General features: G+C 41.0%; 4 protein-coding genes and 1 pseudogene across 8 annotated transcripts; all 5 read right to left on the reverse strand.

Annotated features, from left to right (window-relative positions):
• Nucleotides 1–6,634: 6,634 nt before the first annotated feature.
• GPAT4 (glycerol-3-phosphate acyltransferase 4) lies at nucleotides 6,635–47,587 on the reverse strand. Of its 4 annotated transcripts, none has more exons than XM_054565973.1 (13): nucleotides 47,435–47,587; nucleotides 26,256–27,264; nucleotides 17,835–17,904; nucleotides 17,372–17,672; nucleotides 16,527–16,601; nucleotides 15,660–15,749; nucleotides 15,388–15,481; nucleotides 14,678–14,793; nucleotides 13,764–13,819; nucleotides 13,169–13,254; nucleotides 9,927–10,055; nucleotides 9,759–9,838; nucleotides 6,635–7,852 (listed from the first exon to the last, which is right to left on the reverse strand). In XM_054565973.1, exons 2-13 carry the CDS (start codon nucleotides 26,418–26,420, stop codon nucleotides 7,744–7,746), a joined length of 1,371 nt encoding a protein of 456 aa, XP_054421948.1. In that variant the 5' UTR covers nucleotides 26,421–27,264; nucleotides 47,435–47,587; the 3' UTR covers nucleotides 6,635–7,743. The 4 variants fall into 4 exon arrangements, with proteins under 4 accessions (XP_054421948.1, XP_054421946.1, XP_054421947.1 ...); XM_054565971.1 differs by having other exon boundaries at nucleotides 47,431–47,587; XM_054565972.1 differs by having other exon boundaries at nucleotides 47,399–47,587.
• Nucleotides 47,588–65,965: 18,378 nt separating this feature from the next.
• Nucleotides 65,966–66,550, reverse strand: LOC129064642 (methyl-CpG-binding domain protein 3-like 1). The gene has a single exon (XM_054565764.1). It carries the CDS (start codon nucleotides 66,548–66,550, stop codon nucleotides 65,966–65,968), a length of 585 nt encoding a protein of 194 aa, XP_054421739.1.
• A 17,173-nt stretch (nucleotides 66,551–83,723) lies between these two features.
• GINS4 (GINS complex subunit 4) lies at nucleotides 83,724–100,964 on the reverse strand. The gene is made up of 8 exons (XM_054565977.1): nucleotides 100,822–100,964; nucleotides 99,988–100,102; nucleotides 94,451–94,537; nucleotides 90,276–90,389; nucleotides 87,478–87,575; nucleotides 87,221–87,309; nucleotides 83,974–84,064; nucleotides 83,724–83,877 (listed from the first exon to the last, which is right to left on the reverse strand). The coding sequence occupies exons 2-8, from the start codon at nucleotides 100,081–100,083 to the stop codon at nucleotides 83,781–83,783; spliced, it is 672 nt and encodes a 223-aa protein (XP_054421952.1). The 5' UTR covers nucleotides 100,084–100,102; nucleotides 100,822–100,964; the 3' UTR covers nucleotides 83,724–83,780.
• A 10,623-nt stretch (nucleotides 100,965–111,587) lies between these two features.
• On the reverse strand, nucleotides 111,588–128,047 carry GOLGA7 (golgin A7). Of its 2 annotated transcripts, XM_054565978.1 has the most exons (6): nucleotides 127,987–128,047; nucleotides 127,639–127,771; nucleotides 122,724–122,876; nucleotides 116,845–116,946; nucleotides 115,722–115,784; nucleotides 111,588–113,242 (listed from the first exon to the last, which is right to left on the reverse strand). In XM_054565978.1, exons 2-5 carry the CDS (start codon nucleotides 127,747–127,749, stop codon nucleotides 115,737–115,739), a joined length of 414 nt encoding a protein of 137 aa, XP_054421953.1. In that variant the 5' UTR covers nucleotides 127,750–127,771; nucleotides 127,987–128,047; the 3' UTR covers nucleotides 111,588–113,242; nucleotides 115,722–115,736. The 2 variants fall into 2 exon arrangements, with proteins under 2 accessions (XP_054421953.1, XP_054421954.1); XM_054565979.1 differs by lacking the exon at nucleotides 127,987–128,047 and having other exon boundaries at nucleotides 115,722–115,789; nucleotides 127,639–127,902.
• Nucleotides 128,048–144,112: 16,065 nt separating this feature from the next.
• The window catches only part of LOC129064644 (60S ribosomal protein L23a-like), a 501-nt pseudogene continuing 434 nt past the window's right edge, over nucleotides 144,113–144,179 (reverse strand).

Raw genomic sequence — 144,179 nt, forward strand, 5'->3', positions numbered from 1 at the left:
GTTACTGACAGGAGCTGCTTTATTGAGCACCCACTAGGTGCCAGGCATTGTGCGTGATGACTGACAGGCATTCTCTAAAAATCCATGAAGCAAGGATTCTGCCTTTTTCTCAGATAAAGAAGACACTGCAATGCAGAAAAATTCACTAGGTTACCTCAAGGCCATACACAGGAAGGAGGTGGATTTGAACCCAGTCTGGCTCCACAGCCACACACTCCCTCACGAGGAAGGATCGGCATGTGAGGTCAAGTGTAAAGACAGGAAGTCTCTGAGAAAGCCCTTCTGAGTCATTCTCCGCTCCCCCCCTCCCCACCCCCAATGACTCCCGGTGGGAAGGTCAGGGAGAGGCAGGGCTGGGCAGGCTAACTCAGAGCGTGAGGGTGTGTGCGTGCCTATGTGTCCCAGGAAAAGGAACCAAACAGGCCGATAAGATCGCTCGTTTCCAGAGCAAAGCACCAATTAAACACAAGGCAGATGTGAGCAAATAAAGCTGTGGCGTCCAGAGAGAAAATCAATACTAGATTATATGTCCTAGCCCAATCATATACCAATTAATACGGAGCGGGTGGGGCCGAAGCCGGGGCGGGGGAGGGGGCAGGTGAGTCTGGCCTGAGAGCAGGAGCTGACCGCCTGCCCCCAACTTCCCCACAGCCCAGGCCCCCTCCCGTTGGGGGCTGCAGGCCCTGCTTCTAAAGGGCCTGTGCCTCAGCTCCCTGGGGGAAACCTGTGTGAACAGCGAAGCATGCGGGAAGGAGGATAAAAGGAGCTTCGCCTCTGTCAGGCCGGCAGCTGGGAGCCGAAGGAAGAAGGGCAAGGTGGGTGAGAGGTGCTGTGGGAGGGCGGTACTCACTGAAAGGGAACAGGCAACTCAAACCAGACAGACAGGCTGCTTGATGTTTAATTTGCTGCAGGGGGAAAAAAAAGAAAAGGCAAGGGTCTTGGTTTTAAAAAGTGATAAAAGAATTAGGCAAAAGTGGGAAAACTGGGAAACAATTTTTACCCCTGAGAAATGATATGGAAGCTTCTGGTTATTCTGTCCATGTTTTATCTAATTTAGAAAGTACAGCCAAGAAGTTAATAATTTTCAAGAGGAATGATAAAAAGCACCACAGGACTGGGTGATGTGGGGATGGAGTGGCCCAGAACCTTCCATGTTAGGGCTTCAGCCTCATCGCTTGCATGGCAGGGACAAGGCACTGTGGCCTACAGCCGCCTGCCAACAGTTACCAGATTGAGCGGGCCTCTGACCCAGAGGGGTGGCTCTGCATCATCGGGGTAAGTCAAAAATGTTATTGTCCAGGGAGAGGAAGTCTGGCTGTGGGTGTGAGGGCCCACATAGTCCAGAACAAGCACACCCTTCCTCCAGAATTCCCAATACTCACAGGGAAAGGGACGCAACGTTGTTTGGGAAGCAGAGAACAAAAGTGGAAGGAAAGGTGGCAAATCAGTGGCGAGAAGGGCAGCTGCTTCCGCTTTGTCCCCATGGGAAGCCCCTCGGGTCAGAGTGCCTCCTGTACCCTGATGGCGCCTGGACGCACACCCCAGGCGCGGGGGCCCTTAGCAGGCAGGAGCTCGGTGGGCCAAGGACTGTTGCATGCCAAAGAAAAACGAAATTTGCTAGCCGAATATTTTTTAGACATTTTGCAAGATGCACGGCCTCCCTGACAATTTTTAATGTACTAACTGCCTGGTCCAGTGAGCTGATTAATTGGTGCTGGAGAGATCAATAAAAAACAGAAAATTAAAACAATTTTAAAGTGATTAAGTAGTTTAACACCTGTCTCCCGTCACGTCAGCGCAGGAAGAAAAATAAAGCAGGTGTCGAAGGGGCCTCCTGAAGCAAGAGAAAACAGCGCCTGCCTTGGAGAAATGACAAATCACAGCTGGTGGATCAATCTGAGTGCAAGCAGCCCTTCCCCGAGCCCACTGCCGAGGCAGCAGGAACCAGGGACCCCAAGACGCTGGGCACCTCCCCGGCCACTCCTGCAGAGCTGCTCCTCAAGCTAGGAGCTAGGGAGGAAAGCGTCTGTTGAGACCCTGAAAACAGGGCGGGAGGAGCAAGGTGAACCGAAGAACACCTTGGCCTAGAATTCTGGATGAGATCAGATGGAAAAGCATCAGCTAACCTTCTTCTGACCTCATTTGCAGCCCTTCAGAGCTGAGTCTGCAGTATGTGGAGGGGTTCAAATGCAATGAAAATGCATTTTGGGAGCTGTGGGGTCAACAGAAGGAAATAGCCATAGCTCTCTAGAATCACCAGGTCCTCCATTCTGGAAGCTTCAGATCTGCACGCTTACTCCCAAGGGAGACAGAGCCTCTCAGCCTCCACCTTCCCTCAGCCTCCTGTGGCCTGGCTATACCTACAGGAGGTGCAGGGACCTACCTGCTGGATGGTGGCCCAAATGCCCCGTGTAACTCTATTGTGCCAAGCTCTCGCCCCTTGCCCCACCCTCCCCACCAGCAGCTATCATGAAAGCTGCACAGCAAGTCCCTCCTCTCCCACAGTTTCATGTACTTGACTCGGAATCATTGGAAGTGAACTCACGGAGTGCAAGAAACTCTAAGATGATGCCAACTTCCCTGCCCACGTTCTAACAAAGCAGGATGAACATGCGCAGGGGAAGTGACGCGGTGAAGAATGAACAAAGGCTAGAGGTAAAGCCCCAAGTGAAAGCCACACAAGTCTCCTGCTTAACCTTGAAAGTGGACTTGAATTTTGCTTGTGCAAAGTGCAGACCTAGTTAATGCGATTCACCTTTTAGAAAGCTGTGCTGTCCTGGGTGCACCACCGCCCCACCCCGGGGTGGAGGTGCAGTTCGAGCCTTAGGCACAAGCCTCAGATCTCTGTGGACAAAAAGCTGGCCCTCAACCTACTCCTTGTGCGCTGGGACAGGATAGGCCAAGCTCTGAGAAAACTTCTGTGTTAGCACTCACCTGCTGGGCAGACAGTCACAGGTTTGTTTTCTGCTCTCCAGCTTCCCGTTCCCCTTCCAGGTCCCCTGACACGGCGGCTTTCACCCCGCAAGACCAGGACAAAAAAGGAGCTCCAAGCAACAACACAGAAACCTTGCAGCAGGTCTAAACCACTGGATTTTAAAATGCAATTTAAACATTTAATAACATGAAATGTTGGACATCAAAGCCTCTCAGCTGAACTTACTAGCCATCCCCACTCAGAAGGCCCTCCTGTCGCACTAAGTAGGAATGGAAGTCATTGGCGGTGGCCTGAAAAAAGGCAAGGCCGAGGAGGAGTTCCAGCTCATGTTAGCTTCAGTAAATACTTTACTAGCCAGGGTTCTTCCCTTTCTCAGACCTCCCTCTGGGAATTCTGCCTCTGTAGCTACTGCTCGGGCCACTCTGTATTCATGCTTGGGGCCCTCTTAGTCTCGATGAAAACGTGTCAAAACCTTTACAGCCTATTTTATGCCAATGACAGTCTCACAAAAAAGATTCCCAATCTTTTTTCCAATCTGTGTGTGTTGGCTCACTTCTCAAAATAATCCATACAGCCGAAATTTCCACATGACATAACATAGTCCATCTCTTGGCAGTTCCTGCCACAAGATGTCACTTTGGTGATTTGGTCAGGAAGCTACAAGGTCCTGCAGTCCCATTCGTCTCACGGATCTCAAATGTTTACTTGCCAAAGGTGCCATCACCAGGGCGCACCTCTCAGCCGGGGCAGGGCTGGCCGGTGGACCCATCTGCTGCCCAGGTAGGGTCTGTGCTACCCAGAAGGCAACTGACGGGGGGCAGGGGGTGGCCTGGGGACCTCACCGCTCTCAGAAGCCAACACAAAGTTCTTGACACGGCGCCCTCCGGCCCGCTGCTCCCTGTAGAGTCAGCCTCAGACTGACGGAGATAAAGTTTCCCCGGGTCCAAGTTCCAAACTCGGCTGTTTTGTTTCTGTTAAAATGCAATTGTTTTTCTCTGGAGTGTGCGGTGACTGCTCAGCGTCAGGAAGATGTATGAAAACCTCCACTTCAATTCAGCATCCCTTTTCTCCCAGACAAACATGGTCGGATTTTAATAAATCAAAGAGCCACACTGTTTAATAAAAATTTATTGACTTACAAGTGATTATTTATCAAAAGACCATTAATAGCCGGTACTGAAATGATGTGTTACTGGGTGGTGCTGGGAGACTAATAGGAAATCAATGCAGCTGGCCAGCCAGAATGCATATGAGAAGCCCACCCCCGACAGCCAGCGCAATTTCACCAGCAAAATACACCAGACGCTACCCCTGGTGCAATGAAAAGTTCCCCTTTTTTATTTATCGTTTACAAATGAAATGATCAATACTTTTAATCTAGAGCAAAATTTATTAACTTTCCCATCGGAGAGAGACATATTGACTGGGGGGAGAGGGGGTGTTATGCGATGGAAGATGGATGGCCGGATGGTCGTCTCTTAACCTGTCCAGGAGTCAGTGTGCATGCAGCTGCCCTTTCAGCCCCAACGTCGCAGGCCACACGGGCGAGCGCAACCGGAGAAACTGAGTCTGGCCACCCTAGACGCACAACAGCAGGTGGGGACCTATGACACAGGGGACTCTCACGCATCAGGAACCATGGGAAGTACGATTCCTCAGATCATCTTTTTGGTCGGTTCCAGGAAGGAAAAGGCCGGGTCTGTAGTCCCAGAAGACTCTCCCGCAGGGCAAGAGCCCAGCACTGGCAGGGTGCCGCTGTGAAGGGCTGCGGCCGGACGGTGCCCGGGGACGTGGCACTGGCCTGGTCCGGGCACTCGGGGCTCTGTGGGGCACTCCCCACCCCTCCCATCAAGCCGATTTCAATCTGCGAAGGGAACCAGCAGGGAATGCGGTCTGATGCAGTCAAGAGCCAAGTTCCAAAGTTGTTTCTACGGTGTCACAAGGCTGTCATCCCAAACTGCTCCATCAAGCTTAGTGTGCTGAGCGCTGGCCTGGCCGACAGTCTTCTATTGAGCTTCTGCTGGCCAGGGAATTTTACTAGTCTTTTTAGCAAGTGCCTTCTCTCACTGACTGGAAAAAAAAATCTGTTTGAGGGAAAAATTCTTTCCAAGACCCAGAATCAAACCCACCCCTGCCCACAGTCACCTACAACGCCAGGGACTCTGCTTCACATGCGGGACACCCTCTCGTGGAACTGAGTTTCATGAACCCCACTGTTCTGAAGGAGGCAAACTGTTTTAAACTGACTTATTTCTGAACCTGATAAACTTAAGAACTTAAAGCCAAAGTTTGAACTATGAATTTAAAACATACAGAAATTGCCGAGATGAAAAGGGCTTCATTCTGGATAAAGGAATAGTCAGAGAGAAATACAGTCAAAACAGCAAAGGAGATGTAGCAGGTTTGGAAGTGACATTAGAAACTGGCCAGTGCTATGCCACACGTCAGACCACTTGGCTTCACCGAGAGCACCTTTGCCGCTGCAGGGATCACAGGAGCGAGCGCATTTTGCATCTCACACGCTTCTCTGGTGTTATCCCCAAGGGCCATGACGTTGTACCGCACAAGACCAACTCAGTTATCCCAAACCAAGTATTCTGGTTGGCAGGGTCCCCATTAAGATGAGGGCGCAGTTGGATGAGTCTGCGTGCTTGCCCCAAGTACTAAATTAAAATTTTAGAGAATTTTTTTCAGAGGGTGGGCTGTCATTCATATGCCCTCCCCTTAGTAACAGAGGAAAACAATCACTGCTTTGTCTCCACAGTATTTCTTTACAGAGCAGTGACTCTACACCAGGTTGTTGTAACACTCTGTGATGTCATCAGCAGAAAGCTTTGTTGAAAAGTGAGACATAAAAATGTTAAATACCTATGTAAACCATGTACTAATCAGTAGGTGGCTTTTTTTAAAAAGGGAGTTTAAAAAGGAACCTTGGCCTTCAAAATCAATTTTTAAAGATCATCCCAGACAGCTTTAAAACACTGTAAATACTTCTTATAAAGCCTGATAATCCCTGCTTACTCTTGACTACTCTGTAAAACAGTTCTTGAGAGGCTGTTCTTTGTCTTAATAGTGTTTTTGAGAGGAAAATTTCTCACTGGTTGGCAGGTCAGAGAAAACGGAAGCTACCCGGGCAGGCGAGGCCGCACAGAGGCCGCCGGGGCAGGAGGCACGCCGAGGTCAGGCAGGGGGAAGCGCGGCCCACGTGGGGCCTCCGGAGCCGGGCTTCGTTCCCAGCCCCGAGATCGCAGTCTGGAGCGTGGCTCAGAGAGGTGACACTTACCATGGCTGGCACAAAATCCTGCAAGGTGTGCCGACTGTGCCATGCAGAAGGGGGGCGGGGGAGGGGAAGAGAGGTGGATAAATGGTAGAAATGAGGCAACTCTCTTCGGAGGGATTTGAAGCTGGTGGACCCTAGAAGCAAGAAGCTGCGAACGGCTTGGCTTCAGACCTGCCCTCAGTGACTGCAGGTGGGCACAGGAGGCCACGAGGTCCGCAGTTTCCCTCTGGCTGTGTGGAGGCCCCCAGGGCACCACTCATTGCCAATCCGGCCGCCTCACTCACCCTTCAGGGCCTCAGCTCCTGCCTTGCCCTGCGTTCCCTCGGGGGTCCCTGCTGTCTTCAGACGGCCCCTGCCATCTGGCACCCTCCCCTCCACCTGAACCAACAGTGCCCCCATCACACACCGCTCATCCCCGGCAGCCGTCTGTGTGGAAATCCACATCTTCGTCCATGCCAGGGATTCTAAATTACCCAGAGGGAGAGGCGAGCACACATTTGATACGAGTACTTCACCTTCCCTGAACAATACTATTTCTCATAACGGAAGTCAGACAGATACCCTCTAGCCCCAAGGTTACTGTTGGTAACTTTGATAAGAAACAGGTTGCTTAGGGCAACATCTAGGGGAGAAAGAGTGAAGGGAAAAATCTCTCTATTCATTCACCATCAAAGACAATTTTATTTACTCACAAAACCACTCCCAAGCCCTGGGCAGCAGCTCAGAGCTCAGACCTTGTCCTGCCGCAACTCAGGGGCCTGTACTTGGAACACTGAGCTCCACTGTCCTTCCCTAGGAGTAGCACTTCAATCCCCACAACAACCCTGTGAGGTAGGTATCACCACCCTTCCCCGTCCTGATCCAGGTTACAGATGGGGAAACTGAGGCACGTGTTAACAAAGAGCAAGTCACATGGGAGTCTGAGGTGAACACTGGAGTTGGAATGTGGAATGACTCTTGGTTCCCACCAAGCACTAGTCACTGGTCCGTCTTGCCTCTTTCCCTCCCCCTTGGTGACTGCATGAGAATTGGGAGCTTCATTCTGCTGAAAGCCTCTGCGGGACAAGTCCAAGGCTGGGGCGGTGTTCAGGCTGGCAGGCCACACTGCCTTGCAGTGCTGCTCCTTGCCAGCAGGTGGCCTCCCCCAGCCAAGTCCCTGGCACGTGGGCATCTGTAACAGACCAACGTCCTACTGGCCGGAGCATGGGACCATAACCAATTCTTCCCAACCACTCAGCCCCTTCTGTGCGCAGGCGGAGAGTTGACTTTAATGGCATTCCTCCAATGGACTTATTGTAAAAGAAACAAGAAGTCATCTTGTCCTGGGCAGCAACACCCCGCAGCGCTCACGTCAGACGGCAAGCCCAGGGATCCGGGGTGGCTCTGAGGAAGCTGACGTCCTGGGATCCACAGCAGCCCGAAGGCTGGAGCCTGGAAAGAGTGCAGCAGTGGTGGGCAGCGGCAAGGACCCCCACTGGCCCCCGTGTCAGGATTCGGCACGGTGGCTCCAGCAGTGAGAGGCACGGGCTCAGGACCGGCTCCTGTCCTCATGGTTCCCGACAATCATCTTGCTGTACAGCTTCTGCTGCTCCTCCTTGAACGCATCCTTCACCTTCTCCCTCTTCAGGCCACCGTCCCTGGGAGAGGAAGGCTGCATTAAGAGTGAAGAAAGCTGCCCGTCCCCCATTGTCATAGCCAGATGCTCCCTGCAGCTCGAACCCAGGAAAAACATGCCAGAAACAGAGGTCCTCCGTGGCTCCCCCATCAGGATGAGTTCGGGGGTCCTGGACCCCCGGAACCCACCCTTCCTACCTTAAAACTCTCACTCCTGCCCTGAGTCAGAATTCACTGCTCATGTTCAAGGTCCTCTGTAATTGCTTACACCTACCAAGGAGTTTAAAATTCTTTCTACCCCTCACAAAAGATAAAGGAGGTATTCTGACATTATGGAAAGTGAACCAAGCTTCAAGAAATATTGAGATTTATAATAATCTATAAAATGGATTTGTGAAAGAACATCTGTAGAGTTCAGACTGAAGGATTTTCCAAATTCATGCAAACAATAAACACAAGGGAAACGCATGTTCTTACGTGTGAATCCCAGCACTTCCCTCCATGTCCCCAAATAAATCCTCTACACTTGGATTTGCTCCCACCCACCTATCACCCCAACTCTTTGCTTCCATCCTAGAATTATCATCATCTTCAATGAGTAATGAAAGTCCACACCCACTTTCCGTCCTTTACCCGCCTCCCCTTTTGAGTTACAGAGGTGGTAGCAGTGGAAAGGGACCTGATGAAGCCCAGTTGCTGGGCAGACTATCCTGGAAGACCTGACATGTGCTATGCCCTTGTAAATCCACAGCAAGGGCACCCTTTCAAAGTAGCCACCCGGTCTTCACGAGGCCTCAGGGAGAGGGAATGTGGGGCAGGGGATAAACACTCCACTTCCATACTCGTGTCTGAACTCGTGAGTATGGAATGACGGGAGCCTGAACTAACATCAGACCTGAGTTCAAAATCTGGCCCCAGTGTTTATCCTGTTACTTTGAAAAGCAGTTACCTAACCTCTCTGAGTTTCAGTCTGTCATCTGAAAAATGGGAGTAACAATTACCATGTTTCATGGACTAACTTGAGGATGGAATGAGATCGCCCCACAGAGCACCAGTAGCATAGTGTCAGTGTGACTGAGGGCCATGCTATTACCTTGGAAGCCACAGGGCAGTTTAAAAGGTGAACTTCCACACTCTCCCCACAATGCCCACGTCAGTCCAACGTCCTCCAGAGCCGACCTTTGTGCTTAAACTCGAGGGAGCCTAAGATGCTGGAACAGCTTCCCTGGTCCGGCGTTCACTCCCACCCCTCTCCTGTAGCTGGTGTCCAACTCTCTCACTCAAGCGTCAGGGTCTGCAAACTACGACCGTGGGCCAAATCCATCTGACCCCTATTTTTGTAAATGAAGTTTTCCTGGAACACACACACTCATTTGTTTATGTGTTGCCTCTATTATTTGCTTTTATGCTATAAAGGCAAAGTTAAGCAGCTGCAACAGATGCCACATGGTCCACAATGTCTAGAATATCCACTAACTCTACAGAGAAAGTTTGCCCATTCCTGCTCTAGTCGGTGACACTCTAAATGCAAAAATAAGAAACTATGGTCTTTCTAAAGATGATTCAATTTTGCCAAATATATGTGATCAGAGAGCCCAGTACTCCTATGAGGCTTCCAGATCAGCATCAGGGCCCCTCTCCCTGAAGAGTCAAGGACGGCTTGGATGCCCCGGCAGACTGGTACAAAACCCAGAGAGGTTTAGCTCCAGCATCCTGGGCTCCAGGTTCCCTGAGATCAAGTTAACAGCGGGCACTTCTGAGTTGGAACTGGGAGAAAGCAGCCAAACTGCTCACTCTCCAGGGCTGGTGAGCTGCATTCTCTACACCAGGGAGAGGAGGAATCTTTGTAATTGGGGTCAACAATTTAGCATTTCCTTCAGAAATTCATGTTCTCCTAGACTCCGCTGACAAGATCTGGCTCTGACTCACCACAGTAGGTCCACGAGTCCTCCTTGTCTGGCAATGGCAGATTTCACCCTGTTCGCAAACTGGACGGCATCTTCATCTGTCTGTAAAAAAGTGAACAAGACCACTTAACCCAGGCTCCTGGTCAAAGAGAACTAAGGGAAGAAGAGCTCTGTGTGCTGGGGTACCTACTTCTCTGGTCATGGGAGGCAGGTACCAGACACTGCAGACAATGGCCCAGCTGGTCATCATTCTCAGCAGGTATGTCACCATCCCGTATTTGCTGCTGTTGAAGAAGGCATCACCGAATTGAGGGTCATACTGAAAAACAGCGGAAAGCTGATGGTAAGGAGTCAGCACTTCTAGCAATGAATGCATCCCCTGGGGCAGTGCCAGGAATACAAAGATGTCTCCAGACCTCCCTCCACGCACACTTCTGAAGTAATGCTACACCCCGGCAGCTCTGGCCTCCAGAAACATTAACGTCCCCTGACCGAACCAAAATACTGCCACACATCCTTGGGGAGGAGAGCCTTCTGCAAGCACGTGCCCTCCCTCTTGCTCACTTATCGGTACATATATCCTATTACTTAAGTTTTCAAGCATATCCAGAAACAGAGAATAGGCTAATATACTCCCATACACCTATTCCCCAGATTCAATAATTAGCAACATTTCACTATACTTGCTTCATCTACCCCCTGCCCCTCTTATAAACCTTACTTACTTCATGCTATTAAGTCATAAATACATGTACCTCCTCCAAATAAAGACATTTTTCCTACATAACTACCAACCTTTAAATACCATTTCTAGTGCCTCAGACCAAAAATGATCAGAAAGCTGATAATATGCTTCTGTAATTATGCTTCTAACAAAGCTAATGACCTGTTTAAGCAGGAGGCTTTGCTTTGATTAAACACAGTGCTCTTTACTGAGTGGACACACAGTAGACAGCACAGTCTTCACCACATGGTGCTGCACTTCCGGCCACGAAGCAGGCTTATCAGATCCTTTTGTTTGCTGAAGACTCTAATGGAGGGAAGGGCTGTACTTCAATGGCATTTTGTGGGAAATGTGGCCAAAGCTGTGAACCTCATTCTCACCAAACAGAAGAATAATTTAAGTGGCAGGTAAGCATGGTGGGGAAGGCCCTGGACAAAGCGTCATGGGACTGTTATCAAATCTTTGAAAGGCTGTCATTACAAGCCACTGGACTGACTTTGTGTAGTTATAAAGCAAAGATCTAGCTAGGACCAGAGAGTGATAAAACCAAGAGATGGATTTTCGAGACTTGTGCCATGGGCGCAGACTGCACCAGCGGGGACAAGGCCCCAGCTCGGAAGGGCTGCAGAGGATCACAGGCGGGAGGCGGGTGGGGAGGACCCTCCCACTCGAGGCGGTGGGTAGGTCTGACCTATATCATCTATTTGGCCTTTCAAGCCTGAATTCTGTAATTCTCAGAGTAGGACCAGGATATTTATGTGTAGTTGAGAAACTCACTACTGAAATGAAGACATGTAGATTAATTACAGAAACTAAGAAATTTAGATATAACTATAGAAGGCTTAAGGAGTTCACATTATAATATTAAAAGGAAATAAGGGAGAAGAATGAGTTTTAAACAGAAGCTAAGTATACGAATTGAAGAAAGTATTGCTCTATTTTGTAAAGCACTATATAGATTAAAAAATGTGGTACGTGTAAGAGAGTGAGGGTCCCTAGTTGAGGGCTAATTCTGTACCCCATGCTGGGCAGATCCCTACAGTGAAAAAAACAAGGCAGAAAGCTCAGAACATCAATTACTCAAAATCAGGTAACGACAATTCTGGTGGAAATGTAGTAAAAAGAGTCATGAAATTGCTGACGTTATCCAAGTTTGGTTACCAAAATCTTCCTAAAAACTAGAAAAGTATCTGTGGAGCAGTTCTTAATCTTATGTGAGCTTTAATTTGTGAATGGAATGAAATTATACATAAAATTTGCATGTCTTTTCCTTTGGAGAGGAGTCAAAACTGCCCAAGAGCCTAGGTTCCAAAACTAGTGAAGCCTCTGCTCCAGGAAGGGTTCGCACAGTGTGGCTCCTGACCAGCAGCATCAGCCCACCCAGGAGTGGCCTGGAAACGCAAGCCCCGTCACCTGCACTTGCACAATCCGCCCAGGTGCTGCTGATGTGGCTAAGACCCAAGAGCCAATGCTGCGGAGTGAGCAAGGAGGGCCTTAAGTTTGTTTTTAATAAATACATATGGGGAAGCAGTGGACTCTCAGTACATTAAAATGCAGGACGGTGTGCATGTGGCACAAACGCCACTCCCCATCCCTACACCCACAGCACACAACTCAGACTGTTTTCTTTCTTGCGGTTCCCAGACACAACATCACAGCATCCCCCACAAATCTCTCAAGCGGCCCTGACCCATGGATCAGTAACCCTGCATGCATATTCACTGGCCATCCCTGCCCTGGTGCTTTCCCCACTGGTGAAAGGGGAGGGACTGGTAAGCCTTTGCTCAACCAAGAGGAGCATCTCCCACTCCTACCCTCCTACCACACCAGCTATGTTGGCAAGATGAAAATAAGAAATATTTCTACAGAATGCTCTGCAGACAACAAACCCTTGCAAACGTATGGAGACTAAATTCTAAGCACAGCTCAAATTTACTCACTGTTTTACCCTGATTTCAACCTAAATACTTTAAACATACTGAACAACAGCCTGCACTTTTTAGAATAATGTAAAAGCAAACTTTTGGAAATAATACTATGAATTTATAAAATAGATAAATGTGAAGGGGGAGACGGAGGAAGGAGAAAAAAAGGGAAACTTGACTGGCTAACTGAACCAATCTCTTTAGGTGAGTTTGGACAGTTAGAAGCACAATTTCCTGAAAGGTAGGAGAATAGACTAGGCAAACTTGTAAGATCCATTTCACTTTTATAGGGGGTCCTCAGTACACAGATGAGACGACAGTCCAAATCAGTGCAGCTCTTTCTTCCTTCAATACTAAGGACACATCTGTGCCTCCCCACCAAATACACAAACCCAGCTGGGCAGCCACCCACTCCCAGCCTAAGCCACCTCTCCAGGTGGAACACCTTACATTCCAGCTAAGTTTATGAAGACAGAGGAAATAAGTGCAGAGAAATGTACAAAGCTCAAAAAGCATTCTCCACTTCCCGAATCTGGTGGAGGTGGGGAGCTGTGGGTTGGAATCTGGCTGTTTCACGTTACAATACTCCCAGTTCCTTCTCACATGTTATGAACAATGTCACATTCTCCTAAGCACTTGACCCACACCAGCCCAGCCCTCGGCTGCTCTGCTGGAGAGGATCCACCCACTGATAGTGACACCAGCTCCTTCCTCCATCTTCTCTTGCTGCATCCAGTTCGTGGCAGCAGCCACCATGACCAATTACCCTCGGAGGACTTGTACCTTGATAGCAACTGGGTAAACTGTGGCTCCAATTTCAAAACTTCCCTTTTTGAACATCATCACTGATGTATTATTGATGCAGGTTCCTAAAATGCAAGAGAGAATAAAATGCTATTTCTTTTGGTCTTTTGCCCCAGAAATTAGGAGTTTAAGGACTACATATAATAATTATTCTAATGACTCTTCAAACAGGGTAAATCTGTCATCTCACTAGCTTATGAATGAACACTTAAGAGAAATGAGCAAAATATTCATCTGCTTCCTATTCTCTTATCACAGGACCACATTCCTGATTAACACATGCCAGCCTAGATAAAAGGCCGAGGACACTCAGCAGACGTAACAGGTTTCAGTGAGAACTCTGTAAGAAGCTGAAAGACCCTGTCAGCAAACTAGAAAAGGGATTCCTGTGTTGAAGTTCACACTATGGCACTCAGTCCAATGTCTAAGTTTCTATGAGTTTTTAGCCCCACAACCAATCTAAAGGGACCAAACATCATCCAGTGAAAACAGACAACCCCAAGAAAGGCTGAGGAACCTGGTTCTGAGGCACAGCCTCCCCACAGAAGCTCTGTGGCAATCAACACCTTCTTACCCTCTGGGAAGATGAGGATAGGTAGCTTGCTTTTATCCTGCACGTGCTCACTCAGTCTTTAGAAGAAAAATAAAACAAAGGGTCAGACAGCTTTATGTTCATCAGCACCAAAATGCATTTATAAATAACCTACATAGATGTGATACTAGGTGTTGTATAAAAACAAGTGAACAAATATGACCTGTCTTTTATAAACCCCAAGTCTAAATCTCACAAAGACAAAATTTAAAAGGACAGGGAAAATCCGCTGTTTAATTCATACAGTTACTCAATCAAGTGTAAATGTCTGTATACCGAAGACATTGCTCAGACTTGGAACTATCCTCAGGACAGACCTGCCACAGGGGCTTGCGAAGAGCATCCTTAATAAACACTTGCTACCAAACTTCCTAATAGCCTTGCTGGGTGGGACCTACAGTAGACCTGGCTTTATACTCTGTCCCTGAGAGATGCAGCAAAGGGGCTGATGGCAGGTTCATCTGTCCTTATAGAAGATGGTTTTAGCTGGATCTGGATTCCTTTCCATTATACTGCAATTCTTGTACCGTTACTTGCACGATTTATCCTTTTTTCAAGCTTGAAAAGAGAGCAGCACTTTGTTACACTACCTTAAGTTTGTTTTTATTTTTGATATACATTGATTTTGAGATTTCAAATAGCATTAAAAGTCCACATGTTGTTTGTTATAATGGGTACAAGAAATAAGAAAGGTTTAGAAACACTACTAACTTGGTAAATAACAGTGTTTCTATACTTTTCATATTCCATGTTTTAGAAAAAATATGATGATGATGAAAGTAGTATAGGCTCAGTGTTGAAGACACTATAATTTCACTGTGGCGGGATAACAACCTCTAAAATGCATGCTTTTTCTGTAACTCATCATATAGAACAATAGCATTTTGTCGGTTTACCTTTTAGCCACCAGGTGGCGATCTTTCACCTCAGAGCGCTCAAACCAGACGTGAGGGCAGGCCTTCACCATGGCTCTCTGAATCACACCCATGAGTCCCCCGTGTGCTTGACCCACCTGAACTCAGACAAGGGAGTAACTGGTAGTGAAGCCACCCTCACACAAATGCCCCACTCTGGGGAGAAAGGCCCAGGTCCCACAAGATAAGCGCTCCTACTTCTCTCACTCCATTGCTAACCACAGCTTTCTCACTACTAAGAAACCCTGAATCTTAAATTTACCTTTTTAATTGGTGATATCAGAGAGATGTAATTAAAAACACAGCTGAAAACTCTAAAATGAGATAATGAAACGGAACAATACCATGTGTAAAAATGTTCCCCCCCTCAGCAGATTCGCCAATGCCCATGAACCAGTCCTTTCAAATCCTTATCTTCACCCCTTTCCATGCCGACTAAACATCCGAAGTCTAATCTCCAACCACACTTCCAGTTACTCTGCTCAGAATATTTGCTATTAAAGTCCCATGGAGATCTCAAAAGCAACAGAAACAAAGGCAAAAATCTAGGCTGGGGACCAGACATAAAAACATGTTTACCTGTTCATACCCTTAACAAAGAGCTCAGCAAAGGGTCCGGAAGCCTCCCAGCCCCGACTAGTCTCTAAAAGTGAGAAGTCTTGCCCCAAGAAAGCAACAGAAAGAAGTCTTACCATGGCATAATAGCCATCACTGGCCAAAATGATGACGTCAATAGGAGAGGTATGATTGGCCACACAGATGCCACCATTTCTAGGCCTGTTTTTCCTGTATAGGACGTATGCAAAACAACAAAAGTTCATGGGAAACAATTCGTCTGAACTCATCCCCTCGTCTCAGCTTCACTGCCTCTAACTGAAAGCTCAGAAGAGCCCTGCTGGCCAGCTGCAGTCGGGTTGTGTTCTGCCAGCGCCACTTCCCTCTGTATCGTACCAAGTTGCCTCACCTGTCGTGGTAGGTAATGATGGCTGTCAGCGCTCGCACGCAGATCCGGTAACACATTAAGTGAACATGTTTACTCATGAACTCCTTAAACCTGCAACAACAGGACAACGATTTTTGGTTTTATTTTACATGGAGAAAGACAGGAAAAGTTCCTGAATCCAACAATTTAAAAATCATAGCCTACAGTCCTTTATGATTGCAAAATATTTTTATAAATATTACCATATAAATATATATGGTAAAACCCTGGAATTTATTAGCATCTTTGTGCCCACATGAGGAAACAAAGCAATGATGAGAACTGCTTAACTTCACATAAGTAAATGGGTTTAAAACTCATAGCTCTAGAATTTCCTGCACTGGTGAGTCTACTAGATTCCTTTCCCTTCTAGTCTACACCTAGAAGCAAGGCAAAGGCCAGAGACCAACCTCCTAACTAGCCCAGGCAGAAGAGATGTTGGCCTGCTCCAGAATTTCCCAAAGGGAGCAAATTTCTCCTTCAAAGAACAAAACAAAGAAGGCCTACCTACATTTCCTATCCTCTTACCAATTTATCAACACGGCAGAATGCTCAAGACTAAACAACATGCTGTAAAATTTGCTAGCCTTGGACTCTATAGTGTTTTGTGGTTTCTCCCTTTTGTCTTTAAAATGGCAAGGGTGTGAGGGTTGGAGGCCAAAAAGAACAATCATAGGTCAAGATCAGTAAAAATAGAAGACTTTAGTGCTGATGTCACTGTTACCACCGGGTTATTTTAGCCACCTAAGAGTCTGCGGTTTGGCTGCGCCCAGAGCAGCAGCCTGGCCTTCCAATGCCGGAGCCACGACTGCAGAGCCCTGCAGACAGGGGCACTCCCACTCGACTCACCTCCCGTTTGGCAAGTACCCCACCATGGTCGTGCCCACCACCAGAAGGCTGATCCCCGTGAAAGCGAGAGCTATCCTGTAATGAGAAGACAAATTAAAACACAGCAAACAAATCCTTGCACTATGTATAGAATTCACTGTGCGAAAAGAGAAGTGGGCATCATGAAACCACCCCCAAGACCTGATCACGTAGGACCTAGATGGGAGTTCCAGCTAGAAATGCAAGCAGGCCTGTCAGAACCAGAGATCATTTTGATTCCAACAGCTACTATGGATCTGGGTCTCAGGTCACCCTGTCTCCTCAGGCATGAAGTAGCCAAAAGGATGGAAAAGCCTAACACTGGCTGGCTGTTCTGCCCTCAGGCACCTCCTGTCCTATCCTGCCCCTTGGCTTTAAGCCCTGGCAGAAGCACAGCTTCTCTGTGAAGCAATAGGAAGGAGAGCCGGAAGGTACTAGCATCTGACAAGGCATACTGAGAAAGCAAACAGTACAGCAAGAATGAGGGCTCAATACTGCTTCTGTACTGCAGTAGGAGAGAGTCACCTCTGCCCAGGGAGGAGTGGCGAGAAAGGACATGTCTCCTGTCCCTGTGTTTAGTCCATCTAGACAAGCAGTTTGTCTTCAGAAACCTAACTCTTCCTGTCTGATATACAGAGAACCCAGGGCCTCTAAAAGACAATCACCAGTGTTCCCTTCCAAGGGTCAGAGGGACTGGCTGATGGAAGAACCATACTGTCCCTCTTAAAATGGGAAACCAAGGCAGGGAGACACAGGTAAGTGTATGATGCAAGGGGTGTAGGCAGCAACAGCTCCAGTCCTTTGTCCCCCTTGGGCCCTGCCCTCACCTGAGCGGCAGGAGGAAGCAATACCGAATCAGCACTCCTAAGCCCCATAAGACAGTGAGCCGGAGGCTGATGTAGTGGAAGTTGTAATTGGTTCTACTCAGCAGGTTCCAGGACTCCAACTCCTCTGCTGAGAATCTCTTTGTCACCTCATCATCCATAATGGTTTCCATTCCTTTCCGGCAAAAGTAGAAAATGTCAGAGAGCTCAAACTCTGGAGTATTATCCAGAGCCTTGCTGCTGCCGCTTCTACGAATTTCTTTGATCTCTTCTTCTAGTGAAGTGGGATCTTTTGCAATAATTCCTGCAAAAGAGAACATCCTGTCAATCTGGAAGAAAACATGTTAAACATACTCAGAGTACACAGCTCAGCTTTTATATAGTGAAGAGTCTCTGTGGAATTAAAAGCATTCAGAAAAATATTTCAAATGAGCCTGTTAAGATGAGGATCATGACCCAGTCTTACCATTGGTATAAGGTTTGTAGAGTTGGTGGTTCTTCTCTTTGGCTCCTCTCTCCATTCTCAAGGTCGCCCACTGCAGGGGGGAAACAGTAACAGTTAAGAATGAACAAACACCTCCATTTCCATCCTGTGAAAGCTCAAGCCCTGTCGCCTGAGATCAGACTGCAGCCAAGAAAGCACCCATTCTACAAGGGAACTCGAAGCTCTCTCCTTCTAGAGTAGTCCCCCTCCTTGATAACTAAGACCAAGAGTTAGGTTGCTTACAGTGAACAGCTGGAAACTAAGGGGCCTCTCACTGCCTAACTCTCCCTGTCTCCGGTTCCCTAAGGAACTACCTAGCTGACATTATGTGGACCTCACACGCTCCTCCTTTACTACTAAATACTAGCTATTCACAAACAGTGAAATCAAGCATCCCTTAAGCTACTACCTGCCACCCAATGCTGCCTACCTCCCAAGTTAGTCCAAGAAAGAGACAATTTTTAGTAGACGAAGGATTTAAATAATATGTCTGAGCTGACCAATTACCTCTGACTAACTTTTTAACAGAACCCTAGTTGATATAGAAAGGCCTGAGTGGCTCAGTGTTTTTTTGTTTTGTTTTTAAAGTGTTAGGAAAAAAGAACACTATTTAGAGATTTAGAAAAAATCTAGGTTCAAATCCCAAATTTGACACCTATGTCCCTTAAGTAACTTATTCCAACACTCTGAATGTCAGTCTTTTCTAGCTACACAGTAAAATAATATGTCAACCTCCTGCATTACCAGATATCTTAGAATCATATGAAATTATGTATGTGACAGAACTTGGGCAACTGCATAAAACCCTAACTGCAGCCCTGGCTGGTGTGGCTCAGTGGACTGAGTGCCGGCCTGTGAACTGAAAGGCTGCTGGTGTGATTCCTGGTCAGGACTCATGTCTGGCTTGTAGGTTCAGTCCCCAGTTGGGGCACAAGTGAGAGGCAACCAATCAGTGTTTCTCTCTCTCTTTTTCTCCCTCCCTCTAAAAATATATAAAACCTTTAAAGGAAAAAAGAGAGAGGCTATAGAGCTGCCCTTCCTTCATTAAAATCCCTTTAATTAAAGAGAGAGTCAGAAGCTGGGTCTCACCCACTATTAAATAATGAGAGGTGAAAGCATGACCTCATTTATTACCTACTGGAATATGTCATCACCAAATAGAAAGCTGTGTCCTTGGTGATCAAAGAAATAGAGCAGGTATCTTAAAGGGTATCTTTTTAAACTTGTTTCATTATGCAACATGGGAAGGAACCCTATCATTCCATGACACAGCAAAATCTACATGGCCCAAAGCATTTGGTGTAGATTTTTCTGGCAGAGCCTGAAGTATTAGCAAGACTGCTTTGCATGGTCTAGCAGGGTCAACAGATGGACACAAGTTTAATCAGTAATCTGATCTCATCTGGAAATTTCTTCAAACTCCAGTCTAAAAAAACCCAGAAGGCTTACTGAGTCACCCAGTCAAAGAAAGGTGTAAGGCAAGAAAACTCATATATATCCATTTTCTGTATGTCAGATATTTAGCCATTGATGTCTTTTGGCTCATGTATGGATGATCTTCTCTAGAAGAAAATATAAATATAATCCCTAAACGGAGGAAGGTGAATTTCATCTGGGAATTCCACCCAGGGAAGGGGTGAATAAGGGGCTAGAGTTCACAACAAGCCTGGCATACAGCCAGGTTGCTCAACCAGAGTTCAGGGTTTTCCATTTTAGCCAAGATTAAGTATTAGTATTATAAGTGTAGTCAGAATGAGAAAACAGGACACAATCAGAATTGGCTCTGTACTGACAATTCTGATACTAACAGCAGGATATGACAGGTAATACATGCCATCAGGCCTCCTGAGTGCTAGATTTTTTGTCTGTGAGGGTGGCTTCACTATGCAAAATTTAAGATGGCTGTGGTTTTTTGTTTTCATCAGAAAGGTACTGCTTAAATGAGATTCTGCGTCTCCTAGCTTTTTATCTAACAAAGCTCTATCACAAACATCCCCTTGCCTTCCTGCTTTGTCCTTTTAGCTTTACCTTTTTGAATTTCAGATACGTTACATAACGCTTCCTTGTTTAGGAAAGATTTGTCCAGTCACAAGAGTAGGAGAAGAGAGGGCAGGGCTGGAGGAACCTGGCTGTTAGCTGGGAATGGCCTATAAAGGAATGGCTAGATTACTCCCCACCCCCCGCCCTCGTGAGGAGGTGAAGAGGACTGAGTGAAAGCGGAGGGGGGCCGGGGGGGGGGGGGCGCTGCACGTTAGTCACGTCTGATAACTGCACAGGGGGCTTCTCTGCGCTGTCCTTTTAAGTACAGTGCTCAGATATCCAGAGTAAAACTGAGAATCCTAGGTTCAGAGTTCACTTCCCTATAAACCTCCTCTCACTCACCCTGTGAGATGCAATTTACTACACTGTCAGTATCAGGTTATGAAATTGTTCCCTTTTCAGCTTCTACCAGACAGAGAACTAATCATATGATTAAGGTCTAACAGTCTTAGCAACACGAATCTCAGCAGAAACCACCTTTTCAGTCAGCTTCCATTGCATTTTCCCATCAACTAACCAGATATACCCAAAGAATCGGACCCTTAAAAAAACCCAGTTCCCATGAACCATGACCTTCTATGTCCCAGGCAAAAGCTGCATCTTTTAACAACTCTCTTTTTTTCTCTCCCTGCTTCAACTATAATGTCTAAGAAGCTACTGCCAAATCTAGGAATCTTGACTTTACAAAAGTGCCATCCTCACTTTTCCAGTCACGGGCTGATCATCTCCACACCAAGTCCAACTAGCCCTCACCATCCAGCAGGTTGAGATTTAAAGGCAGCATATCTTCTTCCAACCCACAGTGTGAACCCCGCCTCTGGCCATCCTCTTGTGGTGCTCAGATCACTATCACCCTGCCATCCAAGCTTTCAGGCCTCCCACCTGTCAACAACTCCTATCAATCTCCCTCTGAACTGGCTGTCTTTCGCAGCGGCCTCTTCCATCATGCCACTGCCTTCGTTCACTGCTGCTTCTCTTGCCCACACTACTAATGCAACAGCTCTTTAAAGACTGTTCTTTCCTTCCTCCAATCCATCCAAACAGATGATGCCACCAGTCTGACCATGTCACTTCCTTGCTCAAAACCTCTAATGGCTTCTCAACACCTAAGGAAATATTTGACTTTACAGTGTACCTCATTCTCTCCACGTACCCACCCAATGTTTTTGCTCTACAGAACTACATACTGTCTCTAAACCAGACTGTACTTTCTCATCTGCACTTCTAGAATGATTTATGCTTAAAAAAAAAAAAGATTTTAATTATTTTTAGAGAGATGGGAAGGGAGGGAGACAGAGGGGGAGAGAAACATCAATGTGTGGTTGCCTCTAGAGCACCCCTTACGGGGGACCTGGCCCACAATGCAGCACGTGCCCTGACTGGGAAATGAACCAGCGGACCTTTCAGTTTGAAGGCCAGTGCTCAATCCACTGAGCCACACCAGCCAGGGCTAATTTTTGCTCTTTAAGATCCAGTTCAAATGCCAACTCTTACATGAAATGTTATCTACCCAATTCTTGCAGTCAAAATGAATCTTTGTCTATTTTAACTAATACATTTTGAACCAGTTATGTAAGCATCTATTTGTTGTTCTGACTAGATTATAAATACCTTGACGAGTAGTAGCCAGAACCTATCCATATTTGCATTCCAGCATAGTCTGATAAAGTGCCTTGTACTTAAATAGGCAGTCAGTAAGTGCTACATTTAATTAACCAACTCAAAGTCCACATGAAAAGATAAATCTGAAACGATAAAACCTAAAACTACTTCCAATCCCCTTCTCCGTCACAATCATTCTCATCTTCTTGATTTTGTCTTGTAAGCTACTCAAGGTTATATTAAAATCACCCTTCTCACGAGGGTCAGAAGGACATATCTGATGAAAATTACCTCTTTCACTTATAATCATGTGATACAGGTATTACTATTCCCACTCTCTAGATGAGTAAGCAGACTGCAAAGTCTGCCAATTTAGGTCAAGTTTTGGAGATGGCAGGAAAAGCCCTGGATTTAAAGCTGAGGGCCACTGGACTCAAAAACTCATGCCCAGCCCACCACATTCCCACCACCTGTGCAGTCCATTCAGTTTCTTCATAGTTTCAAAGACTTTCCACCAATCAAGTCTGCTTTGGAGTTCAATATCAATCAATCAGATTACAACTCTCCCATGTTCTCTAACCTGGCCTGACCGGCACTTTTCACATCAGGCAAGAAAACTCAGGCCATTTATTTTCATTTTGGTCCTTTATAACTAGGCTTTCTTCTCTCTGACTTCTGAAATCATTCTCAACTCAGTTTGAAGTTCACTCTTAGGAAGTCTACTCCAAGTAATACTATGACCACTGTCTTGAGGGTAAATCTGAAGCCCAAACATTAAGAAAACTAAAACACTTTAAATAACATGCTGCCCTCTGCATGTAAAGATTTTCCGTGACTCAGCATTAATAGGACCTGCACTGAGTTAAATCTTCCAGAAGGGAAAAGACACTGACCCACACATATTCCCTTTATAGCCTCTCCTTGGCAGGTATTATACCAAGGTTCTTTTACACAGAAAAAGGAACTAATCGTGGGAAACTAGTTGTTAAGCCAGCGCTTACTTAGGTCCGCCAAAAGCACAGGTATATGGACTATTCAGTTTTAATAATCTTTATGAAGATTATCTAGTACAATGCAAAAATGGCTGATAAAAATAGATACAAAATTGGACCTATGTGCTATTCACACAACCATACAATATGAATGTATACTGTCAAAGACTGAAAGGTAATCCCAAAAAATTTTAAGGTGTTTTAAGTTGGAGGACCTGAATGAATGCTTAAAATTCTTTAATATTATATTGCCTGGTTATCTATTGTTACATAACATATCACCCCATAACTCAGTAGCTTAAAACACTACCATCATTCGTTTTGCTCAGGAATCTGCAAATTGCAGAGTTTGGTATCAGCTGGGTGGCTCAAACACTAGGGGATGGACCCCTCCAGAGGCCTGCTCATTCCTGCATGCAGCACGGCTGCCAGGGCCTCCCTGGGGCTGTGAGCTGGCTCACCTACGAGTGGCCTGGGCTTCCTCACAACATGGGGTCTGAGTCCCAGGGGCAAGCATCCCAGGAGTCAGACAGCAGTTACACTGCCTTTTTATTCCTAACCTCACATGTCACACAGCATCACATACACCACATTCTATTTGTGAGCAACTCATAAGGCAGGTTGCCATTCAAGTCAATCAGGCTCCATCTTTTGATGGCAGACAGAGGCATCACTTGAGTTTTAAAAAATGCCCACCCAGACCAATTAAATCAGAACCTCTGGGGAGATTCTAGTGCTCCCACATACTTTTAAAATGCTTTCTCAGGTGATCTAAATGTGTAGTTGGGGGAGAGAGATCCACAGAATTAAGATGATCTCTGAGCTTTCTTCCAGATGCAAAATTATAAATGTCAACCCAATTTAGGAGGGGCTGAAGAGGCTTTAAAAAAGGCAAAATAGGTATGTTTTCTATTAAAGAAAACCCACAAGTATAGGTGTATTATTTTAAATGTATATATAGATATATAGATGTATGCTTTCCAAGATCTAAAACCAGCTTGGCCAAATCCAGCTTATATCTAATACTAGTACCGATAAAAAATAGCATTCAGTTCTTACTGTCCATTATGATCTACTCAGAGCAGTAACCCTTTACCAGAGGGTTGTCACCATGTAGTCATTATTCATAATGCTCAACAGGATAGAAGTCATAGGGCCTGCTGAACGCTTGATACACACCGCTAGGAAATAAGAGGTGGAAATCTAGTTCTTGAAATTCTAAATTTTGAGGTAAAAAATGAGTGTGAGTACGTGCGCGCGCGCGCACACACGCTCTTCCATTATCACTTCTAAACCACTGTGCCCCAAACCAGTGATTTTCATGATGTGATCAGCAGAGTCTCTGATGGCTTAAGATTACCTGTCCTGTGGATTGGCCCAACAATATATATTTAATGAAGTTTCCACTGTTAATTATAATCTACCCTAAAAGTCACAAGAACGTACATTTAAAACTACAGTCACAATAAGAAGGATTTAGCTGCCTATGGACTTTAAAATATTAATTTGGGGGATTTTTTCAAAATGGAGTTGCGAGTATACATGGACTCCAGGCCTCTGTCCCACCCAAAATGATCCAAGTTAAAAAATTTTAGCTACTACAGAAGAATCCTAGGTTGTTAACTCCTATTTCTATGTTTTAAAAAATGAGGATTTCCATGGTGGCTGGTTTGTCTCAGTGCACTGAGTGCTGGCCTACAAACCCAAAGGTTTCCGGTTCAACTCCCACTCAGGGTTGAGGGCCAGGTCCCCAGCTGGGGGCAGCCGATCAATGTTTCTCTCTCACATCAATATTTCTCTCTCTCTCTCTTTCTCCCTCGCTTCCCCTCTCTCTAAAAATAAATATATAAAATCTTTTTTTAAAAAAATAAGGATTTCTGTAGGTCTATGAATTAATCACTTGCTTATACCCTTGACTAAAAAGCTAGATATTACTCACTGTTGTCTCCTAAAAGTTTACCAGCTGTTCTACTGATTCTATACTGATGTATGTTTCTTTCACAGTGACAAAAGCCATGGGTAGTTAAGGTATATGGTCTACAGGAACCCTGGGATCTACTGAAGATTTTCTTGGACTGAAATTTAAGAAAATTAGATTTCCTGATTAATTAAAATAAACACTATACATTAACAAAGTAACTAGTCCAAAGACTGATTAGATTACTTCTCAAACTTTGATGTGCATATGAATCACCCAGATCTTATTGAAATGCAAATTATAATTCAGTAGGTCTGGAGTGGACCTGAGACCTCCATTTCTAACCAGCTCTTAAGTGTACTCATGCTGCTGGTCTCCAGACCTCTCCCTGAGTAGCAAGGAACTAGATAATCCAGGAGACTGTAAATCGTGCTCAAAAACGACTGAAAACAGGTACTCAAACAAGTGCACGCATACAAGCAGCACTACTGACAACAGCCAGAGGGTGAAAACAGTCCATCAATAGATAAGCAAATTATGGTACAGACACACGATAAAATAATATTCAGCTATTAAAAAAAGTACTGAAACATGTTACAATGTGGATGAGTCCCAAAAACTTTATGCTAAATGAATGAAGCCAGTCAGGCACCAAAAAAGCACATTTTATGTGATTCTATTTACATGAATTATCCAGAATAGGTAAATCCAGAGAGAGAACAGACCCCTTCCTTGTTGGAAGGAGTTGAGGGAGGGGAAAATGGGGGTCAACTGTTTAAGTATGGGGTTTCCTTTTGGAGTGATGAAAATGTTTGGAACTAGGTAGAGTTGGTGGATATATAACATTGTAAATACAGTAAAGGCCACTAAATCTTTCACCTTAAAATAGTTAACTTTATGTCAAGTTCACCTCAATTTTTAGAAATGTAAAATAATTTTTTTTAGAAATAATAGCAAAATATTCAATGGTATACTAAAAAAAATTTCCCACTATAGTATAACATTTCATACATCCTTCTGAGTCTTTACTTCATTGATAAAATGTAGGTGCCCTGTCTACTACAGAATTATAAGGAACCAAAGGAAAATGAATAAAATTATTTTGTGAACCATTAAATACTTTATGAACAAATAACACTGTACTGTTTCAAAAATATCTAAAGATTTGGTGATGATGAAAACAGATATTGTTAACAAATTACCAAATCTTTGGATAGATGTTAAAAGCCTCGAGGCACAGAACATCTTCCAGGAAATACACTTCTCACCCGTCTCTTTTACATTATGACCAGTTTGGTTCAGCAGTGTAATTAATTAGGTTCTGACATATGTTAAGAAATTTATTATCCATCTTTCTTATCTTTAAAAAAATAAAACAATTCATCAAATGCCCTTTTTCTGTTAATTATTTTTGCCTGAAATGCAAGAACTTATTTAAGATAAACGTTGGAAGGAGAGGGAATAAACCTCTCCCACACTTATCAGAGGAACTGTTTCAGCAGTGGCTTTGTGTCTCAGTATCTATTACATAAAAAGGGGGGGGGTCTGTTGGTGATTTTTCTTCTTCAATTTTAAGCCCCTCTCCTTGAAATAGAGATGGAAGGTATAGAGCCAACCTATGGGATAAATAGGTGCCTTTGCTGAGGTGAATCAACCATGCAAGTACCTCAGCTCAAAAGAAAGACTGCTAAAGGCTTTCACAAGTACACATTTAGTTATTCTTTTTACTCAAAATGCCACTTCCCATTCTCCCAACTTTCCCCATATCCAATAAAGAGGTAACAATCAATCAGAGAAGAACAACTCTTCTCCTCCTCTATGAAGCAACCATTCGTAAACAGCACAACTCACCGCAAAAATTTTTAACAAAGTTTTCATGTAGAGCTTTCGAATACCAAAGGAGACTCCAAAAATAGCAGGGACTATGATGAAAACAAGAAGGAGGGTGAAGAGGACAGTCAGGGAGATGCCCAGGAGGTTGACAATCAGGCTATCAAAAGGCAGCAACAGGAACATGGTGGAGGATCCAGGCCAGGCCAATGCCTCCTCCCCAGGAACAAAGCACAGGCTTCAGATGGCCCTCTCAAGACAGTACCAGCCTGGGGAAGGAAGCGAGTTCCCAGCAGAAAGCAGACTCCATTCCAAAGTTCACATCGTTCAGTGGCTTGGGAGTAGGATGATAGCAAAAACAGCCCCAGACAGCAGGCAGCCTGAAAACACCAGATCTCCTGGAGCAGGTGGACTTTCGAGGTGAACAAGGCAGGATCAATCTTCACTAGGAGCATTCGAGTCCAGGCTGCCTTTCTGTGAATGGGCAGTGAGGGAGGGACCTCTGCTCTGCTACCCTTACACGGCTTCCAGAAATTTTACTTTATTTTCCTGACCAAGAGCATTTAGCAGATAAATCTGTCTTGAAGATCTGTCATTGCCAGAAATACCAAGAAGAGTTCAACTTGGTGCCAGAAAAGTACTGATTAACTCCTGTGTAGGGGGTGGTGACTGCTGGCACTTCACACAGAAGGCTCCTGAACTTGGATATGTAGAAATTAAATAATGGTTTTACTTAAAATTCCTTCATAAGCTGAAAATTGTGTTCATTGTAGAGAGTTCATATCTGGCCCCATTCTTCCTCTAGAGAGGCTTCCTGGTGCACGCTGCTCCCAGGACCCTCCTACCTGGAGAGCTACAGTCTTTGCCAGTAGGACACAGACGCTGGCACAGAAAGTCTCATACTGCCTGCGGTGAGTGTAATTCCAGACGCTCCTGGCATTGGCTTCCTCTGGATATTCTTCTCTCTAAGGTCCTCTTTCTCAGTGGTGACCTGAGTTCTTGGCAAGAAGTAGCTTACATGCTGCCAAAGCTGGAGGTGCAAACAGAAACACCGTCAGTCACAGAAATCAAGAGGACAAACATCAATATGCTTTGGGGGCAGAGGACTGTTTTAGGGTAAGCCCTGAGTCTGTGTCAGCTTCTCAAATTATCAAGGTCAAGGAGACTGGCAGAGCAACAGGTAGCAGACACAAATGGGGGAGGAAAACACACAGAGGTTCATACAGTTTTCAACTCCAGTGGTATGATCTGTGGCTGCTCAGGCTATATAAATATAAATCTATGAATATAAGACACATTTGAAAGATAAAGAGGGTATACTGTGAAAAGTATGTTTCTCTCTTACCTGTCCCCCAGCTACCCAGAGTTCTTGTCTTAGGTACAGTCATTATTACCAGCTTCATAGTCTTCCCACTATCCTATGCTTATACAAGTAAATCATAATTGATCTTTTCTGTTCCCCACCCTGCAATCTGGCAACAATAATGACAGCATACTATGAACATTGTTATTCACCTTGCTTTGTGTTTTATTTTTAGCTTAACATATCATGGAAGAGTGTTTAATCAGCACATACCTAGATCCCTCACTTTTTATAGGTACATAGTTTTTAACCAAGAATGTACCATGATTGAGTTAACTGGTTTTCTGAGGCTGAACACCAATGCTTCCATTTTTACGTTGTTGTAAATAATGTAATGAATAACCATGTACACACAAAATGAACAGGCAAATATACTTTCAGGATAAAGTTCTAGAAAGGGAATTACACGGGAAAAGGAAATACATAGTTTTAATTTTACAAGATATTGTCACATTTTCTACAGAGATTAAACTCTTCCACCCTATTTCTCCACACTAGCCACTCTCTTTATTTATTTTTTTTTAAGACTACTTTTTAGAGCAGTTTTGGGTTCACAACAAAATTAAGGAGGTACAGAGATTTCTTTTATTTCCCTTCGCACAACATATGTAACAGCCTCACCCCTTATCAATATCCCTCACCACAGAGGTACATTTGTTACAATTTATGAATCTACATTAACACATCATAATCACCCAAAGTCCGTAGTTTACATTATGATTCACTCTTGGTGTACATTCTATGGGTTTGGACAAAGGTATAATGACATGTATACCCATCATTACAGTACTATACAGAATATTTTCGCTGCTCTAAAAATCCTGTGCTCTGATTATTCATCCTCCCCTGGCCCCAACCCCTGGTAATCAATAATCTATTTACTAACCTTTTTCCAGAATATAGTTGGAATCATGCAGTACATAGCCTTTTTAGATTGGCTTCTTTCACTTAATATAGCCACTCCCTTTTAAAATTCCACTATTTCAAATATCTTACAAAAGTGCTCAAGTTTTATATTATTCATCCCTAATCACAATTTATCAATGCAAGTCCTGAACTTGGAAGCATCCCCAATAAGTTCCGCTGACAAGCATTTTGGCTTCACACATATCAACTTCTGGCTCTATTCCAATACATGAAGAAGGTCAGGAATAAATAAAAAGTTTACTGACTTTACCTTAAATTTTGTACAATGCTTTATAGAACTCAAAGCCTTTTCATATACCATGTCACAACCTGTCAACACATATTATTTCCATTTTACCATTAGCAAATCAAGCAAGGTAGACACATACCTAGTTCTTCTGACTCCTAACCCACTACTGCTCCCACTATATTCCCAAACATCTAATGATTAAAAGATAGGATAGTTCAGTGACACCAAGTCACAAATACTAGTTCCTGTATCTGATCCTCAACATCTTCCACTTTCACATTACTATTATTATTGCTACACTTATCGAGTACTAACAACATGATGGACATTGAGCTAATATAATAAGCATTCTATATATACTATCCTCACTTAATTCTCACAACCCTATGGTGGAGTTATTATCATCAGTGCAATTTATGGGTGAGAAAACTGAAGCGTAGAGAAAAAAATGAAGTAAGTTACCCAGGATCGTACAGCTAGTATAAGCAGTAGAGTAGGAATTTGGACAAGTGTATCTGTCTCTTTAACCACCGTGCTCTCTTATCTGCCAGACTACCCTGAAACCCATGAACACTTCCTCATGCCAGTCCTGCTCTCTGGAACTTCTCGTGATCACAGAAAAACCGCAAGGCAAATCTGAGCTCATGTATCAGAATTTGACGATGTTCTCAGAATCCAATTCTCAGAATCCAAGGTACAAACCTGTTTTCATTTTTATAAACTAGCCAAACTGATTATACATGCCAGATTTCTAACTACATCTCCACAGAGGTTCAGGAAATTAGATGTATTTCTGAGACAACTTAATTTGCTGAGTCACTGTATTCCTTAAACCTGTCAAATTCCAGCCTAATTCTTGGGCCACAGCTTGGCTCCTTTCTTCCATCCCAGTTACCTGTGGCCAGCACTCCCATGGGAAAGAGGCAGCACGATCCCACTTGACAGCTGCTGTCACACTGGCCAAGGGTACCCTGAGTTCAACGGACCCGAAGTGACTGACAGTAGGGTCACTCTGACTTCCCATGCCAGCGTTTCTTTGGATCACAATCATCTGAGAATTTCCAAAATTATGCTAGGTTCGTATCCCCAAAACATTAAAGTAAACACTTCTAAGCAATCAACTAATTTCTTCACATAGTTTATGGTTGGCAAACCATCATGATCTCTGGGCCAAATCTGGCTGTGGCCTGTTTTTATAAGGTTCACGACATAGGGATGGTTTTTATATCTTTAAAGAGTTGTAAAAACAAACAATAATATGTGACAGAGATCAGGACTGAAAAGCCTAAAATATTTACTATCTGATCCTCTACAAAAGAGTTTGCTGATCCAGCTGCTCTTCCTCCTCAGAAAGGCAGTGAACCCCCTGCCCCTTGCTGTCCCACCCCACGCCTGCATTCCTGTTCACCAGTGCCAGACTCCAGAACAGAGAACAGTAAAACTAGCCAAACAAGTTATCTGGCCAACACTAAACCATCCTCATATTTATTTTTAGTAATAGAGGAAAAAACAAACAAGTTACAGTTATCAAGTAGGGTTCCAAACATCTTGCTGGATGAGCAAAGCAGTCATTAAAGCCAGACGTATCAATAACCGTACCTTAAAGCCCCCTTAACACAGACTTTGATTTCTGGAAATATCAGAAAATTGCTCACATCAGAACTCAATCACACCACAATTTCTAAATAACTGCTCATTTAGGAGAGAATATCACTTTGTCTCAAGTAAATATAACCGTGCCTCCTTAAGCATGAGGCAGGGGAAGACATAAATAACTCCAAGGAACATGCATTCATTCTCTTCCACAGCTTCCAGCCAAACCAAAGTTCCCCCAACAGGTCAAATGGTCCAGAGAAAACCATAAGAACCAGCTAGTTCTGACCCTTTTAAGAGAGAAGATGGCTTCAGTCTAGGAATGTGACAGAGCCCATTGTTAAGCTAAGTTCTTCAACCCTCTGGGCAATGGAGGGCTTTTAGGCCCCCAGGGTACCTGAGTTCTCAGACTGACTAGTTCATGCATTTAACAGATACTTACTGGGCACATACTGTATGCCACACATTAAGTTAGGTGTTAGATACTTAGTGGAGAACAAATATGCCTAGAGACAAGTATTAAGCAAGTAAGCATACATGAAGTTATAATTTCATACAACGATGATTAGCAAGGAAGAGAGTCCTCCTGCAAGAGTGAATAACAGGGGGAACTTACAAATTTAAGTTGGGGTATCTAAACCAATTCTGACCAAACTACAAGGCTGGACAATTATGATTTCTAACTGCAAAATCAAATACTTCTTTTCAGCTAGCTTTGTGACACATTCTACTTCAGGAGACCATGACTACCAAACTGTCCAGAGAGATTCCACACATCAACTCAAAAGGAAAAAGGTATGGCATTTTATTACAAATAAATGCTTAGGTTACACAGGGATAATGCATTTTTAAAGCACAATGTCTGTCATATATGAGATCTCAATAAATGGTGTGGATGGTGTGGTTATCATTTCATTATGATCAGAAGAAATCCAGAGTACTGTCTTCAGTTCTTGGTATCAAAGTTTAAGAGGGCTAAATAGAGAGGAAGTCATTTCAAAGTTTGTCACAAAAGACGCAAGCCAAAAAATACTGCATGCCTAGCAAGCACTAAGTGCTTAGTAAAAAGGTCAGATGTAAAGTACAGAAATACAAATTAAAACTACTTCAAGATGGCAGGAGAAACTTTTTTTTTATCAACAACAGTATTGCCAAAATGAGAACATACTCTCAATTACTGTTGGTTAGAGTAAAAAATGGTACATCTATGAGGAACAATTTGCAATCACCATCAAAATTTTAAATGCACATACATAACCTTAGTTCCAGCAATTCTACTTCTAAAAGTTTATTGTGAAGATAAATTAGAACAGTGGTTCTCAACCAGGACTGATTTCTTCACTCCATTGTGGAACATTTGGTATCACCTGCAGGGATTTTTCGTTGTCACAGCTTGGGATGCGGTGCTACTGGTTCGCAGTGTGTGGAGGGTAGGGCTGTACCAAACATCCTATAATGTACAGGCCGGCTCCTACAACAAAGGATTATCCAGCCCCTTGCCCTGACCTTTATGGCTCAGTTGTTTGGGCATCATGCCTGGCTATGGCTTTGGTCCCCGGCTGGAGAGCATAAGAGGCAACAGCTCACATTGATGTTTCTCTCCCTCTTTCTCCATCCCTCCCCCTTGCTCCAAAATAAATGAATGAATAAATGAAAAAAATTTTTTAAAGAATTATCCAGCCCCAAATGTCACTAGTGCTGAGGATGAGAAACCCTGTACTGAAGCATGTGCAAAATGATATATATACAAGGTTAATGACTGAAGCATTGTTTTTAATACCAAAAACATCATCAATCTCCATTAATAGATGATATAATGGAATACTATTCATCTGTTAAAAAAGAGACACACGTATACATATGCACTAAGAAACAATCTCCCACTTAGATACTGAACAATGTCCACAATAAATACCAGCTGTGAGGGAGTACAGTTCACATGTATTCACAAAGATACATGTCTGGAAAGACAGACAAGTGACTAGCTACACCAGCCTTCTCCTGGAGTGGAAGGGAGAGGTCACTACTTATCTTTTTGATATCTTTAAAATCATATTTATCATTTAGAATAGGTAATAGTCTCATGTTTTAAAAAAACCCCCACAAAACCAACCCCATAACAGTGTTTGAATTCTGACTTTTATCACTTAACTAGTAGTATGACTTTAGATACATTACTTCATCTCTTTAAGCTTCTATTCAACAATACCTACTAAAAGTAACATTCAAAAGAAGATAAAATAACAAAGTAAAAGCACTTTTTACAGTGCCAAGATCAAGGCACATGTTCAAAATACATTAACTATTATTACTGTCCTAAGCCTCTGCTACTAGGAAGGAGGGGCAGTTGAGGGTATTTCCCAAGAAGTCATGACATTACACGGAGAGACTGGTTTCAACTACTGCTTGCCCAAAGGTACTTATGATCCCCTAAAATGGCTGATCATGCTGATCACATTCAGAAACTGCATGTAGCCTGCTTGACAGGGAGGCAAAACAACAAGAGCCAATACCACCAAAACACGCTGAGAGAGAAAACTTGATGTGAGAAACTTCAATCAGCTGCCTCCTGAAACTAGGAATTGACCAGCAACCTACATATGTGCCCTGATAGGGAACTGAACCTGCGACCTTTTCGTGTATGGGACTCCTAGGGAAACTCAAGAGTTACAGATTTTAGCTTTAGTTATAGTTGGCAGGCTTAGCTGATTAATGCATGTGGAAAGTTGTTATTCCAGGAATGGAATGCATGACCTGCAACAACCTTTGTACCCCAGGGAGTCTACAAACCATCAAGATGATATCTGAGCCACTGTGTTCCAGGCCCTGTGAGCAGAGAAAAGAACTGTTGATCAGCCGATAAAGAAATACCAAAAAAATTGCTGCAAGACTGCAACTCTTACCTGATTAACCTTTTTTTCCAAACCCCTTACCTACCCTTTTCTTCTTATAAAAAAGGTTGGTGAGATGAGATGTTAAGATGGTCTTTAGGGTACACAACCTGCCTTCTCAGATCACCAGCATCTGAATAAGGCGCCCATAAACATGCAATCCTTGTCTCTTCTTACTGGTTTTGGTAGTGACGGGCATACGAACACCAACTTTTTCCAGTTTCAGGACAACACTCCAACTAACTGGGCCACTCGGCCAGGGCAGGCATATACCTTTTGTAAAAGGCTTATCTTTGCCTTAAGCAAGCCCTGTCTATTGTTTCTGTGCCTCTACGTCAACACATCTTTGAAATAGCCCCTTTCAGATATTACCTTCAAGAGAACACAATTTACAGAGAAGATGGCGGAGGAGTGAATGGGAGTCACGCTGACCTCTTCCCAAAACCAAACTGGAATTGCAACTAAATAGTGGAGTAATCACCTGGAAAGCAGTGGAGCAATAGTGGGAGAGGAGCCTTGGTGCCACGGACAGTGGATTCTACTCTCACACATCCCAACGGGTGACAAGTGCAGTGGAGGCTCGAGAGGGTGGGCTGGGTGCCCATGGGCACTGGCACCAGAGAGACATTGAAATGGCCAGTTAGCTTCCCCCGAGAAGAATGGGGTCTGAATCATAAACAGGAACCCCTAAACTACAGCAGCTAAAGCCAAGAAAATACAGACAAAACGCAACCCCAAAAAGCTTAGGGGCACTCTCTGCCAGAGACACGTGGCTGGGGATGCAAAGAGACATTTAAAGGGCAAACGCAAAAGTTGCAGTGGCAGCCACCGTCCTTGATCTCTGGGTAGAGTGGGCAGCAGGGTGGGCTGGTGCCTGGGAAAAGACTGGTGAGGAAAACTTTGTGAAGAGAACTGACACGGCGGCCTGTGGAGCCCCGGTGATGGCACGCCTCCCACTCTGCAGCTACCATCTCGCTCTGGCATAAGGGAATCAATTAACCTGCCTTTTGTGCCCTCCGCATACAGCTTGCATGCCTGTGAGCTGCGGGGCTGAGTGCAGACTGGCTGGGAGAGCCTTGAGGAAAGACTGGAGATGGAGGCGTTGGGGAAAAAACAGGGGGAGGAACCAGGGAGTCCCGACTCCCTCCCTGTTCTGTAGTCTCCACTGTGGCCTGGAAAGGTGCGACCCCAAAGAGGCAGAAGCGGGGCGCGCATGAACCAGACTGCCTGCGATTGAAACGCAGTCCGCACAGGGGGTGGATCCTTGGCTGAAGGGGTCAGGGAACTGCCCGGAGGCCCCTGCGGAGAGTCTGGAAACGGAGGCATTGGGGAAAGAATGGGAGGAGGAACCAGGGAGCCCTGAATTCCCTCCCCTTTCCGTAGTCTCCATTGTGGGCTGGAAAGGCGCGCCCCCAAAGAGGCAGAAGAGGGGCGCGCAGAAACCAGACTGCCTGCGATTGAAACGCAGTCTGCACAGGTGGTGGACCCTTGGCCGAACGGGTGACAGAACTGCCCAGAGACCCCTGAGGAGAGACTAGAAACTGAGGTGTTGGGGAAAGAACGGGAGGAGGAACCGGGGAGTCCCGACTCCTTCTCCTTGCCGTAGTCTACATTGCGCGGGAAGAGGCCACACCCCCAAAGAGCCAAAAGCCGAAAAGCACACAGAGACTCCCCCAAAACACCCAGTGCAGGCGAGCACACTTGCGCCGGGTGACCAGCGAGGGTTGGCGAGCATGTGTGTGACCCGCGTGGGCTGGCGAATGCTTGCACCGGCCGTCAAGGCCTCACACAGACTGGCACCGATACGGCCTGCGAGGGAGTGCACAGAGCGGCAAGGGCAGGCGTAACCCTACCCGCCCGCCCGCGATTGCGGAGCGGCCCACAAAATTAGTAGAGCTGCCCAGAGTCCCTGGAGGAGAGACCAGAGACAGGATTAACCAGAGAGTCCTGGAGCTGATTTCCTCCCATTTCCATAGTCCCCATTTGGTGAGGGCAAGCAACGCACCCAAAGAGCCAAAAGCGGGGAAATACACAATAGAAGACCCTAAACTGACCAGTGCCGCCGAGCTCGCCGGCCAGGGGCGCCAGATGAGTAGGCGAGGTCGCGCATAAGCCCCCTGGTCTGGGGCAAGCACATGCGAGCCCAGGCAGGCGGGGGATCCTGCCGCGCTGGGAACGCACTCAAGGAGCCCGCGTGAGAGTGCAGAGAGATCCCAAAAAATAGTCCAGCCCTGACCGAAGGAGTCACAGAGCTGCTCCAAGCAGGAGTCAGACACAGACATTAGACTCCTGGAAGGCTCAAACAAACAACCCAAGGTCCTATAGGGTCAACAACTGACATCATCAGAGGCAGGCCCAGAAAGAAAAGGACAAAAATACTTAACAGACTCTCACAAAAATGGGAAGAAAAAGAAGTTCCCCCCAAATAAGTGGAAAAGGGGACTCCCCAGAGAGAGAGAGCTCAATGAAATAGAGGCAAGGGAACTATCAGATACTGAATTCAAAACAATGGTTCTAAGGAAGCTCAATGAGCTCAGCCAGCTCAAAGACAACTATGAGAAACTGCAGAGAAACTATCAGGATCTTACAGCAAACTATATCAGCCTGGAAAAGGACATAGAAACTATCAAGAAGACACAAGAGGATATGAAGAATACCATTTCTGAATTGAAGAACACAGAAGAAGGAATCCAAAGCAGGCTGGATGAAGCCGAGGATCGAATCAGTGAGATGGAGGACAAGGTAGAAAGAAGCTCCCAGAAAGAACAAGAAATGGAAAAACGGCTCAAAAAGAATGAAGAGGCATTTAAGGAAATGCAGGACAAACTGAAACACAATAATATCCGTATAATAGGGATCCCAGAAGGAGAAGAAGAGGAGCAAGGGATAAAGAACCTCCTCGAAAAAGTAATGATGGAAAATTTCCCTAATTTGAGGAGAGAAAGGCTCTCATGGATCCAGGAGGCACAGAGGACCCCACTCAAGAGGGACTCAAGGAGGTCCACTCCAAGACACATCACATTAAAATGGCAAATGTCAAAGACAAAGAGAGAATCCTCAAGGCAGCAAGGGAGAAGGAGAAAGTAACATACAAGGGGGCCCCAATACGCCTAGGAGCTGACTTCTCAACAGAAACACTACAAGCCAGAAGGGAATGGCAACAAATATTCCAAGCCATGAAAAGCAAGGGCCTACAGCCAAAGCTGCTCTACCCAGCTAGGCTCTCCATTAAAACAGAAGGGGAAATACAGAGTTTCCCATACAAGAGAAGACTAAAAGAATACATCTCTACCAAACCAGCACTCCAAGATATGCTAAGGGGACTGGTTTAAGCAGATGAAGGAAAAGAATGAGAGAGAGAGGAACACAGGTACAAAGAGAAAAGATGAGTACATTTCTATCAGTAATATCTCTCAATGTGAATGGACTAAATGCCCCAATCAAAAGACACAGGGTAGCTGAATGGATAAGAAAACATGACCCACATATATGCTGCCTACAAGAGACCCACCTCAGAGCAAGAGACCTACACAGATTGAAAGTAAAGGGATGGAAAAAAATATTCCAAGCAAATGGGCAAGAGAAAAAGGCCGGGGTTGCCATACTGGTATCAGACAAAGTAGATTTCAAAACAAAGGCCATAAAGAGAGACCCAGAGGGGCACTTTATCATACTTAAAGGAAGAATCTATCAAGAAGACATCAACATTGTAAACTTATATGCTCCCAATATAGGAGCCCCCAAGTTTATAAGGAAATTGTTGGATGACTTCAAAAACAATATAGACAGCAACACACTGATAGTAGGGGATTTCAACACCCCACTGTCAAAAATGGACAGATCTTCCAAACAAAACATTAATAAACATTGTGGCGCTGAATGACACACTGAATCAAAGAGCCTTAACTGACATATATAGAACCTTACATCCCAAAGAAGCAAAATACACATTCTTTTCAAATGCTCATGGCAGTTTTTCAAAGATAGATCACATGATAGGACACAAAGCAAGCCTCAGCAAATTCAGGAAAATTGAAATAATACCAAACTTTTTCTCGGACCACAAGGGATTGAAACTGGAAATCAACCTCAAAGAGAAACTTCAAAAACTTGCAAACTCAGGGAGACTGAACAGTACACTATTAAACAGTGAATGGGTCAATAATGAGATAAGAGAAGATATCAAAAAATTTCTGGAAACAAATGAAAATGAACAGACAACAGTCCAAAACCTATGGGACACAGCAAAGGCAATCCTGAGAGGGAAGTTCATAGCAATACAGGCTTACCTTAAAAAGATAGAAACATTTCAAATAAAAGACCTAACACTACAACTTCAAGAACTGGAGAAACAACAACAAATAAATCCCAGAGCAAGTAGAAGGAAGGAAATGGTCAAGATTAGAGCAGAACTGAATGACATAGAGACAAAAAGAACAATTCAGAGGATCAACCAATCCAGAAGCTGGTTCTTTGAAAAGATAAATAAAATTGACAAGCCTTTAAGCAGACTCATCAAGAATAGAAGGGAGAGGACGCAAATTAATAATATCAGAAATGAAAGAGGAGAAATAACAACTGATACCACAGAAATACAAATGATCATCAGAAACTATTATGAACAATTATATGCCAAGAATTTGAAAATCTTGATGAAATGGACAAATTTGTAGAAAAGTATAATCTTCCAACACTGAAGGAGGAAGAAACAGAAAGCTTGAACAGACCGATAACAGCTGGGGAAATTGAAGCAGTCATCAGGAAACTCCCAGCACACAAAAGCCCAGGGCCAGGCGGTTTCACAGGAGAATTTTACAAAACATTTAAGGAAGAGCTAACCCCTGTCCTTCTCAGACTATTCCAAAAAATTCAAGAGGAGGGAAGACTCCCAGACTCTTTCTATGAGGCCAGCAACACCCTGATCCCAAAACCAGATAAAGACCCTACAAAGAAAACTACAGGCCAATTTCGCTGATGAACATACATGCTAAAATCCTCAACAAAATATTGGCAAACCGCATCCAGCAATACATTCAAAAGATTATCCACCATGATCAAGTGGGATTCATCCCAGGGATGCAGGGATGGTTCAATATACGCAAATCAGTAAACGTGATACATCACATAAATAAAAGACAAAAACCACATGATCATCTCGATAGATGCAGAAAAAGCATTCGATAAGGTACAGCACCCATTTATGATCAAAACACTCAGCAAAATGGGAATAAATGGGGCATTCCTCAACGTAATAAAGGCCATATATGAAAAACCTACAGCCAATATCATACTCAACGGGCAAAAACTGAAAGCTTTCCCACTAAGATCGGGAACATGACAAGGATGTCCACTCTCACCACTTCTTTTCAACATCGTATTGGAAGTCCTAGCCACAGAGGTCAGAGAAGAGAAAGAGATAAAAGGCATCCAGATAGGAAAGGAGGGAGTAAAACTATCATTGTTTGCAGATGACATGATAGTGTACATAGAGAACCCTGTAGACTCTACCAAAAAACTCCTCAACCTAATAAGTGAATTTGGCAAAACAGCAGGATACAAAGTCAACATTCAGAAATCAAAGGCATTTTTGTACGCCAGCAATGCAAGAGAAGAAGAAATCAGGGAAAAAAATGCCATTCGATATAGCAAGAAGAAAAATAAAGTACCTAGGCATAAATTTAACCAAAGACGTAAAAGACCTATATGCAGAAAACTATACAACATTGAAAAAAGAAATTAAGGAAGACACAAATAAATGGAAGCATATACCGTGCTCATGGATTGGAAGAATTAATATCATCAAAATGTCCATACTACCCAAAGCAATTTATAGATTCAATGCAATCCCTATTAAGATACCAATGACGTATTTCACAGAAATAGAACAGACATTTCAAAAATTTATATGGAACCATAAACGACCCCGAATAGCCGCAGCAATTTTGAGAAAGAAACACAAAGTAGGAGGGATCACAATACCGGACATCAAACTCTACTTCAAAGCCACTATACTCAAAACAATCTGGTACTGGCACAAGAACAGACCCATAGACCAGTGGAACAGAATAGAAAGCCCAGAAATAAGCCCAGGTCTATACGGGCATCTAATATATGACAAAGGGGGCAGAAACATAAAATGGAGCAATAATAGCCTCTTCAACAAATGGTGTTGGGAGAGCTGGACGGCTACATGCAAAAAAATTGAAATTGGATCATCAGCTGACACCATACACAAAAATAAACTCAAGATGGATAAAAGACTTAAACATAAGTCACAACACCATAAAAGTCCTAGAGGACAACATTGGCAGGAAACTCTCAGATGTCCCACGCAGCAATTTTTTCACTGAGATGTCTCCTAAAGCAAGGGACATAAAGGAAAGAATAAACAAGTGGGACCTCATCAAAATAAGAAGCTTGTGCACGGCAAAAGAAAACATCAGCAAAATGAAAAAGGGGCCAATCCTATGGGAAAATATATTCGCTAATGATACATCAGATAGAGGTTTGATCTCCAAGATATATAAAGAACTCACTCGACTCCACTCCAAGAAGACAAACGATCCAATCAAAAAATGGGCAAAGGACCTGGGCAGATGCTTTTCCAAGGAGGAGATACAGAGGGCCCAGAGGCATTTGAAAAGATGCTCAGCATCACTAGCCATCAGAGAAATGCAGATCAAAACCACCATGAGGTACCACCTCACACCGGTCAGAATGGCCATCATAAACAGATCAACAAACAACAGGTGCTGGCGAGGCTATGGAGAAAAGGGAACCCTAGTCCACTGTTGGTGGGAATGCAGACTGGTGCAGCCACTGTGGAAAGCAGTGTGGAATTTCCTCAAAAAGCTGAGAATGGAACTGCCTTTTGATCCAGTGATTCCCCTGCTGGGACTATACCCTAAGAACACCAAAACGCCAATACAAAAGAACCTATGCACCCCAATGTTCATAGCAGCACAATTAACAATAGCCAAGTGTTGGAAGCAACCTAAATGCCCATCAGTAGATGATTGGATCAAAAAGTTAGGGTACATATACACAATGGAATACTACGCAGCAGAAAGAAAAAAAGAACTACTAAACTTCGCGACAGCATGGATGGAACTGGAGAGCATTATGCTAAGTGAAATAAGCCAGGGGGCAAAAGACAAATACCGTATGATCTCACCTATAAGTGGAACCTAACCAACAATACAAAGATGCAAGGAAAATATGACCAGCAACACTGAAAGGAAAAGAAATCAACAGAGACAAGGAGGGGAGGGCAGGGAAAGGGAAGGGAACGGGAAAGTCAAGGAACATATAGCAAGGACTCATAGACAAAACCAAAGGGGAAGAGCTGAGGGAGGGAAGGAGGGAGGGGGCAAGGGAAAGTGGTGGGGGGGAGGCAGAGACAAATGTATTTAAAAAAATAAATAATAAAAAAGGGAAAAAAATAAGTTCTAATGAAATAAATTTTGTCTTCTTGGTGCCTGCTAATTAGACAATTATTAAAAAAAAAAAAGAAGTACAAATAGGTAGTTACAGAATAGCCATGGGGATATAAAGTACAATATGGGAAATGGAATAGCCAAAGAACTTATATGTATGACTCATGGACATGAACTAAGGGGGGAACTGCTGGATGGAATGGTGAGTACCAGGCTGGGGGGGGAAGGTGGGGAAATTGGGACAACTGTAATAGCAATAAAATATATTTAAAAAAAAAAAAGAGAGAACACAATTTTATCCAATAATGTGACCTCTGCCTTGTTTTCTGTTTCATGTAATGTATTTTACTACCCCCCTTAATCTCAAAGGCATAAAAGAAACTGCAAAATGTTATTCTCTGGAGCATTTTTCTCAGTCTGTTGAGATCTTGCTTCCAGGAGTATCCTTTGTTTGACTCAAATAAATTTTAATAAAAATTTAGGGGAATAGTGGAGGCTAAGAAATTTGCTTGAACAGGTTTTTATGTTCTTACATTTCCAAATGTAATATGATTTGGCCATAAGAAAGAATGAAGTATTGATAACTGCTACAATATGGATAAACCTCAAAACATCATGATTGCATAATATGGCTTTAGCGACAGAAGGCAGATTGGTTACTTAGGACGGGGGAGAATAGGGAAGAGAGTAGTACCTAAAAAGTGTGAGGTTTCTTTTTGAATTAATGAAAATATCCCAAAATTGAGTGTGGTGATGGTTACGTAGATCTGTGACTGTAATAAAAATGTGAACTGTGTATTTTAAAAGGGTGTATTATGTAGTATGTGAATTGTACCCTGATGAAGCTGTTAAAAAAAAAAAAAACTCAGGTAACTTGGTCAAAAAGAAAAGACTATTTAGGAAGATACTCACCCATATCTGGATTCTGCAGGGTTGTTGGGTACATTATGGTAGTTAGAGCAGATGTTTTAAAATTCCTTTCCAAGCCAAGATTTTTGGCTGTGGCCCAACTCAAAATAGCAGAATGTCAGAGACACAGTAAAGCAAGGTGACACAACATACAAAGAATCAGATAAGCTGCATTCAAAACCAGCCTCCATTACTTTCTGGCTGTGTAACCTCAGGAAAATAAATCAACATTCCATATTTCAGATCTCTCATTGGTAAAATGGAAATAGGTATCCTGTGGTATTGCTGTGAAGACTGAATAGAATGTATATTAACTGATCAGTATAGTGCTTGACCCAAGGTACTCAATAAACAGAAGTTACTACTAAGTAATCATCACTACAAAGCTGGAGGCCATAATAATAAAATAATAAACAGCAACTTTATTAGATAACCACTGAGAATCTAGTCCAATTTCTGTTTTATGGCTCAAATAACTGAGCCCTGGAAGGGTTAAATAACTGGAACAATTTACAGAATTGGCCAGTAACAGAGGCAGAACTAGAACTCAGGTCTGCTGCACAGGCTGACCTCTAATTTGCTCTGGGGTGTGTTATGCTTCAGAGAAAAGCCGTCCACTTTTCCTAGTGTCCTGTCAGGACACATACCCACCGAATGTCCCAATTCTGATACGATGGTTCAAACAAACGTGTACACAAACACAAAAGGAATATGTGTGGTGGTATTTAACATCAGGTGTATCAGAGTGGTGGAGTAAAAGAAATTTGCTTTAACACACTGCTGCTGCTGCTGCTGCTGCTTAGAAGTGTGTTTCCAAGGAGACAGGGCAGAATTCGGACCTACAAGGTTAAAGTGAAGATGAAGTGCCGAAAAACCAAGAACACAGATATAGCTGACATCAATCCTGGGTAAAATAAACGGTTCAAGACAAAACCAGCACAGGCTAGGCTAAAGGATAACACAACTCAGTATGAAAAAAACAGAATATGGTCAGTTTCAGAGTCCTGATCTTAATTTAAATTAAGGCCACGCTGACCTCACTCTTGCCTAGAAAGGCCTAACTTGAGTTGGAACTGGGTAATAAGTAACATGGTACCAAGTTCACCCCAAAGCAACATTAAATCCTCCAAAGTTGGAAAAGAAAAAAGAAAAAAAAAGGACAGAGAGTATAGCATATTTTGATTATTCCGGGCTGTCAGTTTAAGAAAGAACAAATTGATTTGCTGGAGCTGAAAGACCCAAGACATTTCATTACCGAACCTGAACGCTGCTCTGAAAGCTCAGCTTCAAAATGGTTGCTTTTATAGTTGAATACTGTATGTATGTAATTAGGAGCAACTTCCTGGCCCTTTTTTCTTTAAAAATCTTTTTTCTTCTGGTTTATTTCACTCAGCATAATTATTCTGAGAATCATTCAAGTTATTGCATGTGTCAATGGTTCATTCTTTTTAATTACTGAGCTGTATTCTACTGTATGGATATATCACAATGCTTATCCATTTACCTACTGATGGATGTCTGTGTTGTTCCAGCTTGAGGCTGTTACAAATAAAGCTGCTATCTGCAAGGCCTTGTATGTACACATGCTTTCATTTCTCTTGGGTAAATATCGACGAGTGGGATGACAGAGAATAAGGAGGGATGACAGAGACTAAGGCAGGCGTATGTTTAGATTTTTATGTAACTGCCAAACTGCTTTCTAAACTGGTTGTACCATTTTGTATTCTCACTAGCAGTATATGATTCTACAACTAATTCTCCAACTTCACCAACATTTGACATGATCGGTATTTTCGTTTTAGACATACTAATGGATATGAGGTGGTATTTCATAGTTTTAATTCACATTTCCCTACTGGTCAATGATACTGGGCATCTCTTCATGTGCAATTTTCCATTCGCATATCTTCTTTGGTGAACTGTTCAAATCTTTTGACTATTTTTTTATTGAATTTTGTTACTGGCCATTTTTTAAAAGTTGAACTTCCCCCCCATGACTAAACAGTCTTATTTAAAATGAGAAAACAATACTACTGAACTGTACTTAAAAATGGTTAAGAAGTAAAATAATGAGACTAATCCTACAGACAAAAAAAAAAAGGATGAGCATTTATTTTGTCACAAAGGTACAAAATTTATGAAATAGATTTCAGTTCATCTCACCACAAGCTCGAAACAATCCTAATTGAAAAATCCTAATTGAAACAATCCTAATAGAAAAATCACTAGAACATGAAAGAAAAAAACCAATGACCACAACCACAACTTGAACCTCAGAACTGAATGTTAGTAACAAGAAACACTCAATCTTTATGTTCAGCAGGCAGTGATTTTGTGTTGTCCAACATGGCAGCCACTAACCACATGTGACTCCCGAGTACTTGAAATGTGGCTAGTCTGAACTGAAATCTGCTGTAAAGTACACCCTGGATTTCAATAACTTAGGATGAAAAAAATGAATATAATGTCCTCATTAATAATGTATACACTGATTACATGTTGAAGTGATATTCTGGATAATTTGCGTTCAATAAAATTTACTGTTTTTTAAAAATAATATATCATCTGTATATTGTGTATTCTTAAAATCATTTTCACCAGTTTATTTTTACTGTTTTTAAAAGTGGCTATTATTTTATATTTGGCTTATATTTCTACTGTCTACCACTGATCAAATACTTTTAAAGCAGACCCTGAAAATAATATATCTCCAACTGGGAAGAAAAATATACATACATATAATACTTTTTTCCCTCCCCATGCCTCCAGGGAGTGACTAAAATGGTACAATGGAAGAGATTTACACCCAGAACTCAGGAGTTATCTTAGATTTGAGCCACAGCTCTGTTACTATTTGGTCTATTAGTCAGCTTCTCTAGATTTAAGTTTCCTCACCAGTTTTTGTTTTTCATTCAAAAAGTCAACAAAAATATATTATGCTCCTACTTTTTACAAAGCATTATTCTAGTATTGTATATCTTGAGCGTAGTTTAATAAGAGATACAATCCAAACACACTAACAACTATTTCACCAAACAAAATTTAAAGAGAATTCCCCCAAATGGAGACAAGCCCTTGCGATTATGTGGCATGTGCATATATACGTACACACGTTTTTAAAAGAGAAAGAGTACCTTAAAGGAGTTAGGAAAAACTCCAGTAACTTGTAACTTTCCTAACTCTAAAATTCTGTGCTTTTACAAAGCATTCATCATGCTATAGTAAGCATTATTGTATAAGCTAGTGATACATGGAACCGATATTTGGTCAAGTCCTCCCCTTAAGCATAATGATAACAGTAAGATGTAAACATACCATGATGAGGGTCTTTTACCTGAAGAGACAATTCTGCAGTACAGTTCAACCTTAAATCTCCAGCTTCTATCTCCAGAAAGTAAAGAGATTTTTCAGATCACAGTTAATCATTCATGATGTGCATACAGATGAGAGAAATGGTTTATTCTTTAGCAAAACCCAGCAAGTCAGGCTAGAATCCTGATAGACTAACCACAGCACTCTTTTTGACACCATAAACACAAAAACAACCACACAACACAGAATCTTCCCCCACCCTTTTGTCTTCAGGGGTGATGATTTTCCAAGACACCCAGATGCTGCTATTTCAGCAGTACTTCCATAAACTGGATGTGTGTGACTACTGTTATTTAGATCATAAACTCACAAAAGTCCGCCCTGAAACAAAATTTATAAACAATTATATCATGTTATATAACCTGAACTCATAGAACTCTGTATACAAATATTTCCTTGATCACAGCATTCCTTGGAGGTAGAATATCTCCATATTAAGGGTAAGAAAACTGAGGCACAAGTACTGAATTTACCTCATTCTTGAGATACAGAAATTTAATAGCATAAAGTGTGCCAGGAAAGGTATACCATGGTTTTGTTAAAAAAGGGGGTAAAAAAAGCCTAACCCACGATTCATCGACCCCGGGATTCTTATCTGTTAACAGCAAGAAAGAACATTTTATAGGAGAGTGCTATTGTTCTCCCTGCTATCAAAAGCAAAACCTCTGGGGTATACTGTAAATCATTCCGATTTCCCTTTGAAACTATTAAACAGCTGTGAATGGTACCCAAATCTTTTAAAAGCTTGTTTTTATTCTCAGTCTAGTTATTCTAGCTCCAGGGTCACAATTTTCCCATGTTTCCAAAAAATTATGATTAGACATGTGCTCCAAATGTAGTTTGAGAAATAACTTAAGGCACAGCCCCTAGATACATTATTCCAGAATTTGGTGGAAAAGTGTTCCATATTTATCCATCCAACCCTTCACCGTAAGAGCTCTCAGGCACAGACCTTCCACACATTTCTCCTTCCTGAAGATGAGCTAAAGGCAAGCAGTATGGTACAGTGGAAAAAGTGAGCAAGGGGTTGGGAGAGTCTTCCCAGCCTCACAGTTCATCTTAACCCCCGTAGATCTGGACAAGTCACCGTACCTCTCTGGACCTTGAGGGCTCATCAGACATGAAAAAGTTAGACGCGATGACCTGGACGTTCTCATCCGGATCTCAAAGACTCTGTTTTAACCTACCCTCGCGCAGCCTGAGCATTTTATATCCTCTTTTCTAGTCCTTCTCCAATGCTATGCCTTTCTTAGCTGAAGGACTTATAATAGTAGATGACGTCCCAATGAAAGTACATTAGGACTTGATTTGACAACATTTTTATTCTGAATCTCAAGCTACTTTCCACATCAAGGATTTATCCCAGAGACATCGGGGAGGGGGGATGGAGAGAGACACGCATGGGAGAAGCGGAGCCACACAGTCAGCTGTTGAGGTTGGACGATGGGTACCTGCTGATTCACTATCCATTCTATCTACTGTTGTATATCTGAAATTCTCCATAAAAACTCACTGTCGGAATGAGAAAAGAATACCGAACTGGCATTATTACAGGACTCTTTTCTACCGTCTTTGGCATAAGAATAATTTCTTTCACACCGTTTCCCTTGGGTTGAGATAGAATCTAGAGAACATGAAACTAAGCAGAGCTACTCAAAATCCAGCCAAAATTAAGGAAAATGAACCAGAAAGGAAATTGTTCAACGGATCTCAAGGTTATCAATGAGAAGATCCATTCCACGGAGGGCCTGGGCAGTGACAGGCACTAACATATGTAAAAGTACACAACTCACTTCCGCAGAGCTATTACGTTTCCTATGGTACATGGTCCCTAACTTTTCAACTGCTAAAGTGGAACGGAAAGGGAGGAAATGAACAAGACCCTCTGGTAGGAGGATGTCCTGGAGGGCGTGAAGTCCAAACGGAAAGGCAAGGGGTTAAAAAAAAAAAAAAAAAGGAAAAAGGAAAAAACGGGGCTCCTTTAGAGAACAGAAGGGGAGAATACATATCCCGGGGAAGTCGAAGGGCACTGGAAAAGAAATTCCAGGCGAAGGCACGTCCTTGTGATGTCTAACGCCCCCTTCAGCCCTCACTAAGTGCACGCCTCAGCGCTGGGGGAGGGAGCGGTGCGGCGCCCCTGGGATTCGCGCGGACGGAGAGCCCACCCCGAGGGGGCGGAGGGGCCGGTCAGAGTCCGGAGGCCCCGGAGGAGGGTGCGACTCCGTGTGGGCCCCCGCTGCCTGCACCAAGGTAGCCAGAGGGGTGCGGACTGTTCCACTGCGGCTGAGGGGGCGGAACGCTGCGACCAGCAGGGCAACCCCAGGAAGCGGCAATGGTGTCTCCTGAAGGCGGCGCGGGGGAAGGCATCCCAGGACCGCAGGCCCCTCGTGGGGCACCTGACCCGAATCCCACGCTCCACAGTCGGCTCCACTGAGGCCACTGACCTTCAGGAAGGAGCCGGCTTGGTCATACTCACCAACCTCGAGGGTTCGAGACTCCAAATCCCTCTGGTGCTGGTCCCTCCCGTCCTGGCCCGCCGCCGCCTACCGAGGCGTGCGTAAGGACGTGCGCGTGCCCGCCCTTTGTCTACGCTGCTTTGACGTGACCCCTCGCGTCCATCCCCACCCTCTCGCGGTCTAATCTCACGCCCGGCACTCTCTCGAGTCGGAGCCGGGTTGGGGTTGGGCGGGTGCTTTTTGGGGCGGAGCCTTTTTGGGGTCGGCAGGGCGGGAAGGCAGTGCTGTGTCATCTAACCCCGGGTGGGCGCGACCCGGAACCGCCTAAGTCGCCCCCTGGCGAGCGAGAGGCTGCTCCCTGGAGCCCGCCAGGTGCTACCGAGGTTGGGACTGTGTCCCCTAGGCCCTGGTTGCCTGCCCCTTACCTTGGGCCCTGTGATTCCTGCTCTGATAAAGGGGAGCACTTTCTAAATAGGGGTCTCCACGTTTCAGAGCGGCTCCAGGGCCTGAGTACTGGCTACTTACCCAAGGTTCTGTGGCATAAGTTCTGGGGAGGGTGTTATCAGCCCTGATTAGCGAGAGGAGGCTTGAGTCACTACATTACTTTGTCATCGTGTTGTGAGATACAGTTCTGTGTGTAAAGAACTTAGCTCAGGGTCTGGCACTCGCAGGAAATGTTAGCTGCCATCACCATTACCACCACCACGCACCATCATCGCTGCGTCTCATCTGCGTTACTAGTGAAGCCAAAGAGTTCAAGGGGGTGGTGTACACGATTCCTTGCTGGGCAACTTTCCAAGGTCTCCCTAAATTTGGGACTGTTCTCTCTACTAAAATCTAGCGGGTGCCTCTGGAGTTTGCACGTGACTTTCTCACCAACTCTTCAGACTTCAAACGCCTAATCCAGTCTTACCATCTCCTCTATAATCAGTCCTCCTTAAAAAGATTAGCCCTTCTCCCTGTTCTTAAAAGACATTTTTTGCCTCTGTCCCTTCTTGGAGGGAGTACCAAACCCTCCCTCCCCATTTATTCTACATACTCTTGTCATATTGTTATTCCATGCTAAATAATCTGATAGTAAATCTTGAGGGCAAAGTTCACATTCTCAGACCTCAAAGTCTGACTATAATGACTGTTCCAAAACACTGGACCACTCATCGCCACACTAAATGTCACACCTATATTTGGGATTTACCATACATTCAACAATTCAATCATTTATCAATTCATTTAACAAACCTTTAAAAAAATTTATTTTTAGAGAGAGAGGAAGGGAGAGAGAAAGAAAAGGAGAGAAACATCCATGTGTGAGAGATACATTGATCAGTTGCCTCTGGCACACCCCCAACTGGGGACCTGGCCCACAACCGAGGCATGTAACCTCACAGGGAATTGAAACAGCAACCTTTTGGTTCGCAGGCCAGTGCTCAATCCACTGAGCCACTCCAGCCAGGGCCTGCTTTACAAACCTTCATTGATCCCTCATTAATACAGCCATTTTTTTGCCAGCGTCTCAGTGATACAAAGTTGAATAATGAATGCCTGTCCATGTCTGATCTTCAGCTAGATTAAGAAGAAACTAGATGTCATACATTTTTGTGTCCTTCCCAAAGCTAGGGAGAGTATTTTAAAGTGGCCACCACCATCTTAAATACTCTTTAGGTTCTTATATCTGGCCTTTTCTCCTGACCCAAAACCAGTCAGAACTTTCAAGTAGTCTTGCATCTGCTGTGTTCTCCTGTGAATTCCAGTTTACATTTTTTCACAATCTTTACCATTGAGTACAATTCTTTGCATATAATAATTTTGAGATTAAAAAATGTTTCATGTATGTTAGAGACTCAACAAAAATAGTGTTGACTGATTCTTTGCCCAACCAAATAGTGGACTCAGTTATTGGGTATATACACATACACACGAGAGCATGCAAACATTCACTGGCACATTCTGTAAGCTACTTTAGCACAAGAAGAAAATCAAACTTCCCTCTGAAGAGAAAACCAACAAGAACTGCCTTAATATAGTTTCCTTAGGCTTCAAAGTTTTGTTTGCAAAGATCAATGATCAGAGCAGATTTCTGTCATATTTATTTCTAGGCACAAGTAATACAAGTGGGGAAGATGAGCAAGTAATGCTTGAAAAGTTAGACACAAAGCAGGTTTATCTATAGAGAAGACCTAATGTCTATAGCATGACCAGGCTCACGCCTTTTTCACCACGAATATGGATTCTCTTTAGATTATTTTTGAAGGTATTTTCACATTCTAGAATGAAAATATTCTTGTACTACAAAAACTATGTGAATAATTTTTTTAAACCTGATATAGGATAGTCTATTCAAACAAGGGAATCACAATGTTTAAGGTTTCAATGAGAGGTTTAACAACCCCCATCTCAGTTTAACTTTGAGCTCATTTACCAAAATATGCCTCTATAATCATTGTGTTTGCTGTGAGTTTGGCACATGGTGCTTTTAACCTGTGAAGATACTCCTTTTGTCAGACACTTGTCCCCCAGTAGAGTATTGTCATAAGGGTGCTGTTTGTATAACTCTGCTCCCTTCCACAGTCACCTTTCACATGTGTAAAGCCTGTGACATTCACTAAGAGGTAAGTCCACAACTGTTTACTGTACAACCAACACCACCAATGCTCATTTCCAAGCACCAAGAAAAAAAGAGCCAAATTAACCAAAGGTATGTTATTTAAATTTTTAAAATTGTGGTAAAAGACACATAAAATTTACCTTCTTAATCATTTCTAGGTGTACAGTTCCGTAGTTAAGTATATTCACATTGCTGAGCAACCAATCTCTAGAAATTTTTCATCTCGAAAAGTGAAAACTGTACCCATTTAGTAAGAACTCCATTACCCCACCTCCCAGTCCCAGGAAAACCACTGTTCTTATTCTATTTTTATGAGTTTGACTACTACATAATTTGCTGTATATAATGAACACTTTTTTGCCCAAATTTTTGAGGGAAATATGTGGATGATACATGTGTTAAATCAGATTCATACAAGTATGCTCAGACTTAAGTAGAGACTTTGCAGTTAAGAAAAAAGTGGAGACAATTTTCAGTCCATTCCCACACTGTAGTCCTCAGTTTGAAAATACACAGACTCAATTTTGCCAATTCATAACACAATAATCTGGGTCTGAGGACTGATTTGCAGTGATCATATCTACAGGAGATGCTGAGAAAAAGAGAGGGCTTAGTTATTAATTCAGGCAGATGATGGGAAATGCAAAATTAACTGTAATAATAAAATCCATAGGTCAGTTTATACCCTTAGTAGTAAGAGAGTCTATGTAAGAAGCCAAATCAACATCTACTTAGGAAGCCAAATAGGTTGTTTGTTGACTATAAAGTTTTTCTAAAAAAAGAAAAAAGAAAATGTATACTCTAATAACTCTGGCAATTTTATATACCCACAGAAGTTCTACTTGTATAGTATTCTACTTGCCAAGCAGCCAGCCAATAAATGAATGAATGAATGAATAGATAAAATAATAAAACAGCCAAACAAACTAGAACATCCTCTTGGATTAATATAGTAAACTACTTCTCCTTGATCGGGTCTTTATTTTCTAACATTCACTTCCACCTACCTGGGATTCTCAAGGAAAGAAAAGGGGGACTTCCAACCACTTTAATAGTAATTCAAAATCTGTAGTAGAAATCATGTATATAAAAAAGTCCACTTAAGCTAACTAAAATGCAATTTCCTTTTTTTTGTTGAGGCAACATTGGTTCATCACACTATATGAGTTTCAGGTGTACAGCATTGTAATTGGACACCTGTATACACTACAGTTCCCTTCTGTCACCATACAATTGACTCCCTTTACCAATTTCATCCACCCCCATCTATGTCTCCTCTGATGACAACAATCTGTAGTCTGCATCTATGAGTTTGCTTTCGTTTTGTTTGTGATATATATATAAAATATATATTCTGCATGTGAGTGAAATCATATGATATCTGTCTTTATCCATCTGACTTACAAACTGTAATTTTTAGCAAATATTTATGCATCTTTCAGAAACTCACTTCAGGGCTTAGCTACATCAGAAGTTTTCTGATTTCCTCCCTAGGGGCTTATTCCCCATGTTTCCCTAACACTTTCTGTGTATCTCTAACATTTATTTTCAGGGATTACCTATTGTATGTTTGGCTCCCCTCACTGGGCTGTGAGTTTTGTTTATTTATCTTTCTACACCCAATAGTTAACATAATATCTGTTAACATAACAGTGGCTCAATAAATGTTTGTTGAATGAGTGAAAACTCATTATGACTACCAGAAACTTGACAAAGTATATCTGTGTTTAATAAAATCATGAAATGAACTAGTACTTAATGCATGAAATTTGCTAGACAGTACATTGGGTGTGTGGGAAAATCAGTAAAAGTGTTCTTAAGAGCAAAAAATGATATTTATCAGAGCTCACTGAATGAAAACATTACCCAGACAGGAAAGAATGTCATAAATAGACCAGTTTATCTCAGCCTGGATGTTTTAGAGGTCAAGGGAGTCCTGGGACACTTTTGTCTTTTTGAAATTATCACTAGTAAAAAAAAAAAAAAAGAATTACAGGACTATAGAGTTACAACTGTAACTGTTACAACTGTATAGAATTACAACTATATAGCTGTGGCATATAGTATATATATGCATTTCCAAACATAACGATTTTAACAAAAAAGGGCAATAAAAATAGGATGTTATTTACAAAATAAGGCTTTATAAAAATATTAAATGTTAATTATTACTTTAAATTCCACTGTAAGGAATGAGACACAAATGTGAAATTCAAAGATGACTAGTGAACAGCATCCTTTTCAATCCTGTTAGCTATCTCTGTGGTTGTACATGTACCAATTGAGTAGCTCAGTTGGTTAGAGTGTTATCCCAATACACCAAGGCTGTGGGTGCTATCCCTGGCCAGGGCACATTCAAGAATCAACCAATGAAGGCATAAATAAGTAGAACAACAAATTGATGTCTCTCTCTCAATCTCAAAATGAATGAAAAAAAAAAAGTCTAGATTCCAGGTCCCCGATAACTGTGAGACATGACCCTCAAGGTCTTCCAGGACTTTCCCTCCCCATTGGTAGGCCCTGATTTGAGTTGCATTTTTTCCCCAGAGGCTCATGCATGAGATTTCAGAAACCCTAGTTTCATTATAACTATATTACAACCCATTCCAGGGGTAAAGTCACCTTTATAGCTGGCTACTTGTTTTCTATCGATTCCTACCAGCTTTAATTTCAGAGAGCAACCCCCAATCCTGGCAGCATACCCTGTGGGGACTGCCCACCCTATTCATGATCATCCTTTAATGGAGTCAGAACTAGAAGCCTGGACAGGGTGTGGGAGGAAATAGGTGCGGTTCCAATAAGATCCTTTATCAGATGAGGAAGCTGCCTTGTGTTCATACTGTCCTGGAAGCAGACGTGTTTGGCTTCTTCTGTTATTACCCTATTAACTCTCTGGGAGCACACAGGGAGGTGGCTAGGGCAGGCCCAATAGGGAGAAAAAGAAAGGAAGCAATATTGCTTGCTAACCTACTCTAACTGCATTTTATGTAATCTGCCACTGGCTTGAACAAATGTAGCCCAAGAAGTCAAGGATCAGAAGAAATAAAACAATTTTTTAATGACACTTTTATTTAAAAGTTGTCATCCATGAATAATAACCTGAGATAATGAACAATCCTTGAAAAGAGGTTAAAATCTTCCAAAGACTGAAGATCCTAGAGCACTGGAAATGACAGCTAGAGGTATGCGTGGCACAATTACTCATGTATTATTCCAACCCATTCATTCTGAGTGTCCTAGGGGTGGACTGCTAAGGGGCCAGCAGTGCGCACAGCAAGTCCTGCCCCAGCCTTCCCAGGTCCTGAGGCAGGCAAATTGTTCAGTATGCAGTTTCAATACGGGGTGATACATATAACAGGGGAAGTAAGGGACTACAGGTTTTTTTGTTTTTGTTTATAGGAACAAAAGTCTGGCTTCTGCATCTAGGTGAATTACACTCCAAAAAATTATACTAAACTGCAATATATATCTATATCTATATCTATATCTATATCTATATCTATCATTTGAGGTAGATGGAGTTTTTCAGACTTATCTGATAAAGAGGGAGGAAAGGTCAACATTTTTGTGTCATGAACCATCAAAGATACTTTAATGAACATTGCTTTTGGCAAAAGTTGAAGACAAGTAACCAGAAAACGCCTTTTCCAGACAAAGAGGAAAGTAAAAGAGCACATTTCTGTGCCAGCTCCTACACGGTCCTTACAGGCGTTCTCTGCCAGGTCTTTTTAATTTTTGTTATTTATTGATTTTAGAGAGAGGACGTGGAGAGAGAGAGAGACATTGTTTTGTTGTTCCACTAACTTATACATTCATTGGTTGATTGCCAGGCCTTTTAAATAATCACATAAAAGCTTTGTTTACATTTCTCCTGTTCTGCATTCTAAAGGCTTCCGTGCAAACAGTAAAGGGCGCCATTCCTGAATTTCCTAAAGGAAATCTAATCCCTTTGGTTAGGAAGTGAGCCCGCCCTTGTGAGAGAAGGATGCCAGACATTCAAGGCCTTCTAGGCAGCTAGGATTTGCGTGACTCCTGTCCCCCCACAGCATATTCAGAAGCAAGACGAATCTGAATGAAGTTCTAGGAGAGAGGGGCTTACACATCCTGAGCAAAAAATTCAAGCTTTGCCTATACAGCAAGAACAACCCTAGAGGGCTCACCCTATCTGTGGACCCTTATAGAGTTCAATGTCATTCTGATGAGAAAGATTGAACTGGGCACCAAGCAATAGTTTTGTCCTTGACTACTGTGCCCCAAAAGTGGCTGAGCACACTCTACGGAACCGCAGAAATGGACGGTGCCCCATTGGGCTTGGGGGCCCTAGCCGCAACAACGCCCGGAAGGCGAAGCGGCCAGTCTTGCCTCCACAAAAACCGGGCGTGAGAACACAGGGCACTTCCTGAAGGATCCCCGGGTATCACAGGTGATGCACATCTGCACTGCCTTCTAGAAACCCAGTCCTTGCACCTGCATGATGCCTCACAGGAAAGCCTAGGCTCCTCCGCCACTCTAGGCACAAGTTCGGCGTTTGCAGGTGCCTTTGGGCCCGTGGAGTCCCTGCCAGGGGGCAGTGAAGCTCAGAGAGCAGGTGGTTGGCTCTGGTGAGGCAGAGGGTGCAGGGTGCGGGAAGGTGGACACGGGACACGCGCTGAGCGGCGCGAAGACACGCTGGCAGCACAGGGCCCCTTGACAAAAGGGGACGTTCTGATGAAGGGCGAAAGGATCAGGCATTCTCGACTGCAGCCTGTGCCTCACTGCGCTTCTCCCCTGCCCACGGGTGTCTAAAGAAACTGGATAAAAAGCAGCAGAGGCGAAGAGTAGCCGTGGGTTGGGTGCCAAGGGAGAGCTGTCAATTCCTGGAAACAGGAGCACTCATCCCACTCAGGTCCAGGCAGCATTGCCCGGAGATGTCAGCTCCTAGAGTCAGAGACTGTGTCCCCAACAGGAACCATTTATATGCTCCTTACCCCCCAGCAGCACTGGGGCATCTTTTGCACCTTAAACACTTGGTTGGGAAATGAAGAGGATATGACAAGAAGTGAGACGGTATCTTGTCATGATTGACAGGAAGAGTGGATATACAGGAAGGTGGGGGCAGCTTGGGGGGTTAGGAAGCCCTGGGTGTGGGAGATAGGACTATTGTTGGGCTGTTCCAGGAGGGTGAAGAGCTGCCAGAATGAGCAGGTCATGGTTTCCACGCTGGTCCGTCATCTCCCAGTCTGTTGGGGGAGCTGGGTGGGTGGGGCTCCAGTGTTCCCTAAATCAGCCATTCCCGGGGAGCTGGCATGTCATGCCCATCTTAGCGACGAGTGAATGCAGGCCGCACATGAGCTGTCTTTCTGGTTCCCTGGGCTGGTGATACTCAGAGCTGCCTGACTGCATTGCTGAGGAGGCTGTGTCTGACCTGGACTCAGTTCAGGACCTATGGGTGAGCAGTTCTTCCTGCCACCCAAGAGGGTTGGACTAGGAGCTCTCTGGCCTCAGGGCCACATAACTTCTTCGCTGGTGCCCAGAGCCTGGGGAGTCAGGCAGCTGGTGTTGGGATCCCATTCTACTCCCTACCAGTCCTGAGACGGGCAATTCACCTCACCTTTCTGGGACTCGGTTTCCTCTTTCGTGAAATGGGTGATGCTAAATGACTTCTCCCATGTCAAGGACAAACAGTGTACCATTGATTGACTGTGCTCTCAGCGTGGGGCCTGGAGCAGAGAGCAGTTAAGGCGGGGAGGAAGACTGTGATTCTTGGGGAGGCCCCTAGGATAACCCAACTCTTCTATTCAGCCACCAGCTCCCTGATACAACTCCCAGCATCAGTGGCAGATCCCCTTCCTGTGACCAGCTCTAGCGCAGCCCCTTCCTCAGCTGCAGGCACAGCAGGGACACTTGAGAAGCATTGGGTCAGCTCCTCCCAACTCTACTGCCAAGAACATTATGAACCTCCTAGGGTTCCCTGAAGCCCAAGAGGGTGGGGTCAACTTTACTCCAGCTCCTATTACATGTTGGGGAAGGGCGATATTTATTTGTTGTAAATAGTAAATGCTAGATTTGAATATTATATTACAATTCTGTTTCTTTTACTGTCTGGGACTTGTGGTATGGCTCCTTCACTTCCTGTGCCCACCAAAATGAGATTCAGAATCTCACATTCCTCCTTGAATGAAGAAATCTTGCAAGGTCATCAGCTTACTGTATATTGGAGAAGGGAGAAGGGAGAAGGGAGAAGGGCCAGTCTTCCTCCCTAGCTCTTGACAGCCCCAGGTATCCTCTACTCAGAGGACAGGTTCATTTCAACATCCTTTACCTGGACAAGGAGCAGAGACAGCCCCTCAGCACCTCTGGGATTTAGAGGTTGAGGGTGCTTTCACAGGCATTGACACACCCCTGGAAAGGGCGGTGTCTTTAACAATTGCCAGGACCCCTTCCTGTCCTAGGACAGTCGCTGCCTTTTTATAGCTCTGGAGGTGGAGGGGACATTTTCTCCTCTTACTGAGGCTTCTTTTGACCAAATGTTAGGAACCTGGGGTTTTCTAGGTCAATCTCTGGAAGTGCATCAGCACTAAGTAGGGAAAACAATGGAAAAAGACCAAAACGTGCATGGGAAGAGAAGGAGGCCGTAGGAAGATCATTGGCAAATGGACTAGGGCAGGCAGGACTTTCTACCCTCGGGCCCCCTCTAAGGGCTCTGTGATTATCCTTCACCTCAGTTTGAATCCTTCCTGGATCCTTGTTGATAACGTCTGGATTCCTTTCCTGCTTGTTTCTTATTAGGGAAAAGATTTGTGATACAACTTTTAAGGCTACAGGTGGGCCTTGTTCCATAAACACTGCTCCCTCTGACCTAGAATTTCCACAAGTCCTGCAACTCCTTATACAATTGTTTTTAAGGCAGAAATTCCCTAGAAATCCACCAGCCACTCCATCAGGTACCATGTGGCCTCTCCTCCTTAGCTGGGCCTGACAGATCATGGGTGAGCTCTGGGTTGCTAGGATGAGATCATAATCCTGGCCATTGAGTGACCCCACACTCTTCCTTGCTGCCCAGGGAAACTTCTGGGCCCTTGTGGTTCAGAGGTCCATGGTCTCGAACAATCACCAGTTTAGACACTCAGTTGTGCTGTTACCAATGAGACCTGTAGGGGCAGCTTAACCCAAGGCCATAGAGATTGAAGCCCCTGGGATGGCTGTGTTTTTTTCCACAGTCTTGTACTGTGAGTATGTCATGGGGTGAGGAGGACAGGAAGTATTAGTATTCACTGAAATACTGAATGTTTTCAATCTGTGTGAAAAACAGACGCAGCTCTGAGTTTACCCCTAGTACCCAGTCCATGATTAGGAGCGAAAGATTTACCACCTGCATTTGAACATTATCTCTAGGAAATACCCTGTAAGAGCAAGGGCCGGGTGAATTGCTTGGCACTTCTGAGTGACCTCCCTCTTTTCTTATGGCTGCAAATGTCACCCAGACATTTAAGTAGGTGGACTCTGCCAGGAAGGCCTTTTCAGGACAACCAGAAGCCGAGGATAAATCCTGGTTCCTGGCAGCCCAGGACCTTCCTGATGTAGCACAGCCATCCAGGAAAGTGATTGTCTAAAGTAAAGACAGATAAGGCTGTGCTTTGCCTACACAGAGAAAGAGAAGTGCCAGTTCCCAGGCTAGTCCAGGGCTGGGAGAAAGGTGTGAGTGTCCGATGGGTTTCTTCTGCCGGACTATGAAGCCCCTGAGAGCCACCCCTACCGGTAGGAATATTTAATAAGTCTTATGCCCACCATGTGGCCAGGAGGGATAATTTATTGTATCTTTGGGTTTCCAATGGCCAGAAATACACTGAGAGTCAACAAGAAGAGACCCACATTTGCAGCAAGAGTGTATCTCAGCAGTCTTTTTTTACTTTTACTATTTACATTATATATGTGTGTGTGTATATATGTATGCGTGTGTATATATATATATAGCACTGAAACTTATTAATAACAGAATAAATAAGAAATACTCATAACCATCCAATGTTTTTGCAGCTGCTCACCTTTCATAGCTATATTTGTAGCTACCTTCTTCCATTCCCATTTCATGTTCCCTTTGTCCTCACCAAGCACGTCAGCACTTTGTGGTTCTTTGCCTTGTTGGAGGATCCTGAAGGGTTAGGGTTATTAGTCATACTGCCTGGATTGTTTTATGTGTGTGTGTGTTTTTTTGTAGTTTTCCGTTGACATTTTTCACAGGGCATGGTGATACCGAGAAACACACTAAAGAATCTCCTGAATTCCAGACAGAGTCTTCCTAACCTCCATTGTAGAGCAGCAGAAGGAAGCCTGAGTCCCCAGGTAACACCAAGGCAATCAATACAGGGTCTGCTTTGGATGTGAAGATAAATAGAACTCAGGGGAAGAAAAACCTGTGAGAAAAACAATTCAGTCTTTTTTCCTCCACTTTCTCTGCATTGAATCTAACTAGACAGTTCTAGCATAGCCTCCTCAACAAGCAGCCCAAAGCATCACAGGCATGAGCAGGCTGTGCTGTGCTGCTTTGGGTTTGTGGGAATAGACTGCATGATCCCTACACAGAAGACCACAGATGAAGATGCTCAAGGGTTAAGAATTAAAATTACACCTTTGCTAATCATTCACACATTTTTGGTGTGAGCTTCTCACCCTCAGTCATTCTTCAAGAATGCTCTCTATTAAGGTTATAATACTGATAACAATTAGTATCAAAAATGATATCATTTTTGACTACTTAATATCTGCTAAGCAACATGATTGGCAAGTTCTCAAAGTTGATCTCCCACAGGTCTTCAGTAAGAGAACAATAAAGACTGTACATACGAAGAAGATATGTAAACCTAGAAAAATATAACAGTAATAATGAGGGAAAGAAGAAAATTAGTATATCTAAATTAGTGTTAATTTTAATATATTAAAAAACATTCTAACTAAAATTCCAGATGGTTACAACATGGGACAATAGAGAAAAGAAGATTCAATTAAAAAATTATTCAGCCTTGGCTGGGTGGAACAGTTGGTTGGAGGGTTGTTCCCATGCAACAAAAGATTGTGGGTTCCATCCCTGTCAGGGCACAAGCCTAGGTTGTGGGTTCCAATCTTGGTCAGGGTGAGTATGGGAGGCAACTGATTGACATTTCTGTCTCTCTTCCTTCCTCTCTCTCTCAACTCAATAAAGACATATCCTCAAAATATAATTCATATTTAGAGAAGATAAAAATACTGTAGTTACTATATTATTGTTTAACACATTACTCTCAGAAGCTGATAGATATATCACACAAATTTAGTATGATAAAGAGGATTTTATAATACAACACACTTGATCAGGCAAATATGCAAATAAATCCCCAAAAGCAGTGGCTTATTGTAATAGCAATGATGCTGAAAGCAGTCTCTCTTGAAGTTATGATACTCCAAATGTCATTTCAATCTTCGTGAATCAAATTTCAAATGCACATAAATCTAAAAAATGAAGGAAAGTCTGGTATTTCATTATATGCAACTCTGAATTAATGTGCAACAGAAGACAGAAAAATAAAGACTTAGAAGTAGGTATCTTATTTTAGAACAAAGATATAGAAAAGCTCTTTAAGGAAGGGGCAAGATGGAGGAGGAGTGAATGGAAGTCACACTGACCTCCTCCCAGGACCAATCTGGAATTATAACTAAATTGTGGAGAAATCACCTGGAACAAAAAACTGAACAATAGCAAGAGAGGAGCCTTATAACCTCAGAAAGACAGAAGAAGCAGCGTTAGCACAAGTTGACCAGTAAAAAGTACAGGGGAGACTTGAGAAGGTGAGCTGTGCATCTATGGGTGGCAGCGCCAGAGGGATATTTAAATGGCCAGTTGGATCCCCCTGAGAAGAGTGAGGTCTAAACCATAATCAAGGATCCCCAGACTACAGCACCAGAGCCCCAAAAGTATATCGATAACAGCCAGCTGCAAAAAGAGGCAAGATTGTTCTGTCAGACACAGGTGGCTCAAAGAGCCATTTAAAGGACCAACACATAAATTTTTATTTTCAGCACTTACTCTGGGCTCTGGCGAAGGTGGGGACAGAGTGGGCTAGAGACATCTGAGGAGACACTGGGGAAGGAGGCTTTGGGAAGAGAACCAAAGGAGTACCCGGCAGGATCCCGGTGCTGAGTCATCCCTCATAGGGCAGCAGTCATCTTGCTCAGGCAGAGACCACTCCCCTTGAGTGGCACCAGCGTCAAAGGACCCAATAGCCCCACTGCCAAGTGGGATTCCACCCCCCGCCCCGCTGTCTAAGCTGCCTGCTGAGTGAAGAGTGGCAGCCGCAGATAGTAGATCCCTTGCTAAAGAGGGCACACAGAGGTCTGGAGACACAAGGAGAGACTGGAGATGGAGGCTTTGGGGAGAGAACGGAGAGAGTAGCTGGTGGGATCCCAGTGCTGACTTCTCCCCCATATGGCTGCAGCTAAAGATGACCCAATAACCCCGCCCCTAGGAGGAACTCTGCCCCGCCCTAAGTGTTTAAGGTGCCCTGCTGAGTACAGAGTGACTAGATTAACAGCTGAAGGAGAAGGCTGAAAACAGTAGATTACTGGAAGTCTCGAACAGACTGCCTAAGGTCAGACAGGGATGACATCAGACATCATCAGAGGCAGATCCAGAATGTAAAAAAACAGCGGTCTCCAACTATAGAGGTTCACACCACAAAGTCAGGAAATCAAGACAGATACACTTAAGAATCAGAAAGAAAAGAGAAGAGTCTCACAAATAATGGGAAGACAAAGAAATATGCCCCACTCGAAGGGAAGGAGGAATCCCCAGAAAGAGAACTAAATTAAATAGAGGCAAGTCAACAATCAGATACTGAGTTCCAAACAACGGTTCTAAGGAAGCTCAATGAGCTCAGTGAGCTCAGAGAGAATTACCAAAAATTACAGGGAAACTACGAGGAACTTACTGCAAACTCTATCTGCATGAAAAAGGACATAGAAACTATCAATAAGAGACAAGAGGAAATGAATACAGTTTCTGAATTGAAGAACATAGTAGAAGGAATCAAGAGCAGGCTAGATGAAGGAGAGGATCAAATCAGCGAGCTGGAGGATAAGGTAGAAAAAAGCTCCCAGAAAGAGAAAGAAAATGAAAAAAGACTAAAAAAGAATGAAGAGGCATTTAGGGAAATGCAGGACAACCTGAAATGTAACAATCTCCATATAATAGGGATACCAGAAGCAGAAGAGGAGGAGGAAGGGATAGAGGACCTGTTTGAAAAAGTAATGATGGAAAACTTCCCTAATTGGAGGAGAGAAAAAGTCACACAGCTCCAGGAAGCACAGAGGGTCCCATTCAAGAGGAACCCAATGAGGCCCTCCCCAAGACACATCATCACTGAAATGGCAAATATCAAAGACAAACAGAATCCTAAAGGAAGCAAGGGAGAAAGAGGTAGTAACATAGAAGGGAACCCCAGTATGACTAGCAGCTGACTTCTTAACAGAAACACTGCAAGCCAGAAGGGATTGGCAAGAAATATTCCAAGTAATGAAAAGCAAACGCCTGTAACCAAGACTGCTCTACCCAAAAAGACTCTCAATTAAAATGGAAGGTGAAATAAGGAGTTTCCCAGACAAAAGAAGGCTAAAAGAATACACCTCCACCAAACCAGCATTGCAAAATATGCTAATGGGACTGCTTTAAGATGAAGAAAATGTTACTTGAATACCCAGTTCCTTTCAGAGTTGCCAAGATTTGATATTACCAATATTTTTAATACTCATTAATCTGATTGTGACAATGATGTTATTTTAATTGTTCCTTTACTCTTTGTTGAAGCTAAACCTGTTTTAGTATATTTCTTGCTTATTTCTATTATTTTTTTTTAAAAAGCTTTAAATGACTTTTTGGTATTCCTTATCCATTTATTGATTAAAGATCTGTGGAACTTCTTTCCCTAAAAAAAAAACAAAACAAAAATCCCCAACCTATTAACCATGTTTTAGATGTGTTGCAAATACTTTCCTATTCTATTTCTTGTCCTTTAACTTTTTTTATATGTATATTACTATATAGTTAAATGTTTAATATAGTCATACTGTCAATATTTACTTTATAGCTTCTGGGTTTGAATATTTTACTTCAGGTCATGAAAAATATTAGTTCTATTTTCTTCTAGAACTCCTTAGATTCTACATATTGATTTTTAACTCACCTGATTATTTCTTGTATAATGTGTGAAATAGGGTTCTATATTTGTTTTATTTCAAGTAATAGTGCTTCATGCACCTTATTTGTGGAATAAGCCATATTTTACCCATTGATTTGAAATATCAACTTAATCATATATTACATTGTTAGATATATATGTTTGTCTCTAGAATGCTCATTATATTTCATTGATCTACTTGATTATTTCTGTGCTGGTGTCATGTTGGTTTAATTGCTGAGATTTATAATGGCTTTAAATTTAATATTTTATAATTAACTTTGACATTAAAAAAATAAATAAAATCAATCTGCACTTAAGAAAGAAAGAAAGAGAGAGAAAGAAAGAGATAGACTCCAACCTTTGTGACAACCTGGATGGAACTGGAGAATATTAAGCTAAGTGAAATAAGCCAGGGGGCGAAAGACAAAATACCATATGCTCTCACCTATAAGTGGACTCTATTCAAAGAAATAAACTAACGAACAAAATAAACCACAGGCACAGAGACATGGAGCAAACTGAAAGTGACCAGAGAGGATGGGAAAAGAGGACAATGGTGGAAAGAAGGAGAAGGGACTAGACAAAGAACATGTATGAATGACCCACGGACATGGACAACAGTGTGGGAATTGACTGTGGGAGTGGGGGGTGGGGGTGGGATGGGTGGAGGGGGGTAAGGGGTAAAAACTGAGACAACTATAATAGAATAAACATGATTTAAAAATTAAAAAAATAAAAAGAAATAAAAGACATCCACATTGGAAAGGGGGAAGTAAAACTGTCCTTATTTGCAGATGACATGATAATGTACATAGAAAACCCTATAGACTCCACCAAAAAACTAGACCTAATACATGAATTTGGTGAAACAGTGGGATACAAAGTCAATATTCAGAAATTGAAGGCATTTTGGTACACCAACAATGAAATATCAGAATCAGAAATCAGGAAAAAAATCCTATTTGCTATAGCAACAATAAAAATAAAGTACTTAAAAATAAATTTAACCAAAGAGGTAAAAGATCAATACTCAGAAAATTATACAATATTGAATTGAAAGAAATTAAGGAAGACACAAATAAATGGAAGCATATACTGTGTCCATGGATTGGAAGAATTAACATCATCAAAATGTCCATACTACCCAAAGCAATTTATAGATTCAATTCAATCCCTATTAAAATATCAATGATGTATTTCACAGATATAGAACGAACATTTCAAAAATTTATATGGATTCATAAATGACCCTGAATACCTGCATCAATTTTGAGAAAGAAAAAAGTAGAGGGATCATAATAGCTGACCTCAAAACATGTTACAAGGCCACTGTAATCAAAACAGTCTGGTACTGGCATAAGAACAGACACATTGATCAATGGAACAGAATAGAGAGCCTGGAAATAAACCCATGTCTCTATGGTCAAATAATATTTGAAAAATGGGGCAGAAGCATAAAATGGAGTAAAAATAGCCTCTTCAACAAATGGTGTTGGGAGATCCAGATAAAAACATGCAAAAAAAATGAAACATGACCAACAACTAACATCATACACAAAAATAAACTCAAGATGGATAAAAGACTTAAATATAAGTCACGACACCATAAAAGTCTTAGAGGAGAACGTAGGCAGGAAACTCTCAGACATTCCACACAGCAATATTTTCACCAATATGTCCCCTAGAGCAAGGGACATAAAAGAAAGAATAAACAAATGGGACTGCATCAAAATAAGAAGCTTCTGTGTGTTTAAAGAAAACATCAGCAAAATGAAAAGGGAACCAACCATATGGGAAAATATATTTGCTAATGATACATCAGATAGAGGTTTGATCTCCAAAATATATAAAGAACTCACTTTACTCCACTCCAAGAAGACAAACAATCCAATTAAAAAATGGGCAAAGGACCTGAATAGACACTTCTCCAAGGAGGACATACATAGGGCCCAGATACATATGAAAGGATGCTCAGCATCACTATCCATCAGAGAAATGCAAATTAAAATCACAATATCCCACTTCACACTGGTCAGAATGACCATCATAAACAAATCAACAAACAAGTGCTGGTGAGGTTGTGGAGAAAAGGGAAACCTAGTACTCGGTTGGTGGGAATGCAGACTGGTACAACCACTTTGGAAAACAGTTTGGAACTTCCTCAAAAAGCTAAAAATGGAACTGCCTTTAGACCCAGCAATTCCACTGCTGGGATTATACCCTAAGAATCCCAAAACACCAATTCATAGCAACCTATGCACCCCAATGTTCTTAGCAGCACAATACATAATAGCTAAGTGCTGGAAGCAACCTAAGTGCCCATAAATAAATGAGTAGATCAAAAAACTATGGTACATTTACATAATGGAATACTATGCAGCAGAAAGAAAGAAAGAGCTACTACCCTTCATGACAGCATGGATGGAACTGGAGAGCACTATGCTAAGCGATATAAGCCAGGGGGTGAAAGGCGAATACCATATGATCTCACCTATAAGTAGAACCTAATCAACAAAACAAACAAGCAAGAAAAATATAACCAGCAACATTGAAATAAAAAACTAACCGACAGTAACAAGACAGGAGAAGAGAGTTGGGTAACTGGGAAAAGAAAGAGAAGTCAAGTCAAGGAACATGTATAGAGGACACATGGACAAAGCCAAGGTGGGGAAGGAATGAGGGTGGGTGGGGCAGGGGAAAGTGGTGGTGGGAAAATGGAGACGAATGTATTTGAATGATAAAAAAATAAAAGCTGAAAATGGAACTGCCTTTTGAGCCAGTGACTCCCCTGCTGGGACTATACCCTAAGAATCCCAAAACGCCAATTCAAAAGAACCTATGCACCTCAATGTTCATAGCAGCACAATTTACAATAGCCAAGTGTTGGAAGCAACCTAAATGCCCATCAGTAGATGATTGGATCAAAAAACTATGGTACATTTACACAATGGAATACTATGCAGCAGAAAGAAAAAAAGAACTCCTAAACTTCGCGACAGCATGGATGGAACTGGAGAGCATCATGCTAAGCGAAATAAGCCAGGGGGCGAAAGACAAAATACCTTATGATCTCACCTATAAGTGGAACCTAACCAACAATACAAAGATGCAAGGAAAATACAACCAGCAACACTGAAAGGAAAAGAAACCAACAGAGACAAGAGGGAAGGAGGGGGGGGCGGGGGAAAAGGAGGGGAAGGGGATAGTCAAGGAACATATAGCAAGGACTCATGGACAAAACCAAAGGGGAAGAGTTGAGGGAGGAAGGGAGGGAGGGAGGGGGCAAGGGAAAGTGGTGGGGGGAAGGCAGAGACAAATGTATTTGAAAAAATAAATTAATTAATTAAAAAATAATTCAAAAAAAGCTCTTTAATAAATATTATTTTGGCATCTATTGGAGCATTACACAAAAAGAATATCCATTCTGACTAGGTAGTATTTACTCTGTGAAAACAGAACATTAAATAATCTCATGATTTTGATAACTCTCTGCTAACTTTAAAATACAAATAACACATGTAGCCAAAGAAAAATGAGAATATAATGTTAAAAGGAAAGATCTTTCTCTCCTCAACTGAAACCAAATATCTCACTTCAAAAATACCACTGTCTATATATTCTTTGTCACACAAGGAAGTTTAATAAAGAAAAGTATTGGTACATTTTTAAAAACCCCTCAAAACAAGAAAACACTATGGACACTGCGAAGAGACGTTAAAATGCCATGCTTCATTTCACCTGTACCATGTTCTCTTTTATTTCCTAGGGTTTTTCAGGTTGCCCTTCTTGGTCCCTCATTTTTTCTGCCTCACTAGCAAGCCTGTCTGCAATCAAAGCTATCGCCAGTCTCTCTCTTGCCATCTTCATTTTCCTTTCCTGTTTTCTGATATCTTTCTCAGTTACCAGGAATTGTTTGCAGGGGATCTGTGGGTTACCCAGACCAGCTCCTGGAATCATCTTTGCCAAATGTGAGGACCCAGCAGAGTTGGCCATGGAGCTGCCATGAGGACTACCTGCGAGGACACCTGGCAGGGACTCACCTGTGCGGTTAGGCACAAGTTTTTGCAAGGCTTTGGTAAGATCGAAGGGACTTAAGAGTTGTCCTGTGCTGCTACAGGCCTGGAGCCCTTGAAGCCTCTTCTGCCAGCACAGCTGTTGGGGCTTGTCCAAGGTTTCCTCCCAGTGATGGTATCTGACCTCATTGCCTGGGTGGGATGTGATTTTCGTAACTGGCCTCTTGAATATGTAACTGGACATCCTCAAAGGGATGGAGATGCTTAAACCAGGCTTTGGCTTAGATTGGTTTACCCAGTCACGATGCTTCCTCTGTGAAGTCTTGACCATCATGTTTCTTTTCCATTTACTCTATAAAAAATAAATTGTGAAATTCGATCTACATCATAAATGAAACCTGCCTTCTCAGGACAATTACTTCAGAGCCGTGTTGTACTCTTGCCCTCCCTCTGGAGGTAGGTCTGACCTGCATTCTGGGGCATCATTGAGCATATTTGCACCAAAACTCAGAAACTACTCCAGACCATTTCTCCTCCAACATCTTATAAAACCCTCTACTTCATTAGTATAATGGTATTCTCTTTTTGCCCTTGTCACTCTCCACTGTACCTGATTGAGTCTTGGTACTCTCTCATGATACACAGTCCCCAGTCCCTTTCTGTCCAAAATCCTACCATTCCTCTGTGTTATGTGGGTATTCATTTGGTTAATCCATTGACCACTCGTTTTTTAGAGCTAAAATCATTAGTTACATCACCAGCCAACCCACTTTTAGTGACTCACTCCCATGTCCCAGAAGTTTGGTCATATTCAAAAATAACTAATTCAGAAAACATATTCACTCTCTACAAATTTCTGATTTGCAGTATTTTTAAAACACTCATACAAGAGATACCTGTTTTTTAAGATTGCAAGTTATGCAAGATCACCATGTTCTTATGCTGATTTCTCCACTCCTATTCTTATCAATGAGAAGGCATCGTTTTTTGGAAAAGACAATAGTGCTGGGGAAAATAGAAGACAGCAGGAAAAGAAGAAGAACAAACAGGACATGGACTGACTCCATGAAAGAAGCCAGAGGCAGGAGCCTATAGGAGCTGAGCAGGGCTGTTGAGGACAGGGCAGTGTGGACACCACTCATTCGCAGAGTTGCCGGGAGTCCAAGCTGACTCAACAGCATGTAACACACACATTCCGATTGATCCTGGATTCCGTGGACTATGATCTCAATAATTCCCTGGAATAGCCCAAAATTCCTTAGCACTCATCATATCTGCCTTGCAAAAATTCAAATCCAAAGATCCTGATTTTCTGCCATGCCATAGCTACTGCAGGTCTTAGGATAACTGCATGATATTTTGGTACCACTGTAAATACAAAATCATCTGGATCCCTTGGGAAGCATCCATACTGCCTGAAAATTTTACTTTCCTTTTATGTATTGGAATATTTACTACTCAATTTTTCCTAAAGACTGTTTCAAAGTTTCTCTACTTTTTTCTTTCACATATATTCGCTATCCCTTGTCTGCTAGTTCACAGAAAAATTGAAATTTTACTGCTATAGTTGACAAATCTGCAGCTATCTCTGATAAGCTTCTATTGTTTCCCAATTTCCTCTAATTATATTTAAAGAAATTTCTATAATTCTTCAATGGTGATCTGGATCTCATCCTTTCTTCTTTTCTACTAAATTCATTCCCCAAATATTCCCATATTGCCTCTGTACTTTTACCCTCTCTTTATGAACTGAACCCCTCCCTCTGCATTTGCATAGACACAAGTGTGCCCTAACTACACAGAAATTTCTCACCGGATCTTCCTGGGCTCTTCAACCACTGCTCTTTCTAGTCTCACCCCTTGGTTATGAAACACTGAGAAAGGTCATCTATCTCGTGTGTCTCTGAGGCCTCACCTTCAGGCATCTCCTCAGACTCTCCCACACTATGCTATCTGCCTTCACCATTCCAGGGTAAGGTCACAATGGATCCTCTGTTACCAGACAAGATCTTTGTTCATTGTTCATCTGACATGACCTTTAAGTGGAAAGCTTTTAAATATGTTTGGACAACTTATTTATGAGAATATTATTTTACAGCTATGAATCTTTTCAGGGAGGGTTGTTTTAAACATCATTGTACCTTTATTATATAAAAATGTATAAAATATGTAAAGAATAATTAGCCAAAAAATGAAAAGGAGAGGGTAGAACATGGATATCGTTATTGCTAAATCACTACTGGATTAGGGAGCCAGTCAGGGAACAGATGACACTGGAATAGTTTGGACCTCATTAGGCTGATTCTGATTAGAGTACCATTGTATTAATTTCTGTATGCTAGGACTTCTGAAACATGCCAGCCCCACCTACTATTTAACTACCAATGCCCATCAGGCAAGTCCTTGCTGAAAAATTCCAGCTCTGGGGATGACACTTCTCCTTTGGTGAAGGAAAGGTTAGGGTGCAGACCCAGCAAGTGCAGGAATTAGCACAAGAACTGGGGTTTGCTGACAGACAGAAGAGAACCTTTAGTGTGCACAGCTACGAGGGTCTATAAAGCCCCAGAGATTCCTAGGTGGCATCAAAGAAGAGGATGCAGAGCAGAGCAGAGATGTTAGGGTGTGACTGTGCTTGGCAATGTCTGTAGCATGACATATGTGATACTGGTAATGCATTCAACAATGTTATTCATTGATTTATTCATCCTGTGTTATGGAGTGCTATCAACATACAGTGAGGCACCAGTAACTAAATTTGGAGCTTATAGTGTCAGAAGAATTTTTACACTTTATTTATAATATATAGATACAGCACCCGTGGGAGAGCCCAGCCAACAGAGAGAAAGGAACTCAGACTCTGAGTCCAAACTGAAGTCTTTAGAAAGCAAATATCATGGTTAAGAGAATAGAATATGGAGCTTACAGCTGATGTTCAAAGTCCTCAACCGCGTACTAGATATTTGATCTTAAACAAGTTATTCCTTTTGTTGGTGTCTTAATTTCTCCATCAGTTGACAATAATAATAGTAAGTGTATCTATGTTGTAAGGTTATGGAGACTATTAAAGGAGCTTATGTTTGAAAGATGCTTGGAACACCTGACATATCACAGGTGATGGATGCATAGTATATATGGGGTTTAGTACTATTTGCAGTTTCAGGCATCCTCTAGGGGTCTTGGAGCATGTCCCCTGTGGGTAAGGTGGGACAACTGTACTGTGCAAATTCTCTCCAAAAAGGCCAAATAAATTTATAATTCCACTAATAACATTTAAGAGTTTCCCTTTTCCCACACTTTCACTATCACTGAAAATGGATCAAACTTGAAAATATTTGCCAATAAGATAGCCGAAAAACAGCATGTCATGATTGTTTTGATTTTATTTTTAAACAAAAATGGTAACATTTTAAAATATATTTATTGGCCATTTTCATTTCCTTTTCAGTGAAATGTACATTAAATCTTTTGTCAAATTTTAAAGTAAGCCACTTGTATATTTTTTTAATGAAGCAGTAGTAGCTCTTAGGTTAATAAATGATGTTAACACAGTGGGCTATCTATCTGGAAGAAAATAAAGGTAGACCTCCACCTGACACCAAAAATAACTGAAGAATTAAAAAAACTATAAATTATAAGGAAGAATTATAAGAAAATATTTGTATGATTTCAAGGTGGAAGAAATTTTGTATGGCCAAAGACACTATAAACAAAATCAATGAACAAAAGACTGGGAAATGCATTTGTAAATGTTGGACCAACCAAGGTGATGTTGCTTCTTCCTGAGTTAGTTTTGATCCTTTGAATTGTCTTTAAAAATAAGCCATTTCTTCTAAACTTTAAAATTAAGAATATGAAGTTGAGCATAGTGTTTTCTTAAGTTTAAGAAAGCTCTGTGTTAGCTCTTGTCTTTTTATTATTCTTAATATTCTTATTTGTGTTTTCCACTTTTTCATGGTCAAACTTGAGGTTTTCTTATTTAATTTGTTAGTAATTTTCTTGTTGTTTAGTTTATTATTTTCTGTTTTCATTTTACAATTTCCCCTTTGACTTTCATACTTTCTGTTTCTACCTTCTCTGGTGGAACTCTTTATCTCATTTATTTTCAGTCTTTCATTTTCTCAAGAAATGCATTTAAGATTATAAATTTTCCTCAGAGAAAATTTCTACATTTTTATACATAGTGCTCTTATCGCCATTTATTTCTAAATAGGTTCAAATTTCCACTTCAGTTTTCTCCTTGACACAGGAATTATTTTTAGGAGTGTAATTCAAATTTCTAAGGGATTATATTGGGGAGGAGGATATATTTTTCATGATGCTTTTGAATTGTAGTGTGGGTCTTCCCCCTTCCCTCCCTCCCTCCCTCTTTCCCTCCCTTCCTTCCTTGTGGTATAACAAATGCTTATGGATCCCTACAATCTGCTAAATGCATTAGGTGTTCAGGTACAGAGGTCAACAGAACTGGCAAGGTTGCTGACCACATGGGGTTGAACTAGCACTCAGAAAATGTGGTCTTTATGACTTCTATTTTAGGGAATTTATTGAGATTTTCTCTGTTGGCTAATATGTAAACAAATTCTCTTCACAAAGGAAGCGTTTTCTTTACTTCAAGTTCTCTCACTTGATCTTCAAATTCTGAGAAAGGGGTGTTCAAATCTCCTATGATGATTGTCTTCTCACATTCAGATACTAACAGTTGATGATTTATATTATTGTGACATTGTCTTATTTGGTATGTGAAGACTGAGTGCTATTATATTTTCTTGGTGATTTTATATCAATGGATGGTAAACTTCTTCATCCTATTTAATCTTTTTGCCTTGAAACACATGTTGATAATTTTATTGATACTGCTATTTTGCTTTGTTAGTATCAGTCTGCTATAGTTGTGTTTATTTCTCTATTATCTGCTTGTCTGTTATTTTAAGCGTGAAGTTATTTTGGGTGAAGAGAAAGTAGCTGGATTGTGTTTTTCTAGGTTTCTCTCCTTTTTCTCTTGTTCTCGGTACTTTCGATTAGCTCTAGAATTTCGGCTGACCTACATTGTGTAAATATGTTTTTCTCTATTTGTATTGGCTAAGGCCAAGCATCCAGATCGGTGAGATCCTGGCACTATGATCAAAGTCAATATAAGCCTGAAGAGCAATTTCTCAGGCAATTATTTAGACATTTTATAAGGATTGTGTGCATTTATCCTGCGCAGCTAAACCTCTCACATCTGTTCAGCACAGAAACACACAGGTGCATGCACACATATGCAAAAGTCTCAAAGATTCTAGAAACTTTTCACCCACAAAGGGACCTTGAGTCAGAAGAACATGCTCAACCAAAGCTGGAACTGAAAAAGATCTCCCGCAAACTAAGCAACTGCACCATTTAACACAGTTGGAAACTGGGCAGTTGGGCGGGGACTGCGTGTATCAGCGCCATCTGAAGGGTGCAAGGCCAGAACATACTTGTGCTTGACAAGCAGTGAGAGGTTAGGGAAAGAACCAGTTTTCTGAGACAGGGGTGATAGTTTCCAATCTTAGCCAAATCACTTCCTGGTCATCATGGAAAAGCTATGATGCACTTCCAATGGGACGGTGGTATCTGTCTATATCAATGTTTGTAGAAGACAATGAATTAATCATCTATATATGCTAAATATTTTAGAATTCTCAAAATCCTTGCATACCTCATCTCACTTTTTCCTTGCAACAACCCTGGTATGTTGGTATTATTATCTCTATTTTACAGAAAATAATTTATCCAAGGTTCCGTAGTTAATAAAAATGCAGATTCAGAACTTGAGCCAGGTTTTCTGACTCCAAATCCCAGGAACATTTTATTGTATCCTGCTTTTTGTCAAAACATTTGAAAAATGAAAAGCACATCACAAATATAAGAAACTGGTGTTAATTTTCTGAAAGAGGCATGTGCGGGACTGTGCATCAATCTGCAAAAGACTGCTGGGTTTAGGCAGATTGAAAACTGGAAGAAGATTCAAGAGATTTTCTGGTCCAGTCCTTTGCATGTGTTAGGCAAGCAAGTGTTTAAACCTTTCATGACATAAAAATATCTATTACTTTTTTTTTTAGCATTTCTAAGACCATAGCTTCTATGTGGACCATTCCAGGGTTTTGTTACCTGGATAACAAAAAAGACTTTTCTTCATAATATGTTATAGGTCTCTTTCCCCTTCATAAAAAGTTCTAGGTTTGGCCCCGGCTGGTGTGGTTGAGTGGACCGAGTGCCAGCTTGTGAACTGAAAGGCAGCCAGTTCAATTCCCAGTCAGGGCACAAGCCTGGGCTGTGGGCCAGGTCCCCATTTGGAGGGGTGTGGGAGAGGCAACTGATCGATGTATCTCTTGCACATCGATGTTTCTCTCCCTCTCCGAAAGTAAATAAATAACATTTTTTAAAAAGTCCTAGGTTTGGCCTTCTTTGTAACTTGTCACTTTTGTGACTTGTTCTCTCTACATGTTCTGTGATGTGCCAATTTCTGCTTTAGAAAAGTACCTTGATTTTTATGAGATTCCCAGTTTCTTTTCCATTGCTTTCCTCCTATTAATCATAATATTAGGAAATTTTGGTCTTTTAACATTCATTCATTTAAAAATACTTAATTCCTTCCTTCTTCCTTTCAATTAAATAATTTCTCATCCATTTCCTCTTGAATTCTTTATCCCACAAAAAGTAGTTTGTCCCTTAAAAACCAGGATCAAGTCGAGTCATCAGATCTAGTGTGTCTCTAATGACCACATACAAACTGATGGTCTCATCTCTGATCATTGTGGTCAGACTCTTGGCTATTATGGCTAATTCACTAATATTAATATGAATTCACCTTAAAGGTCACTGGAGTCTAAGGCATCTTGGTTGGCTGTGAACGACAAACAGTAATGGAGGCCCAGCTTCCCTTGGATAGAGAGCAGAGCTATACCCAGGAATGGAAATTCCGTGGATCCCTTGATTGCTGTCTTAGCTCAGACCACTATCACAAAATACCATAGACTGGGTGACTCAAGCAACAGACATTGATTCATTTCTTACAGTTCTGGAGCCTGGAAGTCTGAGGTCAGGGTGTCAGCGTGGATGGTTTCTGGTGTGAGCTCACTTCCTGGCTGTACATGGATGCCTTCTTGCTGCGTCCTCAGACGATGGAGAGATGGCTCTGGTTAATTCTCATAGGGCACTAATCCCATTACTGAGGTCTTACCCCCACAACCTCATCTAAACCTAATTACCTCCCCAAAACCCCGCTTCCAAATACTCTCAACATGGGGTTAGGATTTCCACACATGAATTTGAGGAGGGGATACAAACATTCAGTCCATAGCTTATAGGCAATTTCTCTTCTAGGTAGTCCAGAGGCTTGTCTTGTGCTCAAAGTACATTTCTTTTGACATAAGCAATAAACTAGCATTATTCTAAAAATGATTTATTTTTAAGAATGTTTTATTTTTTTCTGTGCTCCCCTATTTAAGCTAAAGAATTTTTTCATTAGGCCTGTTTTCTATACATTTTTATCATTTCATGAGATCATTTAACTGCAGCATCAAAAAGGAAGCATACACACCAATATTTTGTTCATGGTTATTTTAGAATGGTGAGGTTTTAGGTGATTTTTATTTTTTTCTCAGCTTTTCTTTTCTTTCCAAACTATTTACAATGGTATATATTTTAGTAATTTAAACGAAGTTAAAACTAAAAGATATTGCAATGAAAACAGTGTGGTTTTAGAACTAGAACAAATTAATAGACTAATGAGGGAAAGAATGCTCTATTCAAGAAATAATATGGGACAATTGGCTATCTATATAGGAAGAAGTTTCAATTCCCACATTATACCATATTGCCAAATTAATTTTAGATGGCTTATATACCTAAATGTGAAAAACAAAACTTTAAAATTTTGGAAGAAAATATTGGAAAACATTTATGTTGTTGGGATGGGAAAAGCTCTTAAAGTACATAAGAAGCACAAACCATAAAGAAAATTGAGTATGTATTCAATTGACTACTTCTCATGATAAAGGACACAATAAGAAAATCCAAAAGGCAGAGCACAGACTGGGAGAATATACTTGCATGTAAGCCTTATAGTTCTGGAAGATTTATGAAAGACAGGAAGTGGCTCCCCTCTCACACCCCACCTCTGATCCTATGCTCTTGCCATGCCCAGCTCCGCGTCCAGAATGCTGCGTGTGCTCTATAGCGTCTGTGCCTTTGCACATGGTATTTCTGCCCCATAGAGCCAGCCCCTCTTGCCTCCTTTGGACTGGCTCACTCCCCTAAAGTTTTCAGTCTTGGCTCAGGCATCATCTCTACAGGGAAGTTTTTGTGATTTCTTTATCTTTGGAATCCTTCCTAGGTTCTTTCATAATACCCTATACCTGATCTTACTTTTAGAAAAGCATATTATTCTGTGCTTTGTGTTCTTGTTGGTCTCCCTCACTAGACAATACATTGCTTCAAGTCTGGGCTTTCTTCCTCTGAATGCACAGCACGCACCACGTCTCACCCTCTGTGGTCACATAACAGACTGGAGTTATACTCAGAGTACCATCTTTTGTAGTTGATTTACTTGACATATTCACTCTTTCTTAAATGCTAGAGTGATAGGACACTACAGCCCTTGCCTTCATTACCACTTTCACTTATGTGCCTCACTCAGGAATTTGTATTCTGTGACATGGCCCGTTCCCATACATGTTTTAAAAACTAGGAACTCCAGATTACATGTGCCCAAATTATACCTTTACCTAATTCTTCCCAAACTTTGGGGAAGCTTTTTAAATTAAGTCGAAATAAAATAGTAAAATTTTAGGTATAAAAAGGGGATCAGAGACTATTTAAGGATAGATCCAGGGCAATGTGACAGGGTTCTGGGTGAAGCAGTGAGCATGCTAATTGGCTCTGAGCTTCCTCTTAGGAGCTAAACAGGGGAACCAATAGGATTCCTTTGAAAAAATGAATCATAGAAGTTTGAAAAGACAAACTTTTACTTGCACTGAATTCTAAGTTTATTATATGGATCCTCATAAAGAGAACATTAAGTAATGTAATCGATAATGTCTTCAACTGGAATTTTTGAAAGACATGGAGATGTTATTCACAGGGCTGCTGTTTTTGCTAAGAGCTAGGACCTAATATATTTGTCTAGAGATACTTATTTCAGGGATTGGGTTTGATGCAGAAATAAAACTTGGGGAAATAAGAGAAACGCACTGGTGATACACCCTTAGTTTCTCATTTTCATTTACTAAATTGTTGACATGCTGTGGTTAGAAGCCTGTTCATGATTGAGTTCACTACAGTGTACGCATGTGGTGGTGCTGATTGGAGATTATAAAACTTTAGGTACAAGATGGCAAAGTTGATTACCTATTATAAACATGAAGAAGGCAGTGGCTGAGGGCAGCCCCACACCTGCAAACATAGCTGAATGAGCAGCACACATCTGTGTTTATTAACGAATGAAGTTAGATGAGGCATATGCCATTTTTCATTGTTATTTTTATGACCTATTTTGGAAGTTAGACTGCAGGCATGTCCAGATCATCTAGCTTGTCCCAGTGTTACAGATATGAAATTATTTTGGTGGGATTTTAGTAAAGATAAAATAATAAAACTGTAAGTATAAAAAAAGAGATGAGAAACCCTTCAGGGAAAGAAAAAGGTCAATTTGACCAGGAAGCTGGTGTAGATGTTGAGGCCAGCGCTTAACTCACAGGGTTATGAGGATTAAACAGGTAATTCGTGAAGAGTAATTTGCCCACTGTCTAGGACACAGATGCTCAATGAATAGCAATCTCCTTTATTCCCTGCCCTTTCTGTAAGCAATGGGTGGGTAGCCACTCAAGATTTTTAAGAGGCAATTAAATGGACAGAATTATATTTGAAGAAAATTAAAGGTTCAGAGATAACAGGAGAACCCATTTGAAGTTTTAAAAATTTACATTTGAGCTGGAACAACTTGGGTCCCACCAAGTGTCCCATTTAAGAGGCTTAAAACATTCATCTACAGCACTTTGAACCCACGTAAATAATTTCCTTTCAACCTTCTTGGTCCTGACTGTTAAAAGACAATTTCTTTTTTCCCTGAGTCAAACAGTCTCCTTTTTTTAGCTTAGATTTAGGAAGTCTATCTAGGATTCTTACAAATTCCTTGGGGGCAGAAAGTTTTACTTTTGTTCTTAGTCTCACAGAACCTAACAGAAATGGACAAGAAGGTAGACTTAAGTAATTGTGTGCTGAATTCATTTTGAATGGTTTTCCTCGTATTAACAAGTTCGGTAGCATTTATAAGCATTGTGGTCTGTAGAACATGATCTGTTTAAATCAGAAAATACTGCTATGTTAAGAAAAATGCCTCTTTCTCTAAAGTAATGTGAATAGTAGTAGTTACTTCTTCTAGGAGTCTTTAAGAGACTGAACCTTACTCTGTGAAGCTACCATTGCACAAAACATGTTTGGAACTTCTTTCCTTTTGTGGTATTTACTTGCAGAGTACTTCAAGGTAATCAAGAGGATGAACTCTGGAGCTCTGACCTCCCTGGAGTTTGAGTCCCATCTCCTTTCCCTAGTAAGCTACTTGGCCTTGAGGACCTTAGTCTGTTTATCCTCTATAAAATGACGATACCAATACTACCAACCTTATAAATGTATAAAGATTAAAATTTATTTGCAAACACATATGGTAGGAACTGTTGACTCTCATGCAGATATAAAATAAATGTGTGCCAAAAATTTTATTTAACTTACTATTTCATGAGAGACCCAGGACAATATTTTAAAAACGTTCAAATGAGGATTTGATTTTATTATACTCTACAGGACGAAATTCATTGGCATTCCTATGGACAGGAATTTACATAGCAACAGTGAGTAAATAATCTATTATCAGTTTTCCATAAATTAACTTCTACCTCTGTAGTTGTAAAATTGCCAATTCAAAGGCATGAGCGTGTACCCTACAAGGATCAAGCATCCCCTTGAGAGGATAATCCAATAATCTTTTTCACTCAATCCAGTTTTTAGTTTTTCAGTACATAGGGTCGTTGTGAAGACACACAAGTTTACTTAAAGTATAGAAGAACAGTCTGATTCATAGTAAATACCTGTAAACATTAGACATTATTATTATTGCCTTCAGAATTTACAGTACATTCCTTTGAATACCTGTAGTTGTTGTTTTTCAGCCATGGAGTGGCTATTTAATTTTTTGGAAACAGCTAAGTTATTTGAAATCAAGTCTATTAAATTAAGAGTACTGATTTTGCTTTTTAAGAAAAAAATTTTTTTAAAAGATAAGGATACTTTCAGAATTAGTTGATTAGATACACTTAAAAATCAATTTTAGAGGATTATGGGAAGATGGTTGAGTAGGAAGCAGCAAGAATCTGTCTCTTCACTTATACAAATGCACTGGCAGAATCTGACAGAACTATTTTGGAACTCTTGAGTCAGTTGAAGGCTTGCAACTTCCAGGGGAAGATCTGAATGGTAAACTGCAGCTAATTTTGGTCAATTTCAGCTCTTAACACAGTAGCAGCTACCCATCTTCCACCCGGAGCCATATGGCAAGTGTTCCTGGAGCAGCTTGCACACAGCTTGCGGGAGCCAGGGTGGGCAAAAAGAAACCTGCCCTCCACACATTGAGGTCCTGTGCTCTGATTGCTGCTTCTCATCACAGAGATGAAGACACAGAGGTGGGCAACTATTGTTGTTGTGCCTTTCCCCCTGGTTGAAGTGACTTCAAGGGATTTAAGGAGTTGGTGCCTGTTTCTCTCACCTTTATTTTTGGCCTTTTCCTCATTTAGGAGTCCGACTTGAAGACTAGGACATTAAAAAAACAACTCCATACAGAGAAAATTAGAATGCGATGTATGTGCTCTGGGAAAGGCTCAGAAAAGTCCTAAGAAGACTTTATGTCTAAGGTTGGCCTTGGTACTGAGCCTACAATTAAATAAACAAAAACAATAACAAAAACAGCGAACCCTGAAGAGGGGGGAGAATTTGATTTCCAGAGTTACTATATTATTAGATTCAAATGTCCAATGTTCAATGCAAAAATCACAAGGCATACAAACAGGAAAGTGCTACGCTTTCAAAAGAAAAAAAAAATCAACAGAAACTGTCTTTAGAAAAAGATATACAATATGTCCTAAATAGATATACGAGTCAAAGACTTTAAAACAACTATCTTAAAAATGGTCAAAGAAGTAAAGGAAGATGTGGAAAAAGTCAAGAAATGAAGGTGGACAAAATGGAAATATCAATAAAGACACATTAAACCTAAAGAAAAACCTCCAAAAATCCTGGAGCTGAAAATTTTAATAGCTGAAATGAAAAATTCACTAGAGGAATTCAAACGCCTATTTTAGCAGGCAGAAGCAAGATTCAGTGAATTTGAAGATGGAGCGATGGAAATTATCAAGGCTGAGTAACTGAAAGAAAAAAGACGAAAGAAAAGAGAACAGAACCTTAGGGACTTGTGGGACACAGCACCATCAAGAGGACGAAAATATGCATTGCGGGAGTCCCAGAAGAAGAGAGACAGAAAAGGGCAAAGAGAATATTTGGAGAAATAATGGTTGGAAACTTCCTTAATTTGATGAACGACAAAGCTCCAAGAAGCTCAACAAACTCCAAGCGAGGTGAATTCAGAGACCCATACTGAGACATATTATAATCACACTTTCAAAACACAAGGACAGAGAGTGTTGAAAGAAGGAAGACAGGAATCATTATACACCAGGGATTCTCAGTAAGATTATCAGCAGGTTTCTCATCAGAAACTTTGAAGGCCACCAGACAGCAGATTGATATATGCGAACTACTAAAAGAAAAAAACTCAACCAAGAATTCTATATCCAGGAAAACTATCCATCAAAAGTGAGGGAGAAATTAAGACTTCCAGACAAACAAAAGTTGAGGGAGTCCATGACCACTAGACCTGCCATGCAAGAAATGTTCAAAGGGGTACTGCAAGGTGAAAAGAAAGGACAGTGCACAGTAACTCTATACATGAACAATCTGAAAAGGAAATTACAAAGTTTCATTTATAATAGCAATAAAAAGAATACTTCAGAATTAATTCAACTAAGGAAGTGAAAGACTTGTACAATGAGAACTATGAAACACTGCTGAAAAACATTAAAGAGAAAACCAAAAAAATAATACACATCCCATGATCAGGGGCCAAAAGATGTAATGTTGTTAAAATGTCAGTACTACCCAAAACAGTCTATAGACTCAGAGCAATCTCTACTAAAATTCTAATGACTTTTTTTTTTCAGTAGTAGAAAAAAACCCTCATCCTATGGAATATCAAGGGGCCCTGAATAACCAAAACAATCTTGGACTGGAGGACTCACATTGCCTGACTTCAAAACCTAATACAAAAGTACAGTAATCAGAACAGTGATAAAGTGATAGACAGACATATAGACCAATGAAACAGAATAGAAAACTCAGAAATAAATCCTCACATTATTTTTGACAAAGATGGTCAAGACCATTCAATGGGTAAAAAAAACAGTCTTTTCAACAACTGGTGTAGGAAAACTGGGTAGTCACATGCAGGAGAATGAAGCTGTACCCTTACCTAACACCACCTACAAAAATTTACTCAACATAGATCAAAAACCTAAATTTAAGACATAAAATCATAACATTCTCAGAAGAAAACATACCACAAAAGCTACACATTAGACTTGGCAATGATTTCTTGATGATGACACCAAAGACAGAGGTGGCAAAAGAAAAAATTGACAAACCAAATGTTATGAAAATTTAAAATTTTATACATTGAAAAATACTGTTCACAGAGTAAAAAAGCAACCCACAGAATGGGAGAAAATATTTGAAAATCATTTACCTGACAGGGGATTAATGCCCAGAATATACAGAGAACTCCTAAAACTCAAGAACAAAAAACCCAATTAAAAAATGGGCAAAGGACTTGAATACACATTTCTCCAAAGAAGATATAAAAAGATCCAATACACACAAGAAGAGATGCTCAGAATCACTAATTACTAGGGAAATGCAAATCAAAACTACAATGAGTAACACCTCACACCCCAAAATAATAGAAAACAAGTGGAGGCAAAGATGTAGAGACCCGTGTGCACTGTTGGTGGAAATGTAAAATGGCATAGTTGCTGTGAAAACCAGAATGGTGGTTCCTTAAAAAATCAAAACCAGAATTACCAGAGGATCCAGTGATTCCACTTCCAGGTATAAACACATAAAAGCATTGAAAACAGTTTTGGAAAGATATTTGTATACCCACGTTTGTAGCACCATTATTCACAGTAGAAAAAAGGTGGAAGCAACCCACCTCCTTTGACAGATAACTGGATACACAAACTGTGGTATACCATACATGCCATGGAATATTATTCAGCCTTAAAAGGGAGGGAAATTCTGACAGATCGTACAACATGGACGGACCTTGAGGACATTATGCTATAGGAAATAAACCAGTCACAAAAAGAGAAATACTACATGATTCCATTTGTATGAGGTATTTGGAGTAGTCAGCATGATTAAAAACAGAAAGTAGAATGGTGGTTTCCAGGGGCTGTGGGGAGGGGACCATGGGGAGTTATTGTTTAATGGGTATAGAGTTTCAGACTCACAAGATGAAAAGAGTTATAAAGATGTATGGGGGTGATGGGTGCACATGGTGAAAGTATTTACTAACATTGAACTCTACATTTAAAAATGGTTAAGATGGTTAAGATGGGCCCTGGCTGGAGTGGTTCAGTGGAGTGAGTGCTGGCCTGTGAACCAAAAGGTAGCCAGTTCGATTCCTGGTCAGGGAACATGCCTGGGTTGTAGGTGGGTCCCCAGTTGGGGGCGTGTGAGAGTCAACCAATCTATATTCCTCTCGCATGTCGATGTTTCTCTCCCCCTTTCTCCTTCTCCTCTAACATAAATTTAAAAAATCTTAAAAAAATTAAAAAAATGGTTAAGATAGCAATTGTTATGTTACAGGTATTTTATAATACACACACACAAAGGAAAAAGAAATCAATTTGAAGAATTCCAAATGTTTGGGATGTTTAGACTCCCATGATAAATTATTAAAAAAAAAAATTACATGAAAGATTAAAAAATAATGTGCTCGCTTAACAATTCACTCTGAAAATTTTATGGTTAACTTCATATACATCATGGAAGGGAGTTAGATTCACATAAAGATGGCACTAAAGCCTTGTTGCCTGCTGGGACCTAGGCAGAGTAAACACAGCTGGGGTCTTGTTGCAAGGTCTCAGCTGATCCATGATCCCTGTGGCTGAAAAAACCCAGATAGGGACCTGCAAGCACTTCTCAGGAACAACAACCTTGCTGGTGACAAGCTTATGATAATAAAGTATGATGCAATTATTTGAAGGAAATGTTCTGCCCTGTTTCCAGTGACAAGTTTTCAACAATAAAGCAAAACACTGCAAACTGAAAAAGTTAAAGTCAAGTCAACGTCACACTAAAACACATCATTTCCCTTTCTACCTGGTTTTGAAATTCAACTTCCCCTTTATTTTAAAACCAGTTTTCCTCTGATGAGGTGACTAGGAAATGGAGCAATTTATTCTGTGGCTTTAGTGGAAAGCTTAAACAACTCTGTGCATCCTGGCTTGCACAAGACAGGAACTGGAGATATAAAAATGTGGAGTCTTGCGACCGGAAGTGTGGTCCCCGGGCCAGCAGCCACCGCACAGCCTACCTAGGATCTCCTCAGAACCTGGGCCTCACCCCAGAACTCCTGATTCAGAATCTGCATCCGAACAAGATCTGCAGGCAACTGGTGTGCATATTTAGGCTTAGAAAGCACTAACAGCAAAATAGCCCACGATCCTCTCCTTGCTGCTTAGCACAATGGAGGCAAAGGTGAGTGTGTGTGCATACTCATGACTAGGAGGAAGGAGACTTAGGTTCTAGTCTCAGACCTATCACTGAACATACGCTTTGTTTCCCACCTATTACACACGACCAGCCCTGCCTACATCTCAGGACTGCTCTAAGGATGAAATGGGATCTCTGTTAACAAACCCGTAAGAGTTCCTGGCCCAGCCTGCCTCTCAGGCCTTATCCTGCACCATTTTCCATGTCGCACACTGCATTCTAGCCGCACTGACTGAAGATGGAGCTCATGTCTACTTCCAGGCCTTTGTACAAACCGCCTTCTCTGCCTGGAGTGGCCTCCCCTTTGACCTCTGTGTGTGTGGCACCTTCTTCATTGTTCAGATCTCAGCCTGTTACAGTGAGATTCACCGAATTCAGTGAGAACCTCTCAGACCACTCAATCTAGTCAAACTCTCTAGTGAGTCACTCTGCTATAATCCTCTGCGAGGCATTTACCACCAAGCGAGCAGGGACAGTTCCTGTCTAACTCTGGACTAGTGTCTCCGTGCCTTGAACTGTCCCTGTCACACTAAACACTCAATACATATTTGTTAAATGAATGGCTAGAGAAGGTAAAAACACTGGAGAAAATAAGCTACCACATGAAATATAAAATGCTTTTATTCATAAAACCTTCTTTGCTTTCACTTAGAGACTTCTCTTGAAAAATCATAGCAATGTTACATTGATCACTCACACAGCCTACCTCACGTACATAAACATCTCCCGCCTTTTCAGTAAGAAAAGACTGGAACGCAGGCTGCATTTTTACATGTTTCAAGGAAAGACGATTCATCCACTGTTCACATTCCTCCTTTGGGTGTCATGTGGTGGTCTCCACTCACATCAGTTTAATTTCATCCGTTCCCCTTGAGAAAGTAAATAGCTTAAAAAAGAAAAGCTGCTACTGAGGTCACAGCACAGGACAGTAATGTCATTCTGCTAACAGAGCTGTGGCCAAGGATGGCCAGATGGCCTGTAGGCGGCTTGGCAAAGCTGCCGGAGACCCAGAAAGGCCGCATGCAGGTGAGCAGCAGGGAGAACATACTGCATGAGACCACAAGCCGAGAACTGTCTTGAGGCTCCTTCTGCCACAAAACTGAAACTTAATAATGATTTATTGGTTTAGTTTTGCTTCTCAGTTAAGCATGACGGAAATTGGTTTTCAGTCCCAACATTAGAGGTTCCAAAAGGTGTATACAATTTAGAGACAGATAGATCAGAGAAGACCACAGCTGTTTTCTTAAATCTATTTACACTCTATCAATAAGGTTAAATGAACTCTCCTGCCATTACCAGGTCAGTGCTAACTAGATTCCCCTAGTTACAGGCAGTGATGCCTTTTTATGAATTACCTTTGCCTCCCTTTTCTTAGTCCAAAAAAAATACCATAATTGGAAAAGGTACACGAAGTGAAAGTCGCAAACTTGCCCATGGTGTGGACTGAACAGAGTGATGGCCCCACCTGCTGATTCTAGCTAAAACAGCAGAAAGTCAGGATGCGTGGCAAGTTAGGAATCGCGCCTTGAGTGCCTTCTCAATGCCCAAGTGACCCACAGCACTGCTGAGAAAAGTCTGTTGTCCTTAGGCACAAAGTGGTAGGTGGGGTTTCTAAATATTTTCTCTGAGGTTCCATGTCTTCATTGTTTATTTATTTTTTGGTTTTAAATTAGCTGTACAGCTCCAGAAGCAACTAGAGGTGCAATGGTTTTATATCGGATCAAGTGCTGTGAGCCTTCTTCCAAGTCAATCACATAGTCCCTGAGAAAAGGATGAAAAAAAAAATATTTGTGCAGAGCTTAGCTGGTGCTCTACCAGGAGAAGTATTTCCCACTGTCAAAATCACACATCACTCACCTCTGCTCATCTGTTTCTGGTTCTACGAGTATGTTTTCTTGTCGTTCTTTTACTCTCAGAAACACATATGAATCTAGATCCGGTTTGGGAACTGCCAGAAAAGCAATAATGTAATCAGAAAATGCTTAGCTAACAAAATCAATAGGGAAAAAGTTGTTGGAATTAATTTTATCAAGCACTAAGGAACCCGTGATGCAAAAGCATTTTGGGGGTAGGATGGTTTGAGGAGAGATCTGGCTCCTTCTAGAAACAGCTGCATACTGCCCACCCACGGTTCCACAGAGCAACCAGTCATTGAACAAATGGTATTTCAGATGTGCGGGGAATTCGGCTACACCTTGTGGAGGATACAAGCAAGCAGAACACAAGGTCTGTGGACAAGGCAGTAATAGCAGCATTTGATGAAGCCTCACATGAGGGGCCCACTCCCTCAGTGATGTGGGGGGAAACAAGACGATGTGCGCTTTGAAGAGTAGGATTTAAAAAGGAAGCATGAGCCTGGTAGGTAATGGCAAGGGCCACGGCAGAAATATGCATGACCTTTAGGGAGGACAGAACGTATAAATCTGGTTAGAAAATATTTCTATGTAAAGGAGTGGGAAGAGACAGTACAGTGAGTCCTCACTTAATGTTGTCAATAGGTTCTGTGACTAAGTGAAATAATGTGTAACAAGACCAATTTTACCATAGGCTAATTAATATAAACAAGAATTAAGTTCCCACAGCATTTCATCAATGTTACAATGAAAGGACATTGAGAGAAATGTTATTCGAGTACCTGCTATATTGAAAAGACTGAATTGTATGGCGACAGTCTTGAATGTTAGACTAAGGGGCCCCTCACTGGTTGATTACAGGTTAAGAAGTTGCTGTCATCCCTCCTCTTCAACCACCAGCTAATATTTCAACCTAAGTAAGCGCCCAGGCTGGGCTGCTCCTTGAGAGGTCTGTTTCCTAGTGCTCCATTTGTACCTGGAGGCTGCACCAACTGCAGGGTCCAGAACCTTCTGGATAAACTGTTTGAGGAGCCCAGTTCAGATTTCATGTAGCCCTTGATTCCCCTTGTTCATAGAAGGGGGTTCAGGAAAACTGGCTCCAAAGGTCTAAGGGGGGTCCCCCTGGCCGCGGCAGGGTTCTGGCTTGCCAAGGAGACTCTGACTTCACGGTCAGTCAACCCCACTGGGAAGCTGTTTCCAGGAAACACAGCTTAGATTTCAACATGCTTTCCTCCACCCTGCAGTCGGGGTCTCCAGTGCTCCAGAGGCCCAAGGGGATCTCACAGCATCTAGGCTAACCAAGCGCGACTCCAGTTTCACAAGGGCAAGCTGTTCCCTCCTCCCTAATCCACTCCAGCTTCCAATTCCAAGAGACTGGCTCTAGTCCTTGTAAGGAATCCAGGACAGCACCATGTCTTTCAGGAAGTAACCACCAGCATCAGGTAGAAGCTCTGGGACAACGGCTTAGATCCAGTCCCAGGGATTCCGATGCATACCCATCAGTAGTCCTGTGGCTGGCTGCTTTAATCAACTGCTTAGAATAGCGATGGTTAATGATTATGTATATGGTCCTTGCTCCATCCCTATTCTTCTTCTTTTTTTAAAAGATTTTCTTTATTTATTTTTAGACAGAGGGGAAGGGAGGGAGAGAAATATCACTGTGTGGTTGCCTCTCATGCACCCCCTACTGGAGACTTGTCCCAAAAGCCAGGCATGCGTCCTGACTGGGAATCGAACCAGTGACCCTTTGGTTCGCAGGCTGGTGCTCAATACACTGAACTATGCCGGCGAGGACATTCCTATTCTTCTAAGGTGCAGACAAAAGTGGCTGAACCGCACATGAACTGGGCCTTCTGTTTCCCTCAGGCAGGCTCAGCAAAATGACCAATCTGGTATGGGTTTAGTTTGTTCCTGGAATTACAGGCAGCACTGCGCCCCCCACCAAATACATGGTGAAGTCCTAATCTCCCAGTACTTCAGAATGGGAACGTATTTGGTATAGCGCTTTTAAAGAGGTAATTAAATTCAAATGAGGCCAGTAGGGTGAGAACTAATCTAATCTGACTGATGTCATTATAAGATGAGGAAGACGCTGGGGTATATGTGCACCGAGGGGCAGCCACGTGAAGAGGCAGAAAGAGAGCAGCCACTGGCAAGCCGAGGACAGAGGGCTCGGAGGAAACCAGCCCTGCCAGTGCCTTGATCATGGACTTCTGGCCTCCGGATCTGTGAGAAAATGAACGCCTGCCCTTTGATCCGTCCAGTGCGCGCTGCTTTGTTACTGTAGCCTGGGCTGATGAAGACGTCTGCTGGGCCACGTCTCCGCCCGTCCTGTCCTAGCTCTCCGCCTGCCGCAGGGGTCACTGTGGCCCCAGCACAGGTCGGGTGGCAGATGAACTCCCAGGGCTCAGCTGGGCTTGAACCTGTGGCTTCGGCACACTAAGCTTAGTTCGTGGACAATGCGGATTCCAGCCCCCAGAGCACTGTTGGATTTGGTCTGGCAGTTTTGCCTGACAAAGGCCCTGCTCAAGTATGGCAAGCTGTGGAAGACGGAGAGATATGGACTTTAACCTAAATGCTAGGGGTCCTCAATGAGTTGATCCAAGGTTAGGAGCCACTGCCGTGAGTCCCTCCCGAGCCCAGCAGCATTTTAAGGGGAACTCTGTGAAGAGGGTGAGCGGTGGCGGCATTGGCCGTGCTCAACCTCCCCCAGCTGCCTCTTCGCCCCCACACTCAGGCCTGCTCTCCCATTCCATAGTGAGAAACTCCTCATCGAGAAAAGGTGAGGAGCCTTTACGATGGGTAATGAGGAATCACTGAAGGTTTCCTCAGCCTCCTTTAAATCCTCCTTGGTAGCTAGACAGTCCTGCACAGTCTAGAGTCTGTGGGCAAAAGACTACAAGCTCTTTGAGAGCACAGACCCTTATACCGTCAGTGCTCAGAAGAGCCTAGAACAGTGCTGATGTCCACTAGAAGGAACACGTGACTGAATGCATGAATGAGTCTACATTTATAATGTCAGTCACAAGAATTTCAACCTAACCCGAAGAACACATGGCTACCCTATACCTGCCCTAAATGATTTTTTGTTTTTAACTCAACCCTTCTTCTCTTTTCTTTCCTGTTTATCTATATACTTATTTTTCCATGTTTGAGAGAAAAGTAGTAAAGGTAAAGATCTTATTCTAAAGCATGTGAAGATACTTGGAATGTGATACTCGGGGTGACTGAAAAGAGAATATTCTTCTTACCTGACCTCAAGAGGTCCACTTTCTGTAAATTAGGAGGCATGTGCTTTAAAGCAACATTCCTTAGATAGGTCTCTGTGTTAACCATGTACCTGAAATACATAAATTAAAATCACTGTGATGACCTGACTGGTAGGAGCCACCAGAACGATCAGACAGACAACAGCAGCTCTGAGAATGGCTTCATGGATACAACCACCAAAACTCACGCTCACCAGGCAGAGAGAGAAAGGCAGGTCCTACACTCACTGCTTACTCACTCTTTGGCGAAAGCGAGCTCTGCTGGAGAAAGGATAGAAGGCTCCTCTTCATGGCGTGTTTTCTCCTTTTCAAGGACATGAGGGAAAAACTTCTCTATCTGTGAGGATACATAAAAATCATCATGAAAACATCTGTCAAGAGTTAAGTGTCAAACATACTAGTTTTCTGAAATAGATGGAGGTTAATACAGCAATTGACTTCAACAATGGCAGATCTTCATGGTCAAGGCTGTTTTTACTAATGACACCTATATTCTGGACTTTAAGAAAACAGGTTTCAAACAATTCAGAGGAAAGATAAGAGCTCTAAGAAGAATGACACGCTTCTGTAAAAGATGACCTAAAGCTCTGGCCAGTGTGATTAGCTGGTTGGAGTGTCGTCCCTTAAACCAAAAGGTGGTGGGTTTGATTCCAAGTCAGGGCACATGCCTAGATTGCAGGTTAGGTCCTCAGTCAGGGTGTGTGGGAGAGGCAACCAATTGGTGTTTCTCACATCGATGTTTCTCTCTCACAACAATGTTTCTCTCCCTCCTTTTTTCCCTCCCTTTCCCTCTCTCTAAAATCAATGAGCATGTCCTTGGGTGAGGATAAGAAAAAAAAGATAATCTGAATACAACTAATAATGATATTTAAGAGGAAGAGAAGGGGATATTACTTAACATATTTATGTAATTGCACAGGGTGTTCTGTGAAATGAAACATACACAAAAGCTGGAAAGATGCATAGAGAATATAGACGCAGATAGAACAGATAGAACAGTGACACTTTTAAGATTATAAACAGCAAGGATAAAGCCCACAATGAGGTAAGGCTTATAAAAAATGCTAAGAACAGGAAAAAAAAGCCAAAAGCTACAAAAAGACAAAAAAGGTGTGTAGTCAGGAACCTGGAAGTGATCAGTCTGTTGTTTGAAAGCAGTGAGGGTCTGGTTACCTCTGTCAAGGAAATACTCCTTGAAATCAAGGAAGTGACAATGGTAAGTAAGGAACAAGTGAAGGCCAAGATAAAGGAGCAGTTATTTTAAGGAGTTTAAGACTTTTGGCTTGGATCAATTATGCTCCAGGACAAATTAAATTAACATTTATATGGGGTTTCAATACACAAAGCACTTTCTCTTATTACATGTAAATTGCTACTACTAGTTTATCACTTATTAAAAATATATGTAGTTTCCTAATCTCAGAAGAATTAGTTCAAAAGAGGTGTGAAAGATTAGAGATAGGCAAACTTCCCAATTTTCAAAAATACAGAAGGTAGAGGATCTTCAAATACAGATTAATGTCCTTAACACTGATATGTGGCATTATATTAGAATGGATAATTTAAAAGACAGTTTGTGAATTCAAAGAAAAGTAAGTACTAAACATGAAGAGGATTTATCCAAAAAAGTAAGTGGCCTGGTATTTGAGGATGGAGTGAAGAAGCATACTGTGTGTGTCTCAATATTTTCAAAACATGGTAACGTCTTTATGACACCTTTGGGGACAAACTGTAAACGTGGGGCAGGGGCAGGGTAACAGTATAGAGTGGGAGACTCATAAACAGTTAAACAAAGACTATTGATTCAACGGAGAGAAGTCAATCAGCAGGGAAGTCTTTGGCGGAATACTCTATCATTGTCCTAGTCCCATTAAAGAATCAGGTAAGACCCTTGATGACACATTTATCAAACTTGCTGATGACAGAAAGTATTAAGAGGTAACTAATATGTTAGGCAACAAGATCAGGATCCAGAAACCAAGGAAATGGCCAAATTTAATAAAATAAAGCTAAAGAGGGATAAGCATCAAGACCTATACTTGAGTCAAAAATCCAGCCATACAAATATATGAAAGCGACAGGATGGGGTCATGATAACAGTTTCAGGTATGGCTAAAGCCGACAATGAGTACAGAACGAGCTGAGTGTCATGTGCCTGTCAAATATGCTAATGTAATACTAGGTGGCATTACTACCATTTTAATACCCAGAATAAGGGAAGTGATTGTCCTGCTTTAACAAACATAACCAAACTACAACTAGAACAGTGTATTCAGTTGAGGGGGTATAATCAAAGGAGGCTATCAACAAACTAGAACTTTGCAAGAAAGACACCAGGAGAGTAAATGGAAGTAAGTAGCTGAAATGTTTAGCTGAGAGGATTTCAGTAAGACTTGTGAACTGTCTTCAGGTATCTAAAGCATTCTCACATAGGAGAATGTATTTGTTTTATAATAACTATAATAACTAAGGGGACAAGCAGAGCCAATAAGAAACTTCAAGGACGTAAGAACATTCCAGGGTTAAAATAGGTATCATACAAAATAAGAATGTTTTGCAATTTCATTTTTATAAGTTAGAGCTATAGTTTAAAGTCAAGTCAGTGCTGCCACGCTGTAACACCAGGGGGCACCATTCATAACAAATAAATCGGTTAAAACTGTGTCTGTCCCCAAGAAGTGTACAATATATGTTCCATCTATGCTTCTCCAGAACAATCTCTTGCCCTCCTTACTCTTCAGCTACCCTGATATTGGGCCTCAGAAGCATCTTCAGGGCCTGGACCATCTCAGGTCCCAGCCTAACCTCTTCCCAAGATGCTCAGTCTACATTACACGCTGCCATTGCCTTAATGCCTACAGGTACCTTTATTTCTATCTCTAGTAAAAGCCACAAAAATTTAATTGGTTTAACCACCAGCTGTTGTGTGTGTGTATATATAGATGTGTGATTGAGGAATATCCTACAGTTAACATTACATAGATTAAAAAGGAAACAATTTTTATCTCTGCAGATATATCCTTCACTTTTGTCAAACCTTCATGAGCCGACACCGCAAGTAGCTGCTAAGGACATAGCGGATCCTCTCCATCTCCATTCGATGGATACCGACCTTCAGATCCCCCTTCTTTGCTCTCCTGAGATTTTCTTCCTAGTCAAAGGGATAATAAAGTTTACCAAAAAAATATGATATTCAAGACAGAACCTTCTTTGTTTAATCTACACACCGCCCACAAGGACCGTCATCACTGGCAATGCTGAGGACTCACACACTTCATTTAGTCAAAGGAGAACAAAATACTCGTAAGAGTTCTCACTTTCTTTTAATTTCTTAATCACGCAAATAATATATGGCTACAGTCTCATCACATAAAGCTTAAATAATACTCATTTACAGGCATACCTTGGACGTACTATGGGTTTTGTTCCAGAGCACCGCAATAAAACAAGTCATAATCTTTTTGCTGGTAGAGGGTCTTGCCTTCAATTTGTAAAGAAACCAACAACTGTGAAATGCAACAAAGTGCAATAAAACGAGGTGTGACTCTACTTCTGGAAAATAACCATTTATTATTTTATTTTAAAATCATGTTTATTCTATTACAGTTGTCTCAGTCTATTCCCCTTTGCCCTCCTCCACCCATCCCACCCTACCTTCCTCTCCCACAGTCAATTCCCACTCTGCTGTCCATGTCCATGGGCCATTCACACATGTTCTTTGTTTAGTCCCTTCTCCTTTCCGCCATTGTCCTCCTTTCCCATCCCCTCTGGTCACTTTCAGTCTGCTCCATGTTTCCGTGCTGTGGTTTATTTTGTTCATTAGTTAATTTTGTTGAATAGATTCCAAGTATAGGTGAGATCATAAGGTATTTGTCTTTCACCAACTGGCTTATTTCACTTAGCATAATATTCTTCAGTTCCATCCATGTTGTCACAAAAGATAGGAGCTCCTTCTTTCTTCCTTTTTTTAAAAATGCAGATTGTTTTTATGTATTTATTTAAATGTCAAAATCCATTATAAAATATTTAAAAATTTAAGTCCATTATAAAGTCTCAGCAATTAAAACAACATGACACCAGCACAGAAATAATCAAGTAGATCAATAAAATGAGCATTCTAAAAAAAATATATGTCTAACAATGTAATATATGATTAAATTAATATTTCAAATTGATGAGTAAAATAAGGCTTATTCAACAAATAAGGTACATGGGCCACTATTACTTGAAATAAAACAAATATAGAGCCCTATTTCACACATTCTACAAAAAATATTCAGGTGAGTTAAAAATCAATATGTAAAATCTAAAGAGTTTTAGGAGAAAATACAAAATATTTTTCTTACCCTGAAGTAAAATACTCAAACCCAGAAGCTACAAAGTAAAATATTGACAATATGACTATATTAAACATTTAAGACTATATAGTAATATACACATAAAAAAAGTTAAAGTACAAGTAATAGAATAGGAAAGTATCTGCAACACATCTAAAAAAGGGTTAATAGTTTTTTTTAAGGGAAAAAATTCTATAAACATTTAATTGAAAAATGGATAAAGAATACCAAAAAGTAATTTAAAGCTTTTTAAAAATAATAGAAATAGGCAAGAACATAGGAAAACAGGTTTATTTTCAACAAATAATAAAGGAACAATTAAAATAACACACCATTGTCACAACCAGATTAATAAGTATTAAAAAAATATTGGTAATACCAAGTATTGGTGACTGTGACAGGAACTGGGTATTCATAGACTCTTTTTCTTCATCTTCTTAAAGCAGTCCCTTTAGCACATTTTGCAATGCTGGTTTGGTGGAGGTGTATTCTTTTAGCCTTCTTTTGTCTGGGAAACTCCTTATTTCACCTTCCATTTTAATTGAGAGCCTTGTTGGGTAGAGCAGTCTTGGTTACAGGTGTTTGCTTTTCATTACTTGGAATATTTCTTGCCAATCCCTTCTGGCTTGCAGTGTTTCTGTTGAGAAGTCAGCTGCTAGTCATACTGGGGTTCCCTTCTATGTTACTACCTCTTTCTCCCTTGCTTCCTTTAGGATTCTGTTTGTCTTTGATATTTGCCATTTCAGTGATGATGTGTCTTGGGGAGGGCCTCATTGGGTTCCTCTTGAATGGGACTCTCTGTGCTTCCTGGAGCTGTGTGACTTTTTCTCTCCTCCAATTAGGAAAGTTTTCCATCATTACTTTTTCAAACAGGTTCTCTATCTCTTCCTCCTCCTCTTCTGCTTCTGGTATCTCTATTATATGGATATTGTTACATTTCAGGTTGTCCTGCATTTCCCTAAATGCCTCTTCATTCTTTTTTAGTCTCTTTTCATTTTCTTGCTCTTTCTGGGAGCTTTTTTCTACCTTATCCTCCAGCTCACTGATTCGATCCTCTCCTTCATCTAGCCTGCTCCTGATTCCTTCTACAATGTTCTTCAATTCAGAAACTGTATTCATTTCCTCTTGTCTCTTATTGATAGTTTCTATGTCCTTTTTCATGCAGGTAAGAGTTTGCAGTAAGTTCCTCGTAGTTTCCCTGTAGTTTTTGGTAATTCTCTCTGAGCTCACTGAGGTTATTGAGTTTCCTTAGTACTGCTGTTTTAAACTCAATACCTGATATTTTACTTGCCTCTCTTTCAGTTAGTTCTCTTTCTGGGGATTCCTCCTCTCCCTTCCACTGGTGGGGGTTTCTTTGTCTTCCAATTATTTGTGAGATTCTTCTTTTTTGCTTCTGCTTCTTAAATTGATATGTCTTGATTTCCTGACTTTGTGGTGTGAACTTCTATGGTAGGAGACTGCTGTTTTTTCTTTCTGGATCTGCCTCTGATAATGTCAGATGTTGACTCTGTCTGACCTTAGGCAGTCTGTTTGAGACTTCCAGGAATATACTGTCTGTGGCTGTCTCCTTTAGCTGTTAATTAGTCACTCCACAATCTGCAGGCTGGCTTAGACACCACCGGCAGGGAAGAGTTTCTCCTGGGGGCAAGGTTATTGGGTCCTCTCATGCTGCTGCCACTCAAGGGAGTGGTTTGCCTGAGCCAGATGGCTGCTGCTGTATTGGGGAGGAGTCAGCACTAGGATCCCACCAGCTACTCTCTCAGTTTCTCCCCAAAGCCTCCATCTCCAGTCTCTCCTTAAGTGTCTCTAGACCACTCTGCACCTCTTTAGCCCGGAATCTGCTATTTGTGGCTGCCAACCTGTACTCAGCAGTCAGGCTTTAACACTACTGGGCCAGGACTGAGTCCCTCCCAGTGGGGTGGGGCTACTGGGTCCTCTCACATTGTTGCTGCTCATGGGAGTGGTATGCCTGAGCCAGATGGCTGCTGCCGTATGGGGGATAAGTGAGCACTGGGATCCCACCATCTATTCTCTCAGTTCTCTCCCCAAAACCTCCTTTCCCACTCTCTCCTCAGGCGTCTCTACCCCGCTCTGCCCCCACCTTTGCTGGAGACCAGGGTAAGTGGCAGTTAGGTTGAGCTAAAGCTGATTCTTCTCTCTGTCCGAGGCTCCTCTCTTGCTATTGTTCAGTTGTTTGTTCCAGGTGATTTCTTCACAATTTAGTTATAATTCCAGATTGGTCCTGGGAGGAGGTTAGTGTGACTTCCACACACTCCTCCACCATCCTGATTCTCCCCCAGCTGAAAATGACCATTTAAATAGAATCTGAATATTATTGGTCAGAAGGGCCTACAAAAACTCTACCCCAGTTGTAAAGGAGATAATAGAGCAGACAGAGGAAATGTCTAAAGGGTCTAAAAAGCAGTGTTAAAACACGAGATGAAAAACTGTAAAGTATCAATGTTTTAAAGCTACTCTGAGGTTGATAATGACTTAGGCCAAGTTCATCTAACACACGGGCACCAAACTGGGGCCAGGCAGGTAAGATACATTAGAAAGGTGAGCAGTTAGGAACCATGAGGAACAGGAGAGCACACGGAAAGGGGGAGGCCCTAACCTTGCTTTGGTCAGCTGTAGTCATGTAAAAATGTGGGGCTGGTAATGACAGGTGTTTAGACCTTTCATGGGAAGTACATGTGGTATCCAGATATTCACAGGTACTCTCATGCTCAGTATATGTAGATAACGAATTCAATATTTAAAAAACAAACTAGGCTGAGCCAAACAAAAGAGATTTGCCAACAGATCTCTCACTGTACTGACAAACCCTCTGAATGTTCTCTTCCTTGGTAACCCTGGGATAAGCAGCTCTTACCATGTGATCTAGCTGTTCCATGACACATTCTACAATTTCAGGCTTGCTTTCCAGCAGGTCAGGGGCAAACTTTTCATTCATCCAAGCCTAAAAAACAATGCAAAAAAAAAAAAGAGTCACACACACACACACACAGTACTCACACAGTAGCAAAACAACCCTGTAAGTCAGTCTATACCTCATACCTCATGAAAATCACAGCTATCTCATGCAAAGAAAATTGTTTGCCAACTAGTTGGAAATACTGGAAATGTGTTGAAGGCAAGCTGTTTAATAATGGCTTTTCCATTTCTTTTAGTAGGAAATTGTGTTTACAACCTTAAATTTAACCAACATTACAAAAAAAAAAAAATCACTGTTCACTTCAAAAATGTTGTCAATATACCTGTTGCTGACAGTAACACTACCTGGTGTTCAAAAAGTACCTTTCACCAAGTAGCATCAACACATTTCCTTCATCTGCTATTATTTCCCACCAGGGGGCACTGGCACCTTTCTATTTGGGGAGATGAAGTGACACAACATTAATCCTTCTCCATTCCTGAAGCTCAGAGCACTTTACAAATACTTTTTCATTCATCATTATAATATCTGAGAAGAAATGAATATAGTTATCTTCATCTTATTGGTGAGAAAATACAAATGAAGGTACTTACTAACCTCCCAAGAGTATAAAGAAGTGGATGTTCATCTATTAAACAGTTTTGGAACAAGTTTTAAATCCTTAATTTATGACTCAAACCCAGATGCTGTGTACATTTCAGAAGTTACCAAGGCTTAGAAAACTGTAATAGCCACAGGTGATTGAGGAAAAGTATACTCATTTTTCAATTACTGGAAATTTAGTTTTAACATAGCTCAGAATTACATGCTATTTAGGCTCAATTTATTCCTTCTGACATCCCTTAGTCTCTGCTTCTCCAAATATCACCATCACAACATATTATTAAATACTAGGTATTGCTACTATTTGTATTTTCAAGAAGCATAATAAATGAGAAAAGAGCAAACTGTCACAGAGAACTTATGAAGCAGGAGTTTCTCTTTTTAACTTATTTTGTTAAATATTAATAGGCACAAAAATAATTATAACATACAAATAAACATGAAGAATAGTGATACAAATATCTGTGTACATATAACTTCATTAACAAATATTATTTTAAAAGTTTCTGTGTATCCCTCCCTCCCTCCTCAGAGATAATCATTAGCCTGAATTTAGTGTTTAATATTCTGTACAGTTTCACTACACTTGTTTTCATCTCTATATAGTACTTTCCAACCTTTACATGACAGGGCATTTAAAGAAAATGATAGCACTTGTACGGTACACTGGGGGTAATATGGAATAGATTGCAGGGGGTAGATTTCTCACAGTGCATTATGAAATTTAGTAAAATGAGAAAACATATTAGTATAAAGCTTTAAAATAAAATCTCAAAATTTTTGGTGGGAAACTTAGGTTTAAATTGATGGGTTTTTATTTTTATTTTTTAAATAATCAGGTTCTTTGTTTAAAGTGGCTACATCTTGTTTCTGATCAAAAATTTTAATGTTACAGACTAAGTTGTGTCTTCCTCCACCTCGCATTCATTATTTCGAAGTCCTAATTCCCAGTGCCTTAGAATATGACTGTATTTGGAGACTGGGTCTTAAAAGAGGTGATTAAGTTAAAATGAGGTTTTTTAGATGGACCCAGACCGAATATGGCTGGTGTCCTTTTAAGAGGGGTAAATTTGAACATGGACGCACAGAGGAAAGACTATGTAAAGCCACAGGGAGAGGATGGCCATCTACAAGCCCAGGAGATAGGCTGAGAAGAAACCAACTGTGCTAGCACCTTGACTTTAGACTTCTAGCCTTCAGAGATGAGAAAATAAATTTCTGTTCTTTAAGCCATCCAGTCTGTGTACTTGGATATGCCATCTTAGCAAACTAATACAATCATTAAAATCAGAAACTATACACTGTAGGTAATAACTTTTAAGTCATTTTTTACAGACATTCAAGAATATCCCATGTATAGTCCTGGAGCTGTGTCTATCAGTGGTCCTTGTCAGGTTGTTCCTTAGGCCATGCTATGCAGCCTGAGTCTGTGTCCAGCTGCAGTAGCTCTCTAGGTGGTGGACCAACACCTTGGCTGCACTGAGGGGCATCGCAAGAGAGCATCAGGCACGAGCTGTAACTCATGCTCACGCACTGCCAAGCTGAGGCTGTGCTGTCAGACACAGCTATCCTCAGGCTGCCTTCCAAGGAGGCCCTCGGACGACACCCACAAGAGGCAACTAGCCTGGGGGCTGGGGCTGCCCCAGAGGTGAAGGGTCAGCATCACTGAGGCATCTGCAGCACACCAGTGGGTGCCACATCATCCAAGCTGGCAAGCTCCTCCTTCAACAATAGTTTTCCAAGAGTTTGAATTGTATATAGTTCCTTCAGCAACATATCTTTTGTTGTTACATTATGCCCCTGAGTTATGCATGCTGCTGCAGGAGCTTTTATTCACTTTATTGTTGTTTTTTCTCATTGTGCATATATGACATAATTTTTTTATCCATTCTTATGTTGAGGGATGTCTGGGTGTATACGGTTTTTAAACTGCAAGTAATGCTATGAACATTTTGTGCATGTCTCCTAAAGTACATATGAAAGTTTCTCTAGGGTATATATATATACTGAGTACAATGACTGGGTAACAAAATACGTGCACCTTCAACTTAAGATTGGATTATTTTCCAAAATGATTGGATCAATTTACATGCTCCCTGTAGTACGTAAGTATGCAAACTGCTCTAGATCCTTCCCAATAGTTTACATTGTTCACTTTTTTCATTTCTGCCAATCTGATGGGTATGAAGTGATACTTCATCGGGGTTTAAATGTTCATTTTTCTGTTTACTAAAAAGGTTGAACACCTTTCTATGTGATTGTTGGACATCCTGGTTTCCGCTTCTGGGAGATGCCTGTTAAGACTTTATTTTTCTACCGGTCAGTTTGTAAAGTTTATGTATTGCGGACACTAATGTTTTGTCAGTTACATATGTTGCAAATATTTTCTCCCAGTTTTGTGGCATGTCTTTTTACTTTCACCAAGGAGTAAAAACAGAGTTCTTAATTTTAATCAAGTTGACTATATCAGCTTTTTCCTTTATACTTTATACCTTTTGATTTTTTGGTTAATGAATCCTCTCCTAATAAAGCAGTGGCTCTTAAACTGGGTCCACAAACTAGGTGGGCAGATTTCAGGATGTCTATGAACCTTCTGGAGTTATATGCAAAATTCTGCATGGATATATGCATGTATTTTTTTGGGAAGAAGGGTCGAAGTTTTCACCAGATTTTCAAAAAGGTCTGTGATATAAAAACAAATTAAGAATTACTGCTATTACCCTAGCTGGGTAGCTTAGCTGATTACAGCATCATCCTGATATACAAAGGTTGTGGGTTTGATCCACAGTGAGAGCACATACAAGAATCAACGAACGAATGCATAGATAAGTGGAATAACAAATTGATGCCTCTGCCTCTTTTCCTTCCTATCTCTCTCTAAAATCAATAAAAAATAAAAAGGAAAGAATCATTACTATAAAGTTAGGATTAACATATAAGATGTAATTTTAAAATTATGTTCCTTTGGTTTGTCTCTCATGATGGCATGTATGGTAGGAAGGACTGAAGAACACTAAAGTAACAAACATAAATGAGCTCTTGAAAGGGACAGTTAAAGAAAGGCAGTAGACAAAAATAATGTAGCAGATGTGGTGGATTAAGAGCATGCATTTTGAAGTCAAAGAGATCTGGCTCATATCCTGGCTCTGCTGCCACTGTGTGACCTTGGGCAAGTTAATTTATATCTCTAAGCTTCAGTTTCCTCCTCTGTACAATGGAGATAACAATTACAAGGCAGATAATAATGCCTGCCTCACTGGGTTGTTTTAAGTTATTACTATTCATGCCCTGGCTGGTGTGGCTCAGTGGCCTGAACACTGACCTGCAAACCAAAGGGTCACCGGTTCGATTCCCAGTCAGGGCACATGCCTGAGTTCCGTGGCAGGTCCCTGGTGAGGGGCACGTGAGAGGCAACCACACATTGATGTTTCTCTCCCTCTTTTTCTCCCTCCTTTCCCTTCTGTCTAAAAATAAAATCTTAAAAAAAAAACCCCAAAACTAAATCTAAAGAATTATTGCTACTCACAACTAACATCCAGTGAGTGCTTATCATGTGTCAGATAATATGCTAAGCACTTTATACATGTATTATTTCATTTAATCCTCACAACTCCGTGAGGTAGCTACTATTTTTAACTCCATTATAAAGCTAAGGAAATGCTTGAGACCAGCTACAGAACTTGTCTAAGGGTCACATAACAGACTAGCAGAATGGAGGGATTTAAATACAGATAGTCTAACTACCATAGCCTCACAAGATAGTAATAGTAAATAACAGCTACTGACACACAGGAAGTACTCAAACCATAGCTATTATGACTGAAAGGAAAGAGAGCTTAGAAATGATTTTAGATAAGCACTGGAAATATAGAGAACAGTTGAAAAAAGAAAAGCATGAGGAGGACCCAAAAAAACCCTGGAATTTATTTAAAAAAATCATATATTTATTCTTACATGTGTAAACTTCAGTAACCTTCAAAGTACTCTCCATTTGATGTAATACGCTTATTGAGATGCCTTTCGGTGCTTCTGCTGTTTTTTTGTTTCCCCTCTTCCATATTGGCAAAACGTTTGCCTTTAAGGACTTTTTACATCCGAGAAAACAGTCACTCAGGAGGAGATCGAGTGAACAGGGAAGGTGGGGGTCGTGTTGTTTTTGGTCAAAAACTGCTGCCCACTGTGTTATGGGCAGGTGCACTCATAAATTACCCATCATGAAATGAGCAAATGCACGGGGTCTTTAAGAAAAAGAATTTCACTGAAGCTGAACGCCGCCTCTCACAACATCACCAGCAGGTGCACTGATACAGATGGGTGCCTAGAACACTCATCTAGCAGGGGAAGCCTGTACTATACAGAGCCTGCTCTCCAGAAGATAATTAATTCCATTTATTTTATTCATTTATTTTTTGATGCCCCCTCATCTATGGGAGGAAAAAGAAATTAAAACCAGCTTTCTCCTAAAAAAGGTGTTTCAGCACTTTCTTGCTAACTCGGGCATTCTACAGGGAGCTAGCAAATATTTCAAGGGACTAAGGCATGTAACTTACAAGTCACCATAACACTTCTGTAGCCTGTGCAAATACCAAGTAGCAAATCCTTGCTCGGTGAACTGCTCTGGTAAATGTACCCAAAGCTGTCCCTTACTGGCCTCACCTGAGGACTTAGTGCTTGACATGATGAGGTCATAAAAGAGAGGCTGCCCTGCCCCCCCGTACATTTTAATTTCTGTGTAAAATGATAAGATCTCTCTTCTCTTGAAATAAGCCTTGAATTCCATTTCTTCATTTCCTGATTCCTGACATTTGCACAGTTGAACTAACAAAAGAGGGCTAAGATTGGAGCAAGGGGATTCTATTTGGGAAGCTTACCTGCTCCAGCCTTTCAATGAGCTCTGCAGGAGTTAGGACCACCTCCTCACTACCCCCATCAGAGTCCTGTCCGGTGAGATCCAGTTCCTCTGACATCTTCTGGGAAACCTGGAACCTAAGAAAAGAAGAACCAATACCCTTCTACGTGTTTTCCATTTATTAGCAAGAATAGGCAACTACGTATCTACAACTGGGGTTTTATAGGTTCATTGGCAGTAGCTAGAGAATTCATAAGTTGGACTTTCAATTTTTTTGCCTGTACCTTCACACTTTAGGTCAGGTATCAGTTTCCCAAAGAGGTCACCCCTTGTATCTGGAATTGAGCACCTATCACACCATGCAATAATTATTTGTGTTCCCGGAAGAGGTTCTCTCCTCAGTGGCTGTGTTCATTTCCGTTCGAATATGAACCACGCACCTTCTCTGTGCCTGCCACTTCTAAGTACTGGGAAGATAATGACCTGTGTAGTCCCAGCGCTTAGCACAGTTCTTAATTCATAGCAGGTACTTAAAGTTGGGAGAACTAATCGATGCCTAATTTCCTACGGTCGCAAGGCCCAGCAACATAAAACCACTGATCCTGAAGGCTTAAGGTGGGTGGTGGGGACGAGGGGAAGTCCCCAGAGCCTCAGGGAAACTGAGAGGATATTCCTCTAGCCCCTCTCCTCTTTCGGTGCCACAAGCATAGGGTGACCCCCTTCCAACACACACACACACACACACACACACACACACACACACACACACACACAAGCAAGCATAGGGTGACCCCCTTCCACAGCACAGACACACACAGACACACACACACCACCCCCACCCCGTTCGGATGCTCACCTGGGAACCTAGAAGGCACAGAGACCCTCCCAGGTAGAAGGAGGCTAGGAGGGGAAGATCGTGGGGAAGGAGCCCGGGCTCTTCCAAGGAGCACTTGGAAGCAGAATAATTTCTGGACCTTTACAGACCTACCGGAACCAACACTTCTCAGCTCCCGCGCTCCTCTTACAAACGTTCCTACCCGCCACAACGTCACCACGCACCGGCGGCGCTGACCAATCACGCCAGGTGGCCCGATGGCCCCGCCTCAGGGGGGTGGAGACTTGAGTCTCGCCCCTCTACCCCCTAGCTCCGAGGACGTAGCTGGAAGCCTGTCCGGGTTAGGCCCGCCCACCTCGGCCATCAGTACTTGTGTGAGGTCCTGGCCGACACCACCCAAAGACGGTCGGGAGGGGGCGCCTCGCCACCGCGGTTGAGGAGACGCTACGTTATCTGCCTTCCGGCCACTGGGGCGCAATCACCCGAGGATGTCCTGGCCCGCAGGGGCGCTCACGGAGACACGGGCTCTGTTAAAACCAGACCTCTTAATATCTTCGGTCTTATCCACCTACCGCTTTTGGTTCTTCTAGGTCCTCCCTCTTTGCCGGGACTTCAGCTATGGCCGCTATTTCCTGGTCTAAAAACCTTTAAGTTAGTGATTCTTTAATTGCAGTACTAGACCACCGGCAACGGCATCACCTGGGAACCCGTGAGAAATGCAGATTCTCAGGCCCCACCTAGACCTGCTGAGTCAGAAACTCTGGGGGTGGTTCAACAGACTCTCCAGGTGAGTCTGATGCAGGGGAGTTGGAGAACCACAGCTTTAGGCTGCTTGACTCTCCAGGTTGTTTTGACACTTAACTGCTTATGCCTTCGACCTTTAATGTAGGGCAAAAGTATATCCTGTGTGTGTATGTATAGATATATATCTACATATAGTTATATATTTGTATATCTATCTATTTTTCTTTGCATGTGTCAGTTTTTATTTTCTCTGAATTGCGGATGCTTTTTTCTCTGCTGTTTTCTGTGCCGTGTCACTTCTGGCTTCCCTAGATATGTGTCTTCTCCATCAGTCTGGAGACTCTTCTTTGTGATGTTCCTTATGCCATATTGGTTGAGAGGAAAAAAGTTTGGCTAATTGACAGGTTGGTAGTACCTGCCTCATTACAATCATGTTATAAAAATAATTAGAATATACTGAGAGGGAGAGTGGGCATATTTACAAAGGGCTATGGAAGTTGAGGGACATCAAAGAGGGCTTCCAAAAGGAAAGGACATTTGGGCTGCATCTTACAGAATGAGTTTTGTTCATGACAAATAGATGGCCTTTTCAAGGTCTATTTCAACTATGTGCTTCAGTGGTTTGGTAATCCCGTGGTTTTTCATTGTGGCAGATTTTATTTCCAAAGATAGCTGCTCTGATATAGACCTCATCCTACCTACCCTTCTTATAACAGGATGCTGACACTCCTCCACCAAGAGGAGGTGGGGGTGGGACCGTCTATGTTCTTGCCTCTTAAATCTGAGAAGACCTTTTGTAACTACCTTGACCAAGAAAATGTGGCTAAAGTGATGATGCTGTATGATTTCTTGAGTTACGCCATAAAAGGTGGTGCTGTGCCAGCCTTGCTCTTTCTTGGGCCATGTCCATTGGGAGCAATGAGCTGACATGTAAGAAGTCTGGTTACCCTGCAGCTGCCGTGCTGAAGGGTCCACATGGAAAGATCACACAGAGATAGGGAGCGGTGTCTGAGGAACCCCAGCAGCCCTAGCGGCTCTGTCCCCCAGGGGTCTGACTTGAGTGGGCTTTCAGATGATTCTGGCTCAGGCGTTGAGTAATCCCCAGCTTACATGGAGGATGTAGAGCTGTCCGTGCAGAACTCTACCCAGATTGCAGATTTGTGAGCAAAATATTGTTTTAAGCCTCTAACTTTAAGGGTGGTTTGCTATGCAGCATTAGGTGACTAGAATATTAGATCACTGGACTATGTTTGAGCACAGTCCCATTCTTCTATAATTCTCATTACTACCTAGGTTTTCAATGGTCTTTATTAATATTCCTTAAGTGGTATAGATTTGCGTCCAAGCACCAATAACTTTTCCGCACAATTACCAATTACTTAGTTTGCTTATTCAGATACTTCCCTTCTCTGGTGCCAACTGCCTTCTCTGATCTCCCACTGCAACTCTCTTGGGAAGGTGAAGTCCACCTTCTGCTTCCTTACTTAATAGAGATGTGACCTTAAACAAGTCACTTCTCTGGGCTTCAGTTGCACTACCTGATAATTGAGAACAACATGTGTCTTCCTGAAGATAAAGGGATAGATCAAAAGTTGGGGGAGGGGCTTTCACGTCTAAGGTCTTTGATTTCAACTAATACTCTTCAGACAAAACCACTTCAGAGTAAAATGAGTTTGCAGAGAAAGATTTCTGCTATGTAAAGAAGGAGGATTTAAGGAGAGGTCCTGAAAAATTATACTGAGTTTGCTGGAGTAAGCAGCACAAACTCGTGGTGAACTTGTTGGTCACATGGCACTGCAAAGTTCAGAAATGTGGGAGTAAATACAGGTCATAAGTGACAATATGTTAGAATGAACAGAACAATCAGGAACACATGATTAAGGTACACCCATGGTCAAAAAGTTTTAAACATAACTTAATAGCTGCCCTGGCCAGGTGGCTCAGTTGGTTGGAACATCTTCCTGTACTCCAGAGGTTTGAGGGGTTCGATTCCCAGCCAGGGCACATACCTGAGGTGCAGATTTGATCCCTGGTCAGGTGTGTTTGGGAGGCAGCTGACTGATGTTCCTCTCTCTCTCTTTCTCTCCCCCCCTCCCTTTCTCTCTCTAAAATCAATAAACATATCCTTGGGTGAGGACTTAAAAAAAGTTTTATATAACCATATAAATGGAGTGACATTAATTAAAACAATCACATAAAAAGGAGAATTACATAGGTTATGATAGCAGGGGGATGACGTTTGATAGTGATAAATGAAACTGCAGGACAGAATTTGTAGGCAAGGTGTGATGAATCAAAGAGCGAAATGAATATGCTAACATGAATTCAGACAAGTTAAATATAAAGGTACTAACATAGCAAAAGGAAGACGCTACTGTCTAAAGTTGAAGAAGATATAGAAAATAGGACCCTATGAAATCGAAAAAAGGGAAAAGTCAGTGCAATTTCCAGATAGTGCTCGGTGAAGAAATGAAACGCAGTTAAAGACCCAGCCAAAATATTTGTGGATAGCTATAGAAATATGCATTAATAAGAATGAAACTAATTCTTTTTAATCAACACGGAGAAAAGATAAAATATACATATCCATACAATCTTGTGAGCCTTTTTGCAGAAAGATGCTTTAGAAACACAAGGTAATATCATCATCATTGTTTTCATATCATCACTGGCCTTGCTCATTTGGTCAGCAGCTGTTTCTCACTGTTCCCTTCCTTTGAATGTCATCACGTTTTTGGTCTCACTATTCTAAGAACCAAAGCATTAAGTTTTGGGGAGTGTACAATTGAAGCAAAGTTTAACCCCCAGTTGTTCTGAATAAATGAAAATTTGGAGTAAAGATAGGAAAGTAAGAGGCAGCTTGGATTTTTAAAGAAGGCAGAAACGTACTCTTAGAATATTTTCTTTTAGCCCCATAAGGAATCCATTGACTGGTGAATTAGCAAGTGCTTTTCTGGCCAGTGGTAAAACCTCATACTTGCTTGTGTGGCTGAGATGCTGAAAAACTCAGGAGGCCAGGGCCAGACTTGGATCTTCCTGACAAGTGTAAAATCTGGGCAATTCATGATATTTCTCATTCCTTTTCCCCACAAACTTCAGCTCCTCATCCCTTACTCAAATCCCATATCTTGGGCTCAAGCACATTAAATTAACCCACATATGTTCCCTAATAAAGATTTAAACTTTTCGAATCTAAGTTTTGATTTTGCAATTTCAAGAGTTCTAACAGATAAAGATGAAATATATGGATTTGTAATATTAACTAAAAAAAAGCATGTCCAAAGCTTTAATGCTATGTTCTCCATTTTTTCCTACCCACTCCCTTATAGGAACACTTCTTCCCTTCATTTGGTCTTAAAGTGTTCTTAGTTTTTGTGTAAACCCTAGTCCCACCTCTGTATTTCATCTTTTCGTGGTTAATAGGAGGATGCCTTTCCCCCCCACCCCCTCTCATGACTACAGAATTAGTCTTAGGAATAACAGAAAAAGGGTCAGTTTGCTATGGAGGGGTACTTGTATCTTCCGAAAAGAAAGCTGATCCAGACACCTGGCTTCGAATTCAGCTCTAACAAAGGCTTCCTAAGCCTGGACAAAGACCTGTAGATGCCATCTCTCCTCTTTGCCTCACCTTTGTCAATAAGGAAGCAGAGGCATTGATTCCTGTCAAAGGCTGCTGCCTCCACAAACAAAGAGTAAGGTGATATTCTCTCATTCCAACATTATTGTTTTATACTCTTGAGAATTTCTTTGGCAGAGAGTAAACATATCACCTGCAGGCCAGCACCTTGTTGCCTGCAGGCATGGACGGCTGCACTGAAGAGAAAGCTGTTGGAGGATGGAGTCAAGTCCCTTGAGAGAAGCAGGGAGGCCATCAGGTGCTGGTGTGATTTTGCTGACTGAAAACAGTGCTGCTGATTTTCTTGTAGTTTAGGGTCTCCTCCCTTAATGTGCAGCTCCAGGCGTGTTTAACTACTTAGGGAGATAAGATATTGTGTCTCCTTTCTTTGCACATGCTATTCCCTCTTTCTACGCTTCTCTCTTTCCCTTGAACCACCTGATGAACTCCTATGCATCCTTTAAGACTTAGCAAAGTAACTCTTCCTCTGAAACTGTCCCTAATATACTATCCCTTATTTAGGTCACCAGTATACCCTGAACTCTTCTGTTAAAACATTTATCATGCTATACTGCAGTTTTAAGATGTCTATTCCTCTCATTAGATTAGGAATTCCTTGAAGGTGTCCCCCAAACCTATCTCAGTGCCTATCATTCATGCACACATTTCTTTCTTCATTGAACAAATATTTCTTGAGCACCCAGTGATATTGGAGTATCTACTTCCAGGCTCTGTGTAGGTGCTACAGAGAAAGCAGTAATAGGAAACAGACGCTGTGGTGGGAGAGGACAGTAAACAAATAACAATTCTTTATCAGGTGGTGATAAAATAAAGCTGGGTAACAGAATATTGAGGTTGGGGACAGGCATCTGTCATAGTCCATTTCTGACAAAATAGATTAGGTGACTTATAAACAACAGAAATTTATCCCTCATTGTTGTGGCAGCTGGGATGTCCAAGATCATGGCGCTGACAGGGTCTGGTGTAGGCACACATCCCAGTGGGCCAGCTTCCCACTTTACCACCACATAATGGATAGAGCAAGAGTTTTCTGGGCTGCTTTTGTAAGGGCACTAATCTCATTTATGAGGGCCCTGCACTCAAACTGATTACTTCCCAAAGGCCTCCCCATCTCCTAATACCATCAACTTGGGGGGTTAGGATTTTAATACTACATAAATTTGGTGGGGATACATTTGTCCAATAGCGATCTGCCTTAGGAGGTGACATGTGACATAGTTTGCAAGAATAATGAGTAAGTTCCAGGAGAGGTGGATGTGAAACATCAAGCAGATACAAAACTGTACTGTCATTTGCTCATTGCAGAATATATGACCATGAATTTTGCTTTTTTAAAAAATTAAACTTATCCTCTGAAAGCTATGGCTAATACAGCATTTAACAAGTTAAGTAGAACAATTTTCTTAATGATTTTTCTGGATAAGAGTCAAAGAGAAATGTGAACTTTCCATCAAGAAACTCATGTGCCTTTATTTCATGGGCATCTGATGAAAAGCTCACGTCTAAGTTCTGAACAGGTCTTCATGTTTATTAGGATCCATGTAATTTACTCTAGGGAACTGTCTTTAGATCTAAAACCAGGCCAAACTGAGTATTTCTAAATGCTTACAGCTTAGGGCAATGCTCTTTTCTGTTTTTAAATATACAGCCATAAGAAAATGTTTGTCTATAATCATAGGAAAGAGATAAAGGGCAGCCTTGCCCAAGAGTGTACCATGTATAAAAATTCTACTCATTTTCATTTTAATGTCTTACCTTTTTTTGTGTTAATGGATCATAGATATGGCACCGTATTGAGAATGTCCTATAACTAAGAAAATGGGTCATTCCACTTGACTGAAGTTTATTGAAATAATTTTTCCGTGTAGGAACAACTCTTTGAAATATAATTGAAATTCATCTATATATAGGTAACAGTTTCCTTGAGCTGATGATAATGGTAAGATTTATTTTAAAATTTTAAGTTCCAAACATTCTAATCAGTTAGAGATGGAATTGTTTTATAATTGTTAACCATTTTACTTTCATTTCTATATGAAGCATCTATAAGTTATACAACTCTTTAGTTACCAATACTTGAAATAATAAAAGACCTGGATTAATATAAAAATACGAAATTTAAAACTTTTTGACATCTTAAGAACTTCTGGTGTTATGTCTAGGTTTCTTCATTCAAATGCTTCTTACAGGTTTCTCACTGGTGAAACTAAACACCTTAACTGAATTTAATATACCCCTGCCCCTCCCCATCTAGCAGAAGGCTAAGAAAAGAATGGGATGATTATGTTTCACGTCACATAATATTATCTGGGTATTTTACTATTTATAATAATTCCACCTATAGAGGACCCCAAAGCGATAGAAACTGTTTGGTTTCTCAGTTTATGTTCAGTACAGTTACGAAATTATTTCCTGCTGAAAATACTGAAATCTGGTTACAAAATTGTATTAACTGTTGGTATTTTTTGAACCAAGAACCAGATGCCCTGGGCCATTTCGTGTATCATCGCTGATCTTGCTGTGAGCAGCTGTCATTCCGAGTTGCTAACTCGTTAGAATCGGTAAGATTTGGATGGGACCCATAGGGCTCCATGAAGGCTGAAATTACTTTGGACTTTCCCTTGCTCGTGGGAAGTGAGATCATGTTTTCCAGTCCTTCTTTCTTTGTTTCATCTTAGGCATGTTTACTCTAATGAGAAATTCAGCTTGACCCTGAACTTTACCCTTGCTTCTATGCTGCTTCTATGCTGGAAGTTTATTCATTAATTTTAGAGGCCTACTCATATACCTGTAAGCAGGAAAAAGCCATTTGTCCATTTTTTTTTTTTCCTTTTTCTTTTTTGTATAATGAGAACAAGCAGAGCTCAAAGGCTAGTGACTCTCAATAATCAATGAGACCAACTAGACTAGGCCTGAAGGCTTAGAGAAAATTGTAAATAGAGACCTCAGTGAAATCCCAGGGGGGTGGTGAGAATTGTGTACAAATTATCAAAGCCTGTCATGATACTAAAGATGTTAAGTGGTGTGTGTAGTATTTAGATATGGTCATTTATATTGACAAACGTGTGGTGGTTTTTATAAAAATTTGGGGGGCATTTAAAAAATATAGAAAATAAAAAATTTATTTACTCTAAGCTCTGTGCTCCTCTTGCTGACCCCATTCCTCCTCCCCTCTCTCTACAGGTAACCACAGTTGGTGTTTATTGTTCCCAGGCATATTTATGTATCTCTCCACATAGGTTTCAATTACATATGAATTTTGTCTAATGTATTTATTTATATCAACGAGGGGAACTTGTGGACTGTAATCATAAAGCAGCTTTGCTTTTGTCTCCAATTTTATTTTTGTCCCTTTACATTTACATACTATGTATAATTCTCTCCCTGTCTCAGAATGAAAACTGAGCAAGATCCATGATAATTACTCTAGTCATTCTTTGATTGAAAAAAAGAAATAGTTCTATGTTCTCTTTAAGTCACAAAACATAGTCCCAGTTCAGTAATTAAAATGTCCAGTTTTGTTATAATCAAAACCCCTTTTGGAGAATGCTGCCATATTGGTTGTCAATACAGTTGCTGTTGGGAATTACGGTTTAAGATTTTTCTCTCCTGAAGTAGTCCCTTCCTATAATTGTTTAACTGAAGCACTCTTCATTTTAAAATTAGATAATAACATGTACACTAGTGTTGCTTTTTCAAGCACATAATCCTTCAGACACCTAAATCAGGAATGGACTAAATAAAACATTTGTACTTTGTATGAGATGCACAAAGATGTGTAAAAGTTGTGTACACTAATCCTTTAATTGGTAAGAAAAGGTTACATCACATCTGTTTCTGCATCTTTGTATATCACAGAATCTGACCTTCTATAGTTACGTTGTTTGGCATTTGGTTGTCCCCAGAAGACTAATTGCCAAAACATTTTGAATCTAACCTTATGTTCATTTCCTGGCAATAAATTGGTCTGCGAAAATATGAGGTAGGAGTATACATACATGAACAGGAGCATTAAGATCAAGAACGGATCTGGCAGCCAATGGGCTGGTCCTTACCCCCATACCCCGACCTTTTTCTTTTTTTAAAGAACTCTTAAGTAAAACAAAACAAAAATAAATTCTTCAAAGACAAGGTGATTTAGTAATCTGAAGATTAAAGATTTCACTACCAAGGTAGAAAGTGACAGCAGAGTTAACTAAGTTCTGTGAGCTCAATACAGTACTCAGATACTATTTTTTAAAAATAAATAAAAAAAAATTCGGCTGGCATAAACTTGTTTTAACTTGACAATGACCCTTAGCCATAAATCTTTGGTTGTCCCTGAGTTATAAAATTACTTCTCTATGTGAAATAGAGGCTTGAAAAAAATTTTTAAAATAATTTGTCCTAAATACCATATGATCTCACCTATAAGCGGAACCTAACCAACAATGCAAAGAAGCAAGGAAAATATGACCAGCAACACTGAAAGGAAAAGAAATCAACAGAGACAAGAGGGAAGGGGGGGGCAGGGAAAGGGAAGGGAAGGGGAAAGTCAAGGAACATATAGCAAGGACTCATGGACAAAACCAAAGGGGAAGAGCTGAGGGAGGGAAGGTGGGAGGGGGCAAGGGAAAGAGGTGGGGGGAAGGCAGAGACAAATGTATTTAAAAAGTAAATAAATTAATTAAAAAAAAATAAAAAATAAAAATAATTTGACTCATAAAAAAAATAAAAAAATAAAAAAAAAATAATTTGTCCTTTTTGAAAATTGAACTTATTGGGGTGACACTGTTTAATAAAACCATGCAGGTCTTAAGTGTACAACACATCACCTGCATACTGCATTGTGTGCTTTTAAAGAAGGCACGAAGTTCTCATATGGCTTCCTAGTTGTAGGCAGAATTTCTGCTCCATTTGAGGTATATGGAAAGAACTTGGGATATAATACATTAGAGCCACCACCTTTATTTTGGTCATGTAATTGTTTACTCATTTTGGAGCAAAACACACCTACCACTATATTCCTAAACTGTCCTAGAACTTAGATGGTCCAGAACCTACGTTTTAGCATTCCCGATTCCTGGCAAGACAGACGTTGATCAGATGCTTGCTATCTTCTCCACATTTCCAAGTTTTGAGTATTATGGAAAAAAAAAAAATCCCTTCACAGTTTCTACACATTTGCAGTCACTGAGTAAGGGGCATATTTAATGATGTTTATATTCCAACCAAGCACCAGTGAGGATGGGGATCACTTTGGCTTCTTTCAGTTATTATCTGTACTATGAAATAGCCTCTGGTGATTAGATCATAAGACTGATTCATTTAGCTGCTAAATGTGTAAGCACATTTTTCAGTTTCTTTACAACTCTGTATGTAGAGAAACAGCATTAAGAACTTAAATGAATACAAACTATCATTCATACTTTATGATGTCCTAGAGAACTTTGAAAAGTGCAACTTTCTAAAAGTAAACTTTTATGTGCAGATCAAATAAAAGTTAAAAAGAACGGAGAAACATACTTTAAAATGTTTCCTAGCTTTAATATAGCTAGATTTCACATCACATATTGGCAATGTCAATGATACACAGAATAAAAAAGACAAAGTATGAGTAGGAGGCATATTCGTTATTTACCTCTTTTCCTTTCCCTGGGAATTACTCATAATAGAGAAGGTCATTCAAATCCTCAAGAGTAGTTATCTTTAGGCAAAAATGCACTCCAATGGAGTATGAACCACAGATTATCATTCCGTCTTAAAATGAGACTTTAGAAGTTACTATCTTATCAAGTCAAACACCTTACTAATAAAGATGTAGTAAAGTAACTGTTACTGATCAATTTGTATTTCATGCACTTAACAAATACGTGAGTGCTACGTGTATGTAGCACAGTGTATGGTAATGCGTGGAGTTAGGGAATGAATGTAAGGATATGTAGAAACAATCTCCGTGCTCCGTGCTATGGAATTTACAGTCTCCCTTGCTGGGGTGAGGGAGGAGAGAAGCATGGCAAGGCGAAGGGGAGCTAAGTATATAAATCAAACAGGGCACTAATACTTTGAGCTTCTTTACATGAAATCAAAATAAATAAAACAAGAAACAAAACATATTACTCTTGAGAAACTATGACTTTAGCTTATGCCAGGAGCTAGGGCCATGTGGAATATGGAAGGACCTTAATTTGGGTCTAATGTCCTCTTTCATGATTACTGGCTACATGAGAGTATTATTTACTATTTCATTTGGGTAGGAAAAGAGAATCTGAAAATCTTACAAAGAAAAACAATCTCACAGAAGAAAAAGTTGTATCATAGGTGAAACTATATTTTACAAACTGTTAATCTCTACAAATGCATTTCATTTTATAAAGGAAGTGATCAGATTATCCAAGAAAGTAACAGTACTGTGAATTTTTTCCCAATGAAACATTCCGATCTATTTTTTTAATTGAATGCATTTTTTACCATTAGGGACTATTTCTAGTTTTTTACTTATTTAGCTAACATATACTCTTATGAGATAAAGCATGTAAAAAACTGAAAAGTGACAAACTATATAAATGTTAAGATGTCTGTTTAAAAATACAAAACTATACCAGTGATTCTAGAACTATAGTATTGTCTATCTGCCAAATTTAATGTCATATCATTCATCATGTTACCAAATCACACCAAACATGACACCGACAATTTGTTTAAGAAAAGTTTTACTAATGTGTTAATATTTCAGCAAAATTATTGCAATGGGTTTCAAAGGCAGACAAACACATTATTATAGCCTATAAAGTAACAAAGATGTTTTATACAATTAAAACATTACACAGACCTATGGGATTTATTAACTAACAGACCCATAAAAGAAATTAAATCTGAAATATTAAATCCAATATTAGCACCTACAATACTTCTGAAAGTAAAACTTCTGTTTCATTCTCTCCTAATACATTTAACTCTCTCCCAAATACGGTGCTCTCAAACCTCAAAGAGGAATGAAAAGCAAAAGAAGCCTGATACTAAAAACATAGCCAAAAGAACTAGGAATACTGACTCAGACTTGAGAATTTTAGTTGGAAATCACTTAACTTACTGTACTTGAACCAATCATGAAATTTCTGTGTAATGAATACTGTGTGTGTATACAACACACACACATACGGAAAGTCTATAAATTATAAGGTTTGCCAGTAGGGATAGTTAAAAATTAGCAATATACAGTATTATTCCTATCAAATTTCTTCAAGTTATATTTGTAACAAAACTATAACTAAAATATTTATTACACTTGCTCATTACACTTTCGGGGACACAGCAGGGGCATTTATGTGTTTGATGGTTTAGCATCCACTTTATTGTGCTTACTTATTTTATTAAGGAACAAGCAACACATACCACATCTTCCTAACATTCAAATGCAATAACAACAAAATTCTCCAAGCAAAAATAACTGGAAATTGTATTAAATACTGCTTTATTAGAAACAATTGCTATAATAAAACAACATTTTCCCAATGAACATCAGTTTGAGAAAATTAACAGCAGAAACAGATCTTTAAGATTTGAGTAATGGCAAAACTGATAGTTCTTTGAAATCTGGGAGATGCATTAACAAAACTACAGACACAGCCTACTCTATACTAAAATCCTGAAGAAAAGCACATTATTAATTTGGGGAAATAAGACTGAACACTGGCTAAGATATGACTTTGACATCTATAGCCACCTGGTAAGCTGGTCCAAGGAATGAAGAGAACCATTGGTACTGGTGGCAGATAAGAAATAAACTCATTTCTTTGGACTGACCAACTAATGGCTTTGAATAAAAAAAGTGAAATGCTTCATTGTGTTTTCTCAGAAACTAAAGAAAAGGTTATAGAGTCCTACACAATTTAGAGACACAAAGTGGATGCTGAGCGACTAGAGGTCACTCCAGGTGTGGAATTTTAGAAAGTTAGTCCTTGGAGTAAATGGCACCGTGGCTCTGGCAGCAGATACAAAGGAATGACGCTCTGGAGAGGAGGTAGGGGACGCTCTGCGATTGGCCAGTGGCTAGATGACAGTCCCAGCTGGAGCTAGGATCTATAATCAGAGGGGAAAGGTAAAGATTTTAGAAAAGGATGCTAAAGTAACCTCTAAAACATCTCTCTTAGACCAACTGATATGACTGCCCAACATGGAGGCTAATACTTGAATGTGTACTATGTGCCTAAGTGCCTAAGTACATAGCTCAAGAGTTTACAAATCCAAGCCCAGTATCTTTTGATCACTGACCAATCAATGTCATGAGAAGCAGTACAGCACAGGGTTAAGTGACGAATCTGGGGCCAGGCTCCCTGGATCACTACCTACTAGTTTCCAACCTCGGACAACAGATCTAAGTTCTCCATGCCCGGGTTTCCTCATCTGAAAAATTGGGATAACAGTATCTACCTCATAAGGTTGTTGTGATGATTAAAATTAAGCATTTACAATAGTACAGGTAAATAATAAGTACAAAAATATTTAGCTACTTTTACCAAAAATTTATTGTAAAAGAATGATTTGTTCCATTAAAAAAAAAAAAAACTTAATCCAAAGAGAGAAAACACTATTAGTATCTTTAAAAATAAAAATATTTTAAAAATTCATCTTAAAAAGAGCAAAATTTTTTGGTTAAAGATCACTTTTAAATAAACGCCATCTCCATGATTTGTGTACTCTTTGTTAAATCATTAATTTAATTCCCATATAATGCTTCATCTGTGTCTAGACACCTTGTAGACTTAAGAATTAATTATTCTTATAGTTTCCCCGGTGCCCCCCCCCACCCCCCGCCGCCCAACCTCAGCCTACGTTGGATCCTGGGCCTGAGGAACACATAGCTCTGAAAACTAAATTGTGCTGAACAAAAATATTTGCATTCATGAAACTATCCAGAAGTTCCTAATGTAAATCTTTCCCGTTGCAAAATTTCACAGTTGTTTGAATATTGATAGATTAGTCTCTGGTGTGTAATTGCTCAAAACCTCACACCACTTCAGAAAAACATTATATTTAGCAATAATAGTTGCAAAATGAGTCATGACAAATGGGTTGTGCCAAGTCAATGCAGCTGCAATTGATAAAACAAACTTATTCCAATGGCACATAACAAAAACCACACATAAGGTTCCTGACTGCTCATTTGAGAATTATCAGTTTGGAAATTGTTCATGAGAAAGTTTATGGACAAGTAACACTAAGTGTTCTAAAACAAAGCCCTTTTAAAAGAGATGAAAGACATGGCAGATGCTGCCATTATTTAGTTCTTTGACTTTCAAAGAAGTCAAGCGACACATTCACTAGTGCTAAAAGAAGGCAGCCTTGGAATGTTGGTTGGTCTGTAGGATTCAGTAAATGGTATAAGAATAGACAAAACATACTTTTAAAAAGTATTGAAAAAGAAAAGGGGATAAATACTTAGAATAATCTGATTCTTTCCTTTCTCTATATTCCTGCTGCTGCAAGTACTTACAGGAAATATGGTATAAAAAACAGGTTTATGGTCAATCATTGTGACTTTGAGAACTTCATTTAATCTATTTGTACCCTGGCTTGCACATCTGTATAATGGGGAAATACTTGGCAAAATTCTTGTGATAATTAGAAATACCATTTGTTTAATATCTGGAACATAGGAGATACCCTCAAAACAGTAGCTATTGCCCTGGCTGGTGGGGCTCAGTGGACTGAGCGATGGCCTGTGAACCAAAAGGTCACCAGTTCTAGTCCAGTCAGGGCACATGCTTGGGTTGCAGGCCAGGTCCCCAGCAGGGGACGCATGAGAAGCAACCACACATTGATGTTACTCTCCCTCTCTTCCCCGCTTTCCCTCTCCCCCAAAAATAAATAAAATTTAAAAAAACAAAACAAAAACAAACCCAAACAGTAGCTATTATTATTGTTGCCCCGGGAAGGAATATGTTTGCTGTGGTAGACTCTTATCTCTGTGCTGCCTGTTAATTAGTGATAGGTATCTGTAAACAAAGTTAATTAGGAAAGCACAGCAACAAAACACTATGTGTAGAGAGTAAATGACTGAAATTGGCACAAACAATGTAGTACAATTTTCTGTCACTTTGAAGACTATGCTAATATACTATGACTGTAACATGATTTGGCCTATAAATTTCTATGGGTATTACCTAATTTGCTCATTTTATGGCTATGTAAGAACATAAACATTCTAAACAAAAGAAATTTATGTTTCTACCCACTAGAGGGAATGTTTCTTTTACAGGGCTACGAAATACTCATGCTCTCCCCACTCCATTCTAAAATGTTTCTTTAGTTTTTAAACCTATTTGTCATATAGGAAGGGAAATCTCAAAAAACCAGTCTGAAAACAATACTGGGGGTAAAAAATTCAGGCTTAAATTCTGTATTACCAAATAGAACATGGGTTAAATACATGTCTTAAATATCAAGCCAATATAGAAAATATGCCACTACATAGCTATTTATTTACCATGTAGGGAGGAATATTCATGCATCCTACAAAATTACAAAAACCACATATAAATCATAATTCCGTATTTACCTTTAATTCTATGGTTTATCTTCCACTGCTTATCCCTCTGTCTTCATAAATGGTAATTTCAATCTAAACAGCATGGCTGTTAAGAAAACACACTATAGAATGTAACATATAAAAGAGGACCATAGCAAGATGATGTGTATGGTCTATACAAACTTTTCTTTAAATTTGCTGTGCTTATTTTTAAATTATAACAAATTTCTCCTACTTAAATGAAATATAATGCTTTCCCCATTTTGCTGAAAAAAATTTAAGAAATGTAATCGCTTATAGTACTCCACATGCAGTTCCTCCCCAAACACTGATTATTAAGAAAAAAAAATATGTATAAGAAGAGGAATGCTTTATTGTAGAAATGGGGGTTTCTTAACTGAGAATCCATGGAGATAATAAATTCGGGGGTTCAAAATACCCTGAAATTACATGCAAACTTTTTCTTGGGAGAGGGTCTATGACCTCTAAAAGTTTAAGAATCATTGTTATAGAGTATAATAAAACTGCTGAAATTATTATCAGCAGGAAGGACTGGGATTATCTGACCTAGGTTTTTAAAAAAATTTTTTTCCTTTACTCTAGTTATCAAGCTATATTAGTTGTTGTTTTTTTTTTTCCAATTTCATTTACCAAATTCACTTAGTGATTTTCAAAGCTTACTGCCTCTAAGAATATGCACAGTATGTCAAAGGTAATGAAATTATACATCTGGCAGCTGCAACTGATTTCAACTAGTCAGATGAACCCATGGAACTGCAATTCATTTGGATGACAAGTCTCACCACACATTATGAGTTTATGCATTTCAAAGGGGCTTTAGGTTCAGAGTTTCTGCAGCTGAAATGCATTACTCATACCACCCCCATTATTACTACAAGATGCCCTCAGAACCACCAAGAAAGACAGTAACCAGAATACTAAACAATCCAGAGACCTGCACAATGCAAAGGAAAGAAAGACATGTTTTAAGAAAAAATGCTGGAGATAAGAGGCTTATGTTAAGTATGCAATTCACAAAGACAATTCCTAGGGCAAATACAAGAGGAGTTAAACTCTCTTTAGCCAATGCCAAATACCATCAAAATTTTCATTTATAGATATTTAGATTTTATGATCTGGACTAAAAAGATACAACTCGAAGTCCTCTCTCAATGGGATCTGTCAGGAGGAGGCCTTGGGGAGCATATATCTTCTCATTCTGCTCTTGAATGTATTTGGAGATTTTCTTCAGAACCTGATAGAAAGAAACACAACAGCTTTTTACAAATTTCATCAGATTTCCCTTCAAGTATCAGCTTGATCTCAAAATCTTCAGGCAGTGTAATCAGTTTTCAAACTAAGTCATGGATATTCATATGGAGGGATGCAGCTCTAATTATCTCTCTCACACCAGTTGCATACAACACATTAGCAAAGCATGACGGACTCTAAGTCACAAATATCTTTAATGCAGGGTAAGTAGAAATGCATACAAGAGCTTGATACCCAGTCCCCCTCCTTCTTGCTTCCTAGTCACCTCAATCCTGGATGGAAAGAAATAAAGAGATGACTACATACACAATGGTTAGTTATGCTTTTCTCTTTCCCTACTCATAAAGTGTTGTGAATGTGACATACTCTAACATCAAGGGTACTTATTGGCTCTCCCCTTTAACACTTAAGAACTGCTTCTTCCCTCCTTTGTACATTTTCATCAATTTTAAGTAATGATACAAAGTTGGCCTGTAACAAAAGGTAGCCTAGTTAGTTTAAAACTGAACAGTTTATTTCCTTTGTAAAGCACGTGGGTGTGAGCTGCCATGAAGTTTCTGATGACTACAAGTGTCTTATATCATTTCCATGACTGCATGTAGTGCTACTCTGTAGTTTGCTCTTGTGTCCTAGACGGGAACCTCAATTTATAAGTTTAGAATTAAGGTTGTAAAAGTCAAAGCAAATGTAGACAAAAACCAGATAAGATACAAAGGAACTTCTGGAAATTGCCAAATCTCCAGCTTTAATAAAGGCAATTCTGAGACAGATAAGCAAAAAGAAAATAAATCTTATTAGCTATATACAAAATCAAAGAGTTACATGTTTTATTTCAGATTCAAAACCATCAGAACCCTTTTCTGGCTCTAATGTTCAAAGAGCCTTTGATCCAGTTCTTTAATTACTATATATTTTCTTAAATTCACACTATGAACATATGATAAAGTCACAGATAAATGTTATCGCAAATTAAAGGGAAAAAAGGACTGTATGAAAATAAAGTTGGAAATTAATAATTTAAGAGTGGGTCTATAATGTACCGGGCCAAACAAGAAATCTAAGATGTTACAATTTAGGTGCTTTAGTATAAACTGGTTTAGAATTTAAAATTCTATGTGGTTTGTATAACACATTTTCTTACTGAAGGAAAATAATTTAAATAGTTTATTCAGATTACATCTTTGGAAATAATACAATTTAATGTTTTATGTTTTAAAAAGAGCATGATAGTATTACAAGAGCAACCTTATGCAGTAAATTAAGAATACTATTTCATTCTCCTATTTTTCAACTCTTAAAGAATTTGAGCAGTGCTTGGTCTTTATGGGGGGAAAAAAAAACTTCGGCACCCTCTATCAGAGTTTGTCAATCATGCTAACACAATGAATAGAAGGAAGTATCCCCGTGAGGTACCCGACTCAGGACTCTCAGTCTTCTCTCCGATTTCTTTCTCAGCTCACCTGCCAGAACTGGAAATTGGAGAGTCGGTCTCCCCTCACTGAGATCCATTTATACCAAGAGGACACTCAGAAAAATGCCTGCATGGCTAGTTTCAAAGAAAGGATTCCTTTAAAACAGCTTTCCTCCTGTTCTCCTGGGACAGGTTACTAGCAAAGAAATAGCATTCCTTTACTTGATTCAAGCACAACTTTGTTGTGCAGGTTTTTTTCTTCTAAACTTTAATAACATTCATGTGCACTTGGGTATCAGTTTAGAAAGAAAACAGTTTTCTTTTTGTATAAGCTCCAAATCCTCTTATACTATTCTGGTGAAGGCAGCACCGCCCTAAACAAGATGCTTTTAAACTCTTAAGTCTCTTTAGCAATAGAAAAGCATTAATATGAGTAAACTCATACTGCATTGCAGACAGGACAAAGCACCATTCTGACCCCCAAGAAAGCTCGTACTTTATATCTGTTATCTTCAAACCCTCAATAAACCCCAATGTGTATAATATTTACAAAGCTAAACACAATGAAACCTCAGAAAAGACTATGATCCTCCTTGAGAATATAGAACTGGAGAAACCCTCCTAGACCTTTGAGAAAAAATATCCCAAGTAAGGCTAAATGAGAACACCAGGATCACAGCTATTTTCAGAAAATATCCAAGTTTCTGCTAACTGTGTTCCTTTTACAGATTACAGCACATAAGCAGAAGGGATGTTTTATAGTTGACGCACAAGGCAGACAGCTACTGAGAGAACCTCTACAATCCCATTTGTTCCCTAATTATAATGGGCAGCAACAATAGAGAAATAACACTGAAGTCTTTATTTTCATTTTAAATCAATAAAAAGCACATTATAGGAAAAAAATGCATGATTGTTCTAGTGAGTTTTAAAAGGCCTATTTATAATTTCAAAAAATTTAACCCACATGACAAAGTGTAAGCACTATTACATTTGGCTCACTGTTTGTAAATCAGAAATTTTAGTGCTTAAAACAATAAAGACTAAATGACTCAATCCTGTCTTTTCATAAGTAGAAAATTATAGCATAAAAATTCCTAGGGGACAGACTAGAGGAAGAAGATCTGTTCTTACACTTTTATCATTTTAACAAAAATACAAATATACATTTAAAAAGTTTTCTTTAAAAGTACAGGTACATTACATCTTAATTATGACCATTACGGTTACTGACTTTCCATGACCTACTCACTCACGTCTAGTTTCTAAAATAAAATCACCTATTTAAAAAATGGGGCCATGCCTTAAAATTTTGGTTCCTTGACTAATTTTATTTGGTCTTTACTTGCTTTATAGTTATTCTGCAAAGAGACCTTGATTAGACTTATAAAGTAGTGCCTTACATACTCCCTATGAACCCAAGTTAAAACATATATTGGGATCAACTTCCACTGTATTTCTGATACTGAAAACTGCCTTCCAAGATTAATAATCAAAATAATTTTAATTAAGAGCTGCTAAATGTTTTAGCAGCTAAATAAGTTACCAGCTGCTAAAAAAGATTACTTGTACTTGAAATTAAAAAATTGTCACTTCACAAGTAGCTGATTAAAACATTCATATTACTAACTTAATTTTTAAATCTATCTTAAGATAACACTTTTGAAGCATCTACCATATGTGAGGCAATTTATTAATGCTAATATCCATTTTTTAGTTGAAAGTACTGACTTAGAATCTTTCGTGTTTATGATCCCATAACTAGTAAATGACTTGGTTGTCACCCAATTACCAACTTCTTTTTACAATTAATATCAGGAGCTACCAGTATCTATTTCAGCAAATGCACATGGTTAAATAAGTTAACTGAAATATTATTAACACATGTAAAAGTTATAGTGAAATGACAACTCAAATATATAATGCTCCACTAAGTATGAATAACATAATCTGGAGGATGGATTTCTAACTGAAATTGGCAGTATTCTACACTTCTTTAAATGACCATCCTGGAAAACCAAGTTTTTATCCATATGAATTCAGCCTTGCCCTCCCCCTCTATATTCAGCTTTTCATCAAGTCTTGGTTCTATCACCAACATATACCTTGAATTTGTTTACCTCCTTCCATCTCAACTACTTTGTTCCTTGTCCAAGCGATCATCATCTCTTGACTGGACTTCTACAAAGCATCCTGGACTTCTACAGAGTATCCTAACTGGTTTCCCTACTTTGTAACTTTTTTCCACAGAGCAAAGAGATCTCTTTACAACAAAAATCTGATCATATCCTTCTCTTGCTTAAAACCTTTGAGTACTTCCCCCTGCACTGAAAATAAAAGCTAAACTTCTTTCCATGGATTACATAGACTCCTGCATGATTCAGCTCCTCCTTACCTCTCCAAATTCATCTCTACACTTTCCCCCTACTCCTCTCCTTCAACACCAGCCTTCTGTCAGTTCTCAGGACTCGGGACGCTCCCTGGGCCTTGGCATAGAGTGCTTATCTCTGCCTGAATGGCTCCACGCTTTTCATCCTTCCTGCAGCAGCTTAAATGTTAACTCTTCAGAGGCTTTTTCTAACCACACAATCCAAGTTAGGTCTCTCCTATTATTTTCTATCACAGGAAGAGTTTGTTTATTTCAAGGCAATTATGACAATTTACAATTTTGTTGGTTTTATTTCCTTAGTTTCAGTTGTTACCACTAAATTATAAATTCTACAAAGTCAGCAACCATGTTTGTCCTATTCAGTTATGTCCCCTGCATATTGGTTAGCACATAGTAGGCTTTCAACAAATGCTCATCAAATGAATGAATCCCTTCCCCTTCACCGAGTAAATGTGTTATTAAAGAGAAGCTGCTACGACAAAACAGCCTGAAAGCTGACACTGATCCTTTATAACTTCCGGTTTGAATGTTAAACAGGAATGAAAGCTAACTGCTCCTCTGTATGATATGTAGAAGGACATAAACTACTAATTTATTATTTAAATATACCCTTTTGTAACACTAGCTCAAAATATTTCAACTGCAACTTTATCTGCCCTCTACTGTGTGGCGTACAAAACAATCACAGGGACATTTCTATTAGGTGGGGTAGAATATAGATATCCATACAGCATTCCATTTTCTAAACACAGAATTTAATGACATATGAAGGGCTTACTGTGGTTAACTTAAATTAATCCATTCAACACACATTCAGTGGGTGCCTAATATACCCAAGGCTTGGTATTAAGCATGGAGAAGGATACAAAATGGTTAAGGTGCTGTCCTTGACCTCAAGAAAAATACTTGATGGGAAAGTAAGAAAACTACATTCTGTAAGTAGAATGGTATGTGTCAGAAAACAGATACAGATAAAATGTGGGGCTACCAAGGACAGAAAAGACTATCATTAGAAGGATAAGGAAAGGTTAGATGAAAGCGGGACGTCAGGGGCTGGTGAGACTTGAGCATAGGAAGAATGGCGCTCTAGGTGCAGAAAACTTTGGAGGCCACGTTTGGGGACCAGTAAGTAACGGAATCTGGCTGGCAGGCAAAGTGAGGACAGGGTGGGGGACTGACCTGAATAGGAAAGCTGGAGGTCAGCTGGAGGTCAGCTTGAGAAGGGGTTTGAACTTTACTCAGTGGCAATAAATGGAAAGAGAGGGAAGGTCCCTGACTCAGAAGGAGTGGTAGGGGAAATAAAGCTGTGTCCTTATGAACACAGCAGCAGAAAGGTTGGAAAGGTAAAACAGCTGAAGACATGAGACTTGCCCGGAGACTATTTCAGGAGTCTGGGAGGTAGTAAGGGCAAAAATTAGGGTACATTAGAGGAAATCATGAGAAGTTAATGGGTGGGAAAATGGAAGATATTTCAGCCTCTGACAACTGATAAATTTTTCTCTCTTCTTTATCCCCGCACCTAATGACGGCACCAAAAAAGATAGGGTGCTATTAAACAAATCGGGAGGGGTGAGGTTTGACTTTTAAGACAGTTGAGAGGCCAGTTACTCTGGGTCTAGCAGGCAGCTGGGGAGAACTCAGGTGAAGAGACAGAACTTGAAATAGAAATACTGGGAAATAAAGTAAAAAGATTCACAGAAAGCTGGGTAGAATGAGAACACAGATTTACATTCTTAAGTGTGAGCCAATTTGAACATAAACATTGGTATGTCAACTCCAATTTTGATCTATTTCTGAAAGATGAAGGACTCTTTCATGTGTTCTGAATACAGCAGCAACAAAGAAATTCAAACTATTACTATTATAAATTATACTTTGGTAATTGTCATCTTATATACATGTAATAAACGCAACTTATTCATGATTTTAAGAGGTTTTACGAAAACAAAGGTAGCCTTACCTTCTCATAGTGAGTTTCCATGCATAAGAAGATAGTGTATGCTGTTAAACAAGCCAAACAACCTTCAAGATATGATTGACCCCCAAGTTTCTCTGCTTCTGCATAAAGGTTATTTAGAGTTCGAACTGTTTCTTCAAACTGCTGCCTATCAATCTGTACAGGAAAGAATTTAAAAATAAGTTTTGGAAAAAAAGATTGGCTACTCACTAATGCTTGCTATCACTACTTTATTTTGCTGTTTTGTCAAAATTCTTATTTAATAATTGGCAAACAATTTTTAGGTGATTAAATGTGGACCTAAGTTACTGAAACGGCTTAGTGGTTGCTTAATTTTATCCCTATTGTAACACTGGACATCTGTAAGTTTCAATGTGGGTTTAAAAAATTCTCTACATTGAATTTCAAGTAAATTAAATTATGTAATTTTTCAATCTTTCAATTCATTTATATTCACATTTACTGAGCACTTACCATTGCATATTATGACAGACCTTACAAAAGGTAAAACTGTCTCAGTCCTCAAGGAGTTTACAGTCACAAAAGCAGAACATGAAACATAAAAATGCAATAAACTGACAAAGTACTATAACAGAGGCATAGTTAAGTATAAAGTATGGTGGCGGGGGCGGGGTGCAGACAGGGGACCTTCCTTTTATCTGAAAAGAGCAGGAAATGGGGAAACTGAGTACCCAAATACAGGCATTTACAAGGCAAAAAAAAAAAAAGGGAAATAATGACCTTTTAAGCAGAAGGATCAAAGGGTACAAGTTCTATGTTCTGTTCACTCAATATCGTATCTATCTATGTATCTACTTATTTATTTAATCAATCCTCACCCAAAGACCTTTTCCCCCCATTGCTTATAGAGAGAGAGGAAGGGAGACAGAGTGAGAAGCATCAATGAGAGAACATCAATCGGTTGCCTCTTCATATGTGCCTGGGGACTGAACCCGCAATGTGGGCATGTGTCCTGACCAGGACTCAAACTCGTGACCCTTCAGTTATGGGACAACGCTCCAACCACCTGAGTCCCACCAGTCAGGGCTCCGATCAATTTTAAAGTAACTGTTTGATATTAAAAGCCCACCATGAACTCAAAAATTTCAAACTACTGCACAACTCTTCACAATAAGTCATTCCTAGTACCTCTTTGTATACAGTGACACCATTATCCTACATTAACCCTAATATTACTATTGTCATTCATTTTTCATTCTAATCATCTGCTTTTACTTTCTTCTGCCAGTTTCACTTTATTTTCTTCTAACAGTACTTTGTAGATTTTCGATCTCAATACTTTATCCTAGGACTTTCAAGGCCCATTAATAGAGCTTTTCATACAATACTATCATTCTTGGTAACAAAGCACAAATTAATCCGTCCTTACTATCTCTACCTCCCTTATTCCTCAATATACAGTTTGAGACAAAATATTCCCAAGAACATAATTTTTAAAGAATAAAACAATTTATGATCCTCACCCTTATGCTATTAAAATTGTTTAGGTTAAAAGCAGTTGTAATCACTGTTTTGTCCTTTGTGTGAAAAACTGTGGGGATACAATGACTTGAAAAAGATTAATGTAAACTTTAAAGTGGTGGTGGCTCTATCTGCTTTTCAAGAAGAGCTACTTTTAATTTCCCAGACTATTCGAGTGTCTGACAAGGGCTGGATGGGTGACGATGGAGCTAAGAGCCGGGGCACCCTTCCTTCACTGAGCCACCCCTTGAAGATGTGGTTTGTCAAGAATGGTCATCTGCAGAACCTATGTCAGAATTCTCATTCCCTGAAAAGAGACTTAAGGCAATACCTCAGTGAACAAATATTAGAAGTAAACTACTATCTTCATGTCATCGGCCTAAGTTAATGCCTTCAGTTTGTCTATCAGTAGATCTGCAAAAATCTAAATAATTTCAAACACTCACTTTTGATTTACTTACAATGTAATGGTCTGATAAAGAAAGTTCTTTGAATTATTTACATTTTTTTGGACACAATATGATTCAAAACCATGAGATCCAACCCAGAAACATTTCTTTCAGGTCAGAGTCACTGATGATACAAGCAACATTAATTCTTAAAAGTTATTCCAGGACTGCAATGCTTTTGCTGGTGGAGGTAATCATAGATCATTAAAACAAACACACACACACACACACACAAAACTAAGGTGAAGGACTTTTTAAAAAAGGGTTAAGAAATAAGAAATAAAGGTAAGAATTTTGTTGGAAGGTTATTTTTAAAAAGAGGATAAAAGGAAAAAGCATGGTAGCGGCAGTAAAGGCAAAACTTAACATGCTAGGGCTCAACAGAAGAAGCGTGGGCATTTCCACCTCACTCTCTTCAAATACTAGGAACCGCTGTCAGTGTTCTCCCCTAGGTATTTGGACACTGACATAGGAGCTATATCAAAATTTGGGGGTAAGTGAAGTTGGAGCCAAATGCAATCAGGCTTGTGTTTCCAGAATTTTTGTTTCTTGAACTATGTGGAAAGCATGGGACTGAAGCTTAAAGTAATCCCAAGTCAAAGGTAATTTCTACTGACCAGATGTAGAGAAAGTTGTAAAGGTATATAAGGGAACAAATGCCTCAATTACAGTTCACTCATTTCTCTGCTACCCAGACCAAGAGTGTCTGTATTTTGGGTAAAGTGAGAATAAAGCTCACTTTAAAGAACTGTCCTGGCAACAAAGCACTTAGGCATCAAAGTATTACATTTGAATAGGCATTGGAGAAAGTAAACTTGTTAACAGACAGAATTTGTCCTCACCCCCAAATTAAAGGGCACAAATGTGTGTATGTTTAATGCTTTCAAGTAATACAAAACACTTGTGCATTAGTTTCTTCCTCTATTAAGTTGCCAAGTGTGATGTTCTCACAAAAGGAAAATCAGCCTCAGTGGCAGAGCAATCAGTACAATCTCTAGGGTTAGTTGAAAAACAAAGAGAAACCTTTCAATTTTCCATCAAACAAAGCAAGGAAAATTTAAACCTGTAATTTAAATTTAATCTCAACATAGAAAAAAAAAAATCAAAGCTTTACCAAGCAGTTTAAAGTATAAGCTAGTGTTCTAACCCAAACATTTAAAAAGAAAAAAAAAAAATCAAAGGCACTATTGAACAGCACCATATAACATTCTATATAGTACTCAGAATCCCAAGCAGTTCTGGGCTCTATGAAGTCAAAGTAGTAAATGGATTCCAGAATTTAGAAACATCAATTTCCTGTAAGAAACAGTGGAATGCTGTGACTATATTGTGATTCTGGATTCCAACTATAAAACAAAGCCTCTACCACACACAGTGGAAGAGAAATGCCTGAGAGAGAGAGAGAGAGAGAGAGAGAGAGAGAGAGTGTGTGTTTTCTCAAATGTGAGTTCAAAGTTTGACAAAGGAATCTTGTAACATCCAAGTTAAGTGTGGTGGAAAATAAAGAGTTCACATTCTGATTTGCAAGTACATAAATAGTTTAAGAGTTTCCAAAACAGGCTTAAAAACATTTGACCCATTTCACGTAGGTCCCAACATGTAAAACATGCTGACTGTGATGTTAAATTATTTTTAAAAACAACATCCAGTAGCTTTAGACAGTAGGCAACTGGCTCCATTTCTAACTCTTCAAACCACTGTGGAAATGTCCACCTAGTGTCAGGCAGAGTTAACTCATAACATCGTGACAACAAACTGCATCATTCATATGGCATTTCACAAGCAAGCTAACCTACAGCCATCTTTATGAGATATGTTTGATCTTTAATTTGCATTTAAAGAAACATACTTGGGCCACTAACCTGCTCAAGGTTATAAATCAAGCTGAAGAACACTGTAACTGATCACTGTTGATTTTCCAACCTTGGCAGTCAGGTAAAACCTACCTTGCTACAAGCTGGTTTTAAATGACTGCTACACATTTTTCTAGTACAGACTCACCTACACACCCATTATTCCATGACCAGCATTTCTTAACTCCACACCCACAGCATGCCTAATCACTTCTCAGTCCCTCACCCTCCTTTGTCAAAGAGGAAAGCCACAAAACTTGCTCTCATCTAACCAGAAATTGATTTCTAAACAGTAAACAGTTGTAAGGTAACATGGCTCAAGACCGAAAGAGTTTCGTTTTGGGTGGGTGAACAGATGCGAGCACAAGAAAACACAGCCATTCAAATGGCTCCCTTGTACCTTTAACATGATACTTTGCCAAGTAGGAGGAAAGGGGAAATAGCCAATTCTTCCATTTCTGTAGGCAAGGTTTCCCCAAAGACCTAGTCTTGACAATTTTGATATGCAAGCCAACACAACAGAGGTGGTTCCCAGGGATCTTAACTGCGAGTGACAAAGTTTAAGGCCTTGTTCTTAGTATTTCCCTATTCAGGCCCATCTAATGCTCTACGTTTTTCAGGGTCCAAGAAGGCCTGCCTGCACTGTCTGGCACAACACTTAATAAATCCTTTCTGCCGAACAGCGCGTCCGGCGGTGGCCACAAACACCAGTCACGAGAATGATGATGATTCCTCTTGCGTGGCAAGGTAGGAGGAATACATAGTTCACAACACGATGAGTTAGGCGGCCTGAAGCTTTAGGAATTAGTTCCTCCTCACTGCTGTCAGTAACCCAGGGTCGGGGTGGTTGACAGCAGGGAAGACGACGACTGGATACAGACTCCCAGCACTAGGCATCACAGAGTTCTGTAAGGTCACCACACCCGGGGGCTTGGCCTTATTCCTCCTCTTCCGAACACCAGGTCTTGCTTAGGGTCCCTCTACGTACACCTACAGCCAACGCCCCTTCCTTGACTGACCCTACCCAGAGCCACGAGACACTCCGCGGCCCAGGTCTCGGCCCGTACTCCCTCCCTTCCATGGGTAGCCTCCCTCCCTCGCCCCAGCGCAGGTGCGGGGAGCCAGGGTGCGTACCCGGTTCTCCAGCTCCGCGGGGAACTTGGTCTGGAACTGGCAGCGTGTGCCACTGCTGTAGTCTCGCTGAATGAATACCTTCCCGAACACAGGCGCCTGCTGCGGCCTCATGGCGAGGACAGGACGGGCCACGCTGCGGGTTCGGGGAACACCAACCACGGTCAGATCCACGGCCTGGACCCAAGACTCCAGCCCGCCAGCCCCTTAGACCCACACGGCGCCCAAAGCAGCCCAAGGCCTCCCCCACCCCACTCCCCTTCACCCATGCTGTCGCCGCGGGCCTTGAGCTGCGGCCCCGGCTCAGGCCCCGCACCCCCCACAACCCGGTTCGGCCCGGGAAACACGAACCCGCCTCCTCCGCCCTCCAGCTGCTGTCGCGCCGCCTGCGCCGTCACTTACGACCTGCCCCAAAAGGCCTCTTTCCCCGCCCCTCAGCTCGGCCTCCTACCTAAAGGCTAGGACCAACCCTCTTCTCCGGCCGTAAAGCGACCCTGCCGCGGCTGCGCGCAGCGTGGAGGTGACGCGCACCAGGGGCGGGGCCCCGGCTTAGGGTGCTTCCAGCCCCGCCCCGGGGAGTCTCTCCGGAAGGTAAAGGCCCGGCAGGCTGGAGGGCGTGGCGGGCTGGGGCGGGGAAGAACTGTGGACTCCGGAGCGGAGTATATTTTGCTGGGGGGTTGGGACTCGGGATTTCCCTGTTGCGTCATTTCCTTGCTGCTCGTGGCGAGGTAATTTCTGAACACTAATTGTAAAGGGTTACTTTCATTATTGAATGTCGCAGTTTACATGTGGGGCACCACGCAGTACAAAACAAACTGCTCACACAAATTTAGAAATAGAAAGTCGGCTCCGGGGGATCCATTTTAACAACAGGGCGGAAGTAAGGGAGGACGAAGAAACTGTCAGGGCTTCATCTCTCTTCCAACTCTTCTTCGAGGTGCTGTCTTTCCTCCTACCCCAAAGATTATCTTTCAGTACCCGAGTCTACACCCGTCAGCCGACCTGAAAAGACAAGCATTTCTGCCTGTCTCCATGGCTGGTGCCCTCACTTAACTCGGCATACCTTTGCAAGGCAGCCAAAGAACCCTATTACCCTTAACTTGGTGGTGTCTGGCTAGTATAACTTGTTAGCACCTCTGATTTTGCCTTTTATGTATTTTAAAAATATTTATTGTATTTTAAAAAGAGCTTTATGGAGGTATAAGCACCATACAATAAACAACATTTAAAGTGGAAAAATTCTAAGTCCTGACAAGTATACAACCATCAAACCATCTCAATCAAGACAGTGAACATATATTACTTTCAAAAGTTTCTTAGTGCTCCTTTGTAATCTCTCCTTCCTGCCCCTCCCCTGCCCCTTTCCCCAGCCACTGACCAGCTTTCTGTCACTATACATTAGTTTGCATTTCCCTGAATTTTATTTTTTTAAAAAAACGAATCGTACAGAATGCCCTTTTTCTGGCTTCTTTCACGTGGACTATTTTGAGAGTCATCTGTTCTCAACAGTGCATTCCTTTTTGTTGCTTGATAGTATTTCATTGTATCAGTATTCCCCAATTTGCTTATTCATTCACCTGTTGATGGATATTTGAGTTGTTTGGTATTTGGGGCTATTACAAATAAAGCTGCTGTTGCGTTTTCATCTACAAGTCTTTGTATGGACATGTGTTTTTATTTCTTTTGGGTTAACATCTAGGAGTAGAATGGCTGGGTCATAGGTTAAGTATATGTTTATCTTTTTGGGAAACTGCCAACTTTTCCATGGTGGTTGTGCCATTTTACATTCTCAGAGCAGTGTATCAAAGTTCCAGTTGCTTCACGTCTTTGCCAACACTTGTGTTATATCTCCTTGTGGTTTTACTGTTCATTTTTCTATGACTAATTGTTTTGCACATCTTTTTACGCATTTATTTGTCATCTGTATATCTGGTGAAGTGTCCAACAGTTTGCCAATTTTTTTTTGTGTGTTTGTTTTCCTATTACGAGTTTTAAAAGTTTTAAAAAATATTCTAGAGAAAAGTCCTCTGTCAGATATGTGATTTGCAAACAATTTTTTTCCTAGTCTGTGGCTTGTTTTTTCACTCTCTTAACATACTCACAGGTTTGGGGGATGAAGGTAGGGACATCTTGGGTAAGGTGTTAGACTGCCTACCACAGGTATGGATTGAAGTTCATTGCCCCCCATATGATCATCAGATTGTTCCTGCACCATTTAGAGAAAAGACTGCCCTTTCTCCACTGTATTGCCTTTTTGCCTGTGTCAAACATCAGTTTATGTGTGTGTGTGGCTGTTTCTGGATTTTCTACTCTGTTCCATCTTCTGTACTTGTTTTGCATTAAATGTCTGCTAGTGTTTGTCTGTGAAGTTGATGCTTCCTTACTAAGATCTCTAAAGAGCTGTTATGCTACAAGATACATGAGTTTATATGTATATGTGTATATAATACACAGGGTCCAGCACCAATAATGCCCTTCTTTTATTACAAAATCTTTTATTACAAAATCATAAGCAGGTAATTCTGTAACATAACAATATCACACTCAAGCACATCATATGACATTTTAGGTGAAATGTTCAAATTAAAACCATAAATTTTTACCCTAACCCTCCCAATCACACTCAAGCAGGTGTTACTTCTGCCAGACCCTGTATATACATACATGAACATATATGTATATACAGGGCTTTATATATATGGCATTCTAATTTTTTAGAGCAAGAGATGGGTAGGGGTAGAGAGAGAGGGGAGAGAGACATCGATTTGTTGTTCCACTTACTTATATACTCATTGGTTGCTTCTTGCATGTGCCCTGATGGAAGATTGAACCCATAACCTTGGTGTATCAGGACAATTCTCTAGCCAACTGAGCTAACCAGCCAGGGCTTACATGATTTTGTCTTTTTCCATTCATCCATTGATACCTATGTTGTTTCTATATCTCGACTATTGTGAATAATGCTGCAATGACAGGAATACAGACATGTCTTTTAGAGACTGATTTAGTTTCCTTCAGTTATGTATTCAGAAGTAGGATTGCTGGATCATATACTAGTAAGGAGAGGCACTGGCTCTGTCAAGGGAGCCCTGGGGAAAGCTCCCAGTTGTCCTTTTACCCCCAAGAGGGCACTACCACCTCATACAACAGTATCTACCTCTTTGCTTTTTTCTTCTAATATCCTCTCCTCTTGGCTTTGACTCTGAAAGAATCAAACATGGTGATGACAATCTGGAGAAGGAGGTGGAATAAGAAAGAGAGACTAAGCTAGCCACGCCTCCCCCCCCCCAAAAAAGCTTCCCTTTTATTGGCCTGCCCTGCTTGGGGAAGAGAAAAGCCTTAAGTTTAAATGAGTTTGGGGTTTTGATATTATATTGGAGGCATATTTTAATTACGGACATGAAAATGTTGGTTAAAATGTACAGAGAACTGTGGGAGCTGCTGGTGATTTCATTGAGGAATGAGAAAGAACAAGACCAGAGAGCAAGCTGGGAGGATCAATGGGAGAAAGACAAAGTATTTCTTCTTTCATGCAATAGAACTGTAACACTTCCACTCACTCATCCCTGTCTTCTCCCCAAAGTATCTCTTCAACGTTTTGATAATGCTGGAGGTATTTTAAGAGCTCAAAGACTCTTACCCCTTCCCACCCCAGTGGGTTAAATACGGCATTGTTATACTTCAACGTATTAACATCCCTCTAACAATGCCATATGCAGCAGCTCTGTTGATTCCTGGGGCTTGGACACCGGATCCTCAACAATGTGGCATCCCGTGGTTGATTCTTACTCAGTTTTGCTTCTTTAAAATCCCTCTTACTTTTTACATGAGCTGCTTTTAAGTTAAGCCTACCTATTTTTGTGTATTTTTTTAAAAACTCAGATGCAAGACTTTGTATATTTTTTTCCTATGAAGTTTTATCTTACAGATCAATAATAGATTTTGGGTCATACCCGTTGATAGTATTCTGAATCTTGATTCTGTCATCTGTGGTAATTAGTCATCCTTCGTGGCTTGGTGCCATTGGCCAATCTTATAAGCAATCTTTCTGTGACTTTGTGGAAGTGATGGAGAGGCAAGATGTTGTTGTGATCATGAGAATAGGCTCTGGACTCCTTAAGTTGAAGTCCTGGCCCTGCTTTGCTAAAATCAACATAATAATACCAATAGCTCTCATTGAGCTCTTAGTGTCAAGAGTTAGGCTGAGTAGTTTATATGTATTATCTCATATAATCCCTACTCTATTTATTCATTTAATTACCTGAGTCAAACAATGACAGTATGAATCAGACACAATCTATGATCCAGGAATGTATGCTAGCTCCAAAATATCATCTTATTCTTTTATTTGTTTTCAAAAACACTTTTATATTTTAAGGGACTGAAGTGAAGCTACTGAATCTATAGTCTGAAAAATTCATTCTTTCCTCCTTTTTGAAAATAGAGTCCTTTGTGTCAGGTTTCTTTGGACCCTACATATTACCAATTATATTACTCTGTCCTGATAGCTTCTCAAGAATTACTTTTAAAATGAATCCAGTCAATAAACATTTATTGAGCATGTGCTCGTAAGAGCTGGAGGTGAAAGGATGAACAAAATATGGGGTTCATCAAAGCTCACACACTTGTGAGGCCAAGAGGGTAGGAGGAGAGAGATTATAGCAGGTAGGTAAGCTCGAAGAAGAGGGCTTTTACTTATTTTGTTTTTAATCCTCACCCAAGGATATGTTTATTGATTTTAGAGAGAGAGGAAGGGAGAGAGAGAGACATTGATGTGATGGAGACATCAATCAGTTGCCTCCTATATGTACTCCAACCTGGGATCAAACCGGCAACTTTGGTATGTGCTGTGTCCAGGAATTGAACCCTCAGAGTTTTGGTGCATGGAATGATGCTCCATCCATGCAACCCGGGCAGGGCAAGAAGAGGGATTTTAACAGATGGAGAGATAATTGAACATTCTAGGCCTTGTGTCCAGGGAATGATGAATATACTTAGTGTGATGATTAACCATGTTACCTTGACTTGGCCAAGGGGTGCCCAGATAGCTGGTTAAACATTATTTTTAGTTATGTCTCTGAGGGTGTTTCTGGGAGAGATGAACATTTGAATTGGTAGACTGGGTAAAACAGATTACCCTCATCAGTGTGGGTGGGCAACACCCAATTCATTGAGGGCCTGAATAGAACAAAAACTTGGAAGAAGGTGGAATTGACTATGCCTGGCTGGTTGAGCTGGGACATTAATCTTGTTCTGTTCAGCACTCCTGGTTCCCAGGCTTCACAGTCAGAATGGAATCTACATCAGCTCTCTGGCTGTCAGGCTTTCAAACTATACCACCAACTTTTCTGGATTGCTAGTTTGCTGCCAGCAGATCCTAGACCTTCTCAACCTCCATAATTGCATGAGCCAATACCTTATAATAAATCTCTTTGTGTGTGTATATATACACACACACACATATATTCAAATGAAAAGTAATGCTATAATAAATAATACAAGAATAAATTATGTTTTGCATACTCACAACTGTAAACCTACTTTCACTACACCCTATATTTGGAAGCTTATCTACCTGTGTGTGTACAATATATATCTATATATAGATATATGTGAAGATATATATGAATATGTGTGTGTATGTTTCTTTCCATAATGTCTCCAGCCATGTAATATGAAAAACAGAGACATTTATTGAAGAAGATACAAGACACATAAAACATTGTACATAGGACAATGACCCCTCAGTCCTCTCCAAAGTAGGCACCTGGGGACCTCACACAGTCTCCCAATTGCCATCTCCTGCCCCATTGTATTTTCCTGAATGTCACTCACGGTTTGAAATCTCTTCCCTTTCAAAGGTGATTTTAGTTTTGGGAAAAGCCAGAGTAGAAAGGAGCCAAATCTGGGCTGTAGTAGTGCTGAGTCATCTGGGTGATTTGATGTTTTGCCAAAAAATTCTGCATGAGACATGATGGATGAGCAGGTACATTGCCATGACGAAGCTGCCAATCACCAGTTGCCCATAGCTGTGGCCTTCTGAATCATCTGAATAGTTTCTGTGGAGGAATGTTTAAGCTTAATGCAAAATTTGATGCAGATTTGTTGTTCTACTTCCTCAGTCATTTTGAATGTGATGGCCACACAATACACATGCTCGTTCAACAGTGTCTGCCGCCCCTTCTGACTAGTACAGTGAAGTTGTCCTTGTTGAGGTATGTGCATTCCAGTCCAGTCTCCTTGGCTGCCAGGTTACATCGATGTCATGCAAACAGTTCTCAATATATTCACAATGGCTGGGCTTTTTCCGGACAGATGTTGTATGCACTTCGTTTTTCTGGAGAACTCTGATGAATATACCTGGAGTGACCAAAGTTTCTCACAGTTGCTCTGGTGAGAGTGGGAGTAAAAGATCTTTAATAGAAAAGAGAGATAGTGATAAAAACCTTACATCCTTTTACATGCACACCCCTTTATTATTTCTTCCTCAAGGTAAATGGACCAGTTCCTTTTGTCTTGTATGGTAGGATTTTCCCCTCAAAGCTTCAATCTTTTTGCATAGCTCTTGGAACCTTAGAGTGTTTAGAACTAGATTTAGAACTCTAGTAAGAACTTTATTCTGTGCTGAATATTATCAGAGACTGGACTTCAGTCCTTTCATTCTAAACTCTATTTTTTTCTCTACTCAGAACAAAGTGAGCTTTTCAATATAGGATCCTGTTCTCTGTCACTGAATCATGTTCAACTTTTGACTCAGAGATTCCTGTTGCCTGGCTTACACACAGCTTTCTGGGTTTCAGTTTATTTCTCTTCAGCTTCTGTCCCTCCTGAGTTTTGTTCTATTTGTGTCCAATTACTTCCTCTCAGGTCCTTCATAAAGATTGGAACTGAATTGAAAGATGTACTTTATACTGAAGACATTTTAAACTCTTCTTGGCCTTGCTCGTGTTGCTGACCAAGCCGCCATTTCATCGAACATCGCCTTCTTTGCTGTCCCATTCTAAAGCAGTAGATGGGCAGATCAGATCCGTTTTCCTAGTTCTCATTTCTTGTTTCTAGGGTGCCCTCGCACAATGGACAGAACTCCAAGAATCATTGTCTCTTGTTTTCATGCACTCTTTGGCAATTCCAAGTCAACTATTTCAGAAGCTTGTGTGTCTTTATTGCATTTTGAGATAAAAATTATTCACATACCTGAGTTGACAGCATCTGTTCCTTCCCATTTAAAGCCCACCATCCGAAGCAACATGTGTCCCAGTTTTAGGAAACAGGCTGAACAGATGCCTAACAGTTGTACTGAACACTTCCCTCATGAAAGAGCTGCTCTTGCCTGCATTTTTGTTTTTTCATTGTGGGGGAGAAGAGTGGATTGAACAATGTCATTAATAGGTATCCTTTGCCTTTGTTGTTTGGGCTAATATTGCAGACCTTTTATATCTCAAGTGGCCGGTGGTAGCAAAATGTCTGGAGATTTCGGATTCTCTCTCTTCACCAGCACAGTGCAGAATCACAAACCTGGAAGCAAGGATGGCTTTGTGGATCTGTGGCCTGTGCGTTTGCACAGGGCCCTGCACTTTCAAGGACCCCATGCTTGGCTTTATGTTCTGCTGTTGTCATGCTTAATTTTTGAACATGGGGCCTGCATTTTCATTTTCTATGGGGTCTCACATACTATGTACTAGTCATGGCTGAGAATATTAAGAGGGCATCTGGTGGGAACACACTGTCACTATCTGGAATAAATAATTAAGGTTCCATATCTCTGTGGAACCCGATTCAATGTAAATTCTGACAAAAGTGAAAATGAAAAAAAAGATAATTTTCCTTAAAATTATGTGTATCTTTCTAGAGTAAGGCCTGGCGAGTATCTGTTTTAAGTGTTCTTCTTAGAATAGGTCACTATTTAGGCTGGTGTGGCTCAGTAGATTGAGTACTGGTCTATGACCTGAAAGGTCGCTGGTTCGATTCCCAGCCTGGGCACATGCCTGGGTTTTGAGCCAGGTCCCCAGTATGGGGCATGTGAGGGGCAACTGATTGATGTATCAAAATATGATACTCTCAACATGACTGTTGTATCTCTCGCACATTGATGTTTCTCTCTCTCTCTCTCCTTTCCCCTCTCTCTAAAAGTAAATAAATAAAATATATTTTTTTAAATGGAGCACTCTTTAAACTATTTTTGTGACTTTTAGGGACGAAGACTTCGTAACTCTCCCAGGTCCTTTCAAGTCCACTGCAGGTCATGCCTGGCTTTCTTATAAAAGACAAAATATTCATCAAATACATAGGATTAATCACTGCACTATCTTTATAGTAATATGCATTCAGGGCATTGGCAAAATGGAAATAAATTGAAGCTGTCTGTATTACAATTTAAGAATTTTTTTTTCCTCTGAGAACTTGCATTGTTGAAGAAGTGATACATACTTAGATCTTAGATCTTTGTTTTCTGGGGAGTAAAATTACGTATTTTGTTGTGTTTAATGCATACTTTTTTGCCCAAGTTTTTGAGGGAAAACCAAGAATGTGCATTGTACATGGGTATAATGATTATACATCATGGGCATAATAATGAGTATAATAATCCTGTGTATAAATGCGCACAAAAGCATCGGTGTGCACTATCCCCAGGAGAGCATTATCAAAATATGGTATTCTCAACATTTGGCCATGGAGACTTATTTATAGAGAGTGAAGGAGTTAACAACTCAGGGTTAGGAGATAATCAAAAGGAATGAATGAAGTGAAAAAGAAGCCCCTGAAAAAGATGAGATGGAGGATGTTTTTTGAGAAGGCCACATTAGTGGTCAGAGACTCAGAACTCTGCTGAGTTTGTTTTAGAATTCTCCCTGCTTTCTAAACCATCCACCCACACATGTTATTGAACCCTGCTTTGTATAAAGCACTGCATGCTCAGCTCACCCTCTGAACCCCTTATGCCTTTCCTGCTGGGAGATGCTGAACCATGTGATCTCCATATTGTTTGTGGTATGTTTTTAGTTTTTTAATGTAAGACTTGCATAATGTCCCTATTAAGTTCCATCTTCCCCTTGAAAATCAGCCTCATTTGTGTCGAGTCTAATTTAGTGACTCCCCTGCATTTAACCAGCAGAGTTTCTACTCCATCATTTAAGGCAGGGTCATTGAGTAATAGGGGTTAAAAAAATCACTGTGTAACTGAAGAAATAGCCCAGGCTCTCCTACCAAAAATACATTTCCACTATTAGATTTGCTTCTTTGATCTCAAACCTCTTAACCAGGAAGCCACAATTGATGAAATGCAAATTTCTTTTCTGAACCATATTTATATTCATGAATATGTTAGCCTAGACTGAATTTCCCTTTTTCCTACAAGCCTGGAGGGTCTTGGAGGTTACAACAGGATATGAATGCGTTTTCTGTCTATGGAGAAGTATGGAAGGAGATATTTGGGGCACAGAGAATAACCCAAGGTGGTTTCCAGAGGGGTTGCTTAGGGTCCCCAGGCTGCCTAGAATTCTTGGGAAAGGGCAGGAATAGGTAGAAGTGGATGCTCATCTGTGATGTCATCACACATTCAAAGTTTGCCAAGGTCTAGTCCAGGACAAGACATTGGCCTTATATTTTGTTGCATAAAAAGGCCAGGTGAGCCTGAGCTAGGCAGAGGAAGAAGGGAGAGGTCTGATGTAGGGACAGCTTTGGTGTGATTATCTCAAACAGGTAGATGGGGTTGGGGCACCAGGGAAGGGAAAGTAGTGGATGGGAGCCCTTAGGACAGATTTTTCCTACTTTTATTGGCACAGTAGAGCTATAACTGATAGGGCTTCTTTTTTTTTCTTTTCTTTTTCTTTTCTTTTTCTTTTTCTTTTTCTTTTCTTTTCTTTTCTTTTCTTTTCTTTTCTTTTCTTTTCTTTCCCTCCCTCCCTCCTCCCTCCCTCCCTCCCTCCCTCCCTCCCTCCCTCCCTCCCTCCCTCCCTCCCTTCCTTCCTTCCTTCCTTCCTTCCTTCCTTCCTTCCTTCCTTCCTTCCTTCCTTCCTTCCTTCCTTCCTTCCTTCCTTCCTTCCTTCCTTCCAGAGTAAGCTGTCAGAAGCACTGCTTCAGAGTTGAATAGAATTGAAGAGGTTGACCAGGGTTGTGGGTATTAAAACCAGGTGTTCTCTGGTATGTTGTACATCCTGCCAGGTGAGATGTGTCCCTGAGGAAAACAGGCCCTTCATTCAACACTTCCGGCTTCTGCGGGTGAGGAGAGTGCTTCCTGTACTGTGTTTTTAAGCTGTATCTATCTCAGAATTTTTATCTTTCCAATCCATCCAGCATGTTTCAATAGGCAAAAACTCTATATCCTTAATTTTCTCATATGAAATCAGTGACAATTAAATTGCTGGCCTCACAGGTTGAATGAGGATGAAATGAGAGAACTCAGGTAAACTTACTAACTCAGCTTCTGGTAACGCACTGGATGTTAGTGTAGTTCCCTTTCTAACATAACTTTTTACAAAGCTCTTCATTCTCTCACAAGTATTTGCTGAGTGGCTACTATGTGGCAGGCACTGTTCTGAATTTCTTTAAATAACTATTGCCTTGAAAAAAAATCTAAAGTACTAGATTGTGGATTAGCTAATATTATGTCAATATTTACCATACAATCAATTAATAATATAGTTACTAATCATATTAACAGTATTAATAGTATGGGTGATAATTATACTATGGTTCTGTAAAATGGTAGCCTTTGAGAAAGCTAGGTGAAAGATATATGACTTTTTAAAAATAACTTTTTATATAATTATTTCAAAATAAAAAGTTGAAAAATTCTAAGAAATACTAGGGTCCTTTCCTTAAGTAGCAATCCATGTGCATTTATCCCTTTGTCATTAGAAGACCCTGGATGAGGGCATTGTAAACTATCCTGGGTTTTATTGACTAGGTTGCGATCCAGAGAGACATATACTGGAGTGAAAGATACCTCAAACCGTGCAAGCTGAATATTCAACTAATTTTTTTCTTTGACATGCTCCTGTTTTTGCAATTCTCTAAATAGGTAACAGGAATTCCCCTCTCCAATTAGTCACCATCAGTTAGTCATTGTGTCTTAAAAAAAATTATGTATTGACTTTGGAGAGGAAGTGGGGCAGGGGAGGTGTGTTGTTCCACTTATTTATGCATTCATTGGTTGATTCTTGCATGTGCCCTGATCGGAGATTCAACTCACAACCTTGGTGTAACAGGATGATGCTTTAATCAGCTGAGCTACCTGGCCAGGGCTAATCATTGTGTCTTTGCCTGCCTATGTCCACAATCTCTCTGAAACTATTCTCTCTCCATTCCCAGTGCTACTGTCTTTGTTTGGGGCTCATTACCTTTCTCCCCTGGACCTACCTCAGCTTCCTTCCTTAGTCTTGAATGCTTCAATTTCATCTTTCACACCTCTCCCAGAATGTTCTGTCCAAAATGCAAATCTGATTGTGTCACACTCTTGTTTAAAGGGCCTGTCTGCCTACAGGATAAATGTCAAAGTCTCTAGATGAGTGTTTTGGATTGAGTTGCATTCTCCTCCCCTTAGAAGATTTTGGAGTCCTTAACCCCCAATACCTCAGAATGTGACATTATTTGGAGATAGGATTTTACAAAAGTAATCAAGTTAAAATGAGGTCATTAGAGTAGCTCTAATCCAATTTGATTGCTATCCTTATAAAAGGGGTTACTAGACAAAGGGAACCGAGAGACAGAGAGACACACATGGCACATGCCAAGTAAACATTGCAGTTATGCTGCCATGAGCCACGAAACTACAAGAAGCTAGGGGAGAGTCATGGAACAAATTCTTCTCTAGCACCTTTAGTGGAAGCATGGTCCTGCTGACTCTTTGATCTCAGACTTCTAGCTTCCAGAACTGTGAAACAATAAATTTTTGTTGTGTAAACTTCCCAGTGTGTGGTACTTTGTTATGGCCGCCCTCACACACTAATACAAGGGATTTTTGTCTCATCCTCCTGGACTTACATTACCTATTCATGCAAGAGCTGTTTGTTGAGAGCTGAAAATGTTTCAGGTACTGTATTAGATTTGGGGATGTAGCTGGAAATAAGGCAAGTGGCTCCTGCCTCGTGGAACTTGTTTGCTATTGAGAGCCCTGACAAGTGTCCAGACCATCAGAATGAAGTGTCAGAAGTCTCTGATTAGTACAACACAGAGTTCACAAAAGCAGGCCATCCAATACTTGGAAGGCTAGATAAAGCTTCTTGGAAGAAGCGACATTTAAGCTCTGTGTAATAAGAGCTTCTCCTTTCGTCCTGCAAAATGTTTTAGATGAGTTATGAAAAGAAGGAGGAGAAGAAAAATGAGGCAAAGGGTGATAGCCATTACCAACCACCCCTCTGAAACTTCTGTATACTCTTTGAAATTAGTTTTCCTACATGGTATGAGAAAGCTGTTTTAGTAGTACTTCTACCCACACTTTGGTTATATATGCTAGAATATTTATACTGAGACAAGGCTGTACTATGTACCGCTCTCCCCTTCTCCCCCAACTGGCCTCCCTTCCATTATGCTCCCTTCAGGGGGTAGGCTTTGTGATTTATTTTTCCCTTCAAAGTTGACCTTGTTCATTTTAACCAGATGTTGACTATTTTAAAAATATGGTCAAGAGAATGAGGAGACAAGCTACAGACTGGGAGAAAATATTTGCAAAAGACAACATCCGAAATATACAGAGAATTTGGAAAACTCAACAGTAAGAAAATGAACAACCTGATTTAAAAATGGGCAAAAGGTCTGAATAGATACCTCTCTAAAGAAGACATACAGATGGCAAGTGAACATATGAAAAGATATTCAACATCAAATATCATTAAGGAATTGTGAATTAAAACAATAAGATATCATTGTATCCCTATTAGAATGGCCAAAATCCAAAACACTAACACCACCAAATCCGGGCAATGATTTGGGGCAACAGGATCTTCATTCATTGCTGTTGGGAATGCAGAATGGTATGGACACCTCTGAAAACAGTTTAGAAGTTTCCTACAAAACTAAACACAATCCTACCATATGGCCCCACAATCATGCATCATGATATTCACCCAAGTGAACTGAAAACGTATGTTTACACAAAAACCTGCACATAGATATTTGTAGCAGCTTTATTCAAAATTGCCGAAGTTTGGAAGCAACTAAGATGTCCTTCAGTAGGTCAATGGATAAGTAAACTGTGCTATATCCAGGTAATGGCATATTATTCAGTGCTAAAAAGAAATGGTGTTATCAAGCCATGAAAAGACATGGAAAAAACTTAAATGCACATTACTAAGTTTTAAAAAAGCCCTTATGACAAGGCTACATACTATATGATTCCAATTACGTGGCATCCTGGGAGAGTCAAACTATGGAAACAGTAAGAAGATCAGTGGTCGCCATGGGTGAGCGGGGAGGGAGGGGTGAAGAGGGATATTCTACAGAAGATTTTTAGGGCAGTGAAACAACTCTGTATGATACCACAATAGTGGATACATGTCATTTTACAGTTTTCAAATCCCATCCAATGCACAACACTAGGAGCGAAGCCTAGCGCACTCTGTGGGTTTTGGGTAATAATGACGTGTCAGTGCAGGTCCGCAATTGGGAACGAATGCGCTGTTCTGGTCCGCAGTGATGACAGTGGGGAGCTGTGCTTAGGTGGGGACAGAGGGCAGACAGGGATTCTGTATTTTCTGTTCAATTTTGCTATGAACCTAAAACTGCTCTAAAATAATAAAGTTTGTTGATTTAAAAAACAAAAATCAAACCCCAAAACCCATGGGTAAATGTGAATTGTGGGGAGGAATTGTTACTTGCTTCAGGTTTTGTGCCTCTCCCTCCCATTCCACATCCCCGTGGATTGCATTCCCAGCCATTTCTCCTACTTCACCTCTGGCTTCTGTTTTCTTATTTTCCTTACTTTCTTTTACTATGTCAGAGGTCACGGAATATCAATTTCCTATTTGATGTTTCTGCTAACATCCAATTTCCACTGAAAATACTCTCCTACTTTTTTGATGCCCAATAAAATTTAACTCCCTCCCTAAAACTCTGAAAGCATAGGCTTCCCAGTTCTCACCCGTCACTGGTTTAATTCTATTTAATTGGGTTTGTCCTTTATATATTGCCATATGGCTTCAATATGTATGTTCTCAGTATCTCCTAATATGTTATCTCCTAGACCCAGAGCATTTATAAAGATGTCTCAAATGGAATTTAATTAAAAACAGATGGATCCTCTTTGAACCGCTTCCTTATCAATTAACAATACCAGCTGTCTTACTAATGCAATCCCAGAGAAGAGAGAGACCATCTAATCTGACTCCCTCCTTTTGTAGATGAAGAAACTGGGGGCCAGAGGTGCTTCTGTGACTTTGCAAAGGTCACACAGCTCGACAGTGACAACACTGTACTTTGAGTCGGAAGACCTGCGCTCTAGTCCCAGTTCAACTTAGGCTTCTCCCCTCCTGTGGTTGATGTGTGTTTGTAGGGACCCCATTGTCAAATGCTCCCCTCGTAGGGTGCTCCGGCTACTGAATGCTTGCGTGGAGGAAAGGTCATTCATTTCCTGCTGCTTTTCTCCTCCTCCTTCATCTCTTCATTCTTCTGTCAGACAGATAAGACTTAAATACATTTTTCAAGATTTCGTATCTTTTCCTTTTCAAAAATAAGAATAAGTCATTGGGAAGACATAAGACATCATTGAGTCTCATTCTGTAGTTTTACAAATGAGAAAACTCAGGCCCAGGGAGGTGAAGAAACGACTCCAAATCACAGAGAAGGTGGTGAATCTGAAATTAGAACCCAACTTTGCACACTGGACCGTCACAGTCTGCTAGCACAGCCCGATCTTGCAGAACCCGTTTATTAGCAAGCTGTGGGTGGGAGTAGGATTGGGAGCATCAGGGGAGGGTCACTTAGGAAAGATTTGAAAATACACCATTAATTAATTTCTCTGTGAAGAGGATCCAATGCTTCTAAAAACATGTCCCAGGGTCAGAGATAGCACTGTTGCCCTGGACTGCTCAGAAGATGAAAAGCAGAAGTTTACATTGGCACAGTTATCTTCAGTCCACAAAAGAGGGAAGAATGTCTTTTTTTTTTTTTTGGTGCAAGGACCATATAGATTGTCAATTTCATTGTGTTTTCATAGGAATTTGAGACAATGAGAAGAGATCGGCCTTTACTCACACATTATTTCTCAGTTTATTTTGCTGATAAATGTGTTATCATTTCCAGGCCAATTAGCTTTTGACTTCCAGAATTCTGCCTTCACAAGACGCAGCAAGGTCAAAGGTTATTTTGTTCAATGAGACGTTAAGATGGTTGTTATTCCATTAAGTCGGCTGCTCCAAGATGTGGTGTTTTATTCCTTTTCCTGCATCTATTTTTAGAGGTTTTCTTTTAAAAATCAAAACCCATCAAATTTTTATAAAGGCAGGCAATATTAATTATTTGTGAATTATAGCATTCTTTGATAATAAATTTGGACACAGATTTTAAGCCCTTGGGCTTAAAAATAGCATTACTTAGAAACTTCATTGCATTAAAAACACAAAAGATATTTTGGACTTTAAAAAGCATTAAAAATAATTAATATTAAACTTGAAAGCTTAGTTTCTATTTCCTAATTACCGTGGTTTTAGTCTAAATCAAGTAGCAGCTCAGCACTTTGGAGTATGGAGAGTGTTACGGACTGAACTGTGTTCCTCACCAAATTCTAATGTTGAAGTCCTAATCCCCAGTACCTTAGATCGGATTGTATTTGGTGATTGGGTCTTTAAAGTGGTAAATAAGTTAAAATGAGGGCCTCTGGGTGGGCCCTAACCCAATATGCCTGGTGGGGGTTCTTATAAGAAGAGAATAGGACAGCCACACACAGAGAAAGGACTGCGGGAGGATGCAGCAAGAAGTGGCCATTTACAAGCCCAGGAAAGAGGTTTCATTAGAAACTGGCCTTGCCAACGCCTTGATCTTCTAGCCCCTAGGACTTGAGAGAATTTCTTTGTTTAAGCTGCCCAGTCTTTGGCATTTTGTTAGCCCTAGCAAAGTAATATGAAGAGGTAGCTTAGAGTGTACAAAAGGCCCTTCTTTCTCTCCCAGAAAGAGTAGGACATGCAGCTTCCCACTTACCTGGTAGGGCTGTAAGAGGCCCCAGGACGATAATGTGTGTGAATTTGATTAGAAAGCTATAAATCACTGTCCAGCTGTGCCACCTCGGGCAAGTCTCTGTTGTCTCTGGGAATCAGCCTGCTGTCCTGGAGAGTCCCTTGATACTCTTCCAACAGTGGCTCCAAGCTGCTGCTCAGGGCGCCCCCTCCAGCTGGCTCCTGAGGAAGCCTGGTAGAAATGGATTGGCAGTCTCACCTGCAGTACCACTGAACCAAAATCTCTCTAAGCGATGCACAGAAATTTTTTTTTATTAATTTTTTTTACAGTGTAAAATTTTTATATTTAGAATTAGCCAGCTGGACTGTGTTTAGATGATCCCAATTTTGTTGGCAACATCCAAAGCATCATAGTCAGGAGGCAGTCAAACATATGCC

Source organism: Pteronotus mesoamericanus, unplaced genomic scaffold, assembly GCF_021234165.1.
Source record: "Pteronotus mesoamericanus isolate MK-2021 breed Mesoamerican mustached bat unplaced genomic scaffold, CSHL_Meso_final contig_169, whole genome shotgun sequence".
Taxonomy (NCBI): domain Eukaryota; kingdom Metazoa; phylum Chordata; class Mammalia; order Chiroptera; family Mormoopidae; genus Pteronotus; species Pteronotus mesoamericanus.

Excerpts from the sequence above, each read along its gene's own strand:
- GPAT4 (XM_054565973.1), bottom strand. The coding sequence starts at position 26,420 with ATGTTCCTGTTGCTGCCTTTTGATAGCCTGATTGTCAACCTCCTGGGC. Across the intron at positions 14,794-15,387 it reads GTGATGGCTATTATGCCATG|GTGGGTCAAGCACACGGGGG; the intron begins GTAAGACTTCTT and ends GTCTGAGTTCAG. Across the intron at positions 13,820-14,677 it reads CGCCACCTGGTGGCTAAAAG|ACTGAGTGAGCACGTGCAGG; the intron begins GTAAACCGACAA and ends TTTCTTCTAAAG.
- LOC129064642 (XM_054565764.1), bottom strand. The coding sequence starts at position 66,550 with ATGATGGTCAAGACTTCACAGAGGAAGCATCGTGACTGGGTAAACCAA.
- GINS4 (XM_054565977.1), bottom strand. The coding sequence starts at position 100,083 with ATGTCAGAGGAACTGGATCTCACCGGACAGGACTCTGATGGGGGTAGT. Across the intron at positions 84,065-87,220 it reads AGTGGACCTCTTGAGGTCAG|TTCCCAAACCGGATCTAGAT; the intron begins GTAAGAAGAATA and ends CTTTTCTGGCAG. Across the intron at positions 83,878-83,973 it reads CCAGAAACAGATGAGCAGAG|GGACTATGTGATTGACTTGG; the intron begins GTGAGTGATGTG and ends TCCTTTTCTCAG.
- GOLGA7 (XM_054565978.1), bottom strand. The coding sequence starts at position 127,749 with ATGAGGCCGCAGCAGGCGCCTGTGTTCGGGAAGGTATTCATTCAGCGA. Across the intron at positions 122,877-127,638 it reads CCGCGGAGCTGGAGAACCGG|ATTGATAGGCAGCAGTTTGA; the intron begins GTACGCACCCTG and ends TTTCCTGTACAG. Across the intron at positions 115,785-116,844 it reads TTGAGAGAGGACTTCGAGTT|ATTGAAATTACCATTTATGA; the intron begins GTATCTTTTTAG and ends CATGCTGTTTAG.